Source organism: Staurois parvus, unplaced genomic scaffold, assembly GCF_062004578.1.
Source record: "Staurois parvus isolate SC_StPar_1 unplaced genomic scaffold, SC_StPar_1.0 ptg001329l, whole genome shotgun sequence".
NCBI classification, from domain to species: domain Eukaryota; kingdom Metazoa; phylum Chordata; class Amphibia; order Anura; family Ranidae; genus Staurois; species Staurois parvus.
The window spans coordinates 1,169,644-1,291,539 of record NW_028319125.1 but is presented as its reverse complement, the minus strand read 5'-3'; the positions used below and the strand labels follow the sequence as shown (position 1 = coordinate 1,291,539).

At 45.5% G+C, this 121,896-nt stretch overlaps 1 protein-coding gene across 1 annotated transcript; it reads right to left on the bottom strand.

Moving 5' to 3' along the window:
• Window positions 1-1,591: 1,591 nt before the first annotated feature.
• ERO1A (endoplasmic reticulum oxidoreductase 1 alpha) lies at window positions 1,592-70,181 on the bottom strand. The gene is made up of 16 exons (XM_089661362.1): window positions 69,937-70,181; window positions 57,324-57,443; window positions 56,514-56,597; window positions 54,289-54,327; window positions 34,431-34,510; window positions 33,441-33,517; window positions 30,972-31,092; window positions 23,045-23,091; window positions 22,798-22,809; window positions 21,711-21,737; window positions 20,845-20,937; window positions 16,843-17,089; window positions 15,015-15,084; window positions 14,565-14,651; window positions 10,438-10,571; window positions 1,592-7,105 (listed from the first exon to the last, which is right to left on the bottom strand). The coding sequence occupies exons 1-16, from the start codon at window positions 70,066-70,068 to the stop codon at window positions 7,048-7,050; spliced, it is 1,428 nt and encodes a 475-aa protein (XP_089517488.1). The 5' UTR covers window positions 70,069-70,181; the 3' UTR covers window positions 1,592-7,047.
• Between the last annotated feature and the right edge of the window lie 51,715 nt (window positions 70,182-121,896).

Below are 121,896 nucleotides of genomic sequence, written 5' to 3'. Positions count from 1 at the left end.
CAGCAGACCTTGTCAACAGCTGCAGGAGGAGTTGGATGTAAACAGAGTGGGGTGAACAAAATGACACAAAGTTTTGGTAGCTGGTACAAGCTCCTGCACTCTAGTGGCTAATTTTTAAATGACAAAAGTTAGAATTCGATATCAGCTGCAAAGTATTTGGTTATAGAAATTACAGATGCATTGCCAATCACTCAGAGCAGGACTGCATTTTTTTTTCTTTTTAAATAATGAGTAAAGGGAGCTGTATGTAAATGTTTTGAGCCACAGACTCTAATATATACAACAGAACACACCAATTTCTAAGGCTTTGTTGCTGTTTATAATGGCCTATTGTTCACATTTACCAGAATCCCTTTAGGCAGGGTTTGTGGAACTACATGACCATGACCTCACCCTGAGGTCATCACAGAGGACAAGGGGGCACTCTTTACATCTGACCTCATGACCTCACCCTGAACTTATCACAGTGGACAAGGGGGCACTCTTTACATCTGGCGGAAAAGAAATTTAATCTCCAAACACGGAAAGGTTTCTTCACAGTGAGAGCTGTGAAAATGTGGAATAGACTCCCTCAAGAGTTGGTTCTGGCCAGCTCAGTGGATTACTTCCATAAAGTCCTGGTTTTTTTCTTGGATACACAGAATATAACTGAATACTAATATTTATAGGTAAAGTTGATCCAGGGAATATCCGATTGCCTCTCGGGGGATCAGGAAGGAATTTTTTTTTTCCCAGCAGGAGCAAAGTAGATCATGCTAAGTGGGTTTTTTGCCTTCCTCTGGATAAACTGTGGGTGTAGGATTATAACTTTTTTTTCTTTATGGTTGAACTGGATGGACTTTTGTCTTTCAGCCAGACTATTATTATTATACAGGATTTATATAGCGCCAACAGTTTGCTCAGCGTTTTACAATATAACAGGAGACAATACAGCAACAATACAGTTCAATACAAGAGGGATAGGAGGAACCTGCTCCTATGTCACTATGGAACATGCACCAACAGACAAGGCTGCTTTCGTGTCAGCTACAGGGTTCAAAAAGGTAACGGTTTTAGGTGGACTTGTATAACAGTTTACCAAAGTTACAGAGCTAGTCTGGCTGAAAATAGACAAAAGTCCATCCAGTTCAACCATAGAAAAAATAAAGTTATAATCCTACACCCACAGTTGATCCAGAGGAAGGCAAAAAAAACAGCAAAGCATGATCCAATTTGCTCCTGCTGGGAAAAAAAAAATTCCTTCCTGATCCTCCGAGAGGCAATCGGATATTCCCTGGATCAACTTTACCTATAAATGTTAGTATCCAGTTATATTCTGTGTATCCAAGAAAGAATCCAGGACTTTTTTGAAGCAATCCACTGAGCTGGCCAGAACCAACTCTTGAGGGAGTCTATTCCACATTTTCACAGCTCTCACTATGAAGAAACCTTTCCGTGTTTGGAGGAAAAGAAATTAAATCTCCAGACGTAAAGAGTGCCCCCTTGTCTTTGGTACAGGCACTTCAGACAGGGCCTTTACACAACCTGACATAAAAAAAAGAAAAACACATACAAAAAACAAGTGACATGCATATACTAATTGGGAAACATATAATGTGTATGGACAGCTTTATTCCAGGAATATATGTTGAAGTGTAATTCCATATACTGGCCAGCAGGGGACAATATCTGCACATTCCAGATACAACATCCTAGAGCAGCAATATAGAAGTAAACACCTTCCTAGTCACATGTGTTGATCCAGCTGCCCTGCAACAAATATATAATATACACATCAGAATAGTCAATGGTCCCTGAGTAACAGGAGCATTCAATACCCCCTAACCTCATCCCCCAAAACATTCTTGGGAAATACAATTTTACCTGGTTTAATAAATCGTTATGATACAATATTTAAAACAGCCGTGGCCGAAGCGGGTTTCCTAAAGCAGAGTTAAGCAGAATTCTCACCAAACCGCTAAATACGTCTACGTGACCTGATTTAGTTGCCAAAATGTTAATAAACTGTTCAGCTGCTCTTGCGATTTACACACAGTAAGGCGAGGAGGGAGACTACTATTCCTTGTTGCGGCTTCCTCTGCCATTTTCACACCTGACTGCATACAGGTCATCAGTCTGGCAAGGCCCTCCTGCTAAGCTTCCTGAACAGTGATATAATATTTCAGACGAATCTGTTTCATGGCTGGAGATCCTGACAGTAAAGCACTTCCTTTTGCAAGCTGACACCGTTAAGCCACAATTAGCAGCAGTGTTGTCAGCCAGCTGCGATAGAGCTGGCTGGCAGGAGTCCTTTGAGTACAAGTGACCTTCGAGCAACAGGGTCACTTTCAAGCGAACGTCTTGCGCAGCATGGAGGAAGCTATTGGCATGCTATCCCTAATCATTCCAAGCTCGAGATCGCTCATGCTGCAACGGCTTGGAGAAGCGAAGGGCTGCTTTTTTATAACTAAAAGGAAAAAAATGTTTTTTGTAGCTTAGGACAAAAGTGGAGAGGGATTAGATTACCTGTCAGTTTTTATTGCGGTCTGTGCCCCCCGTTAAGGAGATTCACCCTCTCTATTGGTCCTGTTTACTGTTAACAGTAAAAGTGGGAGTAAAAGAAAATCCCAAACTTTGGGTTGTCCCCATAAAAGTAATAGAGGGGAAATCGTCCAAGGGTGACACTAGTTCTGATGATTCTGATTTGCAGAGATTGTTCTCTCACTTCCTGTTTTGGCTATGGGATAGGAAGTGAAGGTAAATCTCCCCAGTGGGAAACAGAAAACAAACAAGGTGACAGGGGTTATAACCCTCCATTACTCTTTAAAAAAAAAAAAAAAAAATGTTGACTTTAGTTCTACATAAACAACATTCTCCAAAAAGTTAAACTCATCCCTGTTAACCTTCATTGTAGAACGAAGGGCTATCTGAGGCCTGATCCCTTATCTGAGATCAGTAGTGGGATGGTTGCAAGAACAGGTGCTGGTACACATACTCTGCTGTAAGGATACCTATAGAAACATCTCCATTACAACCAATCCATCTCCATACAGCGGATGACAGATAATGCTCACAGCCCTCCAGAGATTATTGAGATAAAGTATTTATAATTGCTAAACAGCCCTCCTTCTCCATCAATAAATGGAACTCCTTCCTTGAGATCCTTTAAAAAAAAAAAAAAAAGTAAAATAAATTCATTACATCATTCTATCCAAATTTTCCTATGTTTTGTCTCTTTAAAAATGCTGAAAGTACAAAGAGATACAGGTTAATCCTGCCAGAATTCCTAATTTCCTGTAGTGACCCAATAACACTGCCTCTGCTGCACAGAAATCCCAATCAGTGTCGTCAGCTCTGCCCAGTTCTCCAATGAACGGCGTCTAACACTTAGACCATGGGTGTTAAACTGGCGGCCTGCCAGTTGCTGCCAAACTACAAGTCCCATGAGGCATTGCAAGATTGACAGTTACAAGCATGACTCCCAAAGGCAAAAGGCATGATGGGACTTGTAGTTTCACAACAGCTGATGGGCCACCAGTGGTGTATTTAGGTTTTGTGCTGCCCTAGGCAACACAAAAATCGGATGTTCCCCTGCGGAGAGAGCCTTACGCCAATCAGCACCATCCCCCTCTCCTGCTGCCCCCCCCTGAAAAATTCCACCCTAGGCAAATGCCTTGTTTGCCTTGCAGTAAACACACCACTGCCCCTGACCTAGACCATATGTTAACAAGATAAAAAGAAGAGGGGAGATGTTCTGTAGTCCAGCAGGGCTGACAACACTGCTTGGGATTTTAGTGCAGTAGAGACATGGTATTGTCATCTCAAAGTTGGGTTTTCTGCAAGTATTTGTCTGTACTTGCAGGTCCTTTAAAAGGGATGAAGCATGGGGAAATGCGTATGCATTGCAGAGATGCACTACATATTTTTGTTTTCCCCCCAGAAATAAATGTTAAGTAAAATGCTTCATTTGTGTGTTGAAGGCAGACCCAGGTAAGGTAATAAATATTCTGAAAAAAGCCGTAGGAGCAATGTACTGACAAGATGACAAAAGCCTCAACTGTGAAATGCTCCAAAAGGGGAACCATCTGCAGCTGATCAGATTCCCTAGGTCATTCTCGCAATACAATAGGGAAATAGGATTGGCAATGGATAACAGACAGTCCTGGTTTTGCATTTTAGGGATGTAGGAACCCTAAAAAGTGCAGGTGGAGCTTCATGCAACAGAGCCATCGCATATTATCAAACCACACACTTAATGTCTCTGCTCTGTCACTGTGTAGCAGGTGTTAAAATGTAGAGGAGGGTGGGGAAGGGTAGAGGCATTCCTAAACTGCAGAGGCGGGCGGGGAAGGGTAGAGACACTCCTAAACTGCAGAGGCGGGCGGGGAAGGGTAGAGGCGTTCCTAAAATGCAGAGGCGGGCGGGGAAGGGTAGAGACGTTCCTAAAATGCAGAGGCGGGCGGGGAAGGGTAGAGACGCTCCTAAAATGCACAGGCGGGCGGGGAAGGGTAGATACGCTCCTAAAATGCACAGGCGGGCGGGGAAGGGTAGAGACGTTCCTAAAATGCAGAGGAGGGCGGGGAAGGGTAGATACATTCCTAAAATGCAGAGGCGGACGGGGAAGGGTAGATACGTTTACTAAAATGCAGAGGCGGGCGGGGAAGGGTAGATACGTTTACTAAAATGCAGAGGCGGGCGGGGAAGGGTAGATACGTTTACTAAAATGCAGAGGCGGGCGGGGAAGGGTAGAGACGTTCCTAAAATGCAGAGGAGGGCGGGGAAGGGTAGATACATTCCTAAAATGCAGAGGCGGGCGGGGAAGGGTAGATACATTTACTAAAATGCAGAGGCGGGCGGGGAAGGGTAGATACGTTTACTAAAATGCAGAGGCGGGTGGGGAAGGGTAGATTTGTTCCTAAAATCCAGAGGAGGGTGGGGAAGGGTAGATATGTTCCTAAAATCCAGAGGAGGGTGGGGAAGGGTAGATATGTTCCTAAAATCCAGAGGAGGGTGGGGAAGGGTAGATGCGTTCCTAAAATGCAGTGGCGGGTGGGGAAGGGTAGATACGTTCTTCTATTTTTTTTCCAGGCACTGAGTTTCCGAATACGTCTACCAGGAGAGCAAGCTAAGGTGCACACAGACCATACCATACACCGAGGGTCACTGGCAGGCCCAAAGCATGAGAACATGACCTTACCCTAGGGCAGTGCCTTGTTAATTGATAACAACAAAGCTTGTTAAAAGTCCTGCTGGTCATCAGGACCTCTGCAATCAGATGAGCAGCAGCCTGCCCTCCTACAAGTATCCATAGGCATCAGAGGCCAAGTGCGCTGCAGAGCATGGCTGAGCACCAACAGCAGACTAACATTTAAAACCGATACTGAAGAAGGAAAAAAAAAAAAAAAGGTACATGTGGGGTGTGTGGGGGCCCCATCGTTCAATAGCGAACACCCACAACCAGAGGAGAGACCATCTCGGCTGGTCATTAGGCAGCAAGGTCCTTAAAGTGAAACTCCAACCAAAACATTCAGTATTATTTTTACCATTTTGTACAGAGCAGAGAAGAGTTATAACTTCTGTCAAGCTTTATTGCTGTCTGTGTCCCCATTAGGGAGATTTCCCCCACCAGGGTATCACCAAGACTGGGAGTGAGGGGAAAGTAATTGTTTTGGATCAACTCACTGTAATTTGTAATACATTGGGGTAGATTTACTAAAACTAGTGCACTCAGAATCTGGTACAGCTGTGCATAGTAGCCAATCAGACTCTAATTTCAGCTCAATCAATTAAGCTTTGGGAATAAAACATGGAAGGAGATTGGTTTCGAGGGGGGGGGGGGGGAGGGGAGAGAGAGCGGGGGGGGGGTTCTCGAGAGAGAGAGGGGGGGTTCTCGAGAGAGCGAGTGTGTGTGAGAGAGGTGGGGAGAGAAAGAGCGCGCGCGAGTTGAGAGAGAGAAAGAAAGTTGAGAGTGCGAGAGAGTTGAGAGCGAGCTGAGAGAGAGAGAGAGCGAGCGAGCTGAGAGAGAGCGAGAGCGAGCGAGCTGAGAGAGAGCGAGCGAGCTGAGAGCGAGCGAGCTGAGAGAGAGCAAGAGAGAGAGAGTTTTTAATTTATATTAAACACAACACTATGGGTTGTCCAAAGAGAGCAGATGTGGTTTGCTTTTGGACAATCTGTCTCCGAGTCCTTGCAGGGAGGCACATATGTTAGCTTGAGTTATTGAGCTTCATATACATTTTTTTATTCTCAACAAAGCAGATAAAAACCAGATTAAAGAAAAAAAAAAAGTTTAAGCCAACAACTACAAGTTTTGAAATTAATTTAATAAAAGGGAATGCATAGTGCTCTTGTATGTATTTGGTTTAGGAGGGACACAGACAGGAAAAAGTGACATAAGTTCATATTCTTTCCATCCCATCTAAAAATTCAAAAACATTTTGATTGAAGTGCCACTTTTACAACCCCCCCTTTCCCTCCAAACAATAAAGGACTTCTTTTTGAGCGAGGACTACAATTCTGTCATGATCGTATGACCCCCTCCATGATTATTATAATTATTTTAACAAAAGATCATGTAACAGGGGCACAGCTTGACCCTCAAAAATGCAATAATTTACGTTTATTTCCTTTAATATAAAGTCCGCCCTTCCATGCCCCGCTCTGCTGCGCCAACACACCTGCTAGTAATCCATCATTAACAGAGAAACGCATGATTATGTGATAGCAATCGGCAAGTATGACACAACAAGGCAGATACACAGTCACTGGACAGAAGTGGTCAAGGCAGATGAAACAGATGCTCAATATATGGGATAGGAAAAAACTATCCCCTTATTAAAAAGGTAATCAGAGCTTCATCAGGGTGTCCAATAGAAGTGCAGTTACAAGTCACAGTAAATAGAAAATCTTAAGCGTAGTAATTTTACAATATACACAGGAAAGTCCTCCAAGGACCAGTTTTCACAGTGAGAATGGAGATTCTCAGATTTTTGACCAAGGATGTTCTAGTCAAACAAGTATGGGCCACCATAGTGCAAAATTCCCTGCTTCTGGGTCCTGGTCTCTCCGCTGTCACACGTTGTCCAATAGTCTTTTAAAGTTTTCCAGCTCTTTGACACTCGTAGAAATCCTGCAGGAAGGAAGTGGAAAATGGTTGACATTTGGGAGCTTACAACAAAGTAAACCTGTCAGTCTCATGATAATCACAAGGTGATCGACCACAACATTGTGTTTCAAAGTGTTTATGAGTTCAGGCTCCAAGAGTCACTGTCACCATGCCCATTGAGTGTCCGGTAATAGTACAGTAATGTAAAAGCCAAGCAAGCAGGAGGCTTTGTTCTGCTCCATCTAGTCTAGTACACATGGATCTTATAATGTACAAGAGCTGTGTGTGCAGCAAGCTTTTGCCAAGCATGTGAATGACAGCCTCGGCTGGGTCTCTGCCTCATTGGCTGAGACCACAAGCGGAAGTCATTGGCTTCTGCTGCTGTCAATCACAGCCAGTTAAGCCAATGAAGAGTGAGGGGGTGGGGCCAGGCCGCAGCTCCATGTGTGAATGGACACACTGAGTAGCGGGTGCCCCCATAGCAAGCTGCTTGCTGTGGGGGCACCCGACAGACAGGAGAGCCTGCGAGGGCCGAGAAGGGGAGGATTGGGGCAGCTCTGTGTAAAACCACTTCACACAGCATGCAAGTATAGACATGTTTGTTATTAAGAAAAAAAAAATTAGGCCTTTAAGATCACTTTAAAATTTACCATTATTGCTCTGCATCCGCCATCCACCTGATATATATATATATATATATATATATAGATAGATAGATAGATAGCAGTAAAAAACTCAGTTCGAATGTGGATAACAATTTCTATGAGCCAAACTGGTGACAACACAATGAAGTGGTAAAGATTGTACACCTTCCACAATGGCTCAGAGCATGCATGCACAGGTTTGTTACTGAGTGCTGATTACTGAGTGCACCGAGTCTAACTTTGGTGCTTATTAGACAGCTCTGCCATATTTATGTAGCACCCTTCTACATATCTAGGGGGAGCTAGATAGTTTTTTTTTTCAGCTAGAGAAGCGGAATAGAAGCCTAGGCTGAGCTAGAAGGGGTTATTTTAGGTCAGAGCTGGGAGGCTCTGCAGGGTAGTTACTTGACACCTCCTGCTTTAGAGAAAAAAAAAAAAAAAAGGAACCTTTAGAATCGCTTTAAATCCTAACTCCACTCAATGTCTATTTAAATACAGTTTGTTTAGGCCAAACTGGCCCAAACCAGCTGCTTACTGCACTGACAGGTGCACTTGCTGGGCATACAGTATTAACTGTATATACCCTGAGCAACATACAGTATACAGCACTGTGTTCTAGCAGTGGGACGGGAAGGCTATGTACAGTGAATGCATCCAGCAAGTGCACCTGTTAGTACAGTAGTTTGTTGGGGCCCGCTTACTCCAAACAAACTATTTAAAAAGGGACATTTTGGCGATAAGCTTCAACGCAGGAGTGCTCAGCATGTTGCCCTCAGAGCCCTCTGATGTGGCCCTCGACCTTACACCAGGGAAGCAAATGCATCCTTTGATTATGATTTGGGCTTGCTGACCCTTCATCTCACAGCATCAATGTACTGCGCTGAGCAAATCTTTTGGCGCTATATAAATACTGTATTATAATAATAATCAGAGTTCATCGAAGTGGCGCGGGCAGCAGAGGAAGCAAGCAGCCCAGAGAGAGAAGGAGCCACATAAGCCGTTGCAACCTCTGTATTGATGGCTCCTGTCCCAGGCAGACTGATAGCAAGTGCACTTCACCTGGGACCTTTCTAGCAGACTGGAGAGTGATGCCAGCAGACGCTGGAAGAAGAAAAGGTCAGTGTAATAAACATCACATACACTGCGCTTTTGCAATGTGAAGATTTTTACCTATAAAAAAAAAGTGAACTATTAGGCTGCTGTCACAATGATCCACGGGTGCAGTGCAGTGCACCTGTGGCTTTCCTGAGGGTTAGCTGACCTGAGCCACAGCCTTCTATTATATCCTGAGAGTTTTGTGCAGGCTCCCTGTCACATTCTGTTTTACACTTGGACAGGAGGGGCGGCATGTACAGAAGCCAATCCTCTCCATTTTCCTCCTGCAACTGCTGAAAGCCGGCTTCTCCTCCTATCGGCATTCATCATATGCAGGAGGAAAAATGTTCATCATGCTATTCAAAATAAAAAATTCTAAATTCTGAGCCATTTTCGTTCATTGTGGCCCGCGACCAGTTACCAAATCGCTTAAGTGGCTCTTGCCCTTGAAAAGGTTGAGCATCCCTCCTTTGAGGCCTGGTTTACATTTGCTAGGTAGCTAGGATTTTAGCGACCCCCCCTCCAATCACCTTTCCTTTAAGCTGTAGGGTGATATACACATGCTGTGGCAGAAATACTTTGCATCACTCTGTGGCAAAAACTGCCTGGCAGCAAATGCAGTACTATCACTAAAAGCAAATCTATCCAAGTGAATTGGGCCCCATTGCAACCACAGGCTCAAAGCTATGGTGAAAGATTCACTTTGAACCCGGGTTCACATATATGCGGTACAGTACATCGCATGTGATTTGCACAGAAACTGCGCCGCATTCCTGTGCAAATCACATGAGATTTCTGTGCGGTGCGATTGGAGCCATACATTTTGTATGGCTCAATTTGCACCGCACCAAAAACGTGCAGGACCCCTTTTTTGGTCCGCACTAGAATCAGAGTGCATGGGTATTCACACCTATGCGATCCGATTCTGCACATCGCACTGCGTTTTGTGGACCACTTTCGAGGGCGTTAACTTAACATACACACCCGCAGCAGTTTGCATGAACAGTGTGCGATTCTGATGTGGTGCGGAATTCGCACAGAAAACGCTGCAAATTCAGCACCGCAACAGCGTGAAACAGGGCTCAAACTGCCTATTAAAAAAAAAAAAAAAAAAAAACAAAAATACAAAGAAACAAACAGCCACCACCAAAAAAGAACTAGGTATTTAAGAGGGAGCAGTATTGCCTTCTGAATGTGTGTCAGTTGTTCCTATACCCATTTGTGAAAGAGAACCATCCTGGACATGAGTGTAAATGAGCCCTTACAGAATGCTTCATTTCCCCATTTGGGAATATTAAGCAGATGCTTTTTAAAAGCCTGCTGTGTAAACTGCTCTTATACAACTTGAAAGCCGTGTGTGTACGGGACTTTTAGTTGTGTAATGGCAGCCCGCATAACACCATCAAGCCAGGTTCACTTTAAGTCTACCCAAAAAATGAAAGAGAAAAAAACAAACAAAAAGAAAACAGTTATGGATGAGTGATGTTTTCAGGTTCTCCATTGAATTGTTCAGATTCAGACCAAAAATGACAGTAATGTCCCTCCCGCCGACTTCCCCTATCCTATGCATCATCCAGGGGGTACAGCTCAACAAGACAGACATTTACATGTACTCACCTTCCAAACGCGTTAAGAAGGGCCACGATTTCCTGGCGCTTCAAATGAAAGCCGTAGGACGGCCCACTTTCTGCCATGTTCTCAATTTGTTTTTCAGAAAACAGAATTTTCAGTGCCGTTCCTAATCCCTGAGTCTGCATGAGATACAATGATCACTACAGGTTATATGGCAATAGAGATAAACAGATGAAATATAGGCAGCCCAGACCAAACATGTACACATAAGTGGTGTTTTAACACATAAGCATTGCATTAAGGCAGGCCACTGAAATGAACTGACAATGGCACCCCAACCTGGTGAAAATCAAACAGGTACCATTATTGGTAACATAACACATCAGGATACGGTGTTGGAACAAAGCAGGTGTGTTGCCTTAGTTCCATTTGAAATTAAAGAATTAGTTCACCTTTTTGCAAAAACTAAATAAATGCAAATTTTTTTGCAGTTAAAAAAATGTGCATTTATTATTTTTTGTAGTAGGTGCCTGTAAAGCATTGCACCAGCGATCAGCAGATTGCTGATGCCATGTAGGTCTCCTGCAGACTGTCAGGTTATCTGTTTGCTTGTACATCCCGTATGGGCAAGCCCATACCTCTGACAAGAAGGCTCAATGAACTGCCACAGCACTCACAGGAAATCAGGTGCCGGCTACAGGTTCGGGATTATGTTACATCCTAATACTAGGTTCACACCTATGCGGTTTCCAGAAACGCACTACAGTCCATTTTTATGGGACAGGTTCAAACGCAAACTGCATAGGTGTGAACCTAGCCTAAAAACAGGTGGAACATGTAACATGTTCCCAAAGGTGAACTTATCCTTTAGCCCTGGTTCACACTGATGCGGTGCGGAATTCTCAGTCTTTTCAGTGCGAATTCCGCACCGCATCAGAATAGCACCCCGTTCATGCGAATCGCTGCGGGTATGTATGTTAACAACACCCTGAAAGCAGTCCGCAAAATGCGTGCGATGTGCAGAATCAGATCGCTTATGTATGAATACCCATGTGATCCGATGCTATTGAGGACCCAAAAAAGGGTCCTGCTCATTTTTGGTGCGATTAGAGCCATACAGAATGTATGGCTCCAATTGCACCGCACACAAAATCGCATTTGATTTGCACAGGAATGCGGTGCGGTTCTTGTGCGAATCACATGCGGTATACCGCACTGCACATATGTGAACCCAGGCTCAATGTCACTGCAAGGCACATGCTGCATTCATTTTGAATAGCACCCCATCACAATAAAGCAATGCATCAGCATTTCAGCACACAATGCATGGTAGTGCTCCCCACAACGCAAGGCAGGCACCCCAATACACTAGAGCAAAGCATAGGGAAACAATATGGTGCCTTGACAAAAATTATGTAGGTCTGATTTTTGGCATGTCAGTGTGCATTGCAGCCCATTTATTTCAAGGTGTTAAAGGCAGCCCATTGAAATTAATAGACTACTAATGTGTCAAAAATTGGACATGCACCATTTCTGGCAAGGCAGTGTGCTGTAATGTTGGTATGTCGCCTTAGTGTGTTTCGGGGTTATTAAAAATAAACGGCACTGCAACACAGCAGGACATGCAACATGCATGGCTGTATATTGTGGCAGCGCTCAGGTTATGACACGATAGTAGAAAAGGACAAACTCAGAAAATTTTGTCTGCGTTGTCTAGCAACCAAAAACACAGCAATTGTCATTTTTTTTTCTACAGCCAGTAAGAAAGGAAGGATGTGGTTGGTTACTGCAGCCGACACAGCTATATTTGTACAAGATAACCGCCAAATGTCCAAGACATGGAAGGGCTCTTTCCAAACTGCACAACCATTTTAAAAATTACAAATACAATTTTAAATTACAAAGTTGGCAGAAGACACCATCTGGTAAAAAACGACTGGGCCAGGATTTGATCATACATCATAGGATGTGATCAACCACTATTGGGTGATGATGGGTCTCTACTCTTTCCCCAAAACAAGGCACCTTGAACCATCTTGCTCACAATCCTTCCTCCACCCTACTTCACTTTATACATTGCTCAAAAAAAAAAAAATGAAAGGAAAAAAAAAAACTTTGAAAAAACACATCAGATCTCAAAAGGAGAAAAATCATGCTGGATATCTGTACTGATAGGGACAGGGTAATGTGTTAGGAATGTAAGGACGCCCCATTGTTTGATGGAAATGAAAATGATCGACCTACAGAGGACTAAATTCAAAGACACCCCGAAAATCAGTGAAAAATGATGCAGCAGGCTAGTCCATTTTGCTGAAATTTCATTGCAGCAACTCAAAATGGTCCTCAGTAGTTTGTATGGCACCCACGTGCTTGTATGCCCCTACACTCTCAGGCATGCGCCTAATGAGACGATGGATGGTGTCCTGGGGTATTTCCTCCCAGATCTGGACCAGGGCATCACTGAGCTCCTGGACAGTCTGAGGTGCAACCTGGCGACGGCAGATGGACCGAAACATGATATCCCAGAGGTGTTCTATTGGATTTAGGTCAGGAGAGCGTGGGGGCCATTCAATGGTATCAATTCCTTCATCCTCCAGGAACTGCCTGCATACTCTCACCACATGAGGCTGGGCATTGTCGTGCACCTAGAGCAGTGTTTCTCAACTCCAGTCCTCATGGACCCCCAACAGGTCATGTTTTCAGGATTTCCATTATTTTGCACAGGTGATTTGATCAGTTTCACTGCCTTAGTAATTACCACAGCTGTTTCATCTGAGGGAAATCCTGAAAACATGACCTGTTGGGGGTCCATGAGGACTGGAGTTGAGAAACACTGACCTAGAGGAACCCAGGACCCACTGCACCAGTGTAGGGTCCGACAATGGGTCCAAGGATTTCATCCCAATACCTAATGACAGTCAAGGTGCCATTGTCTAGCCTGTAGAGGTCTGTGTGTCCCTCCATGGATATGCCTCCCCAGACCATCACTGACCCACCACCAAAACAGTCATGCTGAACGATGTTACAGGCAGCAGAACGTTCTCCACGGCTTCTTTAGACCCTTTCACGTCTGTCACATGTGCTCAGGGTGGACCTGCTCTCATCAGTGAAAAGCACAGGGCGCCATTGGTGGACCTGCCAATTCTGGGGTTCAATGGCAAATGCCAATCAAGCTCTATGGTGCTGGAGAGTGAGAAAAGAGCCCACTAGAGGACGTTGGGCCCTCAGGACAACCTCATGAAGTCTTTTTCTAATTGTTTGGTCAGAGAGATCACACCAGTGGCCTTCTTGAGGTCATTTTGTAGGGCTCTGGCAGTGCTCATCCTGTCCAGCTCTCCTGGAGTAACTGCCTGTCTCCTGGAAAATCCTCCATGCTCTTGAGACTGTGCTGGGAGACAGAGCAAACCTTCTGGCAATGGTACATATTGATGTACCATTCTAGCGGAGTTGGACTCCTGTGCTACCTCTGGAGGGTCCAGGTAACGCTTCATACTACCAGTAGTGACACTGACCCCAGCCAAATGCAAAAACTAGTGAAAAACAGTCAGGAAAGATGAGTAGAGAATAAAATGTCAGTGGCCTCCACCTGTAAAGCCATTTCTGTTTTGGCGGTCATCTCATTGTTGCCCAACTAGTGCACCTGTTAATTTCATTAACACCAAAGCAGCTGAAACTGATTAACAATCCCCTCTGCTACTTACCTGACCAGATCAATTTCCCAGGAGTTTAAAGGAAGACTTTTTAATTAGAGTCTAGCATCAAGTTAATTATTTTGAGCAGTGTAGTATTGCGAGTCACGAATATGTGTTCATGGGACAGCGATCCAAGTACAACTCCAACCAAACTATTGTCATCTTTGGATCAAAGACGGGCAGAGTTGATTATTATTAGGACGGGGAAGAGTTGCAGCCACTTTTTTTAGGTTTATTGCTGTCTATGCTGCCACAGTGGTCACTAAAACAGAAAGTACAAGGAAAACTGAAGTAAACTTCTCTGCACTGCCACCAACATCTCCCGGTCACACAATGGCAATCAAGAGCAAATAGGATGTCCTTTCCATCATGTGATTGCTGACAGCCAGTCACACAATTCAAAGTCATAAAAATGTCTCTTGCAGGGTTAGTGGGAAAGGTTCAAGCATCCTTTAGCTGAATATGTCTTAGACTCCTTACCTGCAATTTTCCCCAAAGGCGACATTTAAAGCAACCAACGCAGTCCATAATTCTTGAGATATTCCTGAAGTGCTGCCGGAATTCTTCCTATATAAAAAGGAAAAAAAAAAAAAAAAAAATCACCCTGTGAATGTGTAAAGTGAAAGTGAAGTAACAGAATTATACAGGAAACGTAGGCATCCATGTTAGCTTCTATCACAGGTATGGATTGAGTATCGGTAGTGATAAACAGACCGCGGTGCAGCACAGCTTACAATTATTTATAATATCTGGGACTGATGGCATCTCGTTATCCATCGTAGATGTGATAATCCTGGTATGGAAAAGTAGACACTGGCCAAGAAATATTTCATGCCCCCTCTCCGTTGCATCAAAACTGTAGCAAGCCCTCTATCCCGAAATCCCCAATCCTCACGCAGACTCGAATATTAGTTCTATTGTTTATGTTACCTTTAAGCGGTCAGCTTGCTTCTTATCACCGGCAAAAAGAGAATTTTCATCGAAGTGCAGGGGAAAATCTCTGAAACATGACAGAGAGAAAGAAATATAACTTGACCAGAAAGAACACTTACAAGGAATGGAATGTAGATGATACCTTTAGGCTCAATTTACACAAGGATGTTTATTTTAGCTATGTGACTGTCATTTTTTAAATCTCATTAGACTCAGCTGAAAAGGACTGTCAGTCTGAAAATAAAGATCCTGGTGTTCTAGTTTGGTGTATTAATTAATGTGCCTACAGTCTACATTCATGCCAAGGGCACGTTTGCACAGGGCATAACCATGCTTACTCCCATGAAAGGGTCATCTTTATCCACACAGGATGCAGGCAGTCCCATAAATGTCAACTGGGACGCAGCAGTTGTGTGATCATACAGTGCATCCAGAAAGTATTCACAGCACTGAACTTTTGCCACGTTTTGTTATGTTACAGTCTTATTCCAAAATGGATTAAATTCATTTTTTTCCCTCAACATTCTACAAACAATACCCCATAATGACAACGTGAAAGAAGTTTGTTTTGAAATCTTTGCAATTTATTAAAAATAAGAAGCAGAAAAAAAACACATGTACATAAGTATTCCCAGCCTTTGCTCAATACTTTGTTGAAGCTCTTTTAGCACCAATTACAGCCTCAAGATGTCCCAATCTGATATCTGTGCAGGTGCATGTTTCTGAACACACAATGTCTGCATCCAGGGACACATGCCCACACGGATGTCAAATTGGGGTACCGTGGCTGTGTCCATGCAGCCGCTGCATCCCAATCGGCATGGAACTGCCTACATGCAGATGTATGGAGCACCTGTGTATTACATGCAGGCAAATACAGCCCTTCACACAGATACAAAAAAAAAAAAAATGGAAACACTACATGATTTCCAAGCAGGCGTGAAAGTGACAACATATTTCGTGTTGAAAGTGGAAGTGATGTAACCCTCATTTGCATCCACTGTGTGATGACACCTAGTTAACATGTGGGAAGCCTCACTTTCCTCATTCATTACGTGCGCTGCTAGTAATACGGAGTCATGTCAGAGCTTACTGAGCTTCAAAGAGGGAAAATTGTTGGTGCTGCTTAGCTGGTGCCTCTGTGACCGAAGTTGCCAATGTATTTGCCGTGTCGCGAGGTACAGTATCAAAGGTTATGACGGCATATACAGTTTCCGGGAAAATGTCGTCTGATAAACTTAAGCACAGTCGATATGGTTATGGTTTTTTTTTTTTTTCATACCTTTCAGTGTACAGCGGCTTTGTTCACTTTCTCTACTCATATGATATGGTCAACTAAGTGAAAGACAAAGGGGACTGCGCAGGATTGTGACCCGGAATAGGAAAACTGCTGCAGAAGTGACTGCAGGGCTCAATCTCAGTCTTCACGGGACTCAGTCTTCAGAGGACTGATATTGAGCTCTGCAGTCACTTTTGCAGCAGTTGTTTTCTTATTCCGGGTCACAGTCCTGCTAACTGTCCTTTTGTCTCTTTCGGTCAGTTGACCATGTCGACCGTGCTTAGGTTGTGTGGAGCCCTCACTGCCCTCAGGTAAAATGCAGAACTGCTGGTCCTACATTGTACTTGACAATGTCCGAGTGCAATCACCAAAGAGAAGAGGCTTCCGTGGACCATTCGCATGGTGTGGAAGAAACCTGCCAGAATAGGGAAGGCCAGGGTTTTGGCTTATTCCGCTACCTCAAGACTTGCAGAAGGGCTTTAAATGAGTTTCTACGCTATGTGGCCCTCCTGTATAAAAGATGTAATTGAACAGCATGAGTCTTACTTGGCATCGTGCAGAATGTCGATCAGAAGTTGTTTTGTCTCCAGGTCTTTTGTGTCATTTCCGGTATATAGTAGAAAAGACTGTCGCTCAAAGAAAGGCAGAACCTTGGAGATGGCTCTCAGCTCAATCAGGTATATAAAGTACAGATTCTTTAGTCGCCGTGGCCCTTCGTTCTGGGTTTGTGTGGCGTCAAAGCGCTTCTGAAACTCTGTCACATTATGTCCCCAGATTTTATCCATCCACGTGTCTACAGAAAAAAAAGAGATAACTATTAGTGAAATCAAATCTAGAGTCAAAATGAGAGAAAAAAAAAAAAAACAACACCAGTTATCCAACAAGGTTCACCCATAAAATGGGATGCTCCACTTTTTGATATGGGGAAAAATATTTTTAACCACTCATGCATTTCATGTTCAGTTACAAAATGGTTGGTCATTTGGTCACTGATCCTATTCTTCAGATACGAGTCCAGTCCGACTCCGATCCATCCATTATGAGGCCAAATATCTCAGCCTCTGGTCATCTGCCACCACAGCAGCAGAAATATTTCCTCCCCTCTATTAGTCATTTTATATCCAAAAAAGAGGTTTCACTTTTCTTAAGTTAAAGGAGAAACGTTCACGTTGCCTATTCTGGCCGTAGCAACAGTGTCTGAAAATGTCTCACCCCTCAAGTGTCCCCTTCAAAATGATTCAGATCTCTTCCTGTTTCAGTGACCACTCAAAATGTTGCGTTTTCCCTCACTTTTAATCTTGTTGACGGTGGTCATCAAGACAAAGGACTGGAATCTCCCCAGCTGGGACACAGACAGCAATGAAAACCTAGCAGAGTAGCTAACCCCTTCCTGCTTTATTTTATTTATTTCAGGTACTTATATAGCACTGTCAATTTACGCAGCGCTTTACACATATACAGTATATTGAACATTCACATCAGTCCCTAACCCTCAAGGGGTGTACAATATAAGGTCCCTAACTCACATTCATACATACACATATTAAGGCCAATTTAGACAGGATCCAATTAACCTACCAGCATCTCTTTGGAGTGTGGGAGGAAACTGGAGCACCCGGAGGAAACCCACGCAAGCACAGGGAGAACATGCAAATTCCATGCAGGAGGCGCCATGGTCGGGAATCGAACCCATGACCCATTTACTGCAAGGCAGACGTGCTAACCACTAAGCCACTGTGGCACCCACAATATTGAACTCCAAAATGTTTTAGTTTTGAATAAACTGTTTAGGGGTTTTTTTCTGCATGTGTCTTCTCTTTACTTCCTCTCCAGGAGACACAATAGGAAGTGAAAGGAAATCTCTCTTCTAAGACAGTTGTCATTGCAGCAAGTGGCCCCCCTGTTCTATATTCTCTCTGTTTTTATTCTGATGACAGCTGTAAAATTTAGGCTATCCCATCACTTTGTCTCAGTGATAATTATCTCTAAAAGGGCAATGCATTGTTAGATCTTCATGACTGGTGTACCTTGGAAGATAACTGTATGAAATATGTGATGAGAAAGTAAGTTGCAATGATGTACTCATATCTGTGAGGTTTCTGAGCTCCCTAATGGGGGATTAGATAACCTGGAGTGAAAGCATGTGTTAGAATTTTAGCCAGTTATTGATAAAGCAGCCAAAATGTGCTTAGTGCGTGGCCCTGTGCCCCCCCCCTCCTTTCCCCACCTGAAATCCATCAATTAAAAAATATTATTAACCACTTGCCCTCCTGAGGATTTACCCCCTTTCCTGATCAGGTCATTTTTTGTTATGGCACTGCGTTACTTTAACTGACAGTTGCGTGGTCATGCAACGCTGCACCCAAATGAAATTTACGTACTTTTTTTCCCCCATAAATTGAGTTTTCTTTTGGTGGTATTTGATCATCTGTGCGGTTTTTATTTTTTGTGCTGAAGTACCTGATGGGTTAACATTTTCCTACTTTATCAAAAACTTAAAAAAAAAAAAAAAAAAATTCTGCCTTATAGATATTTTAAAGCACAAAAAAAGGTGTTTAGGCAGTACTCAGGATTCTATCTGCTGAGTCTTCATAATGAGGAATGTGGAGGTCCATAATGCCCCTATCCCATGGACAAAAAAAAAAAGTTTTCCGGATTCCTCATTATGAAGACTAAAAGTGTCGACTCCCTAAGAGTCTTCATAACATGCCTCTTCAAGTATTCTGCAGGGCTGTGGAGGGGGGCTGAAACTGACCACACTATCCAGGATGCCTATTCTCTAATCTGGATATCAGAGGCCCCGGCAACCTGCAGCTGTGAACCAGCTGATAGGGAGTACTTATCTCCGATGGCTGATCCCAGAATAATGCCCGTGGCATAACCCAATTGAGACAACTGTGCCCTCCCAGAGAGATGGGGGGGGCTCCAATATCTTTTGTGTTAAAAATAAGAGCAGTGGAGGGACCCTTAAGTTTGCTTTTAAAAAATGAAAATACGTGTAGGGCAAAATTTATGAAAAGGTGTTGGAGTAAAAATATATGGAATGGGTTTTTTATTGCGCAGTGAGCTACTCTCATCTAATGACTCTGGTTGCAGTAAATCTAAGGGAGTTTGGTTTCCTGGTTTTATAGCACAAAGATACTTCTGTGTTTTATTGAGGGACAGACAAGTGGAGAGAACTAAAAATTAGGTTAACTAAAGTGCAATATGAGGACACAGTAAAAGCATTTCCTCTTAGAGACAGAGATTTATCAAGCAAGTTGTGCTCAAAATCAAGAGTTTTTGCAGTGCAATTCCAGCATCTTCTTGCAAACAACTTAAAAGCATGATGTGTATGTTTATTTGCAGCCCATATAATCTTGTCCAACTGACTGCAAGAGTTTTGCAGACCTCAGACAGAACTGAGGGACACTAATAAGTGCTTAAAGGGAAGTTCCACCCGAAAGGGGAAGTTATGCTTTAAGTCTCTGTCCCCCACTTGGCACCTCTGGGGGGGTGGGGTTGAAGCGAGTACCCGAATTTGACAGGTACCCGCTCCCAGTTCTGCTGCGATCGGAAGCGGAAGTTATCCCCCCCTCCCAGAAGACTATGGGACCATTCACAAAGCACAGCGCTTCTCGCACATGCGCAGTGGGCATCCGGCTGTGAAGCTGCAAGCTGTCACAGCCGGGTGCCCACACTGGAGATGCCGACGCCGGGGAGAGAAGATGGCCGGTGAAACTGTGGTGAGGACACTGCTGGACCGAGGGACAGGTAAGTGACTGTATTTTAAAAGTCAGCAGCTACTGTTTCTGTAAGCTGTTGACTTTTTTTTTTTTTTCAGCTGGAACTCCACTTTAAGGGAATAGTTTATATTGGTGCAGCGATACAAAGGCTGATCACAGACAGTTTTTTTTTTTTTTATCAGCCAGGGGGCTGATTGAACCCCCACAGCAAGCCCCAAAGCCACACAAGCAAGGTGGATGGAGGAATCTTCCCAGCTGTGCCATTGTATTCTGACAGTGGGTCTTCCTGAACAGAATACACTGATCAGTGGCTACAGCTGATTAGCTGCAGCCTGCTGATCAATAAAAGTTTTTCAACAGTAACACTCAACAGGAGTTACCGTTACCCAAAGGTGCCAATCCTTAATGGGAAGCGGGGGACAAAGGCTTAAAGCAGAACTTCCCCATTTGGGTGGAGCTCCACTTTAATTTAAAAAACCCCCACGTTTATAAATGCCTGCTCTGTGTAGTGGTTTTGCACACAGCACCCCCCATCCTCCTCTCCTCAGGTCTCCCGCCTGCTCGGGCCCGCCCCCTCGCTCCTCAGTGGCTGCGATTGACAGCAGCGGGAGTCAATGGGCTCCCACTGCTGTCTCAGTCAATGAGGACAGGGAGTCCCAGGATAGCGGAGACTTCAGATCGAGACGGGGCTTAGGTGAGTATTAGGGGGACTAGGGGCCTGAGTTTCCAAATGGTCAGTCCACCCCTGCATAGAATACATGATGGTAAAAACCTTGAGCTTTTACAACTGCTTTAAGTGAGCAGTACAGTACATCTTCCTTACCTTGCAGTAGGTATCTTGCACTGAGGTGAATATTGATACTTGCATGTAACCCAGATATCAGCCTGTAGAATGCTCTTTTCTCAACACACAGACCTACAAAAAGTAGTACAAGAACAGCTGTAAGAAAGAAACATAAAATACTACATACAAACTGAAATATAAAGGCTAGTCGCTTTAGTCTGCACTGAATACACAGTCAAATTTGGGCAATTATTATTATTATTATTATATATGTAGACTCTTGTGCTACAATTTGGCCAGGGGAGAGTTACAAAGCAATGAAGTTGTGACATCACATCGCACCCTGACAGAGCATAAGGGCAGGTTCACAAGAGCTTTGCAATCTGGAGAGTGACCCATGTTCTGATTGCTCTTCAGAGAGCATTTGACAGGCAGTAAGGAGTCAATATGGCGCACTAGTGTGGGATTCAAGGCGTTAAAGCAGGCAGTACAACTGCATGCATTGTATGCAACGGAATAAGGGTTGTTATTTTTCTGCAACGGTACTGATCAGATGGTTGGTGTAAGGTCAGCGGATTCCTCCTTTAATAAATTGTTCATGCTGATTGAGTTAGAGCTGCCTTCAATCAGGCATAGAGCTGCTGGAATCAGCACAATGCAGTTCATACACCAAGAGTGAGGAAATTGTATGCCCTTGGGGAACCCTTGCTGTTTTGTCAGGGGAGAAACATGCTATACAGTATGCTTGTAATTACAAGACAGGAGATATATAGAGATAGATATATATATATATATATATATATATATATATATTTTTTTTTTTTATTTATTTTTTTTCTTTAATTATTAATTATATAATAAATAAAATCTCGCTTTTCTTTTTTGGCGGAAATTAAATTACGTACCTTCCAGCCAGCTATAGAACATGGTTTCTGGGGAAAAAAAAAGAAAAAAAGATTGACCCAAAAAATCCAAAAATGCCAACATTCTAATTAATGTATATGTAAAGCCAATTGGGGAGGGGTTAATACGCCTGTCAGTTTTTATTGCTGTTCCTACTAAGGAGATCCTCCATTTGTCCTGGTAACCACTGTCAAAGAAATGAAACTTATGGAAAATCCAGGTTGTCACTAGAACAAGAATAATCTCCCAATAGGGACAATAATTCAGATAACTATCATATAGACAACACAGCTAAGAACGCAGCTGTATTCACTAACACTAGCTTAACCTTCCCCTCCTGAAACTGGTCGAAGCAGTAAATCTCAGATTTAATTAGCATTTGCTTACCTGAGTCTGTGTAAAAAGAATTCTGAAGCCCTGATAAAACAGTTGTGTGTTTGGCTTTATTTTGCTATGAATCAATCTGATCATCAAAATTACCTTGGACTCTTGGACATTTGTTTACGCTCTTATTGGATTGTATGTATTAGAGTTTTATTGCAGTCTATGGTACTGTTGTGGAGATATCCACTTGCTTCCTGAAAAGTGCCACAGGAAAGGAGGGCATGAACAGGCGTGCCCAAAACCCCCCACTTGGTCCCCCTCCAATAAAGTTCCAACTATTCCCTGCCCTAAGCAGAACAAAGAAATTTCAAGTCTCTAGCTGGGTTTAATTAACACAGTACCATCCCTGGTTTACGCTTCTGTGACTTATACAACACAAAGTCCCATGACAAGTCAAAACACTTTCATTTCAAATGGGTGCCATCCTAACCCATGTGACCCAAGTCGAAGAAACAGGAAAAAAACTTTTCTGCAACTTTGGTGCGACTTGGGTGCCACAGACTGCAATTTTAAACCACAAAAGTTGCCGGAAAGTCCCAAGGAAGTTGCACAGCTCTGGGGTCAGAGCACTGAGCCCCTGTCACAAACAAGAAAAAAAAAAAATATGAAGGAGTGGGCTGAACTACCCAAGTGATCCAACAGACAATTAAAATGATTAACTATTACCTGGAAAGGGCTATGAAATAAATGGATGGGTTCCCTTACCTTCATTTTCACCTACAGAAAAAAAAATATATATTTAATAAAGAAATAAAAACAAACAATGTACATTTATTCTCTATTCACTGCTGGCATCATATGAATCAATTTCTGATCAAACCATGCCTGCTGTTTAGCATGCCATATCACCTGAAATGTAAATACAATTTCTTCATAAGAAGTCCTAATAAAATGTATACACCACAAGAAAACATATGGAAAAAAAAGAAATAAAAAAGGGAATTTTTCTTACCTCGCCCTGAAGCCAGAGGATTCAGTGGTCGTTTTACGGCTTTTGGCCTGCAAAACAATGAGGAGAATTTAACTCCGGTGGGTAAACAAGTCATATTCCTAATACGTTGGCTGTTGAAATAACTAATCAGTTGCCTCCCTTTATTTTTTAAGCCATTGCCTTTGATTATCTAATAGTATAGCGTAGAAAATAGTCAGGTGTCTGCCCTAATTTTCTAAGCTATATATGATCAGGTAACCAATCAGGCTGTCTGCCTTTATTCTAGGTTCCTGCTAGTGTTGCTGCATAATCATATGCCTTTTTGTAGCACGTTTATGTGTTTTTGATGCATTTTCATGCCTTTTTGTCTTTGCCAACGACTAACAATATAATTGTGGCTAGGCGGAAGAGACTGCATATATGGGTTTTTATGCGTGCCAAAATGAAGTCCATGGGTTACAAACCTCACTGTGTAGTGCCAAAAGAAGAACCCGCACCTTTTCAAAATACTCACCGCACCGCGTTGGACGGATGTGAACAGTCACCATTAAGAATAACATGATTTCCACTGTTGTGCGTTGCAGCACTGACAGCAGATTTATTTATTTCAGGTACTTGTATAGCACTGTCAATTTATGCAGCACTTTATATATATATTGTACATTCACATCAGTCCCTAACCCTCAAGGGGTGTACAATCTAAGGTCCCTAACCCTCAAGGGGTGTACAATCTAAGGTCCCTAACCCTCAAGGGGTGTACAATCTAAGGTCCCTAACTCAAATTCTCAGATCCAATTATCCTACCAGCATGTCTTTGGAGTGTGGGAGGAAACCGGAGTACCCAGAGGAAACCCACGCAGGCACAGGGAGAACATGCAAACTCCAGGCAGGTGGTGCCGTGGTTGGGATTTGAACCAACGACCCTAGTACTGCCATGACAAATCACACTAGTGTAGACAGGGGCTTATTTTCTACGCTATACATTTAGGTAACCAATCAGGTGCCTGCCTTCAATTTCAAAGCTTTACAGTCAGGTACTCATCAAGTAATTGCCTTTATTTTCCCAGTCTATACAATCAGGTGAAGGTTTACAATCAAGTGAAAACGTTTATTTTTTAATAACATGTTATATTACCTACTCTGTGCAAGAGGTTTGCAAAGAGCAGCCCTGACCCTCTTCTTCTCGTGTCCCCCACCAGCGCTCTGGCTCCTTAGCCCTGCGAAGTGCCTCCTGCAGCAAGCCTCCTACTAAGGGGGCACTCGTGTGTGCTCGCTACTGAGCCCCACTCTGCATGTCCATAAGAGACACAGAACGGGGATAGTCCCCACCCCTGCTCTCTCCTCATTGACTGACTGACAGCAGCAAGAGCCATTGGCTCTTGCTGCTGTCAGTCTCTGAGCCAATGAGGAGGCACAGAGGCAGGACAGCAGCTCTTCTCATGCACATTGCTGGATCACGATCGGGCTCAGATAAGTATGAAGGGGAGCTGCATACTGAAGGTTTTTTAGCTCCAACCCACACTCTCTATTTCCTCCATCGGCAACAAATTAAGTACTGGCTAGCATTGCGGTTAATAATGTATTTCCTGTTTCTAGCTAGCCACTCAACCTTTTTGTAACAAGGGGTTAAGCAAACCATGCCTTCACAAAACTTAGTACACACCAGAGCTGACCTTACAGATAAGTATATTGGAAGTATGTTTGGGCTCAATTACACAACATTCCTGGAACTTCCACAAGCCTTGCACAATGAAAAACTGTGCTGCTATTGTGGCTAAACTGAAGTCTTTGTCCATCTGATGATTTCGGGAAGAGGAAGTGGCTGCTCCGACAGTCTCTCCTCATCCCCTATCCAGTTACACAAAGGAAGGCAATGTGCTGCAGATGGCTAATAATTGGTAGCTTGTAAGTTCCAGTTGGAGTTGGGTTTTAAAACTTACTTACCTTGCAAGTGACAAGATCCACTCAAGGGAGAAATAGATCATAGATTCATCTGTCTCCGATTTCCCCCACAGCACCTAGGCAAAAGTGATGTCATACTCTTCCAGCCAGTTCTCGGAGAATGTTGAGCAGCCCAAAGCTTGTGAGAGGATGATTCTGCACAACGTCTCTAGAGATTTGAGCTACTACTCATTCCCAGGGAGCTTGTTAGCAGGAGGATGAAGTCACATAAGTCACCTCTGGTACTATGGAAGTTAGGTCATGAAGAAGATTGAGCAGCCCAAACCTTGCAAGAAGATGACCCTGCACCGTTCTGCATGGTTTTCTCTCACAATTTGGGCTACACATCATTCCCAGGGATCTTGATGGCTGGAGGATGAAGTCACCCCCCTGCACTACAGAAGCCAGGGAAAGGCGAGTACATTATTCGACCATTTTCCCCCTACGGGTACATTTATGACGTTTGAAGCACTGTTTATTGTAAGAAGGAAGGCCACAATGAATTCAGGGATTTGGCCTGAAGGGAAGGGTCCATTTTAAAGTAAAGTATAGTCACAGCCAAAACTTTGTTTTAATAAAGTAGGGGGTGGTTAGACCTTTTGTCATGTTTTTATTGTGTCCTGGTGGCCATTATCACAATGGGAAAAAAAAAAAAAAAAAGGGACAGAGAAACCCAAAATTTTACAGTCGTCACCAAAAAAGAAAGTGGGGGCAATAGTTTTCCAATGGAGACATCCATTCTGCTGGTATCTGTTTAGGAGGGGATCTGCAGCGGTTCAGTTTCAGGTAGGTTGGCCAATTAATCCAGTATGGGCATCCCTCTGCCAAGCCATAGCCTTCAGCTATTTGTAGAGGATTACACAAAGAGTTTAGCCTAGCTGGGTCTGGACTCGGGGCCCTACTGTTAATTGAAGGAACCCAATACTGCTCCTAAGAGTACCTGTATTATTATTATTACATCGAGTTTATATAGCGCCAAAGGGTTTGCTCAGCGCTGTACAATATAGGGGGGGCAATACATGGCACAGTACAACAATAACAAACAATGTACGAGGGGTAAGAGGGCCCTACTCTTTCGAGCTTACAATCTAGGAGGGAGGGGGTAGTGGTACAGTAGGAAGTGGCTGAGGGGAATGAAGTGGTGGGAGGAATGAGGGAGAATGGCCATTAGGTGAGGGTGGGGTAGGCTTCCCTGAAGAGATGGGTTTTGAGGGAGCTCCTGAATGTGAGGAGGGAAGGCGACAGTCTGATGGATTGGGGCAGTGAGTTCCAGAGGATGGGGGAGGACCTGGAGAAGTCTTTCAGTCGTGCATGGGAGGAGGAGACCAGGGAGCAGGATAGAAGGAGGTCCTGTGAGGAGCGAAGGGTACGGGTAGGGCGGTACTTGGGGATCAGGTTGGCGAGGTAGTCAGGGGCAGTGTTGTGAATGGCTTTGTAGGTCAGGGTTAGAAGTTTAAATTTGATGCGTTGGGCAATTGGGAGCCAGTGGAGGGATAGGCAGAGGGGAGTGGCAGAGGTGGAGCGGTTGGTGAGGTGGATGAGTCTAGCCGCTGAGTTCAGGATGGTCTGAAGCGGGGAGAGCCTGCACTGGGGTAGGCCGGTGAAGAGGGAGTTGCAGTAGTCAAGGTGTGAGATAATCAGGGAGTGTACGAGTAGTTTAGTGGTGTCTGGGGTAAGGAAGGTACGTAATATAAGACTTTACACCCTGAAATGCCACGTCCATAAGGGCCAAAGCTTTATTCAGACACCTCCCAGGACATCAACCACACCCCCTATCCCTGGAAGTAGGTTTAACAATCCTCGGGAACAGTGGTCTCCAAACTGCAGCCCTTTGCTTGTCTTATCTGGCCCTTTAGACACTATTCCTCCCACTGACACCAACTCTTTCTCCCCCTAATACCAAAGATCGGGCATTATTTACTCCCACGTGGCGCAGTCCAGGCCCCCCTAAACTCTGAAGGACAGTAAGCTGTCCCTTTCTTGTTTGGAGACCCCTGTTCTGGAGTTGTCCTTTGTTGCAAGCAGCAAAAATTGGGTATCAGACTTTTCATAACCATCCATATAGATGCCAGCAGCTGGAAGAAGCCTTCCACTCCTTATTGATTCAGCAGTAATAAAACTAGAAAAAACATTCAGATTTTCACATTACAGCTACACTTTTCAGGAGCCATTTCACTGCACGTCTCAGGTATGCTGTCCCTCCTGCTCTATTTGACTTGGATGATAAGACTACTGGGCTGTACATATTGTTTGGCCTGTATTTGAATATGCAAACAGTTAAAGGCTAAGCCAGATAGAAAAATAAATAATGAGGCTTGGAACCGAGGTCATGCTGAACAAATTCACTAATATGTAGAAGTACAAAATCAATACAGTGCTAGTGCAGCTTAAAGGGGAAGAGAACCTCAAATGTTAGTAGCTCTGCACAAAGGAATATTGCAGATTCTATGCTCTAAAGCCCAACAGTGATACTAAAACACACACACACACGGTTTAATTTACATTCTCCGTTCTCTTTCTCTATGTGGATGATGGCACTGAGAGGTTTGTATTTTTATATGCCTATGCGTAAAAGGATTTGTAAACTGTACTAATGAACTTCTTTTATTTGGTCCCCCTTGATCTGTAAAATATACCATTGAGTGCATTTTGTAATATCTCCCAGATAAGTGGCAAAAAAAAAAAAACAAACAAAAAAAAAAAAAAAAAAAAAACTACTGATGCCGACAGAAATCAGCTAATAACGTCCTGCACTGCATTCTTTTCACATTAAACTGTTCCTATTTGAGGACTACAGTGCCTCTTCCTCTGTGTTCTGGAGAACAGGAGAAGGGGAGGCATTTGTAGTCCTGTCCTATGGTAACAACACTTCTCCTCCATAGATACAGTACAGTGAATGAGCGTTGTCACCCTAGAAAGGTGTGTTACTGGCAGGATCATGAGGTGAAAAGAAAGCCTAAATAACAAAATAGGGGAAAAATGCTGCCACCACATCTAAACAAAGATAGGCTGCTATCTATCCATCCATCTAATTTTAGTTCTTGGGTTTAAATACGCTTTAACATACTAAAATGGCCTGTGCCATTAGCACTCTGGAGAGCTGGACTACATAGTGCAGCTGTCAAGGTCGTTAGCAGTCTGACACGCTCCCTACATGGTATCCCAAGCAACAAAGCTTATGTTCCTTGAACAGCACTGTTAATTGGAGCATTGTGCATGGGGTGTGTCAGGCTGCTGGAGATCGGGACTCGGGGCTCTGTGTGAGTAGTGGCTCAGCTCTCCAGCGTGCTGCCAATTTATGGCAGCTTAATTCAGTATTGAGCATAAATACATCCAAAATATAAAAATAGGAAGAAGTAGAAGAAGGCCTATCATGTTTCACATGACTGTCATATGCCTTTAAGAGTTTTCTATATCTTGTCTCTGCCCCTCCCTTTCCTTTGGTTTAGCTAATGTTGTATAGATAGCCCTCCCCCTTTCCCAGGAATGCATTACAGCAAGCCTCATGGCATGGAGCAGAAACAGTATGATCTTTTGACCTATCGAATGTTCATCGTTGTAAGATTCTCACAGTTTATGGAATAAACTTCACAAGATCTGCAAGATATCATCTGATTGAGTCACTGACTGTGGTATCGAACTGAGGTTGAAGTTATCACCATCTCATCACAACTGTAAGTTACAGAAATCACACTATCAATGCTTAGAATGGAGAGACAGAACAAGGCCATATTTGTCATGTGCAACGCAGCCGGAATGTATCGCGTGCAACGCAGCCGGATTGTATCGCGTGCAACGCAGCCTGAATGTATCGCGTGCAACGCAGCCTGAATGTATCGCGTGCAACGCAGCCTGAATGTATCGCGTGCAACGCAGCCTGAATGTATCGCGTGCAACGCAGCCTGAATGTATCGCGTGCAACGCAGCCTGAATGTATCGCGTGCAACGCAGCCTGAATGTATCGCGTGCAACGCAGCCTGAATGTATCGCGTGCAACGCAGCCTGAATGTATCGCGTGCAACGCAGCCTGAATGTATCGCGTGCAACGCAGCCTGAATGTATCGCGTGCAACGCAGCCTGAATGTATCGCGTGCAACGCAGCCTGAATGTATCGCGTGCAACGCAGCCTGAATATATCGCATGTAATACAGCCGGAATATATCGTGTGTAACACAGCCTGAATATATCGTATGTAATACAGCCGGAATATATCGTGTGTAACACAGCCTGAATATATAACAAGTAAAAAGTAGGGTTTCAAGAGGGTCTTAACACTTTGATTCTGCCATGTGGTAAATGCAAGCTGTTCACCATTGACTATTTTTACTTATAGAGGCAGATTGCCTCGCACAGGGATTACTGGCAGGAAGACGGTGATGTAGGAAACCATTTCCTTTCATAATCGTAAGCTTTTCCTCTTTTCTTTCTCTTCAAGGCCAACTCTTTTTTTCATCATTTTGATGGGAAGGGGAAGGCATAGAACTCCTGCCAGATTTTGAGGTGCATCCATGGTCAAAATGTAAACACTTACTCATTTTCACACTGTATTTTAATTATTTCTAGCCTACACCTATAAATCTGAATGATCCTGACATTTGTAAAAAAAAAAAACAAAAAAACTTACTTTAACCACTTCCTGTCCAAGGTACATTTATAAACATCATATAATATATATATATATATATATATATATATCTCTTGGTGATCGCTGCAGCAATGATCAAAATATCCTCTTGTAGCCACAACGATTTCCTACAAAGTAAAAGTAATCCGGGCGGCTAACAAGCCACTGGATTACTTCTATAGGCGGTGGAAGGGGTCCCACCCCCCTCCCTCCGCCTTTACTGGGTTCTCCTGTGCAAATGGGGACGACAGCAATAACACGTCTAGTGGCATCCAGCTCCTGGCACACAGTGAGCCGTTCCTCCCACTGTGTGATGTCACAAACAGAAAGCAACGAGGATGTCGTCACTTCCTGTTCAGGTCTTTCGTTTACCTGGATGGTAACAGCCAGGGAAGCAGCCGATCAGACCAGTGTGTCTGATCGGTTGCATTGGAAGTCAAAAAGGAGAGATCGGGGGTCTAATAGACCCCCAATCTCTCCACAAAGAGGACCTGTCACAAAAATAAAAAAAAGTTACAGTGCAAAATATAAAAAAAAATATAATTTAGAAAGTGCCCCCGTTCTCTATGCTCACTCTGAAATGTGAACGCACACGTAGGACCCGCATGCATATACAGTATAAATGGCGATCGCACCACGCATGTGATGTATTACTGCATACGGCAGAGTGAGAGCTATGATTTTACCGCCAGACCTCCTGTGTAACTCTAAACTGGTAACCTGTAAAGGCTTTTATATAGCTGCCTATGGAGATTTTTAGATACTGTCATTTGGCATGTTTCACAGGTGGATGCACTTTTTAAAGCATGAAAGCTTTAGTATTTTTCTTGGCGCACCATCTTTTATGTTACCAAACAATTGGGTATTTTTACCAAAATAAGATTGCAAGTGGTTGAGGAGCTTCAGCCAGAGATCCAAAAATTAAAAGTCAGCAGCTACAAATACTGTAGCTGCTGACTTTTAATAAACCGACGCTCACTTTTCCCAAGGATCCAGCGCATCCTCTCCAGAGCCAGTTCACTGGTCTTCGGGTCCCCTGCGCTGGCACGCTAACTGCCGCTCCCCTCGCCCCCAAAATTACCTTCTGGATGAAGCTCCGCTTTTAAGATCCCCACACATTTACTTTTGTGAACTTTGTGACATATTCACTATGCCCTGTGAATAGGCACTGCTGTGTCACACATTTCACAGAACCCACCTTTTGAACTACAGAGATGCTGAGAGGAGGAGTTTCAGGAGGCGGAGTCAGTACAGGAATCACTGCGTGCAGGCAGCAAGGTAAAAATACATATGAGTGTAAGATCAACCACTGACATTACATAGAAGTTTATTATTTCTTCTCCATAGTCCTAAAGGACAAATTTAGATGATGCGGTCACTTACTTGAAACAGTTCTCCTCGTAAATGCTGTTCCAGATCTTCCAAGCATCAGATCCTTTGTACCCCGTGTATCGTTCCGGATTAATAAGCAAGTCGACATACTCTGCATCTGGAGACTCTTCATCTGAAAAAAAAAAAAAAAAAAAAAAATCTATGTATATGTAAAGAGCACTCCACCTTTCAATGGAAACCCTACGTGTTTCGTCTGTGCAAGGGACTGCCTTTTTTTTAATATGCGCTGAAGACTTCCCTTGAACAGACAAAACGCGTAGGGCAAGGCCAGTGGCCTAGGAAACCATCACACCCGCAGGATGGCAATTTTGTGCTTTATGTAACCCGAAGATGCTTGTGAAAGACCCTGACACTGACCAGCACCCCCCTCCCCCATGAAGAGAGCCTGGCATTGACCAACAACACCCCCACCCGAGAGAGCCTTCCACTACTACCACCACCTCCATCTATGCACTGGCAACGCCCCCCCCCCCCCGACCCTGCGAGAGCGAAGACACTCACCTTCACAGCACCAGACATCCCCAGGAACAAGAGTCAGGCTCTGCATATACCATCAAGCAGCCCCTCTCAGATCCCACCTGGTCCCCATGCTGTGTGTGTCCCTTCTTCCATCCCTTCTTTTGGGGGACGGCGCTGCCCCCCTGACAAATGTCGCCCTAGGCCGGGTGTCGGCAACCCGCGGCTCCAGAGCCGCATGCGGCTCTTTTTCACCTTTGCTGCGGCACCGGAGCACACTGCCCACCAGGTGACAGGCAATAGGGTTGCTGTAGCTCAGTGGTCGGCAAGCCACGGCTATTTACACATTTTAATGCGGCTCTTCTGTGTGCCGGGCGCCCGCTCCCCTCCCTCCTCTCGGGCGGCCGCCCCAAAAGTCAGGACTCTGCAGCTAGCCCAGCAATGGGCAAACTACGGCCCGGCGGACCTTTTAATCCGGCCCGCGGAGCGTGGCAAACATTGGCTGTCAGGATGTAGGCGGGGCAGCGTGACGAACTCCTCTCCTCTCACAGTCCGCCCTGAAGACCGGAACGGCGCGGGAACACGGCGAGAGGAACACGCGGAGCAAAGGTAAGTGAATTGACACAATATGGGGAATGAATTACTATAGGGGGGATGAATTACTATAGGGGGGATGAATTACTATATGGGGGATGAATTACTATGGGGGATGAATTACTATGGGGGATGAATTACTATAGGGGATGAATTACTATATGGGGGATGAATTACTATATGGGGGATGAATTTTCAGTTTTAAAAATGTGGCTCTCAAAATAAATTTCAATCGTGGTTTTGGCGAGATTTGGCTCAGTTGAAAAAAAAGGTTGCCCACCACTGACCTAAGGCTATGATTGTGATTATGACGATACACTGTGGCCCTGATTAACCCTTTGCTTACTGGGCCCTTAAACCCCCTTCATGACCAGAGCGCTTTTTGCAATATATGCAGTGTCGGATTTGTTTTAAATGTTGCAATGGTTTTGCGGCTCCCAGTCTTTTTTTCCCTCTCGGAAACGGGTCCAAGTGGCTCTTTATGTCTTAAAGGTTGCAGACCCCTGCCCTAGGCAAATGCCTTGATTGCCTTGTGGTAAATACTCCCCTGCACGTGGAACTGCAGCATTTGATTGTTATTAAAGATTCAGTACTGGCCCCTGATGGAGCCCTGAACTTCATAGCTTGATCTCTGGCAGTGGATTTCCACCTTTATTATAACATTACTTGAATTATGTTGCATATAAATCTGGTGACTTATGGTTTTATTTTGTCACTTTATTGGTGATCTTTTATGTATTTTTCTACACTATTATTCACATTATTTGATTAAGTGTTACTAAACCCAGGACCCTGCATTTACTATATGTGATCTCCCACAGTACACAGAACATGGAAATGCAATTATTTTAGTAAATATAGTCTGCTAAATACCTTTTCTCATCTGCAGTTAGAGCTGCACTGGTTAAAGTTTGCAGGAGTTTTCATTCTCCTCTAATTGTCCTATGAGGCTGCCTGACCACCGAATCTCTATCTGGACAGTGCTTATTAGCCCTGTGCTAATCACATGCACTCTCCCAAGAAAAAAAACAAAAAAAAAAAAACAAACACTCTAGCAAATGCACACCAAAATGAGCATGTGCAGTTAGCCCCCAAGGCTCTGTTCTATCAGCAAATGGATTGTGGACAGTGAAAGAAGGGCAGGTTCAGAGAAGACAGGATCAAACAGCCTTTTTACACAATGGAGAGGCTTAACCCCTTGGGTTCCACAGCGAGTATAACAAGTATGCTTTACTGCATATACAGACTGATTTTTACTTGGGTTTAGTAACAATTTAATCAAAAAAATCAAAATCACAGTGAAAGAAATTAAAGGTTTTGCGCATGCTTTTGGTATATTAATTACATCTGCGTGCTTGGCTCTCATGTTATCTTTCCAGTCTGATATCAGGAGGAGGACAGGCCACATACCGTCATGTTCGCAGAAATTATCATCGGAGTTATCGTCATGATGATTCCACTGTGAAAAGGCTTCTTGTGCGGCTTCACTGCAAGAAGAAATGTCACAATAAGGCGAAGCTCTCATTTCCTTACAACTTCTGAGTCTTAGGGCTCGTTCACACTTGATTTTTTCCAACTCTTGCCAAAACGCCCCTATAGCGTTTGACAAGCGTTGGTCCGGCGTTTGCGGAGCGTTTTTAACGCTCCACAAACGCTTCAAAAATGCCGTATGCACGGTTTAGTGGCGGTTACTAGGCGTTTGCTAAGCTTTAAAATGCCCCACAAACGCCTATAATGAAGTTTGAATGGTGTTAACGCTCCGCAAATGCCTCGCAACCGCACCGCAAACACCGGCCGGGCGTTTGCGGAGCAGCACCATAGAGTTTTATAGGAGGCTTCAACTCCTCCTGACTCGACCAGAGGCGCTCATTTTGCCGTGACGCGACGCTAACGCTCCGTGTGAACAGCGCTATGTGCTGCAATGTACAGAATTTTCCGAGGCGTTTGGAAAACGGTAAAAACGCTTCCCAAATGCCTAGTCTGCCGCTTGCTGACAAGGCTAGTGTGAACGTAGCCTTAAGTTGGCCATGCATTGATCGAAGTTAGGTCAGCTCAATCCATCTGTGGCCGTACCTGGCCAGAAGAAGTCGATCTATCGATTGACTTCTTATGAACAGTCTTCTTGGAAAACCTCCATATGATCAACATTTGCAGCCAACCGGCTGCAGTGCTGATCAAGTGTATTTTCTGACAGAGGGGGGCCAGAGTCCCTGCTGTAATACAATGACACAATGGGGAAGATTCCTGCATCTGCATTGAATGTGTGAATCGAGTCAGTTCTTGTTTAACATGCTGGCTAAAAAAAAAAAAAAAAAAAAAAAAAAAAAAAACGTGCATGGTCAGCTTTACTCATAGTGGAGTTATGGAGTGTGTAATATATATATATATATATTCACTCACCTCAAGGATTCATCCACAGCACCCAACCTCTTCTCTTTCTCACACTCCAGCTCACCATTCCGATTTGCAGCCTCGGTGTACTACAAGAAACAGAGAAAGCACATTATATATATACACACATGTAAGCAAGAGCACTTTATTTTTTTATTTTTTTAAGTCCGCAAACGTGCAAACTACAACGAAAAACCCGTAAGTGATCACAAAAAATGTGCAAGTGCGAACACCACACGAAAAAGTGCACTTAGGGGTGTGCTTGTCCTACCCCCGGAAGGGTTGGACCGTTCACCCGATCCCCCGGGGCACGAAGCTCCTGACAGGGACAAGGTTCCCATTTGGTCCTAAAGGCCTGGTGGACCACCGTTCCTTATGCCCAGCCGAAGCCGGACATCCAGTACTAGGCAAGGGGGTTCTCCCGAAGAGAAAACCCCCTAGGGATCAGGGGAGGAAGGAGCCGTAGGGCCACACATCCTCCCCCTACACTTCAGGTAAGGCCCGAGGACCCACACCCTCCATCCATGAAAAACACACACATAAGAACAGAAAAAGTGACAAAACGTGGGAGTGATTAAATAAATAAATAAAAAATAAAAAAGTGGTACCGTGCCTAATAGTGCACAGACCAGGCCCTGAGGCCTGTAAGCAAGAGCACTTTATGGCCATCTCTTAAGTGGCAGTGTTTGATGAAGATTTAGGTCCAGTCCGCCACGTCTATCTCAGATGCCAAGTCTTGTTCCCACTGAGTCACATAAGAGAGAGAGGAGGGGACGATGCTCAACTGTTCAAGGAAAAAAGGCCCAAGGAGTGTTGGCAGACATCTTCAAACATCGTTTCCCGGCCTGGCCAACCTTTGCATTGATTTGATTTCAGTTCTTTAAATCATGGGGGCTCTGCATCACATGTAGGTGGTCTGTATGCAAATACAGCCTGCCAAGGAACGCCCACTCCTCCAGAATGAAATCCACTCAAGGCATTTTGATTTTTCCATATTTCCTTCCAAGAGCCAGCCCACTGCTTACATCAGGAACGAAAGCTCTTGAGAGAAGTACTGAGGCAGGGTGCTGTGATGTTTTCAGGAAGTTATCTATGGCACCCTGCCTGCCCCTCCCACCAACTGTGATCTGCCTGCATTGCATAGATAAGCACAGAGACTCCGTGTCACTGCCTCTAAAATAAGGTGTGTAATGAAAACAGAAAGGCTTTAGTTAATAATTTCATTAGCATGTTGATGAGCAGAGAAAGGAGGAACGAGGGAAGGCAAAACATAAGCAGATTAAACTTCAGCTTTAATGACTACAGCGCTGCATTCATTTGTGACTTTTAAATCTGTCTGGGGTTTAGCTTTAATAAAATATTCATTAAAGGATTTAATACAGCTGCACACAGCCACCTGCAGCATCTCTTTTTTTTTTTTCAATATTACTTGGAGTAGAAGGACTGTAGCAAGGATTACGCTCGGTGAAGAATTACATTCTGTGTCCCTGGTGAGCCGACAGACAAATGCGTCCCGTGCTTAGTTTTCCCACACCTCTCTGACGTCTATTTCTGACTCACATGGGACAGAAGCCATTTAGGATTGGGGGGAAAAAAAATAAAATAAAAATATTCCCCTGCCGTCTTTATCTTCTCTGCCGCTGTGACACGGTGTTTACTGAACTGTGGAAGCTCCAAGCACAATCAGAGTAAATGTAATTTATTTTCTTTTTAATTAAATCCTTCAACATACAAGTTTACAGAAGAGTTCCACAATGTAAGGAAGGCTGGTCCTCCTGCTGGTCACAATACAGAGCCAAAGTGGCTGAAGCAGAACTTACTGAAGTAGGGACCATATAAGCCCTCCGGCAGATAGGGACTATTAATGGAACTATTTCATCAGTGAATGGGAGTACAAAAAACGAATTCCAGAAATTGTTATATCTGCAGAGTATCAGATCAACCTTGCCACACAATTATCAGGGGCATCCCCTTGCTAAACAGGTGAACACAGCATGCATCCAATCCTATGTGCAGGCTTTCCCTGCATCTGAGGATTTGGTGTTGGCTTCTTGCAGATGCTCATTATGGTCCACAATCCAGAATATATTACAAAGGAAAGTGATGGTTAAAGCTTAAAAAGCTGAACTAAATAAACAAACAAAAAAAAAAAATTTAAAAGTGAAAGTCTATTTTGTATATTTTATCTACAGGTAAGATGTTAAAGCGGAGCTCCACCCAAAAGGGGAAGTTCCACTTTAAGGACTGCTCCCCCGCTCCCCATTAAGGATTGGTACCTTTGGGGGGGCGGGAGTGGGTACCCGAGTTTGATAGGTACTCGCTCCCACTTCCAGTCCGACTGCCTAGGTGATCGGAAGGTGTCCTCCCTCCCTGTAGTCTTTTGGGACACGTGACAGGTCTCAGAAGACTACAGGACCATTCAGGAAGCGCAGCGCTACTCGCGCATGCGCAGTGGGTACCCGCCAGTGAAGCCGCAAGCTGTCACAGCTGGGTGCCCACACTGAAGGTGCCGGCCTCCTGGAATCCAGGACGGCCAGTGAAACGGGTTGCGGAGGACACACCACGGGACCGAGGGACAGGTAAGTGGCTGTTTTTTTTAAAAGTCAGCAGCTACAGTTTTTGTAGCTGCTGACTTTTATGACAGCGTGAGTGCAACTCCGCTTTAATAAGGTTTACCTGTAGGTACTGTAAATATCTCCTAAACGTGCACAGTTTAGAAGATGTTTACTTTTATAGCGCCGTTGATTTCACTGATGCATGTACACTGCGATATGAATAGACGGCATGACGTCCATTGAGAGAGCTGTGCAGCGGCCGAGACTTCTGCGCACATGCGCGGACGTGACATCATTGTGACTCGGCCAGTCAAATAGCTGCGTACTGTGAACCCGGAAAGGAAGACTGGGTGAAGATGGAAGCCTCGGGGAGCTATGCATACTAGCATATTATGATCTGAACGTGCAGAGAGAAGATTTTTATTATCTGAGGTTCACTACCACTTTAAAGTGGCTCTAAAGTCATGCTTTTTTTTTTAACCGTAGAATATGTAAACCTAACATGCCATCCCTCTCTGCCAATCCCTCCACTGGTCTCCACTCAGTGTCCTCCACCCCTCTCTGCCAATCCCTCCACTGGCCTCCACTCAGTGTCCTCCATCCCTCTCTGCCAATCCCTCCACTGGCCTCCACTCAGTGTCCTCCACCCCTCTCTGCCAATCCCTCCACTGGCTTCCTATTCCCCAACGAATAAAATTCAAAACATTAACAATAACATATAAAGCCATTTATAACTCCGCTCCAAATTACATCACCGACCTTGTCTCCAAATATCACCCAAAACGTACTCTCCGCTCCTCGCACGACCTCCTGCTCTCTAGCTCCCTTGTCTCCTCCTCCCATGCTAGTCTCCAGAGCATCCCCCATCCTCTGGAACTCTCTACCTCAATCTATCAGACTATTGCCTACTCTGCCCACTTTTAGGAGATCTCTGAAAACCTCTCTCTTCAGGGAAGCCTATCCTGCCCTCAGCTAATAATGGAAGCTTCTATTCCTCCTACCAGTCCATCCCTCACAGTTATTAATTTTTGTACCACTAGCCCCTCCCTCTTAGATTGTAAGCTCCAAGGAGCAGGGCCCTCCTAACACTCTTGCATTGAACTGTATTGTTGCTGTATTGTCTCCCTTTATTTTGAAAAGTGCTGAGCAAACTGTTGGCGCTATATAAATCATGTATTATAATAATCATTTTATATTCCCGATACAGTGCTGTGAATAAGTATTTGCCTTCTTCCTGATTTTTTTTTTGTTTTTGCATATTTTTCACTCTTAAATTATTCCGATAAAACAAAAATTTAACATTGCACAAATGCAGTTTTTAAATGATGATTTTATTTATAGACTGTCCAAACCTGCCTGGCCCTATGTGAAAAAGTAATTGCCCTCTAAAAGTAATAACTGGTTGTGCCACCCTTGGCGACAACAAATGCAACTACAATACCTTAATTCTGATTTTTTTAAGACAGAAATTTAGAGGTGGACTTACTGGTGTATTTTGGATCATTGTCTTGCTGCATAATCCAAGTGCACTTGAGCTTGAGGTCAGGAACTGATAGCCAGATATTCTCCTTCAGGACCTGGACAACTTGCCATAATTGATGGAACCATGAATTCTGCGCTCTACCAGAATATCTTCAAGCTGCAAAGCAGCCCCAGACCATCACACTCCCACCACGTTCGACTGCTGGTATGATGTTCTTTTTATGAAATGCTGTGGTAGTTTTATGGCAGATGTAACGGGACGCACACCTTCCAGGACGTTCAACTTTTGTCTCTTCGGTCCACAGAATATTTGCCCAAAAGTCTTGGGGATAATCAAGATGTCTTTCGGCAAATGTGAGACGGGCTTTTGTGTTTTTTGGTCAGCAGTGGCTTTCGTCTTGGAACCCTCCCATGGATGCCATTTTTGCCCAGTCTTTCTTATTGTTGAATCATGAGCATTGACCTTAACTGAGGCAAGCGAGGCCTGCAGTTCTTTAGATGTAATTTTGGTTTTATTTATGACCCCCTGGATGAGTCGTCATTATGCTCTTGGAGTGATTTGAGTAGGGTTGCCACTCCTGGGAAGGTTCACCAGTGTTCCAAGTTTTCACCATTTGTGGATAATGGCTCTCACTGTGGTTTGCTGGAGTCCCAAAGCCCTAGAAATGACTTTGTAACCTTTTCCAGACTGATAAATGTCAATTACTTTGTTTCTAATCGGTTCTTGAATGTCTATAGATCACAGCATGATATGTCGCTTTTTGAGATCTTTTAGCGTGCTTCACTTTGTCAGACAGCTTGTATTTAAGTGATTTCTTGATTTAACAGGTCTGGAAGTAATCAAGCCTGGGTATTTATATTGTTTTTTTTAATATGTATACACAAATGTTTTGCCTTTCATTTCTATTCTAAATTGAATGGGTTGTTTTACAAAGTCACGGTTAAAACTTTAAAAAGGATCTGTTCACCTTTGGGAACATGTTCCACCCATTTTTAGGGTGGAGCTTGCAACACTGCTGCAGGCTCTCCTCATTCTGCCTCTAGTGACAGATTTGGGGATCTTCTCCCTGAACACTTGCAGTCACAATGATGAATGCTCTAGGTCAGCGGTTCTCAACCTGGGGGTCGAACGACACTTTCCCAGGGGTCGCCTAAGACCATCGGAAAACACATATTTCCGATGGCCTTAGGAACCGAGACACTGCTCCTTGATCCGTCTCCAGGTGTGGGCGGGATGACATGCCGTCCCTGTCATCTGGACACACCCCCGGGATCAATCCTTCCTCGTCGGTGATTGGCCGCCGAAACTGTAGCTCAGGAGAGGCACACAGGCGGCCAATCACCGGCGAGGAGGTGGAGCTTGGAAAGGAGGAGCCGAGCGGCACCGCGAAGATCGAGCGAGTGAAGAGGAGGAGAGCGGCCGGAGAAGGAAGACATCTGACCGGTAAGTGTCTGTACCATGGGAGAGGGAGGGAGGGAGCGAGCCCAGGCTGGAGCAGGGGTCAGCAAGGTAAGTATCATTGGTGTCAGTGGGAGGAATAGTGCCCAATCATTGGTGTCACTAATACTAATGATGGGGCACTATTCCTCCCCCCACTGATACCAGTGATGGGGCACTATTCCTCCCACTGACACCAATGATGGGGCACTATTCCCCCCACTGACACCAATGATGGAGCACTATTCCCCCCACTGACACCAATGATGGGGCACTATTCCTCCCCCCACTGACACCAATGATGGGGCACTATTCCTCCCCCCACTGACACCAATGATGGGGCACTATTCCTCCCCCCACTGACACCTATGATGGGGCACTATTCCTCCCCCCACTGACACCTATGATGGGGCACTATTCCTCCCCCCACTGACACATATGATGGGGCACTATTCCTCCCCCCACTGACACCAACGATGGGGCACTATTCCTCCCCCCACTGACACCAACGATGGGGCACTATTCCTCCCACTGACAGCAACGTTGGGGCACTATTGCTCCCCCTGATACCAATGATGGGGCACTATTCCTCCCACTGACACCAATGATGGGGGCACTATTCCTCCTACTGACACCAATGTTGGGGCACTATTCCTCCCACTGACACCAGTGTTGGGGCACTATTCCTCCCACTGACACCAATGATGGGGCACTATTCCTCCCCCCACTGACACCTACGATGGGGCACTATTCCTCCCCCCACTGACACCAATGATGGGGCACTATTCCTCCCCCCACTGACACCTACGATGGGGCACTATTCCTCCCCCCACTGACACCAACGATGGGGCACTATTCCTCCCCCCACTGACACCAACGATGGGGCACTATTCCCCCCACTGACACCAATGATGGGGCACTATTCCTCCCACTGACACCTATGATGGGGCACTATTCCTCCCACTGACACCTATGATGGGGCACTATTCCTCCCACTGACACCTATGATGGGGCACTATTCCTCCCACTGACACCAATGATGGGGCACTATTCCTCCCACTGACACCAATGATGGGGCACTATTCCTCCCACTGACACCTATGATGGGGCACTATTCCTCCCACTGACACCAATGATGGGGCACTATTCCTCCCACTGACACCAATGATGGGGCACTATTCCTACCACGGACACCAATGATGGGGCACTATTCCTACCACTGACACCAATGATGGGTCACTATTCCTCCCATTGACATCAGTGATGGGACACTAGTCCTCCCACTGACACCAATGACGTGGCACTACTCCTCCCACTGCAAAATTACAGTTATGAAGTAGCAACGAAAATAATTTTATGGTTGGGGGTCACCACAACATGAGGAACTGTATTAAGGGGTCGTGGCATTAGAAAGGTTGAGAACCACTGCTCTAGGTAGTTCATTGATAGTTCCTGTCATTGTTTAACTGCCTGCGCATACGAGGTACAAGAAGTTTCCACTGATGGTCTGCAGGAATCTTGCATTGCACCCGTGATCTGCTGATCATGAGTGCAATACTTTACAGGCTCCTAATAAAAAAAAAGGAATAAATGCACATTTTCTTTTACCTGCAAAAAAATGCATTTATTATTTTTAAAAAAGTGAACTTATCCTTTAATGCATTCTCTGCAAAGAGGTAAAAAACACCCCACTAGCTGTTCCCCCAAACCCCTCCCTAAACACTTAGCCAATTCCTCTCACAGATTCAGAGCGGTGCTGACTGCGGCCCTGTTCTCTTCTTTTCCTGGTCTCACAGGAGACACAGAGCAGCAGGACCATTGGTGCCTATTGCTGTCAGTCAAACTCCTCTGAGGAGGGAGTGGGGGCATGGCTTCCTGACACTGTGTATATCTGTGGATGCACACAGCCTGTCTCAGGAGCATGCCTGTACAGGTGCCCCCATAGTACGTGGCTTGCTAAGGAGACACTCACTGGAGGGAGAAGAAGACTGTGCTCCTAATTTCCTGTTTGAGTTGAAAACCTTGTCTCTGCTTTACAGAAAAATCAGAAGTATTGTGGTCAGCTCTGCCGGCGTTCCCAAATGCTAGACTACAGATCAGCACCACATCTACATAAAATAAGGGGAAGATTTTCTGTAGTTCAGTGGAGGAAGACTGCACAGGGTTCACCATACTGTTAGTAATTTCAGGGCAGCAAAGGCACTGTGTTGTCAGCTCACAAACTTTGTGGCAGATCTATAGATATTTTTCTGTACTTGTGTATTTAAAGAGATAAAACATTGGGAAATTTGCACATATTGCAAAGACGTTAAGAATGTATATTTTTGAATTTTACCTAGACATACAGTTTGAAGCTGAACTCAAGGCAAACAGCTAAATATAGACATGAAATCCTGCCAAAGCATTTCATTTTCGTCCATTAAGTCCTCAGAATCACACAGCTCTGTCACATAGCACATCTTTGTGGCAAGGCAGAAAACCTTATTTTTCTCTGCTGCAGATAAGCAACACTTGAGGGTCTTGTCCCTCCCCAGCCTTTGACTGCACACTGATAAAAAGAATCTGCAGACTGATGAGAATCTCTCTCTTATCAACCGGTTTCCTTAGCACAACAGCACTCATGTACAACTGGCCATGTCACTCTCCTTGACAGAGCTCTACTGGATACCAAATCAAGTTCTTAAAATCTAGTTTAAAAAATAAATAAATAAAAAAAATGTTGGCTCCTGCTACTGTCAATCACAGCCAGTGAACCAATGAAGAGAGAGCAGGGGCGGGGCTAAGCTGGACTGCGTGTGTATGGAAATGCAGTGCAGCGGCTTGGGAGCGGTTTGCTCTGGAGGCACTCGGCAGGAGGGAGAGGCCAGGAGCGCCGACAGGGGACCCGAAAAGAGGAGAATCAGGACTGCTCTGTGCAGAACTATTGCACAGAGCAGGCAAGTATTACATGTTAGTTTTTTTTTTAAATGACTTTAATATCACTTTAACGAGGTATTCATGAATACAGAGCCGCATTCATTTGTGCATTTTATATATGCTTGGAGTTCAAAATTACGTGTTCGTTTACCTCTTCAGTATTGTGCCTTTGTCTGCAACCCAAAATCTGTTTGCCTTTGTTATAGGACTCATAAAAAGGCAGCTGCAGATAGAATATATTGCATGTCAGTCTCGGCAATCTAGGCAGTAATATAAAACAGCTGACTCCTTTAAAACCAAGCCTGGTGAACAATCTACCGTAATCTCAAAGTACAATCTTTCTGTCTAAAAAGAGAACGATGGTTCAACTATAATGGGCCTTTTATCACAAAAAGGAAGATAATTTTCTTTTATAAGCTTCCAAAATAATCATTGGATCCGCCTGGCAATAGCGCTTTCCATAACCTTCCTGCGACACTCGCAAACTAAACAATCTAAAACTTTCCTCGACCTTCAAGAAGCGGACACACACCAATGGACAGACAATTTATGCAACCCAAACTTTCTGGAGTATTATTAACAGGAAACGTCCACGAGGCGATCATCATTTCCACGCATTTGTAAAAAAATATATTAGTTTTAATGAGCATCTGAACCTGAATTATAAAACCTAATGATGGAAAAAAGGTGAAGTGAGGGCAATGCAGGTTGGGCTTGGCTTTTCCAGCATCGAAGAGTTTATATTTTTAAGTCTTCAGCTAAACAAATCAAAAGATATATATCTCTGCTATCACTTTTTTTTAGGTTTTGCCAGAAAAATCCCCACAGATTCTTCCAGAAATCCAGTGAGCTCCTAGAATCCTAGGCAGCAACGTTAACCCTTCCCCATTTCCCCTGCTGGACTACAGTATACCTCTGGCTGGTTCACATAGGGCGTATATAGCTGCAGTGACAGTACAATAAAGAGCCGCCACTCTGTGCCATGATGGTGATGCGCCTCCAGGGGCAGACTGACAACTCATGGGGCCCCCGGGCAATAGGGGATCATGGGGCCCCTGTGTCTTTGCCCAAACTCAAAAAAGCCTATGAAAAAAAAAAAAAAAGTGTACCAGGGGCATCTCATGGGGCCCCCTACTGACCCCGGGCCCTCAGGCAGTGCCCCAGTTTCCAAATGGTCAGTCCGCCCCTGTGCGCCTCCTATACGTATGCATGAGAGTGATGCCAACCTGGTCCAGCCAAACAAGTGGCCGAAGAGTTGGAAAGTGGAAAGAAGACCAGGAGAAGATAGCAGTGCCCATGACCAACGGGAGTACTGACAGCACAGTGCTGGATGAGATTAGCCAGTTAAATATGCCAAAATGTACTAATAAGCTCCATACTGACACATTACAGCTAAATGCTACCAGAGCCCAAAATTTTAAAAATGGTTTTGCAGAGGTTATTTTTTTAAGTGCATGAATGCCAAGTAGCGTTCGTATAAAAGGACCTGTTCACACGACTGCAGAAAGTAGCATTTTTCTGTACTAGAAGAACAAGAATCACCGCTAGGGCACATCAAAAACAAAAAAGGTATATGTGCCCCATTAATATATCTATATAGTCCTCCCACGCTCTAGGCCTCCTAATCAATATTACAAAAAGCTGCTAACACCTTACCATTTACCAAATGGGAAAATACCGAATAGAAAGCTAGCACCAACTAGCCTTCTACTATGTGCCCCATTCACACTGCAATACAGCCCGGAGGTGTGCATCACAACGCACAGAAACCACCATATAGCAGCACAATGCACAGCGCTGCTGTGCAGGAACATTAATAAAAAGGGTCAATTTGGGCACTTTCAATGAGGGGGCGCCAAAAAAATAAACTGCATGATGTGGTAAAATACACATCACACTGTCCCCTGCCACATCCAACTGCAGCCAAAAATGGACAGCAGCCTGGCATTGTGAATGGGTCCCAACACTTTTTGTGGACTGAGATGCTAGCCAAGAGATTACACAGGCATGTAAATCATGGTAGCTTTGCAGAGAGTAGCCCCTGCGGCCGCCTATCTCGTGTCTTTGTAGTTACAATGCTGCAGTCTGGTCACTGGGGGGGGGGGGGGGGGGGTGACTGAGAAAATGCTTCCTCCTGCCTGCAGCACAGTGATTACATCATCTCAGCCTAAACAAAGTCGCTAACTGAAGGTCGAGGACTGAGATTTTTTTTTTTAATACCAGGTGAAAGTTTTCTGGAAAAAAAAAGAAAAAAGTGACTGTCACCCAATGCATTGGTCACAAATACCTTCCCAGTGCCAGAAAACATTTGTCGTTCAAATACAATATTATTTTCAAACAAACCAATTAGCTGTGAAATGCACAATCCTAGCTGCTCTAGGTTTTGTAAGTGCAAACCAAGCGGTATGATTCTTTGGCATACAGACCATGCCCATGTGTGGCCAGCATTACAGGGGCCACGGGAGACTAATAATGGCATTTGCCTCGGCAGCTGACTTGTGGTGATAAGACCGATAATGTCGCAGCAGCCTTGTTATCTCATTTGTACCGAGTACGGATTCCCCACATTGGAGGCCCAACACAGATATCACCATGACATTATGATTCTGAAACCCATCATTACCCGACACCGAACTTTAAAGATTTTACAAGTAGATGTTTCTGCTTTATAAGAAGGATCTTTCAGGCATTTAAATAAATAATTTGCTTTAATGTGCCTAGAGGGAAATGGGTCACCCAAATATGGTGGAAAAGTTGGCTAATAAAACAAAGTTACAATAAAAAGTACAGATTCAGCAAAATATTTTTGAGCGAAGCAGGGAAAAGTTAAAATCTCTTTCAGGTGTTTACGGTTGTGTTTTCACTGCGGAATTTCAATGGCAACTGCAGATTGAAAGATGCCCAGATGGCACTACCAAAAGAACAGGGTTTTTTTGTTACTCACCGTAAAATCCCTTTTTCTGAGTTAATTGATGGACACAGCTGTTCTGAAACTGGATCACTGGGTTATAAAGCGCCACCTACAGGGCTAAAATGTAGAAAGAAAAGCTACTTGTTCGGCGCCCAAAACTGCACATCCCGGGTGTCAGGCGATAGGAATTGAGCATCATTGGGTGTGCCTCAATAGGAAGCTTCCTATGGTGACACACAGAGAAAAGGAGGAGGTGCCAAGAAGAGGAGGATCAGGGCTGCGCTGTGCATTTCCATTTTTTAAAAAAATATTAATTTACAATCATTTTAAAGCAAAAATACACCCTCCTTTCTCTTACGTTCATTGTCGAACACAGCTGTTCTGAATCTGGAGCATTGGGTTATATCACCACCTACAGGAGTAGGACACTAGGTAGAAAAGAACTCAACATCGCCTATGGGCAGTCCTTTATGGCATAACCCCCCCTCTATGTTATAGGCAATCCAGTTTGTAACACAGCAGTGTCAGAAAACAGAAGTCCAATAGAGGGGTGGATACGGTATCCGTCAATGAACTCAGAGAAATGGATTTTAGGGTAACAAAAAATCCTGTTTCTCTAATATTCATTGACAGACACAGCTGTTCCTAATCTGGACCACTGGGCAAAGCAGTGACTCAATGAGAGGTGGGCAAACCAAAAAGCAACTGGAGCACCCAGGCAAACATACTAACCACCCGAAAAAAAAAAAAAAAAACCCTAAAAAAGGAGGCAAACAAGGAATCGTAAACAGCCTGTAAAACCTTGAAGCCCAAACAAGCATCTAAAAGATACAAATAACTGCACAATATGTAAAGGTGTGCACAGATGACCAGGCAGCTGCCACGCAAATCCGAATCACCAAAGCCAGAACTCACAGGGGGCACAAATAACCCTTGTGGAAAGGGCCAAAACAGGGAAGGAGCCCGCCCCTTAACAGAGTATGCCTGGACAAGGGTCTGCTGGATTCAAATGGGAATCATGGCAGAGGAGGCAACCAGGCCTTTCCTTGGGCAGTTCTTGACCATAAAAAGAATTCGGCCACCACCAGGAGGCCACAATAGACAGACACACACAAACCACCAGATCACAGCCAAGGAGCGCAACGAGGCCTCTATGGGATACGATGGCCGTGGACACAAGGAAAACAAGACCGTGTCCTTGGGTGAAAATCCAATACCACCTTCGTTACAAAGGTGGAGCACAAACGAAGAGTCACCTTATCCTTGTGTAGAAACCAAAAAGGGGAATAAGCAGGGGAATCTCCCAGACCCCCCAACCAACCCCCCCAGCACGAGATGCTGCCACTAGCCTGCACTCGGGACCGAAACTGCAGCTGGTGCACACTGCGACCCAAAAGGGATAGTAGGCACAGCACTACTGGCCCCTAGCTCCACACAGAAGGTGGCAGGGGGTTTGCTGACAGGCAAGGGGGAAAAGCCCTAGGAAAAAGAGCGGGCCAGAGCCCACCCAGTACCCAACCGCCACCAGCAGGGGGATGCCCACCAGTGACAGATGGGAACACCAGAAAGTGACGGCAAATGCCCTTAATGGAGGGCATCGCAACCCAGCCAGCAAATACCCATCTCAGCCCATCCACCAGAAGAGGGCACCGGACTCCCAAGCAGCAATAGCAGTATTTAAGTAAAGGCAGTGCCCTCAATATCATTGCAGGCACCGCAGCGCAAAAACCAGCACCAGCCCATCTTGGCTCTGCCCACCAAACACAGCTGCAGGGCTCCCGGTGGCAGGGGAGGGGTTTAAGGGCAATGCCCACAAGTAGCGGGGTAGCACCTTCCGCTCCAGTAGGTTGCAAAGCTGCAGCCTTAATTGCCAGCCAGTCCAACTGTTTGGTTCATGCACCCATGGGGGGGGGGGGGGCACAAGAGGGGACACAACCCTTCTTCAGAAAGAATTCTCACAGGCAGAGTCCAACAGCACCAAAATGGAAGGCAGACCATAGAGATCCCTCCTACCGCTGCCAGGTCTGACTGCCCAAGCCTGTAGGGGTGGAGAGAAACCCAGAAGGTCGATCACCCCAGAGAGTACCTGTGCCCCACACTGCATTGGGGGGAGGGAAGGCAGGGAGAAGCTACTTATCGATCCATACAGAGCGTGCAGGTAAGGCTTCCTTGACAGATCCTCCTCTCCACCGAAGTGGGGGGCTGTCGGCCAGGAGTAACAATGTGACACAGACTATAAGCGCCCAGTCATATGTGTCCCTGTGAGACGTTTAACTTGTCTGCCCCAGTCCAGGATGGGACATGTCGTGGCCGACCTAGCGCTTAGCTAAAGGTCTGTGCGCGTTCGCTGGCCAGACTGGGGTGATCGCTGGATCTAGAATATCCAGCCCGTTGCCCAGTTCGGCTGTTGACTTAATATCTCCACAGGAAAAAAAAAAAAAAGGAGAAAAAAAAAAAAAAACACACTATGGAACCACAGGTCCAAGCAGGGACTCAGGTCCTTACTCCTGAACAATAGACAGAAAAACTGCATTGCCTACAGCAGAGATGAGGGGTTTATGCCATGGGACTGCCCATAGGTGGTGTTGAGCTCTTTTCTACCTAGTATCCTACTCCTGCAGGTGGCGATATACCCAATGGTCCAAATTCAGAACAGCTGTGTCCATCAACGAACGTAAGAGAAAGGAAGGCTTAGTTCAGCTTTAAAGTGATTGTTTTTAAAAAAAATGACTTAACGATATACTTACCTGCTCTCTGAAATGGAAATGCATAGAGCAGCCCTGATCTTCCTCTTCTCAGGTCCCCCACCGGCACTCCTGGCTCCTCCTTTACTCTGTGTGTCACCACAGCTTCCTATTGAGGCACACTCAGGGATGCTCAATTCCTACAACCCGACGCCTGGGACATGCAGTTGTAGGCACTGGGCAAGTAGCTTTCTGTCTACATTTAGCCCTGCTGCGGGCAAGCTGCAGGGCTCGTCAGGTGGAAGCATTCGGGTGGCTCCATTGCCACCCAAATGCTTACACACACACACACACACACACACACACACACACACACACGTGTGTGCCCCCGCTTGCACCTTTCCCCGCTCCCTATGTATCCCAGGCTCTGCGCAGGTGGAGGGGGGGGGGGGGGGGTGAGCGAACGCAAGTCTGCTCTCCTCCCCTTCCTGTTCCTGATGTGTATGACTTCCGGGTCCCCATTGTCAGTGTCCTCAGCCATCGAGGCTAGGAAAGAATACAATGCGATCTGCACTGCATTACATTCAGTGGAGCACAGGGGAGACATGCAGGGCGTGTAAGAACTGGTCCCCAAAAAAAAATCACGTGATGAAAAAAAGAAAAAAAAAAAGTTGAAAGTAAAAAAAAAGTTTTTTTATTTGTAAAAAAAAAAAAAAGTTACGCCCAAGCACAAATCTTTGTTATACTGGTTAGGCAGGAGAGGTAGACAAGCTTAGTCACAAAGATCAAAAGGAGTGTACAAAAGAGCCTTCCCTAGGCAAAGAAAGTAATATTATTATACAGGATTTATATAGCACCAACGGTTTTCTCAGTGCTTTACATTATATAGACACTATCTTGTGATGCCTGCTTTTAGAACAGATATTAAAATGGCTGATGAGTTCACTTTAATTATTAAAAAATAAATAAAAAAAACAAAAAACAGTGTATGGTACCTGGCAATAAGCTACAATGCCACTCAACCATATGTTGCCATGACTGCCCATCACGTGATGCAGGAACGTACAGCCTGAAGAACTGCACTCACAACATCATTCAAAATTTATCGCCTGCTTAATCTTATCGAGTTGCAGAGTGCATCCTGTCAACCGTGACATCTTGTTTATTCAGAGGCTCCAGTTCTTTGCACAGCTCCATAGAAACCAACTGCTCTCTGCAGGACACATGAAAACCTCTCCATCCTAGCTGGACCAGTCGGCAGAGCTTCTTAATAAAAAATAAAGCAGAACTGGATAGCTAGGGCCTTGTTTACGTGGCACTGGAATCACTTTTCTGATTTTCAAAGCAATTCATATTCAAATTGTATACAGGCATAGATGGGTGCTGAGGTCCTCTTGCTCTGCAGCAAGGTGAGTCACGTGAAATGAATATCTGTATTCTTGAGCAGCAGTTGCACAAATGGGCATTTTAATATACATAATCATATCCTTAACTATACCCAATGAAGTGACTGGCCTCAGCTGAAACAAATCCTCCTACATAAGATGTACCTGTTTATCTGCACTCTTCTCTACAGCTGTTTAAATTGCAGAATTTTAAAGCTAGTCTGAGAAGTCAGAAAAAAGGGGGAGGAGAGCTGATATCACACACTGCAGAGTCAGCGAGGAGAGCTCTGACAGCTGACTGGAGGGAAGAGACACCCCCCCCAGAAACAGAGCAGAGGCTGTCAGTCTGCTGGAGGTCCCTCTCCTGTTGCCATTTTTCTCTTGGTGTCAGGAAAACTTGTCAAAAGGTGACTCACACTAAAAGCAGGAGGAATGAATCAGCAGACAGAAATAACACTTCATGCTCTTAACTGAGACAAGTACAAGCTATAGAAGGATATGCTTTATTCATATTTCATGTCTGAAGGTTTACAACCACTTGTGTTATATACTTTAAAAGCATATGTCTAGGCAAAATAAAACAAAAACATATGCAGTGCATCTTTGCAATACATTCCTATTTCACGCGTTTTTTCAAATATAGAAAAACACCTGTTGAACCTGCCAAAAACCCAGTGAGCGCTAAATTTTATGCAGTGAGCCGACAACACTGCCTCTCCCGCAAAGAACTTCCTAGCAGTATTCCCAGCCCAGCTCTCCCCCTATGAACTACAGATGGAAGCTGTTCTGATTAGGTGCTGTCCCTCCAAGGCCATGCAGATCAATAGCTTCTTACAAAACACTTTAGAGGTCCATCGCTTAAGACAAGTATCCTTCATATATGAATCAACAGTGAAGGTGAGAAATAAGGCCAAAGTCTTCCAGGAAGCCATTACGGCTGAAATTTAGCCCCACAGCCATCCGTTCCACGTGTTCAACAGGCAGAGGTTCAATGGCTGAGGTTAGATTCAGTCAGTCATAGTATGACAAAATGATATCGCAGCCAAAATCAAGTGCAAAACAGAACCAGACAGTGGAAACAGGGTTCTGGAAAGGCCTTCAAGTCATGCATCTGTTGGACCCTTAAAAGCAGTTGCATCTTTCACCTAGCTGGATCCACAGAGGGAATGGAACACTTTTGGACATGATGCTCACCAAACTAATAGAAAGCCAGTAAGAGCTTCCAATCTTTGTACAAAAAAAAAAAAAAGCCACCTATAAAACAAGTGGATGCAAAGGGAATTTTTTGTGCAGCCTTAGGGGCCCTATGAGACCCGCTGGAAACACTAGTAAAAGCAACAGGATGAACCTCTGGCTTTAAAGGTGGTGTACACGCCATCGATAAGAGATAATGTGGTCTCCTTTAACTTGGGAGTAAATGTAGAAGACCTACTCAAGGAAAACACACCTGACAAGGATTTGGATGATGGTTCAGTAGATGCTAAGGCCACAAGTAACATCAGATACAGAATCTGAACAGGGTACAAGAATGTGCTTCTGGCCTCTGGTCAAATATTTGGGTAACGCAAGTCAAACTTCTGCATTACCGTAGTAAATACCTCAGCTGCATAAGCCCAGGCTATGCGTAAAGTATAATTAAAAGGCGATTTTTTTTTTATGTTTGGACAGAGTGGATAGCCTGCTGTCAGCTGAAAATGGGTCACAGGGGTGACAAACTGCAAGCTTGTGAACCACAGCCAAAAAAGCCTTGGCTGTACTTCTCCATTAAGACTTCTTGTGTCCCTCAATGGACAAGAAATACATTTTGATTATACGCAATCACATTACAATTGAAAGTCAATAGCACTCCCCCCCACCCCACAAAAAAAAGCGAAAACAAAACAAAAAAAAAAAAAAATCGGAAGACAGGATTGTGAAATGGTGGAAAAGAGTCGCTCAGCATAGAGAAGAAATGATCCAGTTTATAGATAAATAAGCCTCTTACAGGCTGTAGCCAAAGGCATGGTTCATTTTCTGCACCTGTTTATTTACAGACTGCCTCTCCTATTGGGAGACGTACGTTCTCTCTTGTACTAGTCAAACTAAATATGTATCTTTCCCCAAGGATCTGTTTACCTGAAGCATGGCTGACTTATCAATCTCGAAAATCTATTTAAAAAGGGAACGTATAAGGGTTTGTGACCCATTTAGGGAAATTTATAGTAGCTATGCACACTTTATGGTCAGAAATTAATCAGGATAATAATAATCAATAATAATAATAGGAAAATATAACCTATTGCATAGTGTGTACTTTTTTTTTAGCAGCAAGTGCAGCTTTAGGTCTCATTCTTACAGGTGTACAGCATAATCCCGTGTCAGAGCTGCTGTAGATCAAACAGAGGCCAAGATGGCAGCTTTCTAGGCTGCAAAGGGTTGGAAGGTTTCATTCCGCTTTAACATTCTTGCATACGCCCAATTGCCAGTGATATTTTTTTTAAATAACTGTTCCCCAAGGAAGATTTTAACTGTCAGATTCTGAGAATTTGTGTTGCCAACAGCAGGCAATTTGATTCCAATTTTCACATCCTATTGTTCAGTTACAATCTGAACATTTGAATCTAACTGGCAACTGAGACGGCTGACAGAGGAAGCTTCATGTATAGATGAAACTGATCAGAGTTGCATCAGCCCACACTTATCACACTTCCTCTGCATGAATTTCTCAGCACTGAGCTGGATTGTAACAGCAAACAACTTGCCTGTCCTACTGCTCTAGGTTAATGGTAACTGACATTACAAAACAAAAAAACAAACAAACAAAAAAACAAACAAACAAAAAAAAAAATAAATAAATAAAAAATAAAAAAAAACACAGTACGCCCACACAGTGAGGTTTTAACTAAGCATGGCTAAGGCCATAGCTGAAATGCAAAATACATTAACCCACAGCTACCAGATCTACAACAAACTTCCTTGCTATGGTGATATAGGCAAATCTAGGGTCATTGAGGGCAACCCCACGGTACAGGAGACGGCCAGGGACTGCGGACGCGGTACAGGAGACGGCCAGGGACTGCGGACACGGTACAGGAGACGGCCAGGGACTGCGGACGCGGTACAGGAGACGGCCAGGGACTGCGGACGCGGTACAGGAGACGGCCAGGGACTGCGGACGCGGTACAGGAGACGGCCAGGGACTGCGGACGCGGTACAGGAGACGGCCAGGGACTGCGGACGCGGTACAGGAGACGGCCAGGGACTGCATACGTAGTACAGGAGATGACCAGAGACTGCATACGTAGTACAGGAGATAAGAGACTACAGACCTTTGGGGAGCGGGTACCCGAATTTGACAGGTACCCACTCCCACTTCCAATGCGATCTCCTAGGCGATCAAAAGCGAAAGTTGTCCTCTCCCTCCCCGTAGTCTTCTGGGACACGTGACAGGTCCCAGAAGACTACGGGGCCCATTCACAAAGCGCAGTTCTTCTCGCACATGTTCAGTGGGTACTCGGCTTTGAAGCCACAAGCTGCCACAGCCAGGTGCCCACACTAAAGATGCCGCACCAGGGAGAGAAGACGGTCAGTGAAAGCAGCGGTGGGGAGGACACCACTGGACCGAGGAACAGGTAAGTGGCTGTATTTTAAAAGTCAGCAGCTGTAGTTTTTGTAGCTGATTTTTTTTCCAGCTGGAACTCCGCTTTAAGGGGCAGTTGCTTTGGTCCCTGGCTGGCACTGCCACAGAAGAGCCGAGCGGCCATCCTGGTATTCTAACACCGCAGCAGTGATGGGGAAGGGGTGGGGTGTGGGGGGGTTGGGAATAAAGGGCCAGCCGCTCCATAAAACGCAAAGACATTTCCCCCCATTTTTGGAGGGGGGGGGGGGGAAGCGTCTTATGGAGCACAAAATACAGTAATCTTATGGATGTGCAATACTGTTTTAGCCCTGTTTCACACCGGTGCGAATCTGTTGCGATTCAGATGTTCTCCATAAGGCATTGATTCTCATGTCAAGTGAAATAACATTGTTTTCTATGAAGGTAGTTCACATCTATACATTGCGATTTTGATGCAGTTAAAAAAAAAAAAAAAAAAAAAAGGGTCCTGTGCTTGTTTAGTGCGGTGCGATTTTATGCTCCATAGACTAATAAAATCATATCACAATCGCAGCTGTCAAAGCAAAAATTGCACCATAAATCTGAACTCCAAACCGTGTGAAAATCCCACCACATACAGTCAGAAGCTAGGCTTACAACCATATTTAAGCTTCATTTTCTCATTTGTCATGCAGTCAGGTTATTATAGTGTGGCCCCCCCAAATGGAGAGATTCTGCTCATTTCCCATCTTGGTGACACAACAGCCAGTACCTACGGGTACAGAAATCGCAATAAAACGCAAACTGGTGGTTCAAATCCTTCCTTACCAGAACTAAAGCCAAAAACATTTGGCTGAAGTAGTGCTTTAAATTGAACGCAGTTACCATGACCAGAGTACATAATTTCCTTACCACATACCTTATAACCGGGCGATTTTATTCCAGGTGGAACTGCGTCCTAAGAAAAAAAAAAAAAAAATTACAAATCTGCACAATAATTGGGTAAACTGAAATGAAGACATTATCATATATATAACCCAAACAAAGTGACCAAACAATTATAGTGTTCTACAATATACAAAATAAATGTCCAAATTGTGTGAATATTCATTGAAGCATTAATCCATCTTCCAAACACCATTAACGTGACTCAAGACACACCAGGAGTATTTATTTATTACAGGCACTTATATAGCGCCATCAATTTATGCAGCGGGTAATACACATGCACATATTGTAACTCTCCTAACACCAGGGATGTTGCGAATCTCCTCCCCCAGGTGGGCAAAATCCACGCGTTTTGTCTCCTATCTTTGCAGGGATGACAGTATGGGCTAGACTGCTTTTGATTGGTCAGTCGTGACACAGAGGACACCGCAGGCTTATGTTCCAGAACCCACACTCACCCGCCCCTTCACAAAAAGATCTCCACCACAGAATAAATGGAGAGGAGGATGAAGCCTCCTGTGCTAATCGCCATATCTGTGCTGTGACAGCATGGTGTCGGTGCAGGAAGGTTTCCCACATTATTCCGGTGGGAACTCGGGCTATGACAAGCCTGGGTTCACACAGGAGCAGTGGGGAAACTGCAGGCGTTTTGGACAGAAATCATACCGCAGGGGAGAGAGAGGGAGGGAGAGAGAGGGGGGGGAGAGAGGAGGGGGGGAGAGAGAGGAGGGGGGGAGAGAGAGGAGGGGGGGAGAGAGAGGAGGGGGGGAGAGAGAGGAGGGGGGAAGAGGGGGAGGGGGGAAGAGGGGGAGGGGGGAAGAGGGGGAGGGGGGAAGAGGGGGAGAGAGAGAGGGGGAGGGGGGAAGACGGGGAGAGAGGGGGGGAGAGAGAGAGGGAGAGAGGGGGGAGGGAGAGAGGGGGGGGGGAGAGAGTGAGGATATAGATAATTTTATATATTTTTTATTGTTGCTGTATATTGTGGATATGCCAAGGATGTATTCATGCAAACATGTAAAGTTACTTAAAAAGGTTCACTATAAATATCTTTTACATGAAGGTTAGCTGCAGTTTAGGTCACCTGGTCCTCCTGCCTTCACACTCCAGCTGTTGCTTAACAACTATTCTCAGGGGAGCTTTCATATTGCAGCATCTGGAGTGGAGAAAGTTCACCTTCCCTGCGCGAATAAGGAAAACACTCAGGTACGGGTGTCACTTACTCCCTGAAAGCTGATATGGAGCATTTATTATTAAAATATTACTGGCTGGCTTCATAGAAAGGAATGAGTTCCATGAACAAGACCAGAAGGTTCAAAGATCTTTCAAGAAAAAGTTCTCAATCTCCATAAAGACTGCATACTGTACAATTTACGACAATGATAACCCCCTAGGCAGAGCGCGTTTGTATGTTCTGATGTTTGTGTTTTTTTCTCTGGAGGGACCACGGTGGGAATGTATTCTGGTATCTGGAGAACTGGAGTGCTCACAACAAATGGTAGAGGGTATACTGTATATTAAACAGAAGAGAAGCATGGAATACAGAAACTGAAGAGGGTATAGTCGCAGTATGAATACAGATGATATGAGGCTCTGTATATGGTGTGGCACATTGGGGGCCATTTATCTTCCAGCCCAGTGTAGTAAATGGAGCCATGTGTAGTGTGTAAATCACAATATACAGGAGGGGAAAGTTATACAGAAGAGGGTGTATTGCACAACGTACAGGTTACAACATTAGGAAATCATGGTGTTCACAATGGGGTGGTATGAAGTATGGGATATTAAGAAGACCTAAACCAATCACAAACGATTTGTTTTAAGATCTGTGGCTAATGGTCCAGAGAGCTGCGATTAGAAGAGGAGGGGGCCAGAGGTGCAGAGAGCTGCAGGAAGACGTGGGAGTCACAGTTCAGTATGGGGGCTGGAGGGGACAAGAGGGAGCTGAATAGAACCAAAGTGGGCAAGACTTCTGGAGGGGAAGTGGGGGCCAGAGTTCCAGAAGAAGCCAGAGAGGCAGAGGTTGTGGGAAGGGCCAGAATGGGCCAAATATCTGGAAGGGGGGCCAGAGAGTGTCAGAATTCTGGAGCATGCCGGAAGGGGCTAGAGTTCTGGAGAGGGGAGGAGCGTTGTGTGCAGAGAAAGGAAAAAGAAAATTCCAAAGCAAATCATTTGAAAAACCATTGGTGTGGTATTACTTACAGTAGGGCAAGGCTGTACTGCGCAGTCTCTGATCCCACAATGACTATTATCATTCCAGAAGGGACATGGCTTCTTCAAATTTGCCTTGGGGGGGGAAAGAAATTTTTTTTTATTTTATATACACACACACAATATATATATATATATATATATATATATATATATATATATATATTTATTATATTATATATACACACATATACATACATACATACATACATATATAGAAATATATACATAAACACACACGGTGAGATATTTTATGACACAAAAGAAGGAACAAATATTTAAGCAACAAAGCACAATCAACTGAGGCTGAGCAACTGCCCTGAGCTAGAAGGCAAATGTGCCTAAAGGATAACAGTTTAACCTTTAGTGCATCAAAATGCAGTGTGGAAAAACTGCATTCCGTGCAAGATTCCCTCACTGTGTGTGCGATCTGGTGTCAGATTCCTAAGGACACGCTAAATGCAGATTTCAAATCCAATGCCTGTGCCAGTACCATGCGATTCAACTGCAGTATGTGGTTAAAAACAGTGCATGCACTACTTGCGGTGTGATCCAGTGCGATGTCAGCCCGTTCAAATACATAGGCTGAAAATCGCAATGGCACTGAATCACACAGGAACGCAGAACGCATTCCTCTGCAATTCCGGTGTGAACCAGCACTTCAAAGTACATGTGCCCTAGAGTGCAATAAATGCCTACGGACTCCTAGACAGAATGCCGCTGTGCTGTCAATCAACAGGCAGGTGGAATCAGGAATTTGTCACAAAGCCTTTACTAAATTCCCCCCAAAGTATCAAGTACCTTGTAATATCGGAAATAGTCTGTTTCCAGCAATTTTTGTAGTTTTGGGAACAGCTTGTCATTATTGAAATGGTCTATGGTTTCCACATCACAGGTACAATCATCCAGGTAGCCTGTGACCTGAGGGGAAAAAAAAAAAAAAAAAAAAAAAAAAAAAAGGACAAGGTGTGAGAATGGCACAAGTGTTACACCATTTACATAGATAGGACACCATTTACAGAACAGTAACCCCATCATGGCCAAACCTTGAGAAATGAACTTGCAGTGTTCAGCAGGAGTGAGAACGCAGGGTCCGGGCAGAGCCGATATAGTGAACGCAGGGTCCGGGCAGAGCCGATATAGTGAACGCAGGGTCCGGGCAGAGCCGATATAGTGAACGCAGGGTCCGGGCAGAGCCGATATAGTGAACGCAGGGTCCGGGCAGAGCCGATATAGTGAACGCAGGGTCCGGGCAGAGCCGATATAGTGAACGCAGGGTCCGGGCAGAGCCGATATAGTGAACGCAGGGTCCGGGCAGAGCCGATATAGTGAACGCAGGGTCCGGGCAGAGCCGATATAGTGAACGCAGGGTCCGGGCAGAGCCGATATAGTGAACGCAGGGTCCGGGCAGAGCCGATATAGTGAACGCAGGGTCCGGGCAGAGCCGATATAGTGAACGCAGGGTCCGGGCAGAGCCGATATAGTGAACGCAGGGTCCGGGCAGAGCCGATATAGTGAACGCAGGGTCCGGGCAGAGCCGATATAGTGAACGCAGGGTACGGGCAGAGCAGATATAGTGAACGCAGGGTCCGGGCAGAGCCGATATAGTGAACGCAGGGTTCGGGCAGAGCCGATATAGTGAACGCAGGGTACGGGCAGAGCAGATATAGTGAACGCAGGGTTCGGGCAGAGACGATATAGTGAACGCAGGGTCCGGGCAGAGACGATATAGTGAACGCAGGGTTCGGGCAGAGACGATATAGTGAACGCAGGGTTCGGGCAGAGCAGATATAGTGAACGCAGGGTTCGGGCAGAGCCGATATAGTGAACGCAGGGTATGGGCAGAGCCGATATAGTGAACGCAGGGTCCGGGCAGGCAGTAAAAGCAGTGTGGAGGCAGCGTATAAAAGTCGGGTGATTGTGTCACCTTTCCTTCTACGTTAAGTAACATTCACACCTTTATTAACCTACAATTACTTCCTGCTTCCTCTCTCATTTGAAAGCGTTATGGAAATCCTGACCGTAACAAATAAACAAACATTCGAGGTTTAGAAAGTATTGATAGGCTGCCAAACAATCCACAAGGCAACACTGAGCATAATTATAATAATTTGCATCTCCCTTGGAGATTATAGGTTGCCTTTTCCAGAGTCTAACACATACTAAAATATCAACTGGGTGGCATAACCCTTTAATTGCCATTACCGCCTCATATGTGGCATTCGATAACCGCTTGTGGACCGCCAGCAGTACATTTCCTGTGGGCAGACATCACAGTTGGGCTGGATTACATACATGTACGTGATCGAGCTCTTCTGGGTATAGGGTGAGCGCATCCTCCACCCCATCTCTGCTGTGATTTGCTACAGCACAAGTTTGGAAGCAGTTCCCAGCCAATGATTTATGGCCGGGACCCTGCTGATCGGCTGAAGCCAATCACCGCACAGAGCCTTGTGTTTACTAACACCACAGGGCTCTGTACACAGAACAGCGATCTGGCTGTTTCTTCTCCCTAAGGCTAGGTTCACATCCGTGCGGGTGGCGCCGCTGCGGATCCGCACAAAAATCCGTGCAGCCGCACCACCCGCACAGAAGAATGCGGACCCGTGGGCGGGTACCATTAATTCTAATGGCACGCCGCCCGCACTGGAAAACGGAACCGTACTGGGAACCGAGGTTCCCGTGCGAGCTGCATTTTCAGAAGTGCAGGGACTTCTCTGCGTGTCACGGGGCACAGGAGTCCATTCAAATGAATGGGCTCTGGTGCCCGCACAAAACACGGACCGCAGGAACGCAAATATGTGAACCAGGGCTAAAAGCAGCACATATTAGGCACACAGTTAACCCTTTGATAGCCCCTAGATGTGAAGCTTTTCCCAGCCAGAGTCATTCGTATGATGACAGTGTACAGGATTAGCACCGATCACTATATTAGTGCCACTTCTGATGTCAGTGTCAGTTAGTGTACCTCCCAGCCAGTGTAGCATCATAGCTGCGTAAATTCCAGTAATTATCCCGTAGTTTGTAGATACTAACGTTCACACAAACCAATATACACTTGTTGGGAATTTGTTTTTTTTAACCAAAGACATGTAGCAGAATACATTTTGGCCTACATTTATGAAGAAATTTTATTTTTATATTTATGGGATTTATTTTATATTTATAGGTTTTAGAACAGAAAGTAAAAAATATTTTCATCACCTACAATGCAGCACCAAGAGTTCTGCACTGTACATGGATGGTGAGGACGACCCTCAACTCAGACTGTCAGAGAGAAGAGGAACAAACATCATAGCCTATCTTTTTTGGGTTTTTTTTTAAGATGCAATTACTTTTTTGAAGAAAAAAAAAAGTGCATTTATTATTCTTTTTCACAGGAGTCTACAGAGCATTACACCCATGATCAGCCACCTTGCTTGTACCTCTATATGGGCTGTCATTTTGAAAGCTGGAAGAAGTGTCAGTGAAATACAAGCCGTCTGTCAGGGTGGCAGATGGGACTTGTAGTCTCTTCATTCACATATCCCTGTGAATGAATGACATGGCTGTGTGAACAGAGCCCTGCACAGCCGTGCCAATTTTAAAATGTGGCAGAGGGTACAGAGAGAGGATCCCTCACTTCTGTCACTGGGGAATGAAGGGGGCGCACCATGTCACATTCTAAATACGGGCGTAACATGTTCAAAACGCAAACTGATCCTTTTACCCCTTCCCATTGCCCAGCCTTTTTAAAAGGATCTAAAGGCTGAGATGTGGAGGTTGACATTCCAATCATGTGATCACTGTGATTGGCAACAAGAGCAGTCACATGATCGGAAAGCTCACAATCGCAAGTATACACGGGGAACTTTCCATACACAGTAACTGTGCTGGGAGCATCCAGTGAGCACGATCACAGCACAGTGAACTTATACACGCACTTACGTGACCGCTCAGCATTAAAGCCCAGCACCCCAGCACACATTTACAGTAGCTATCATGTACCCGCTGTACTGTATAACATGCATTGTAATAAGCAGAGTTGCCAAAAAATGCTGCATTTTGTGCATTAAAATGTTACTAAACCCATGGCCTTGCATCCCCTATATCCGCTCTCCCCAGACCCCACATTTCCTATAGCCACTCTCCCCAGACCCCACATTTCCTATAGCCACTCTCCCCAGACCCCACATTTCCTATAGCCACTCTCCCCGGAACCCGCATTCCCCGGACCCCACATCCCCTATACCCGCATTCACTATATCTGCATTCCCTATAGCCGCTCTCCCCGGACCCCGCATTCCCTATAGCCGCTCTCCCCGGACCCCGCATTCCCTATAGCCGCTCTCCCCGGACCCCGCATTCCCTATATCCGCTCTCCCCGGACCCCGCATTCCCTATAGCCGCTCTCCCCGGACCCCGCATTCCCTATAGCCGCTCTCCCCGGACCCCGCATTCCCTATAGCCGCTCTCCCCGGACCCCGCATTCCCTATAGCCGCTCTCCCCGGACCCCGCATTCCCTATAGCCGCTCTCCCCGGACCCCGCATTCCCTATATCCGCTCTCCCCGGACCCCGCATTCCCTATATCCGCTCTCCCCGGACCCCGCATTCACTATATCCGCTTTCCCCGCACCCTGCATTCACTCTATCTGGTCTCCCATAGTACACAGAACATGGAAATGCAATTATTTTAATAAACATAAGCTGCTAAATACCCTTTTCTCATCAGCAGTGTATAGCAGTCTTGTGACTTCTATCAGTGTCCAACCGAGCACTGGATAATCTTATAGGAGGACTTTTCATTCTCCCCCGATTGTCCTATGAGGCTGCAGAACCCCTGACCCTCTGTCCGGAGAGCATGGATTGGCCCTGTGCTGATCACATGCATACTCCCAAGAAATATAAAAAAAAAAAAAAAAAAAAAAAAAAAAAAAAGGGAGCTCTCTAGCAATATACACACCGACATGTGCAGCTTGCCCCAAGGCACTGTACTACCAGCAGATGCATTGGGGAAGAAGAAGAAGGGTGGGATCAGAGAAGACAGGATCAAACAGCCTTTTACACAATGCGGAGGGTTAACCCCTCATGTTCCACAGTGAGCATAACAAGCATGCTTTACTGTATATACAGACTGATTTTACAGTTGTGGGTTCAGTAACACTTTAAGGTGCCCCACTGGCCCAATTTAAATGAACGGGCCGCATTACTGCATAAAATGTGTTTGCAGATTAATTTATTCATCCCAAAGGGAAATTATTAATGTCTGTTAATGTGTGTGCACAATAATGCATGAACCAGTGCAAAGGAGTCAGGAGAAACTAAAATAAAAAAAAAAAAAAAAAAAAAAAAAAAAAAAGGGAGCAGATCAAAGTACGCTCGAACATTAATAAGGGCCCACTTGCAAATGGCAGTGTGAAAAATATAGGCATAAGTGGGCCCTATAGTTTCTCTTTATAAAAACACACTAAGAGGTCTTTTTATAAATGTTTTCACACAACTTTCACATAGAATTCACACATTTATTCTGATAAAAACCACTTCGAAAAAAAAAAAAAAAAGTGCGAATCTTCACTGAAAACTCTATAAAACCTGTGCGAAAAGTTATAAATAGACCCCTAAAGTGCAGCAAATAGATGTGAACAGATCATGTAAGCATGGGATTCAGGTTGTAAGAGACCAATGTGATTGTACATAAAAACACCAATAATTAGGCAAAAAAGATTGTATAAATATATATTTGAGGTCTAAAATAAAATACTACTGCTACTAATAATAATTAATAAACAACCACCAGCAACAATACATTAAATATTATTAGTATTCTTGCGATTATTTATACATTTATAAGCTGCTTAAATGGAAAAATCAAGATGGATTCTTAAAAGGAGAACAATATAAACCCACGGAAAATTTCAAAAAAATTAAAAAAAAAAAAAAAAAAAAGGGAAGAGCAAACTAATAACAACAAAAACCACCAGATAACCATAACACTCACAACAACCACCAAAATAATAATACATATAATAATAATTATTCATATAAAAGGGTTGCACCCATGGAATAACAACAGTCGAAACAAAAAAAGCAGCAAGTGCTGTTAAAAAGTATCTGATAGAACAATACAGATTACAAAGACAAATATCAGTAAAATAAGAGAATAGTAAATTAAATAAGAAACAACCACCATAAGTAACACAATACCAATAATAATTATTCATATAAGGGCTCCACACATAGAATAACAGTCAATAAAAAAGAAAAAAAAGAAAAAAAGCAGTAAGTGCTGTTAAAAAGTATCTGATAGATCAGTACAAATTATAAAAGACCAATATCAAAATAATACAAATTGTAAAAGACAAACATCAGAACAATACAAACTGTAAAAGACAAAATATCAGAACAACACAAATTATAAAAGACAAATATCAGAACAGATTTTGTAAAAAGACCAATATCAGAACACCACAAATTGTAAAAAAGACAAATATCAGAACAATGCAAATATCAGAACAATGCAAATTATAAAAGACATATCAGAACAACAGATTTTGTAAAAGACAAATATCAGTAAAATAAGAGAATAGTAATAAGAAAAGAACACAAAAATGTAAGTGGTGCACATATGGAATATTAGCAGCCCATAAAGACAAGCGGTGAGCACCAATAAAGGGATATCTTTACAAACCTTAGAGAAATATAAAATGGTAATAACAACATATCTGTAAAGGTTCTCAGTTATCCTGGTCATGGTTTCGCTCGTAGTACTTCCCCACATTCATCTAGACATGTTCTGTAAAACGTTGACGATGTTTCATAACTTCTCCAAACCACTTCTTCAATTCTGATGAGTGCCAGAAAGTTACCCCACCATTTATATCCACACAGGGAGCCAACACACCTTAATCCAATCAGCATGGAAGGTGTCAAGGCAGATGTTGATTGGACAGGGGAAAGGACGGGAGGGTGTGAAAGTTGTGGAACCGCCCTGTTCTAGTTACATCATCCTATCCTTGGTGTGGAGGTCTGCATGGGTGATACTCCTTTGAGTCTCCTGACTGAATGTGTGAATTGCTGTCAAGTCTCCAGGGCAGAGATGTTAAAATCGTATCCCGTACAGAGCTGGAGTGTCAGAAAAACCCTTTCAATCCCAGCATGAAGGGAAGCTTGTATGTCCAACACCCAAACACAAGCAAAGTAACTCGGTATAGGCGGTGCAGTGAGGACAGCAAAGACGTGTACATTGAGGAGATGAGACGACCGTACGACAAACGAATGGCCCGACATAGGAGGGAAAATTCTACAGGTCAGATCTCCCACATCATAGGACAAAGGGACATTCCCTGGAGGACAGCGAGGTGCATATTTTGGACTACTGGTTCACAGGAGGCATGAAAGAGGCCATCTACATCAACCTGGAACAACCAACCCTGAGCAGGACTGGGGTGGGGGGGGCTTCAATACAACCAGAGTTCCACATATTATGAGGTTTTAACATCTCTACACCGGCGATTTCACAAATCACACTTTCAACCACGTAAATCGAGAAATTACCACCTATACAGACTTCCAAACACCAAGGATTGGATGATGCAACTACAACAGGGGGGGTCCACAACTATCACATCTTCCATCCTGTTCTTGGACAATCAACGTTTATACATTTCATGGTGACTCGATTAGAGTGGAACACTGAGCAGTTTGGCCCACCCAGATGCTTTTTATTAAAGTGGTTATAAAATGCTGAAAGAAAAAAAAAAAAAATGAACAAAGCATATCCTTCCACAGTGTGTACTAGCCTCAATTCAAAGCACCCAGTGTGGTTCTTCTCTGATCTCTCCTCCCTCTGCAATCTGCTTGACTCACTTCTGACAGGTTATGTCCATACCACAGAATCTACAGAAAGAGCCTCACCCCTCTCCAGTACACAGCAGCGGATTGGTTCTGGCCAGCTCAGTGGATTGCTTCAAAAAAGTCCTGGATTCTTTCTTGGATACACAGAATATAACTGGATATAACATTTATAGGTAAAGTTGGTCCAGGGAATATCCGATTGCCTCTCAGGAGGTTAGGAAGGATTTTTTTTCCCTGCAGGAGCAAATTGGATCATGCTTTGCTGGGTTTTTTTGCCTTCCTCTGGATCAACTGTGGATATAGGATTATAACTTTTTGTTTTTGTTTTTTTTTTAAATGGTTGGACTGGATGGACTTTTGTCTTTTTTTCAGCCAGACTACCTATGTAACATTTCCACAGCGCTTTTTCAAATCATGGGCAGAATTCCAGTGACTCTGCCTGCGATTTGAAACGCCCTGGTGTGAATGGAGCCTTAGATTGTATGTTTTGGAGGAACTAAATCCGGCAATAGATTAAAATTCGGCTGGTTCAGCAGGTACTGGCCAAATTTCGGTCCAGCTATGGGCAGGCTGGTTGTACTGAAGTCGACTTCAGTACAACCAGCCTGTCAGTTTCTTTTGCCGCTGGCAGTGATCATTGTATTCTTGGTGGTGGGAAAGGCTATGTAACATATTGGTGGCCCCAACTGTGCATGTTTCCCAATGAAAGTGTAAAGGGGGGGGGGGCGGGGACTGACCTTTCATTCCACTCAGGTCTCAGATTACACTAAGCTCCCTGCTCTGTGTTGTGCAGTGTGTGACATCAGATCCCCACCCCCTGCCTCTGGAAGCAGAGAGATGCTGTGTGCTTTAGGAGGCTGTACAGGAGGAAAGACAGCAGATAAACAGATACAACTTATGTACAAGGATTTGTTTCCAAAAAAAGGGTTTACAAAAAAAAAAAAAAAAAGTTTTGAAACTTTTTTGCGCATTACAGAAGCCAGCCCAGTAACATTAAAAGGAGAGGAGGACCCCTTTTACTTCCTCTGGTGGAAAGGTAGAAGGGGGGATACAGGCATTGTCTCAGGATTGGGTGGCTCTGATTTCATGACATGTCAGTACTGCTCAGTCCTAGACTATGGGGAGCCCAGCCAGCATGATGTGCCGTGTGTGTGTGTGTGCGCGCGCGCGCGTGTGCGTGGGGGGTGGGTTAAGGAAACGGGCAGAATGACAGTTTTGTTCTTCCCTGAAAAAAAACTGCAGACGCTGTACTGAGGAGCAACTTGGGAAAGTCAAGTAGAATGCAGGAGGGAAGGGGGCAAGTGGACTGTGTAGAGCGCCAGTGAAAGGGTGGGAGGAGACTGGAGTTCCACTGTAGACTGTCTGGGTTCTGTGTGAACAGAAACATTGGGGTATTTTCCTTCCATTCACCATTATTAAAGGCTTAGGCCCCAATCACACTTGGAGATTTGGCATTGCCAGCAGAATTGCCGCGATTCCACATCGCTGTAAAACGCATGACGCTCGTTTGGGTGCCGCAATCCCTAATGGCACCCCAAACACGGCGTACAGAGATTGCAGCCATTAAAAAGAAAACTAAATTCGTCGCCCAAAAAGGAGAAGGCGCTTATTTGGAGCAACAAAAGCGCACAGGGCAGCCAAATGAAGAGAATGGACTGCTCTATGTGCAACACGCTGAACCACGTGCAAATCGTGCTGAAAAATAATGAGTGGTAACATATGTCCCGCTACGTTCAATGTGAACGGGGCCTTAAAGCGCAGTTCCACCTGGAAAAAAAAATAAATAAAAAAAAAAGTCAGCAGCAACAAAAACTGACGACTTCCGCTTCCGTTAGCCTAAGCGCTCGCAGCGGAAGTGGGAGCGGGTACCTGTCAAATTTGGGTACCTGCTTCCAAAAGGTGCCAGTCCTTAATGGGGAGCGGGGGACAAAGCCTTAAAGCGGAACTTCCCTTTTTGGGTGGAGCTCTGCTTTAAAAAGACTATGGAATATCTTCAACATTACAGAACAAGCCCAGCTGAACGCGACCAACTACTGGCAGTAAACAATATTAGCGTCCCCTGGCGGTATTCCCGAATGTAGCTCGGGGTAAAGTTTCAGCACCACAAGCGGTAACCCCCCCGAGCTACACTCGGGAATACACTGCAGCGCTGCTCCGGGATCTCTTATTCACTTACCTTGTCCTGCCCTCCCGTGATGTCCCTCCTGCAGTGTCCCCATCCATCTCCTCTAGCCGATGCCGGCATCTGTCTTCTGGGTTCCGTTCCCTGTGACGTCAGGACGTACGGGGAACGGAACCAGCGAGAGATTCAAGCATTTTAAAAGTGACATTCACTAAATTCACTAAAATCACATAGTATAACATTCCTGTATCAAACCATTTCACATACATTTTGTCCCGAGTGCTTTGTCCGGCGCCCTGCCTGTATATTTACCGTTCTTTCTCCCTGGAAACTGAGAAACTTCCATGGCGTCCAAAAAGCGTCCCTTTAGGTCAAAAGCGGTTTTAGACCGGCTAGAGAACAGCGATAGTAAATCAGAACCACTTGCAGAATTGAGTGATAATGATTCGTGGGGGAAATTCATCATCAGACACTGAAAACGATTCTGCGACTTTGCTCAGTGATGTGCGAACTTGGCGCTATATTTCACATTTCAGTGTTTTTGGTTTGATTATATTATTGAATTAAATGTATTATTTTTTATGAGTATTTATTATATTAGAATTTATGATTTTGTGTTTCAAACTTTATCCTACCTGGGATGTTTACTAGACTCTTGTTCGGACAGATTTCAGTGAGTTATTCCTAAATAAAATTACAGGCCTACAATAAAAAAAAAAAAAAAAAAAAAACATATTTCCATGCAAAAAAAATGTACCGCTTTGAGCACAGAAATATGGACATAATCAGACAGCTAGGGAGGTTAACCACTTGCCATCCAGCCGCTGTATATAAACGGCCGGACGGTGGCAGTGCAGGGGCAGGTCATTCATGCAGGGGTGCGGGGGTTCATAAACAGTGCCCGCCATTTTGAAATGTGCGCGCTCCCTGGGAGTGCGCGGTACCGCGATCCGGTGCCCACTGTGTACAGCAATCTGGAGGACACAGCGGAACACCGATCGTCGTACAGGACCTCTGTGTGAGGTCCAGATCATGTGATCACTGATTGGCCAATCAGTGATCACATGAACAGCAGTAAGCAAGAGGTCACTTCTGACATCATTGCTTACCACGTGTGAAATCTGTGAAGGATCACAGAGATCGCATGGTACAAGGCTATTCACAACAGCCTTGAACCATGTGGCAAGCTGTGACCAATCACAGCTCACACAGTATTTCTCAATGGCTGCAAGAATGCAACCAGAGAGAAGGAGAAATGATTGCTTTTACAGCCTTTGTGGGTGGAAAAGCAATTAGTGTAAGAAAAAAAACATTATTTTTCATCACCCCCCACAAGTAGTACAGTGTCACTATGGTGACACTGTACTGCTAGGGTGACAGTATGTAAAAAATAAAAAAAAATATATAAAAAAAAAATAAAAATGTAAAAACGTTTAAAAAATTATAATTTTTGGTTATAAACTAATTTGGGTTATTCTGTTTTACTAAAAAGATAACTGAATACATTTTGGCCAAGATTTATGAAGAAAGATTATTTATTTGTAACTTTTTTATAAGAAAAACACTTTTTTTCAAAATTTTTGGACTTTTTCATTTATATAGCAAAAAAAATAAAAATCCCAGTGGTGAATAAATAGCACCAAAATAAAGCTTTATCGGTCTCAAAAAAATGCAAAAAAAATTCATATAGGTACAGAGTTGCATGACCGCGCTGAAAATTGGCCTGGACAGGAAGGGGGTATAAGTGTTCCGCCTTGAAGTGGTTAATAGAAGTAAAATAATAAATAAATGTAAGTTCTTAAAGCGCCGTCAGTTTACGCAGCGCTGTACATGTATATTGTACATTCACATCAGTCCCTAACCCTCAAGGGGCGTACAATCTAAGGTCCCTAACTCACATTCATACATACACATACTAGGGACAATGTAGACAGGAGCCAATTAACCTACCAGCATGTCTTTGGAGTGTGGGAGGAAACCGGAGTACCCGGAAGAAACCCATGCAGCAACAGGGAGGACATGCAAACTCCAGGCAGGTGGTGCCGTGGCTGGGATTCGAACCAACAAAACCTAAAGCTGCCAGGTGGAAGTGCCAACCATTTAGCCAATGTGTGCTCCATGCTTTTCTGCATGTCTCCATTGAAGTCCATTGAACAATAAATGCACCGCTTTGCCCCGGCCACTTTTCGAAAAAATGCATAGCTGTGAATGTGTCTCATAGGAAACCATGTTATGACCCCGGCCACACTGGATGCAGATTGGCATACCATGCAACTTGCAAATCACATGCCAAATTGCAGCCTATCGTCCGCAATTACAGCGATCACTGAAAAAATATAAATATTTTAAAAAAATCGAAAATATAGTAACAATAATAAAAAAAAAGGTGTTGCTTATATGGACTAAAGAGTCGCAAATGAAAATATAATAACCTATGAAAAAAAATATTATATTTTATATATTATATTTATTATTATTATAATACAAAAATATAAGTGTTGCTTACATGGAATAAAGACACAAATGATAATCAGAGTGCAATAACCTCTGAAAAAAAAAATATAAAAAAAAAATAATAATACAAAAATATAAGTGTTGCTTACATGGAATAAAGAGCCACAAATAATAATCAGAGTGTAATAACCTCTGAAAAAAAAAAATATTAAAAAAAATAATAATACAAAAATATAAGTGTTGCTTACATGGAATAAAGAGCCACAAATAATAATCAGAGTATAATAACCTCTTAAAAAAAACATTCAAAATGATAAAAAATACAGTAATAATAACAACAACAAAAAAATGTCAGTGTTGCTCATATGGAACAAAGAGCCACAAATGAGAACATATTAACCTCTGAAAAAAATAAATTCTTTTATAGATTACTATTATTATAATAATACAAAAATGTAAGTGTTGCTTATGTGGAATAAAGAGCCGCAAATAATAGAGTATAATAACCTCTGAAAATAAAAAAAAATTTAAATTATAAAAAATACAGTAATATTAATACACAAAATGTCAGTGTTGCTTATATGGAATAAAGAGCTGAAAATTGTAATAAACAGATAATTCTGAAAAAAATATTTTAAAAAATTCTTTAAATATAAATTAAATACAGTATCAATACTAATAATAATAATAATACACAAAATGTAACTATTTGTATATGGAATCAAAAGCAGCAAATGAAAATAATCAGTATAACCTCTGTAAAAAAAAAAACAAACAAAAAAAAACAAAAAATAAAATAAAGGCAATATGAATAATAACACATAAATGTAAGTGAAATGATAATAATCAGAGTATTATAGAAAAAACCTGAAATATTAATCTCTGAAATGATAATAATAATAATCCAGTGAAATAATAGAGGGGAGGCAGTTGGGGCCCCCGGACTGTATGGGAAGGCTCTCGGTGTCCCCCCACCATAGCACAGCCTGGCCACCCCCCTCACCTGGCAGAAGCAGCTGTGGGCAGAGGAGGCCGCGTTGGCCCTGGACTCGGGTTGCCATGGTAGCAGGCAGCTGAGGAGGATGAAGGTGATGAGGGGTCTCATAGTGTCCTCTCCGGGTCTCCGCAGCAGCATCACTCCCCGGCGCTCGCCTCCTACCCGGAAGATACCCTGACACAAGGGGCGTATCTCGACTGACGTCACGTCTACGTAAACACGGGAAGAATTCAGTACGTGTCTATAAACACATGAGAGGCACGCCCACTCAGTTCCGAGCGAGAGTGGGCGGGCATTTCACGCAGGGCTCCTCCTTCATCCCCTGGACTGTAGAGTGAATGAAAAGGGGGCGGGGTTGGCCCTGCTGTCAGATTGCATCATCGCTCCGGTTGTGTGTCATCCTCAGTGGGCGGGGTCAGCACGGGGAACCTGATGCTTCGCAAATCTCACCGTGATTGGTTTTCCATATTCTGCAATGAGATGCAAATAAGCCATTTATCAATGAACACGTGATATCTGTATTGCAATTAAAATCTATAATGATGTAAACTGCATACTGGATTATTTGCCCACTGACCACCAATGTAAGGAGCCTTCTTCCCACTGACCCCCAATGTAAGGAGCATTCTTCCCACTGACCCCCAATGTAAGGAGCCTTCTTCCCACTGACCCCCAATGTAAGGAGCCTTCTTCCTACTGACCACCAATGTAAGGAGCCTTCTTCCCACTGACCCCTAATGTAAGGAGCATTCTTCCCACTGATCACCAATGTAAGAAGCATTCTTCCCACTGACCTCCAATGTAAGGGGCATTCTTCCCACTGACCACCAATGTAAGGAGCATTCTTCCCACTGACCACCAATGTAAGGAGCATTCTTCCCACTGACCCCCAATGTAAGGGGCATTCTTCCCAATGATCACCAATGTAAGGGACATTCTTCCCACTGACCACCAATGTAAGGAGCCTTCTTCCCACTGATCACCAATGTAAGGAACATTCTTCCCACTGACCTCCAATGTAAGGGGCATTCTTCCCACTGACCGCCAATGTAAGGAGCATTCTTCCCACTGACCCCCAATGTAAGGGGCATTCTTCCCACTGACCACCAATGTAAGGGTCATTCTTCCCACTGACCCCCAATGCAAGGGGCATTCTTCCCACTGACCGCCAATGTAAGGGGCATTCTTCCCACTGACCGCCAATGTAAGGGGCATTCTTCCCACTGACCTCCAATGTAAGAGGCATTCTTCCCACTGACCGCCAATGTAAGGAGCATTCTTCACACTGACCTCCAATGTAAGGAACATCCTTCCCACTGACCCCCAATGTAAGGAGCATTCTTCCCACTGACCACCAATGTAAGGAACATTCTTCCCACTGATCACCAATGTAAGGGACATTCTTCCCACTGACCCCCAATGTAAGGGACATTCTTCCCACTGACCACCAATGTAAGGAGCATTCTCCCCACTGATCTCCAATGTAAGGAGCATTCTTCCCACTGACCATCAATGTAAGGAGCATTCTTCCCACTGACCACCAATGTAAGGAGCATTCTTCCCACTGACCACCAATGTAAGGAACATTCTTCCCACTGATCTCCAATGTAAGGAGCATTCTTCCCACTGATCTCCAATGTAAGGAGCATTCTTCCTACTGACCACCAATGTAAGGAGCATTCTTCCCACTGACCACCAATGTAAGGAACATTCTTCCCACTGATCTCCAATGTAAGGAGCATTCTTCCCACTGATCTCCAATGTAAGGAGCATTCTTCCCACTGACCACCAATGTAAGGGACATTCTTCCCACTGACCCCCAATGTAAGGAGCATTCTTCCCACTGACCACCAACGTAAGAGACATTCTTCCCACTGACCACCAACGTAAGGGACATTCTTCCCACTGACCACCAATGTAAGAGACATTCTTCCCACTGACCCCCAATGTAAGAGACATTCTTCCCACTGACCCCCAATGTAAGGAGCATTCTTCCCACTGATCTCCAATGTAAGATAAACTCAGTGTATCAGAAAAGACGTACAACGTCTTAGCTTGGTTTCTGTAGAAGGATAATGAAAAAGCAGAGCAAGTCCCACGCTCTCTGTGTGGAAGCAGTGGTCTCTCTGCAGAGGTCCAACCCCCCCTCCCCCTTCCTGATAACTCAGCACTAGAACTCTGCAATGGGTAAACTCCATGCACCCTGCTGATTGGAGAGCTCTGGCTCTGACTCATTTGGGGGCATGTTGGACATTTGCAGAGAGACCGCTGCTTCCATGAAGAGAACACGGTTCCTTCTTCGCTGCATGCTGGCAGGGGACAGGCTTTTCTACTTAGGCTGCGATCACTCTCTGAAGAAAATAATTAGTGTACCGTATTTATCTAATCAGTTACACGTATGGGGGGTTGGAAATAATTACAATGCATTTTCTCAATAATAAAAGTTGAATGGAAAAAATGACCACAGAAGGGCTCGATGTTTCCACCCTCTGAAGTGTCTCGTTTTTCCAACGCTCAGTATGAACGATTGAACCTATGATGATTTTTTTTTTTTTACCTATGTTTACAGAAACTGCTGCCAAATAATAATTATTCAGCATATCAACCACTCCCTGGTGCACATTCATTGAACAACAACCTGGCTGCAGTCTACCCCCAGAGATCCTGTCATTTCCCCATTGGGGGCCACCATTATGACTTTGGCACAGCATAGCGAAGGTGAAACCAGGCCACCAATCACAGCTTGCATGTCAAAGACCTCTTCTGGTGGCAGTCATGTGACACTGCTCTCTGCATACCAGGGGTGGACTGACCATTTGGAAACTCGGGCACTGCCCGAGGGCCCGGGGTCAGTAGGGGGCCCCATGAGATGCCCCTGGTACCTTTTTCATAGGCTTTTTTTAGTTTGGGCAAGGACACAGGGGCCCCATGATCCCCTATTGCCCGGGGGCCCCATGAGTTGTCAGTCTGCCCCTGCTGCATACCCATGTTGTGGGGAGCCGTGACGGATGGAGAAAAGAGTGTAGCTTTTTGAAAAAAAGTCAGAATTTGCATACCAGCGTCAGCTCCCTTTAGTTCACTTAGGCTCCATTCAGATCAGGGCATTTCAAATAGGAAGCGCCCAATTCATTTCACTGGCACCTAAAAATGTGGGGCATTTTTGCCGCGATCGTGGCGCATTTTTCTGCACAACAAACGTGCCAGGACTGCGCAAACAAAACCACAGGATGCGCAACGGCCAAAAAAGGATTCGGCACTGTTTTTGGGCTTTGCGCATTCTGTGATTTGTTTGCACAATTGCATCACTTTTGTCACATGGAAAAATGCTCCTGAAATGAATGGCACCTGAACACCTGAGGTCATCACAGAGGACAAGGGGGCTCTCTTTACATCTGGAGGAAAAGAAATGTAATCTCCAAACACGGAAAGGTTTCTTCACAGTAAGAGCTGTGAAAATGTGGAATAGACTCCCTCAAGAGTTGGTTCTGGCCAGCTCAGTGGATTGCTGTAGGAAAGTCCTGGATTCTTTCTTGGATACACAGAATATAACTGGATATAACATTTATAGGTAAAGTTGATCCAGGGAATATCCGATTGCCTCTCGGGGGATCAGGAAGGAATTTTTTTCCCAGCAGGAGCAAATTGGATCATGCTTTGCTGGGTTTTTTGCCTTCCTCTGGATCAGCTGTGGGTGTAGGATTATAACTTTTTTTTTTTTTTATGGTTGAACTGGATGGACTTTTGTCTTTTTTTCAGCCAGACTAACTATATAACATTTCCACAGCGCTTTTTCAAATAACGGGCAGAATTCCAGTGACTCCGCCTGCGATTTGAAACGCCCTGGTGTGAATGGAGCCTTAGATTATATGTTTTGAGGAACTAAAGCCGACAATAAATTAAAATTTGTCTGGTTCAGCAGGTACTGGCCGAATTTTTGCCCAGCTATGGGCAGGCTGGTTGTACTGAAGTCGACTTCAGTACAACCAGCCTGTCAGGTTTTTTTTGCCGCTGGCAGTGATCATTGTATTCTTGGTGGTGGGAAAGGCTTCTTACCAGCAGAGCACAACAGTGCTGTGGGAGGGATTCCTCCATTAACAGTAAGGGTTCATGTACACTGCAGCTGATAAACTGACGTTCAGGAGCTTTTCTGCATTTTTTTTCAGCAGCCCCCCTACTCTCCCTAATGTTTTCCTATGTGTCCATGTAGACTATGTTGTTTACAGGCAGTTGAGTTTACAGTCGTTTTTTTTTAACGCACCAAACTTGCGTTCAGGAGTAGATTTTATCAGCGTTTCAAATGCCAAATGCTTGTAAATGCGCTTAAATGCGGTTAACCGCATTCATAAGCATTTGCGTTTAGAAGCGTTTTTTAACTGTTCCGTGTCCAGATGCTGTCCAGAGCCTTTTTTCATCATCAGAAATGCATGCAAAGCGTTTTCTATGTATTCAAATGGACCCGGTACACCAGCGCAGTCAGTTCCAGGTTTTGTGTGAAGGAATAAATGGTAGAACGCGCCGCATTATGCTCATGATGGGATCCATAGTGAATACAACGAGAAAAGACAGGTCATCTCAACACATACTGCTCTCTCTGCTTCTGCTCTCTCTATTCCTCTCAAAATGTCTGAAATAGTTAATTTTGTTTAATATTTTTCAGTGCATTCTGGGCATTTTGGAAGGTCTCCTGAGGTTATCTTTTAAAAATGCTTCTAAACGCAAACGCTCATAAACGCGGTATGCAAACGCGGCTAAACAGACGTTTTTTAACCTACGTTTTCCAACAGTCAGTTTCCATCGTTCAGAAGTGTTTTCCAAACGTCCCGTGTACATGGAGCCTTACTGTGTCGATGGAGCAATCACACAATTTTTCTTTCCTTCATCCTGTGGCTGAAGGAAAGAAATTGCATATTGTATGGCTAGCCTTAGGAATTTGTTTGAGGAGATGCTGTATTTACACGCTAGAAGAATGAACAGGGTTAATGGTATCTAAATCCACAAACAAAAATGTAATGTATTTCAGATTACCAGTTCTTAGATGTGGTGGCTGCATTACCTTTCATTATTTCAGGCTAAGTACATTTTCTGCAAGTACAGAAAAATAGCTGCTCACCCTATCGGAAACCTTGCATCTTTGTAACTTCCTGTGGACCAAAGTGAAGTCTCAGACAATGTTATCAGCTTTCTCAGCTATCTCCCATGAATCGAAAAGTAACCCTCCACTATGTAATCGAGATGTGGAAAGAGGAAGGTGTTTGTAGTCCAGATCAGGGGTAGTGGTGTAACTACAAAGGTCACAGTTGCGACCCGGCCCCGTTCTCCAGGGGGCCCGTGCAGCTCCCCTGTAGACCTGGAGAGGAGGGGCGGAGGGGGCGGCATATAGAAGATCCAATTTTTCTCCTGCAGACACTGAAAGCCTGCTTCTCCTCCTCCCTCCCTCTCCCCCCCACAGGCAGTCAGTGGCTGCAGAAGGAATATGGAGGGGATCGGTTCCTCTAAATGCTGCCCCCACCACCCCTCCTATCTCCGTCCTGCTTCCTCTGTATGCTCCCCTGGCCCCCCCTTGCCCCCTGCATTTCTACCGGGTTCCCTCCTCTCCTCTCAGCTGGCTGCTGCAGAGGATCTTTTCAGGATGGAGAGTGGGGCAGGAGCTAGTAAACATGTCATTTTCCAGCCCCTTCCTTCTTTGAATGGACAGAGTCAGTAATCAGTAGTGATCACTCCTGTGTCCATTCATTACTGAGGCATAGTAAACTGTGCTTACTGTGCTTCAGTTTGTGAATGGAGGGGAAGTTCTGTACAGTGCTATCCCTGTCCATTCATTCAGTGCAGCTGAAGCTGTAGAGATGGAGATTGAGGGCTTTGTCTCTGTCTCAAAGGTGGAACATTAGAGGTCTGTTTGGACCGCTGATATTTCACGAAAGCCCCCCCAATGGGGCTCCTAAAATTACAATTTTTGGTTATAAACTAATTTGGGTTATTTTTTTTTACTAAAAAGATAACTGAATACATTTTGGCCAAGATTTATGAAAAAAGATTATATATTTGCAAAATTTTATAAGAAAAACAAGTTTTTTCAAAATTTATATAGCAGAAAAAATAAAAATCCCAGTGGTGAATAAATACCACCAAAATAAAGTTTTATCTGTCTCAAAAAAATGCTAAAACATTCATACGGGTACAGTGTTGCATGACCGCGCAATTGTCATTCAAAGTGTGATTGTGCTGAAAGCTGAAAATTGGCCTGGACAGGAAGGGGTTGAAAGTGTCCGGACTGGAAGTGGTTAACTAACCGCCATTATTGACTTGTTCAGCCCACTGACAGTCTAAAGCAGTTCCATACACCGTATCTAATGGACCGAGCAGGTTTAATTGTGTACTTAATCTGTAAAAAATCAGAGACAGTGTTCAGTGGCATTATAGTATTCCCAGAAGGTATATTCAGACAGGTAACTCTGGTTCACCCGAAGGTTGCTACGCAACCTAAAGACCGTTAAGTACCGCGGCTAATTACTGCGTGGAGGTGTAATATTGCTGACATATCTGAATTATTTCCTCGGGATATTTTAAGAAACTGGCTGATTTTTTTTTGCCTGTATATATATATATCAGGGAAAATAATGTTTTAATCCCTTGCAGATGTGCAGATGCAGACATCACAGGAAGTGAGAGGGGATCCCTTCATAGAGAGTAGTCATTGGAAGAGGTGTCCCCATTGAACAGACTGACCTCATTTCAGAATAAGATGTGTAGGCTGAGGGTAATTCCTCTATCCATACAAAGGAACCCACATGGAAGAAAAAGATATTTACATATATTTTAAAAATATTCTTCCCAAATATATTGACATATATTTGAAATACTACAATTTTGGCTGCATTTAATATTTAAAAAAAAAATAATAATAATTAAAAAAAATCTAAATATATATATATATATATATATATATATATATATACATATACACTGTATGTTGAAATGCTTTTTTTTATATATTACAAGATATGTGAAAAATATTTTTAAAAATAAATATTCAAATATACTGTATGTCTTTAAAAATACTTTTTAATTTACATTTTTGGAATGCACTGACAAATATATGTAAAAACATGTTAAAATGACTTTTTTATATGTTAAAAAAATCTGAAGAATATATTTAAAAAAATATATATTTTTATATGTCAATATATTTGGGAAGAATATTTTTTAAATATATTGAAAATATATTTTTCTTCCATGTGGTTAAACACTACTAAAAGCTCCTAAATGCTAAACACTACTAAAAGCTCCTAAATGCTAAACACTACTAAAAGCTCCTAAATGCTACAAAAGCGCTCCTAACAGCTTTTTTTCTAGCTTTTTTTCTTACATGTACTATAAAAATGCTAATGCTCCTAAATGCTCCTAAACACTACAAAAATGTTACTGAAATGCTACTAAAAACGCTATTACCAGGGTTTTTTATTCAACTTTTTTTTTGTTCATCATTTTTTATCCAGCGTTCTTTCCAGGGTTTGAGTTTAAAAAAACAATGCTAGTGTGCTTGGAGCCTAAATCTCTATTGAAAAATGAGGAAAACAAATTTATAGCTTTGGTTACATTTTGGAGACTATTAAAAAAGTTCAATAAGAGGGAACTGTTTTAACATCACCTTTGAAATCTGATGTATTTTCACTCTAAAATTAATAAAGCAGATGTATCAGCTATGGAAGTGCCTCAAGTTCTGAGGAATATGATGGAAGTCACGCGCTGCACGTAAGATGCGTTAGATCTGACAACTGACAATGATGACTCACATATGTATTGCACTTTGCTGATTCATACGTTCAGCATACACGCTGGATCCCTGTGACTCCATCCTCTTCTCCTGATCACAAAACACTTCCTGTCTGTGATGTCCAGACTGCGTATTATAGAGATGTATTATATATATTTATATATAGAGGTTGGACAAAATTTTGGAAACACCAGGTAAAAGACGACATGAAGTGACTGGCCTAAGGTGATACACAGAGACGAAACAAATCAATCAACATAAATCGTACCTGTTTATCTGCAGTCTGCATCCGTTCAAAGTGCTGAATTTATAAAGCTTGTCTGAAAGTTCAGAAAAAAGGGGGCGGAGAGCTGAAATTACACACTGCACAGCTCAGTGAGTATATATCTTTTTTAAAATAAATTCTTCAGATTTTTTTTAACATATAAAAAACTCATTTTAACATATATATTTGACATATATTTGTAAATGCATTCCAAAAATGCAGATGTGTATTTTTAGAGACATACAGTATATTTGAAAATTTATTTTTAAAAATATTTTTCATATATTTTGTAATAAAAATGCATTTCAACATACAGTATATATATATATATATATATATATATATTTATTGAAATATATTTTTAAATATATTGAATATGGTAAAAATTTTAGTATTTCAAATATATGTCAATATATTTGGGAAGAATATTTTTAAAATATATTTCAAACATATTCTTCTTCCATGTGGGCGGGTGCACAAAATCACGTATATATACGTGATTTTGCAGTTCCAGGTAGGGGATGTGCAAGCGCCCCTACCTGCACCGCCATTCGCGACCTTGGCTGTCAATCACTGGGTGCCGGCTGGTGATTCCCCACCGGCACCCAGCGATCTCCGAAGATTTCCGTCAGGGCAGAGAAATCTATGTAAATAACACATATCTCTCCCCTGTCAGCTCCTACACACTGCTTTGTATGGCTCTGCATAGTATTGCCATACAAAACAGTGTGCTTACAGTGGAACGCACTCACACAGCACACAGTAAGACAGCACACAGTTAACCCTTTGATCGCCCCAATTGTTAAACACCTTCCTGCCCAGTGCCATTAGTACAGTGTCAGTGCTTTTTATTAGCACTGATCACTGTATTGGTGTCACTGGGGATGTCAATGACATAAAGTCAGTTCCCCCCAGTGTCAGAATGCCCACCGCAGTCCCTCTATAAGTCATTGATTGCTGCCATTACTAGTAAAAAAAATTCCAGAGACATCGTGATTGACGTTGGATCTATTTCTTTTAAATTTTTTTATTTTTCTTCTTTTAATAAAGGATGTCAAAGATTGTCTTCTGTCTTTTTTCACACTACACTTTTTTTTTGTGAATGGGTAGCGGTACCATGTACCCCATATTCACTCACATAGGGAAGGAGGGCAGGATCTGGGGGCCCCCTTGATAAAGGGGGCTTCCAGGTTCTGATAAGCCCCCCACCCGCAGACCCCCACAACCACAGGCCATGGTTGTGGGGAAGAGACCTTTGTCCCCATCAACATGGGGACACCCCCCCATGTTGAGAGCATGTGGCCTTGTATGGTTCAAGAGGGGGGCCGCTCGCTCGTCTCCCCCCTTTCTTGACCTGCCGGGCTGCATGCTTAGATAAGGGTCTGGTATGGATCTTGGGGGGGACCCCACGCCATTTTTTTTTAAATGTTCCCCTCAAAACCCATACCAGACCCAAAGAGCTTGGTATGGATGGAGAGGGGACCCCACGACGTTGTTTTATTTTTTAAATTATTTTGAATACCCTTTCTATGCAGCTGAGCTGCAATATGTAGGTGGGGTGTTGTGTGCGTGTGGCTTTGGCTTGAGGGTAGGCAGAGACACAGGGGGCCCCATTATCTCTTATTGCCCAGGGGCCCGATGAGTTGTCAGTCCGCTCCTGGTCCTCTGTGAGCTTTTAAACTTATCAGAATACAATGTCCCAGCAGAGGTGACTCCTCCATTCACTTTCTCTGTGTGGATAGAAGAACCTGTTTTGTTTTTTGTTCAGCCAGTAGCTGAACAAAAACCAATGAACCACCTATGGCCAGCCTAAAGCAGTGTTACGCCCAAAAGCAAACATTTATTATATTGCAGCTTACCAATGTGGTGGCTGCATTCGTTTTCTTATTTTAGGCTTTCATTCTAATGTTTATTATTGGGTGACCTGGCCAGTAAGTTTTTTGTTTTTCAACAGAACAAGCTCTCTTGTTAGAGGGTTGCAACTCCTCCCATTCCAGAGTAACAAGTTGTTGCAACATATGTGCTGATTTACTTACAGTATGTAACAATGGATTAAAAAAAAAAAACCTGATACTTCAGCGGCCGGAGAGATTAAGGTGGATTTAGTTTCAGATCTGTTTTTCATGTTATGTGCAGGCGTGCTAAGGTGCGTGACACATCCCGGTATTTATTACCTCTCAGGGAGATCACACTACACCCTCCAGCAATGCTTTATTCTGCTTGTGTCTCCCGAATGATGATGTCATCCTCCTACTGTTTCTTCTTTCGGAAAGACCCACAGGTGAAACAATCATGTAAATCCTGGTGCCTATGTGTGCCTTAGGCTGCCCATACATGGGTCGAAATTTCATACAAAGCCTGCATTACTGTATACGCAGAGAAGTTGGCAGCTCTAGCTGTCAAAAAAAACCTCTGAATTAGTGTTTACAACAACACTGCTCCAGACTGATTATACAAAGATACAATGTGGCATATTGTTACATTTGTATCTTACTGTTCATTCATCTGCAGATCAAAGGGAAGAACTTAGACCGGCCATACATGGGTTGAAATTCAAGCGATTTTTCATCCAAAAATCGGACCTAAGAATAATCGACTGATTTTCGCTCTGTTAGTGGGGTCAATGGTACCGGCTGATTTTCGTGGTTCCTCCCCTTTTCGGTGATAGGGCATGTTGGAAAATTCGTGGAAAATGACCGATTTTCGACTCGATGGTCAAATCGTACGATCGTTTTTCCGAAAAGAATATGCGCATGGGCCGCGACTTGGAAGGAACAGAAGTTTTGCATGTTATATGGGGTGAACTTTATGACTTGATCAGCCAATTTTCAAAATCATTGATGGTACCATCGGATTACCGAGCGAACTACGTTTTTGATTTTCGGACGAAAAATTGTTCGGGATTCAACCCATGTATGGCCTGCATTAGTATACATAATACATTTGTCTATAAATGAGGGGTTGGAAACAGAGGCGGACTGACAACTCATGGGGCCCCCGGGCAATAGGGGATCATGGGGCCCCTGTGTCCTTGCCCACACTCAAAAAAGCCTATAAAAAAGGTACCAGGGGCATTTCATGGGGCCCCCTACTGACTCTGGGCTCTTGGGCAGTGCCCGAGTGCTCGAATGGTCAGTCCTCCCCTGGTCGGAAGATACCCAAAGTTTGGCATGTGGGGAGGGGTCAGAAGGTACCAAGTTTGCATATGGGGGTGAAGGGGGGTATCGGGAAATACCAAGTTTGTATATGGGGGGCCCAAACAATACTAAGTTTGCTTATGGGGAAGGGGCGGTGGAAAATGTATGGCCTGCATTAGGCTCTGCTCACACTTGTGCAGTTTTGTTTTTATCCATTTTGCAGTTCATTTTGCAATTTTTCGACACGCTTTTCAACGCGTTTTTGATGCTTTTTTTTTAACCGCACTTTGAGTTTTGTTCAGCTTTTATTTTTTTTAAAGTGGAATTTTTTTTGTTGCTGGGCAGAATAAAAATGCAAAACGCAGCAAAAACACACTACCACGCATTTCAGCAGCTTCTCCTTGAACTCTATTGTAGCAAAAACGCTGCTTTTTGCTGTTAAAAAAGTCCCCAATCCTTTCCAAAAATGCAGCAGCTCAAAAAAGCATAGATGGGAACGTGTTCCATAGGAAACCATGTTAGATGGACTGTAGTGCGTTTCTGCAAAAAAAGCAAAAACCACAAAAAACGCATTGGTGTGAACGGAGCCTAAGGCTGGGTTCACATCTGTGCGGGTGGTGCCGCTGCGGATCCGCATGAAAATCCGTGCAGCCGCACCACCCACACAGAGAAATGCGGACCCGCGGGCGTGTGCCATTAGTTCTACACTGACAAATGCAACCGTACTGGGAACTGTTGTTCCCGTGCGGGCTGCGTTTTTGGAAGAAGTGCAGGGGCTTCTTTCCCTGCGTGTCACGGGGCATGGGAGTCCATTCAAATGAATAGGTTCTCATGTCCGCGCAAACCGCGGCCCGTGTGGCCGCATAGATGTGAACCGGGGCTAAGGGCTCATGGACATTGCATCTGCTAAACTCACGTTTAGGAGCTGTTCTGTGTTTTTTTCAGCAGCCCCTGAACTCTCCCTAATGTTTTCCTATGTGTCCATGTACACTATGTCATTTATGGGCAGTTGAGTTTACAGTCGTTTTTTTGAACGCACCAAACTTGCGTTTGGGAGTAGATCTTAGCGTTTCAAATGCCAAATGCTTGTAAATGCAGCTAACCGCGTTAAAAAAGCGTTTGCGTTTGGAATTTTTTTTATCTCTTCCATTTCTAGATGCTGTCCAGAGCCTTTTTTCATCATGAAAAATGCATGCAAAGTGTTTTCCCGGTACTCAAATGGACCCGGTACACCATATGTTGAGGTTTCACATGAAAGAAAATATGTTAGACACGGCTGCAATAATTTCTGCACAGAAATGAGCTGGAACCAGGGGCGGACTGACTACTCATGGGGCCCACGGGTAATAGGGGATCATGGGGCTCCTGTGTCCTCGCCGACACCCAAAAAGCCTATGAAAAAGCCAATGAAAGGTACCAGGGGCATCTCATGGGGCCCCCTACTGACCCAGGGCCCAAATGGTCAGTCCGCCTCTGGCTGGAACACATCCAAACACCACAAAAAAAAAGACAGATAATCTCAACACATACTGCTCTCTCTGCTTCTACTCTCTCTATTTCTCTCAAAATGTCTGAAATAGTTAATTATTTGCTGTTTTTCAGTTCATTCTGGGCATTTTGGAAGGTCTCCTGAGGTTATCTTTAAAAAACGCTTCTAAATGCAAACGTTCACAAATGCGCATAAACTCAGTATGCAAACACAGCTAAACAGACGTTTTTTAACTGACGTTTTCCAGCAGTCAGTTTCCATCATTCAGAAGTGTCCCGTGTACAGGGAGCCTAAGGCTTCATTCAGATGGGTGTATGTCAGCGTACACATGTGCAAGGGCTGTGTTTGCCAGCACGGGGATGCATAGATGTGCGTCCTCATGCAGGCAGTTCCATTCCTGTAAATTGGGATGCAACGGCTGCTCAGACACAGCTGCTGCTTTCAACTTGACATCAACTTGTACGGGAACACTCACCAAAATGCAGCTTCTCACCAGCGAACTGACCATTTGGAAACTCGGGCACTGCCTGAGGGCCCGGGATCAGTAGGGGGCCCCATGAGATGCCCCTGGTACCTTTTTCCTAGGCTTTTTGAGTTTGGGCAAGGATACAGGGGCCCCATGATCCCCTATTGCCCGGGGGCCCCATGAGTTGTCAGTCCGCCCCTGCTTCTCACCATGTGACTGGTCACAATGTAACATTGTTGCAGTGTGATCCCGGGGAAGAGGAAAGACTGAGGAACTTCCTCCTCCTGCCTGCAGCAAAGCAATGATGTGGTCTTAGCCTTCAGCAAAGTCACTGACGTGCTCAGGGACTGTATTTTATTTATTGAAGGTACAGCTATTTACAAAATGATATTGTTGCTGTATATAGTAATATTTAAGGATTTTGTTATGCAGATGTGTAAAATTACACAGAGTCGCTTTAACCCTTTCGCTGCCAGAGACGTTTTTGCATTATTTTTTTTTTCACGCATGTTTAGGCCTGAAAATTTTTTATTTTTTGCTAACTGAACAAAAAAAAGACCAAAAGTTAAAAAAATAAAAAAACATTTCTGTTCTAAAATTAATTCTGTTATAAAATTTTGCAAAAAAATAATTGTTGTTCATAAATTTGGGCCAAAATGTATCCTGCTACATTTCTTTGGTGAAAATAAAATCAGTGTTTATTATATATTTCAGATACTTATATAGCAATTTACGCAGTGCTTTACATATATATTGTACATTCACATCAGTCCCTAACCCTCAAGGGGTGTACAATCTAAGGTCCCTAACTCACATTCATATACAAGGGCCAATTTAGACAGGAGCCAATTAACCTACCAGCATGTCTTTGAGGTGTGGGTGGAAATCAGAGTATACAGAGGAAACCCACACAGCTACAGGGAGAGGATGCAAACTCCATGCAGGTGGTGCCTTGGTTGGGATTTGAGCCAATAACCCCAGTACTGCCAGGCAGAAGTGCTAACCATTTATAGTCACTGTGCTGCTACTCTGTAAAGAAGTTATAGCGTCTACAAACTATGATATATGTACAGTATCTGAAAATGTATCAGTCCTGATGTACTGATGGCCTACCTCACTGCTTGAGTCCCTTAAAATGCCAGGAGTTTTCTGAAGTTGCAATTTCTTGTCATAAGTTTTTGGAGAAATTAAAAACAATTGTTTTTTTCTCATATTTCTTTTTACATACTGTCACCATTGCAGTACAGCATCATCATAGAACTGGGGTGACACTGACTATTAAAAATAAATAAATAATAAAAATAATTCTTTAAATTAATTTTTTCTTTTTTTTTTTTTTGTTTACAATTTTTGTGATCAGAGCAATGAAGTGTTACCACAGTAACACTGTATTGTTCTGGAGAAGTGATCAGGATTTTTTTTTGTTTTTTACACATTATGATTGCTTATAACAGTAAATATCACTGGTTCAAACAATAATTTTACTGAATGAAATCAATTCATTCAGTGTGTTTTGTTGTGATTAGCTGTGAGTGGCCCCGTCTGTACCATGTGATCACTGTGACCAATCAACACAATAGTACACAATGGATGGCATGAATGAAATCCATTCAATGTGTGCAAATGTCATGTGATCTGCTGTGATTGGTTACAGCAATCAAATGGTACTAGCAGCAACCCTGTACAGTAATCTGTCATCTACTGTGTCCGGTGGACACAGTGGGCAACAGATTTATTTATTATTTATTTCAGGTACTTTATATAGCGCCGTCAATTTACACAGCGCTTTACATATATATTGTACATTCACATCAGTCCCTAACCCTCAAGGGGTGTACAATCTAAGGTCCCTAACTCACATTCATTCATACACACTAGGGCCAATTTAGACAGGAGCCAATTCACCTAGCAACATGTCTTTGGAGTGTGGGAGGAAACCAGAGTACCCGGAGGAAACCCACGCAGGCACAGGGAGAACATGCAAACTCCAGGCAGGTGGTGCTGTGGTTGGGATACGAACCAACGACCCTAGTATTGCCAGGTGGAAGTGCTAACCATTTAGCCACTGTACTGCCCTTTAGATTGCATCAGAGTGTAGCCTGTGGAGCCAGCACGAAGTGAGTTCTGGGGAGGACGTCATACGACGTCCACCCAGAATGGTTTGTGTCCCGCTTGGCCCATCATTTGTCTATAGACCGGGCAGGAAGCAGTGAAAAATCCCAACATACAATTACATCTTGTTACATCGAAAAGTGCATTGCATAATCCAGTATAGCAGGCTGATCCTCAACGCTGGACTTTGGCCAGCTCGCATGCATGATGACATCATGTCGCCACACTACACACGTTTTGTCAGGAAATGATATAAAAGGGGACTAGCATAACAAGGCATTTATTGAATAAATGTTAAAAAAACAAAACAAAATAAAAGTGGCAATTCCACTTGTTCCAAATGTAACATTTACATATAGATTTTTGCTGTTTTTAATGTTTCTATTTAAAGTTAATATATTATTCCAAGCCATGCTTTGACAGACACTGGAATATGTTTGACAAGAGGAAGATGTTATTTTATATTCACTTATTAATTCCAGTAATTTGTATTTGGGCTGGGGTTAGGGATTAGTTATGGTTAGGGTCATGATTAGCCATGGTTGGAGCTAGTGATTAGCTATGATTGGAGCTGGTGATTAGCCATGGTTAGAGCTGGTGATTAGCTATGGTTGGAGCTGATGATTAGCCATGGTTGGAGCTGGTGATTAGTTATGGTTGGAGCTGGTGATTAGTTATGGTTGGAGCTGATGATTAGTTATGGTTAGAGCTGGTGATTAGCTATGGTTGGAGCTGATGATTAGTCATGGTTGGAGCTGGTGATTAGTTATGGTTGGAGCTGGTGATTAGTTATGGTTGGAGCTGGTGATTAGTTATGGTTGGAGCTGATGATTAGCCATGGTTGGAGCTGGTGATTAGTTATGGTTGGAGCTGGTGATTAGTTATGGTTGGAGCTGATGATTAGCCATGTTTGGAGCTGGTGATTAGTTATGGTTGGAGCTGATGATTAGTTATGGTTGGAGCTGGTGATTAGCCGTGGTTTGAGCTGGTGATTAACTGTGACTGGAGCTAGTGACTAGCCATGGTTGGAGCTAGTGACTAGCCATGGTTGGAGCTGATGATTAGCCATGGTTGGAGCTGGTGATTAGCCATGGTTGGAGCTGGTGATTAGCCGTGGTTTGAGCTGGTGATTAGCTGTGACTGGAGCTAGTGACTAGCCATGGTTGGGGCTGGTGATTAGCTATGGTTGGAGCTGATAATTCGCTGGTTAGTTCTTATGATTAGTGAGGGTATTTATGGATAAGTGTAGCCAGGTGCTAGGCTACAGCAATATGGAGAAGGATGTAAGCAGGTGCTTCTAAAGGGTTAATGTTTTCCTACGGTTGTGGTCATGCTCTGGACTTACTCAGGTCAACTGTGTTTATGTGTTCAGACCAAATTTTGCATCGTATCTATTTGCAACATCTGTCCTTAGGTTGACTTTTTAGGTTGGTGGATCTGGGAAGGAAGGGTTAACTCTGCTGGTCAGGTTTCCCTCTCTTCCAGAAGGCTACCACCCCTACAGGTCATACCAGGGGCGGACTGACCATTTGGAAACTCGGGTCAGTAGGGGGCCCCATGAGATGCCCCTGGTACCTTTTTCATAGGCTTTTTTGAGTTTGGGCAAGGACACAGGGGCAGGGGCGGACTGACAACTCATGGGGCCCCCGGGCAATAGGGGATCATGGGGCCCCTGTGTCCTTGCCCAAACTCAAAAAAGCCTATGAAAAAGGTACCAGGGGCATCTCATGGGGCCCACTACTGATCCCGGGCCCTTGGGAAGTGCCCGAGTTTCCAAATGGTCAGTCCACCCCTGCACAGGGGCCCCATGATCCCCTATTGCCCGGGGGCCCCATGAGTTGTCAGTCCGCCCCTGGGTCATACCATATAAATAGGTGCTCATTAGTGCCCTAAAGCAGCCTTTCTCAATCAGGGTGCCCAGGTATCCTTTAGTGCCTTGAGGTTTCCTCAGTGGTGCCTTGACAAAATGTCTAAAAATTTACCAAAACTTGTATACAAGCAAGTGGGTGGAATAAACCCTCCGTTTAGTTAAACAAAGTCATATGTTTTCATTGTGCACCAGTACAACCTTCTAGCTGCCAGCGTCCTGACAACCAATGACATCATCAGTTGATAAGGAGGATGTCAGCTGTGTGCACAGCATCCTTGTTTGACCCTTCCCTGCTCCTCTCCATCAGTGCTGGGCTCACATTAGCTCAGTGATGGAGAAAAACTGAGGGAGAAGAGAAACACTGGCATACTAGTAAGTACCAGTGTGCAAAAGCGTATCTGCTTTGGAAGAATAAATCCCCTCTAATGTTGGGTGTCCTACGTGTGTGGATGTTGCTGCATTATATAAAACTATTAGAATAGTTTTTCACATTTTAGAATGGGGTGTCTGTAGACTGTCCGTAATTTTAAAGGGTGCCTTGACTGAAAAAAGGTTGAGAAACACTGCCCTAAAGGGAGGTTGGGGAAAGACTGCCAAGATGTAGCCGCTATTCTGTTGGACTGTGCCCCTCTGGGAGTGCTTTATGAACTATACTGCTAACTCAGGTTTGACTACCTAATGGGCACTTAGAGAACTCTGTACAGTTAAGTGTGTGGAACATGTGTTTGAGAAGTATTTGTTACTTTTACCTGCTTCAGTAAAAGACCTTTGTCTTTGTCTAAAGGTCTCTCTAAAGGGATGCATGGTGTATTAAAGAACATGGCTTTCATAAGGGGACTGAAGGGTAAAGAAGATGCAGAATGCTGTCCATAGTTACAAAAAGGCAAAAAAAAACAGTAAAGCATGATTCAATTTGCTCCTGCAGGGGAAAAAATTCCTTCTTATCCCTCGAGAAGCAATCGGATATTCCTGGATCAACTTTACCTGTAAATGTTAGTATCCAGTTATATTCTGTGTATCCAAGAAATAATCCAGGATTTTTTAAAGCAATCCACTGAGCTGGCCAGAACGAACTCTTGAGGGAGTCTATTCCACATTTTCACAGCTCTTACTGTGAAGAAACCTTTCCATGTTTGGAGATTAAGTTTCTTTTCCTCCAGACGTAAAGAGTGCCCCCTTGTCCTCTGTGATGACCTCAAGGTGAATAACTCTACACCGAGTTCACTATATGAATCACTGATGTATTATACATGGAGATCACATCCCCCCTTATGTATTATACATGGAGATCATATCCCCCCTTATGTATTATACATGGTGATCATATCCCCCCTTATGTATTATACATGGTGATCATATCCCCCCCTTATGTATTATACATGGAGATCATATCCCCCTTATGTATTATACATGGAGATCATATCCCCCTTTATGTATTATACATGGTGATCATATCCCCCCTTATGTATTATACATGGAGATCATACCCCCTCTTATGTATTATACATGGAGATCATATCCCCCCTTATATATTATACATGGAGATCATATCCCCCCTTATGTATTATACATGGAGATCATATCCCCCCCTTATGTATTATACATGGTGATCATACCCCCCTTATGTATTATACATGGAGATCATATCCCCCCTTATGTATTATACATGGAGATCATATCCCCCCCTTATGTATTATACATGGAGATCATATCCCCTCTTATGTATTATACATGGAGATCATATCCCCCCTTATGTATTATACATGGAGATCATACCCCCCCTTATGTATTATACATGGTGATCATATCCCCTCTTATGTATTATACATGGAGATCATATCCCCCCTTATGTATTATACATGGTGATCATATCCCCCCTTAATCTCCTCTTCTCAAGAGAGAATAAATTCAGTTCCTCTAATCTTTCCTCATAGCTGAGCTCCTCCATGCCTCTTATCAGTTTGGTTGCCCTTCTCTGTACTTTCTCCAGTTCCCCAATGTTCTTTTTGTGAATTGGTGCCCAAAATTGAACTGCATATTCCAGATGAGGTATTACTAATGATTTGTACCGGGGAAATGATATCTCTCTCTGGAGTCTATACCTCTTTTAATACAAGAGAGGATTTTGCTCTCTTTAGAACCCGCAGCTTGGCATTGCTGTCATTATTAAGCTTGTGATCTACCAGAACTCCCAGATCCTTCTCCACCATTGATTCCCCCAGTTGTACCCCCCTTAGTATGTATGATGCATGCATATTCTTAGCCCCCAAGTGCAGAACCTTACATTTATCAACATTAAACCTCATTTGCCACATAGTCCCCCAATTACACAGAGCATTGAGGTCGGCTTGTAAATTGGAGACATCCTGTAAGAACGTTATTCCACTGCACAGCTTGGTGTCATCTTCAGAGACTGAAATGGGATTTATAATCTCAGACCCTATATCGTTTATAAATATATTAAAAAGTAAGGGTTCTTACTGAACCTTGAGGTACACCACTGACACCCCGATACCATTCCGAGTAGGAGTAATTAACCACTACTCTCTGAATACAATATTTTAGGCAGTTTTCTATCCATTTACATACAGATTTTTCCAAGCCCATAGACTTTACCTTTCACATTAGCCGTGTGTGGAGAACTGTGTCAAAGCTTTTGCAAAATCCAAGTATACCACGTCCACCGCTCTGTTCAAGTATACCACGTCCACCGCTCTGTTCAAGTATACCACGTCCACCGCCACCCCTCTGTCCAAGTATACCACGTCCACCGCCACCCCTCTGTCCAAGTATACCACGTCCACCGCCACCCCTCTGTCCAAGTATACCACGTCCACCGCCACCCCTCTGTCCAAGTACACCACGTCCACCGCCACCCCTCTGTCTAAGGTTTTGCTCTCCTCCTCATAAAAAGAAATCAGATTTGTTTGACAACTTCTGTCTTTCATGACTCCATGCTGTCTGTTGCTTAAAATATTTTTTTCCAGCAAGAACTCATCTTTGTGGTCTTTTATTAAACTCTCCAGTATCTTCTCAACTATAGAAGTTAAACTAACAGGTCTATAATTACTTGGTAAAGATTTTTACCCCTTTTTAAATATTGGCACCACATTGGCCTTATCCCAATCCAGTGGTACTATGCCAGTCATTGAAGAGTCCCTAAAAATGGCTTTGAAATGACAGAGCTCAATTTTTTAAGGACCGGTGGGTGTATGCCATCCGGTCCAGATGCTTTATTCACCTTTATTCTGTCTAAATATTTCTGGATCATATCAATAGTGAGCCAATGTGGATCATCTGGATCTGTGTCAATACCATGCCCATTATGGACAAGAGCTCCCCCATTCTCCTCTGTATACACAGAGCTGAAGAAGGGATTTAATAAACTTGCCTTTTCTTTGTCCCCAGTCACCCACTCTAGATTATTTTGTAAAAGGCCTACATGTTTGGACCAAACCTTTTTACTATTAATATATTTGAAGAATTTTTGGGGGTTGGTCCTGCTATCTTTTGCAATCTGTTGTTCCTTTTTGATTTTCAGAGGAGGCTATGCTGCTGTCACTTGCTAAAGCACCCATTCAGCTAGGAGACAGATGACATGGCAAGGGTGAAAGTCACTCTGGTGGTGAAGGGGTATCATGCTTGGCTCCTTCACTAGCATTTGCTTCCCCACATTCTGGGACCTGAACCATGGCACAAAGTGTCTAATGACCTAGCCTGGGAGTCACTGGAGGGAGAGAGAGAGAGAGAGATGTAGAGAGGCCCCGGGAGAGAAAACATGAATGGAAGATATGGAAGAAGTGTGCTTCCTGCATCCGCGGTACCGGCTGAGAAATATTGCACACCTGGGGAAGTGGTGTTCTCTAACAGAAGTTGTGTCTGAAGCAGGGGTGGACTGACCATTTGGAAACTCGGGCACTGCCCAAGGGCCCGGGGTCAGTAGGGGGCCCCATGAGATGCCCCTGGTACCTTTTTCATAGGTTTTTTGAGCTTGGGCAAGGACACAGAGGCCCCATGATCCTCTATTGCCCGGGGGCCCCATGAGTTGTCAGTCTGCCCCTGGTCTAAAGTGCCTAGTGTTAACAATGTGAGAAGTTTGGCCTCAGATCACATAGAGAGCTACCTCTGCTCGCTTCTGAGTCTAGAGTTATGCCTTAATGTTGTTTTCGCATGACTACAAGCTCCTGCCTATGGTTTAGGCATTAGAGAGAGCAGTGTCCCCACTAAGGTGCCTTAAGTCCCACCCACAAAGAGACATTGCCTTTTTATTCTTCTCTCGCTCTACTGAGATAATGATGTTATGCTGCACCATTCTCCTCTGGCCAGCAGGGGGAGAGATAAAGCCAAGTAACCCTATAGACTTCTATGCAGAGCGCTGAGGATCTTGAGAGTTGTAGTTTGAGACAGCAGCCATATAATGGGATGAATAGACTCTTACACTACAGATCCCAATAGGTACTGTGCAGTAGGAGGAGTGGAGAAATGAATTTATATTAAACTGCCCAGGAAAGTTCTTTCTCTTGACACTGAGGGAATTATAGAGATAGCATATATCTGTCTGGATATTTGCCTGCTAGCAGTAGACCACACCAGCAACCTGAGACTGGGATTGAGGATGTACAGCACTGCCCACATCACAGCACCTGCATTGCTGCTGCAGGGAGACTAGAGCATCCACTCACCCTTTGCTTCCCACCACTGATTACTGGAGGCTTTTGGAGAGAGACCAAGAGGGCCCCACTTATATAGCGAGGGGTCAACACAGGATCCCAGAGACTGATGAGAGGGCTATTCACCCATTGCTGATACTGCTAGCAGGGATTGAGAGACTGCAGGACACCAAGGGTACCCAATCCATACAGCACCCATACTGCACTCTATACTGCACTTATTTCAAAACTAGACTGTACCTAGACCAACCCTATACCGCATTATGCCAAACCTTTACCACATCTGAACCACATATACCTTGCACCTGTGCCAAGACTTAACCATACCTATCCTGTACCTTTACTGCATACAGCTTACCTGGGACTGTCGCTAAGTGCACCGCTGACAGAAGAACGATTCAAAGGACTGCCCCCATAATAATTGTTCTGCAAGCCACCTTTGTTTCACTGCCAAAAAGTTTAAATTCTATATCCTACATCCTTCACAGGACCTGAGATCCAGAGGAAGATAAAAAAAATTTTTTTTTATCTTTATAACTTTTTTTTGGATTTGTTGCCATTTGTTTCATTGTCCATTTGGAAATTCAGATATATCCGAATGAAATTGTTGTCCAAAAAACTGAATCAAAATGAAACGAATCACACATGTCTAATGTAAATTGGGTTCAACCAACAGAGAAAAAAAAGTTTAAATTCTATATCCTACATCCTCCACAGGACCTGAGATCCAGAGGAAGAAAAAAAAACTTTTTTTTTTATCTTTATAACTTTTTTTTGGATTTGTTGCCATTTGTTTTGATGTCCATTTAGAAAATTCAGATATATCCGAATGAAATTTTTGTCAAAAAAACTGCATCAAAATTAAATGAATCACACATGTCTAATGTCCATTGGGTTCAACCAACAGAGAAAAAAAGTTTAAATTCTATATCCTACATCCTTCACAGGACCTAAGATCCAGAAGAAGGAAAAAAAACTTATAAAGAGAAGTCCAGTTTGCTGCAACAGGCAAAATTTCCTTCCTGATCCTCTAAGGCAGCCTTTCTTAACCTTTTTCCTTTTTATTCCCCAAAGAACCCCTAAAATAAAATTGAGGTCCTGGGAAACCCTAACTAAAATGGGAATCTCCTCTGATGGTGAAGGTGAACAGTAACACAGGGTGTCTCTTAGTAACATCCTTAGCAATGTCCTAGAAGGTTTTCAGTCAGACTTTGGGAGGTACATAAGTGGCCTACTCCTATAGCAAGGGCATTGTTCAACTTTGGTCAAAGCTGCACAGTTTGTTTTTATTGACAGATGCCCCTTATCTGCATACGCAGTTTTTTTGGTAAAGGTGAACTATGCCTTTAAAGCCCTACTTTGATGCATACTACATTGGTTATTACAGCATGACATTATTAACCTTGCTTTTAGTTGACTTTCTAATAGAAATATGTGCTTTTAAGATTTATAAATTCCAATAAAAAAGGGACATTAAAAATTTTAATTATGGCTTTCTGTATTGTTGTCTTGGAAATGCTACATGGTAATTTCCTTACTTGCGTAGGTAAATTGACAAACACGGCTAAAATGTAAAACTGAACACCAAGCAGATTTATAAAAATTAATACAGCTATGTTTTATTTTAAAAAAAAAATGTGGCTAGAAACACATCTGATGAGTTTTTTCATTTAACCTCCCTAGCAGTCTGATTATGTCAGTATTTCTGTGCTCAAAGCGGTAAATTTTTTTGCATGGAAATATGTATTTTTTTATTGTAGGCCTGTAATTTTTAGGAATAACTCACTGAAATCTGTCCCACAAGAGTCTAATAAACATCCCGGGTATGTTACAATTTGAAACACGAAATCATAAATTATAATTTAATAAATAATCATAAAAAATAATAATATAATAATAATACATTTAATTCAATAATATAATCAAACCAAAAACACTGAAATGTGAAATATAGCGCCAAGTTCGCACATCACTGAGCTAGTCGCAGAATCGTTTTCAGTGTCTGATGACGAATTTCCCCCACGAATCATTATCACTCAATTCTGCAAGTGGTTCTGATTTACTATCGCTGTTCTCTAGCTGGTCTAAAACCGATTTTGACCTAAAGGAACGCTTTTTGGATGCCATGGACGTTTCTCAGTTTCCAGGCAGAAAGAACAGTAAAAATGTAGGCAGGGCGCCGGACAAAGCACTCGGGACAAAATGTATGTGAAATGGTTTGATACAGTAATGTTTTACTATGTTATTTTAGTGAATTTAGTGAATGTCACTTTTTGTCATTTTCAAATTGTCCGCCAGTTCCGTCCCCCGTAAGTCCCGACGTCGCAGGGGACGGAACCCAGAAGACAGATGCCGGCACCCACCGGAGGACATTACAGGGGACACTGCAGGAGGGACATCACGGGAGCGCAGGACAAGGTAAGAGAAGAACAGATCCCAGAGAAGCGCCGCATGGTAAGCCCAAGTATAGTTCGGTGTTACCACTTGTGGTACTGAAACTTTACCCCGAGCTACACTCGGGAATACCGCCAGGGAGGTTGAAGCTGAACTCCAGGATAAGCAAATATGGTCTAAACACATTCATCATGTGTATCGTTCCCCGAATCTTGCTGTGCTTTGTGTATTTCTTCCAGGTCTGTGCAGTAATCCATTGTGAGACTTTCCCTCTGCTTCCTGTAATAAGGACCGCTCACTGCTGCTCTTTCTCCTTGTGCAGGGTGACTGGTCTTGTCTCCGCCCACTCCTGTAGTTTCCTACAGGCAGCATGTAGTGGGTGGAGCCTGATGGGTCCCTCCAACAGCTCTGCTTTCTATACAGGCTATGTACAGCACAGTGATGATGTCATCACTACCTTTACAATGTATTATCTAGCTTTGATAGGAAGAAGGGCCAGCTGCACACCGGAGGATAGATGAATATAGTGTGTATTTATTGATCCATAGGACACACAAAACCCCAGGACATGAATACAGGACCTGTTAACGCATTTCACACGATCTCGTGCTTAATCATAACAGAGAAGACCACAAAAGTGCTGTCTTATATGGGTATTAGTTAATGAAGAACACCTGTCCTAATCAGCACTCCTGAATCCTGTGGGTATGCCTACTATTACATTGTAACAAAACATATGGAACAATTGAGTACTGTCTGTGATACTTTTTTTATTTGCACTAACATACAGTATTTGCGACCTGAAGAAGGGGACATTCCCCGAAAGCTTGTCCTCAAAATTGTATGTTAGTGCAAATAAAAGAAGTATCATGGACAGTACTCAATTGTTTCTGTCGCAAATGCACTTATATGGCTACAATCACCTCTAACAAAACATATAAAACCATTGTATCAGAAGTAGTGATCTCAGAGAACAACAAGAAAGGAGGAAAAGAAAAAGAAAAAAAAGGAAAGTGAAGTGGAATAAAAGGAGAAACAAAGAAAGAGAAAAAGAGTAACGGATAAAAATAATTGTGAACATTTTTATTTTATAAGTGAAAAATAGAATAACAAACACAGATAAAAGTGAGTAAATATCCCAAGAAAATATGGACTAAGAAGCCACATTTGTAAATAATCAAAATTTAAATATAAATATATGCAAAAAACACATACAAAAAAACGCTTTAAAAAAAACAAAAAAAACAAAAACAACGCATGTCTACTTGGGATAAAATACAAAATCACAAAAAACCATACATATTCAGACCGGAATATATCAAAACAGCAGGAAAAAAAAAAGTGACGCATCCAAAAACCAAAGGAACGCGTCAAAAAAGAAAAAGAAAAGAAGAGAAGAAGATCCTAAAGGGAAAAGAGAGATGGTATTAAAAATGTGTGTGCACATGAATGTGCACACGTAAGGTGCATGATGTGCCCAAATGAACATGTCGTGCATCCAAATAAACTGAGTAATGAAATATATGAAAGGATACATATACATACATATAAACAACTAGGTTTGGAAAGGAATTTGGAGCATACAGACTAAACACACAAAAACGTATATCAATTTGCATTCTAACACATGCTAACATATGTCAGTGCACATTGATGTGTATTGGCATGTATTTTTTTTTAATTTCAATGGAAAAACACATCTTAGAAAAGCACCACTTTTCTGTCTACATGCACTTGCTCCAGCTTCATATCCTTGCTCTGGACCTGCCTCCTTATAGTGCCAACCAGGGGCATATCTACCGTGAGTCAAACAAGGTGCTTGCCTTGGGCGGCACTTTACAGGGGGTCAGCGACACCCCCAGGCAGAAGGGACACCATGGGTGTGAGTGGCAGGACAGCCAACACATAGGTAGGGGCCAGGGGACCAGCTGCAGAGGAGGGTGGAGTAATGGGCAGATTCCCGGGGTGCGCAGGGAGCAGTTGAGGGCCGGGGCACATTGTCAGTGTGTGCTGGGCTGTGTGGGGTGGGTAAGGCCAGGAGGTGCCAGCAGAGGGCCTATGGAGGAGAAAGAAGAAGAGGACAAATTCGGAGTGGAGGAGCCCCCCTATTCTTTGTTGCAGCTACCACCAGATATTCTGGTGGAGATGGGACACAAGCTCAGCTACCGATCCTGGCACCATATGGAGGAGCCACTGCTGGACAAGTAAGAGCTTGGAGGACTGGGGCTTCCCCACCCTGTCCTGCTGCCCCGCAGCCACACTGCTCCCCACCTGTCCCACTGCCTCCCCATCACACTTCCCCCACCTGTCCCACTACCCCCCCATCACACTGCCCGCCATCTGTCCCACTGCCCCCCCTTCACACTGCCCTCCACCTGTCCCACTGCCCCCATCACACTGCTCTCCATCCTCTGCCCCCCATCACACTGCCCCCCACCTGTCCCGCTGCCCCTGTCACACTGCCCCTCATCCCTCTGCCCCCCATCATGCTGCTGCCCACCTGTTCCGCCACATCCGTCACACATCTGTCCTGTTGCCCCACCCTCCTGTCCCATTGCCCCCCTCCTGTCCCACTGTCCCCCTCCTGTCCCACTCCCCCTCAGTGATGTTGCCCCCCTCCTATCCTGCTGCATCCCACCTGTCCCTCTGCCCCCCACCTGTCACACAGCCCCCCTTCTGTCTTGCAACCCCCCCCCACCCCGTACCATGGGGTCCTGTTCTCTCCTGAAAGGGTGGATCTTAAACAGGCAGGGGTAGGACAAATTTAGATGGGAGGGGGGCGCCCAATTTTAGTCTTGCCTAGGGCAGCACAAACCCAAAATACACCATTGGTGACAACAGTGCTTTGTCAGCTGTTTGTAGTGTCAGCAGTGTGACAGGGAGATAACACAAGTGCACAATTAGAAGACTGGGACAGGGCTTTGTTACCCCGCAAGAGAAAGTCCCCTAACAAGGCCACTGTGGTCAGATCAGGTTTTCATTTCATGGAAGCTGCAGTTTTAAAACAGAACATTAGATGGCAGCAGAGTACCATGTAATTCTTCCATTTTATACGGTGAGCACATATTTATTTATTTATTTCAGGTACTTATATAGTACTGTCAATTTACACAGCACTTTACATATATATTGTACATTCACATCAGTCCCTAACCCTCAAGGGGTGTACAATCTAAGGTCCCTAACTCATATTCATACATACACATACTAGGAACAATTTAGACATGATCCAAGTAACCCACCAGCATGTTCTTGGAGTGTGGGAGAAAACCGGAGTACCCCCACACAGTCACAGAGAGAACATGCAAACTCCAGGCTGGTGGTGCTGTGGTCGGGACTTGAACCAGCCACCCTAGTACTACCAGGCGGAAGTGCTAACCATTTAGCCACTGTGTATTTGGGGTTTGTAGCACTTATCTTAAAGCTGAGGTTTATTCTGCTTATTATTTATCACAGGTACTTATATAGCACTATCAATTTACGTAGCACTTTACATATATATTGTACATTCACATCAGTCCCTAACCCTCAAGGGGTGTACAATCTAAGGTCCCTAACCCTCAAGGGGTGTACAATCTAAGGTCCCTAACTCACATTCATACATACACATACTAGGGACAATTTAGACAGGAGCCAATTAACCTACCAGCATGTCTGTGGAGTGTGGGAGGAAACAGGAGTACCTGGGGGAAATCCCTGGCTCCCCTTCCCCCCTCATCAGCATGCTAAATACATTTGCCCTCCAGAGGATTTACCCCCCCCCCCCCCGACCAGGCCATTTTTTGCGATACGGCGCTGCGTTACTTTAACTGACAATGTCATGCAACGCTGCACCCAAATTAAATGTATGTCCTTTTTTTCCCCACAAATAGAGCTTTCTTTCTGTGGTATTTCATCACCTCTGCGGTTTTTATTTTTTGCACTATAAACAAAAAAATACAACAATTTTGAAAAAAAACCTATATTTTTTACTTTTTGATATATAAAACATATCCAATAAAAAAATGTTAAAAATCAGATTTCATCATAAATTTAGGCCAAAATGTATTCTGCTTCATGTCTTTGGTAAAAAAAAAATCCCAATACGTGTAAATTAATTGGTTTATGTGAAAGTTACAGCATCTACAAATGGAGGTATATATACTGGATTTTTTTTCTATGGTAGTAATGACGGCGATCCGGGGGAGTGTGGGACTGCGGTGGGCATTCTGACACTGGGTGGGAACTGACTGCCACTTGCATCCCCAGTGACACCAATACAGTGATCAGTGCTAATAAAAAACACTGGCACTGTACTAATGACGCTGGACAGGAAGGGGTTAACATGTGGGGCGATCAAAGGGTTAATTGTGTGCTGTTTTACTATGTTGCCTGTGTGTGCTTTACTGTGTAAGTGTGAGATGGGGAAACAGCTCTCATTGTTTGAACACTGTTTGTGTGGAAGTAAATTAATGTTTTGACTGACATTCTGCGGTTTAGCCACAAGATGTCACTGTTTTCTAACACAGCCTCAGACTGCATAGATATTTGTATATTCATGAAGAGGTGGGGTTTTTCACACAGAGTTGGAGAGAACAGGAAGGAGAGAGAGAAGCCATGTTTTGGAGCATGGTGTATAAGGGGCCCTGTGAGTTGAGAATCTGATGACATCCAGGTGTGAAAGCGTCCCTCCGTAACCAGAGCTGCAGCTAAGTGAAGCTGATGAGATTGCTGCCAGGAAGCTGATGAGATTGCTGCCAGGAATGCTGATGAGATTGCTGCCAGGAAGGCTGATGAGAGCAGAGGAACTAAGCAATATATACGGTGAGACTGCATGCTTGTTGGAGAGACATTTGTTCTGTTCAGAGTCACCAGCGGATGAAAAGCAGACCCGGGATGGTAAGATCGTGCACGCACCTCATTTCAGTGTTGGCGCCTTGATACCGAGTCCAGGCCTATAGTTAGTTAGTTAAGGTCTCTGTGTTAGGCCACAAGTGTTACTGATCATTGGAAGGACTCCACAACTTAAAGTGACATTTCACATTGGAGAGCTGATAAAATGCTACAAACCAGACTGGCGTTTTGCTCAGAAGGAATACTTAGGCACGTGCTACAGGACCAGTTATGGGAGAGGGAATACTGTAGATTTGTGTAAGATTGTAAGCTGTTGTGCTGCACCGCAGGCTAGCCCATACCGCACACCCATACACTGATAACTGCTCTTTTAGGGTAATAACGGGTAAGGTGTGGCAGCTTAGTTGTGCCCGCCAGTAGGTAAATTCCTTCACTTTCTACCTTCATCCATCAGAAGGGTCTCAGCCTTTGGGCTGGGTGTATGTAAATTTATTGTATGTTCCCAGCATTTGTGGTTGTGTTTATTTGCCACATCTAAGTAAAATTCTGTTGTGGCAAAAGCTGGTGTTGGGGTTGCTTTCCTCGTTCGTGACTTCACTGTATCCTGGGGAGCCCACCCCGGTACACGGCTTACATAAGCATGCTGCTTTGTATTGTACTGCTATTTGGATGCAGAACCAACTTTGTTTACACTAATATCTGATTCTGAGCCTTCATGATTGAAGAACCTGAAATCCAATGAATGAAAGGGGCGAGCAAGGGACAATCAGGCAGGGGAGGAAGCAGCGGGATGATGCTGGGCCATCCTCCAGCCAGAAACGGAGGCGGGCTTTATTGGACTTGCTGCATTTTATAATGCAGTGGTCTCCAAACTGTTCCCTGGGGGCCAGATGTGGCCCTTTGCTTGCTTATATGTGGCCCTTGGGGTGTTATTCCCCCCTCTGTCAGAAATAGTGGGGCATAGTTCCTGCCACTAACACCGAAAAAAGGACACTATTCCTCCTATTGATACCAATTATGGAGCATTATTCCGCCCACTAACACCAATGATGGAGCACTATTTCTCCCATTTCCCAACAATGGGATACTATTCCTACCTCTGAAACCAACAATGGGGTACTTTTTCTCCCATTGACACCAATGATGGAGCACTATTCCTTCCATTGACACCAACGATGGGGCACTATTCCTACCACTGACACCAATGATGGAATGCTTTTCCTACCACTGACACCAATGATGGGGCACTATTCCTCCCACTATCAACAACAATGGGATGCTATTCCTACTACTGACACCAATGATGGAGCACTATTCCTCCCATTGACACCAAGGATGGGATGCTATTCCTACCACTGAAACCCATGATGGGGCACTATTCCTCCCATTGACACCAACGATGGGATGCTATTCCTACCACTGAAACCCATGATGGGGCACTATTTCTCCCATTTACACCAATGATGGGGCACTATTTTTCTCACTGACACCAATGATGGAGCACTATTCCCCCCACTAACACCAACAATAGGATGCTATTCTTACCACCGACACCAATGATGGGGCGCTATTTCCCCCACTAACACCAACAATAGGATGCTATTCTTACCACCGGCACCAATGATGGGGCGCTATTCCTCCCATTGATACTAATGATGAAGCACTACTACTCCCTCTAATACCAACGATGGGGCACTGTTTACTCCCACTGATGCCAGAACATTTTCTTCTCCTACTGGCCACAGTCTGGCCCCAAAAGTTTGAAGGACAGTAAATTGGCCCTTTGTTTAGAAAGTTTGGAGACCCCCATTATAAAACACATTGTGAAAGGCTCACAGTATGCAGAGAAATCAGAGTAAGCAATTTCAGTGCAGGAGAGGAACCTGAACCACTGCGAGATGGAAGGGAAGGCTGGAGTTCAGGTTTAAAGTAGTTTGTGATATGACACTCACATTTTATAAACTTCAGTGTTTTGTTGTACGTAGGAATGAGTAGAACATAAACTAAAGGGAACGCTCAGTGGCCCAGTGCCATCATTCTGCTTCCTGCTGTAAAGTTGATGTAAGTCCTAACAATGAACTTCTCTCCTTTTCTCATCCACTCCCTTTTGGTCAGTTTACTAAACCATTGTGTTCTGTTATATCCCTTCAATAAATGGAAAAAATATGTCTTAATACTGCCAAAAATTCACTAAGGTCGTACATTTCTGTTGTGAGCTGAGAGTGTTGTGCAAAAATTCAAGGGTCTGCCTGTGTTCTCCCAGTGTACTACATGCAGTGCTGCCCCCACAGGAGTCACTTGGTAATTTGGGTCCTCTATTCTGTCTCCATCAACCCCTCTGACACACCTGGTTATACGAAAACACACTGCAAACACTTAAAAGAGCATGAGTATAGTTATCTTTACTCTGCTGTGAATTATCACCAGAAAATAGACACAAGACCGATTGGAGGTAATAGAACTCAATGGATTGGTACAGTTTAGAATAAATAGAGGTTTGAGCATAAATGAATGCACAGAAGGCAGGTTCAGCCACAGTCCGCTAGACAGTATAATCACTATGCCAAAGTAACGTAGAATACCACTAGACTGACATTCATTCAGGAATCAGCAATAAACAGTGCATATAAACATTAATTGCAATGTGAATAATAATAATAATAATAGAATAACTAGTCTAGTGCACTCTAGGAGAATGGCTAGGGTATGGTGCAATGTCCCCTGAGAGGAACTTCTTAGCATGAGCAATAGGTAAAGGTCTCTGTGTTTCAGCTGCAAAGGGACAGTCTTTAGTCCTAACTCTTCAGCTGGCTAGAGTTGGGGTCCAGTTGTACTATTGGTGCACATACAAATAGCCCCAGTCAATGAGGCAGCAATAAACCGACTAGATAGCTGTATGGTCAGTTCCCAAAGGGCTCAGGCTCTCTAGCAGCAGATGGTAAATCCCTACTACAGCAGCTTATCAGTCCCAGCAATATTGCAGTTCAGCATCTGATCACACACAGTGGTTAGTTCACTCGCTGCTCTGCACCCAGGGGTCTGTCAGGAATCCTGAACTCAGCACTCTGGATCCTGCTCAGGCTTGGCGATATGCAGCAGTGGTGGTGCACACAGGACAGAGATGTGTACTGTCTGGGCTCCCTCATGGCAAGAGGAAGCTGTGTCCTGTACAGCCTAAGAAATTGCAGCTTGGTGTTACGTAATTTGTATGGAATTTGTTAATGATAACAAGAAAAGCAGTAAAATAGATCCCCTGCAGCCAGCAGTAATAGATCCTCCCCAGCAACAATGGACCCCTGCAACAACAGATTTCCCAGCAGCCAGCATCAATAGACTCTCCAGCAGCAAGAAACAATAAATCCTTAACTCAACAGTAGATCCTTTCCAGCAGCAATCAAACCCCCCAGCAACAATAGATCCCCACCAGCAGCAATAGACCCTCCTCAGCAACAATAGATTTCTCCAGCAACAATAGATTTCAACCCCAGCAACAATAGACCTCCAGCCAGGGGCGTACTGACCATTTGGGTACTCTGGCACTGCCCGAGGGGCCCAGATCAGTAGGGGGCCCCATGAGATGTCCCTGGTACCTTTCATAGGCTTTTTTGGGTGTGGTTTGAGTGTGGGCAAGGACACAGGGGCCCCAAGATCCCCTATTGCCCGGGGCCCCATGAGTTGTCAGTCCGCTCCTGCCTCCAGCAGCAAAAAAATGATTTCCCAGAAGCCATCAACAATAGACCCCATAACTCAACAGTAGATCCTTTTCAGTAACAATTGACCTCTCCCCCCCCCCACACAACAGTATATCTCCCCAGCAACAATAGACAGATACACAAAACAGATGCCTTCCACCACCATCCAAACATAGATCCCCTCCAGCAACAATAGACCACCCAGGCGGCATTAATAGGCCCTCCAGCACACCCCAGCATGCTTTGCCATTCATATGTTCATTGGTTCAGTGCTGAAGGTACCAGAAATGCGTTCTCTCTGGAATGGTTAGCACTTCCACCTGGCAGTACTAGGATCATTGGTTCAAATCTCAACCACGGCACCACCTGCCTGGAGTTTGCATGTTCTCCCTGTGCCTGCATGAGTTTCCTCTGGGTACTCTGGTTTCCTCCCACACTTCAAAGACATGCTGGTTGGTTAATTGGATCCTGTCTAGATTGGCCCTAGTATGTGTATGTATGAATGTGAGTTAGGGACCTTAGATTGTACACCCCTTGAGGGTTAGGGACTGATGTGAATGTACAATATATATGTAAAGCGCTGTGTAAATTGACGGCGCTATATAAGTACCTGTAGTAATAATAGTAAAAAGCAACTGGTGTTTAATGTTGTGAGTTTATTTACACTTTAATATTCCTGCTTATAAAATGCATCATTCTGGACTTTTTATGATGCATTAACCCCCATGTTGTGCCCTTTACCTGTCTGAGTTTCTTTGACCCTGTAACTCAATGCAAACAGCATGTAATCGCCAAGTCCAAACTTTATTGTGCAAGTTCTCTTGTCTTACATAAAGTGGACACTAGGTGACAGCAGAGTACCATATAGGCGCACTCATCTTTCCCCTGAGGTTCCACTACCACTTAGAACTACTTCCATTGTACATTGGAACTGAGCACATGATATGCTGGAGCCAAGCCTGCATTGTTATCAGTGAAGCCTGTAGGCAAACAAGTCTTGGCACCCCTCTAGGATCACCTCTTTTTCATAGGACATTTCCTTGTTTACCTGATCCCAACCTGGCTTTTGTATTGTGGCAAAGGATAACATGTACATACACTTGTAAGAGATTAGTTTCCTTACCGATGAATAAAAAAAAAAAAAAGGTTGCATGCCCAATAATTACTGTGCCTGAAGCTGGCCATACAAATGGGAATTTAATGGAGCATTCATACTTTCAATTAAAATTTTTGTCAAAATCTCAAAGCAGCGAACTATGGTTATGTTTGACCAGAAGTCGATAAGATTCAAATTGCCTCAAAGGAAACCTGAAAGAAAATCTGATCACTTTCAACCAATTTGCTGTCTTTTTTTCTGGTCAATTTTTTTCCAATGACCTACTTTAAAACCATCAATCTATAGTCCAGTTTGCAAATCCAAAACTGTAACCAGTCAGCATTAGAATACTTAGAATATACAGCTGCTTGCAGTAAGGGCAGATATACGTACAGTATCTCCCAGAAGTGAGTCCACCCCTCACGGTTTTGTAAATATTTGATTCTATCTTTTCATGTGACAACACTGAAGAAATGATACTTTTCTACAATATGACGTAGTCAGTGAACAGCTTGTATAACATGTAAATTTGCTGTCCCCTCAAAATAACTCAACACACAGACATTAATGTCTAAACCGCTGGCAACAAAAGTGAGTACACCCCTAAGTGAAAATGTCCAAATTGGGCCCAATTAGCCATTTTCCCTCCCCGGTGTCATGTGATTCATTAGTATTACAAGGTCTCAGGTGTGAATGGGGAGCAGGTGTGTTAAATTTGGTGTTATCGCTCACTCTCTCATACTGGTCACTGGAAGTTCAACATGGCACCTCATGGCAAAGAACTCTCTGAGGATCTGAAAAAAAGAATTGTTGCTCTACATAAAGATGGCCTAGGCTATAAGAAGATTGCCAAGACCCTGAAACTGAGCTGCAGCATGGTGGCCAAGGCCATACAGAGGTTTAACAGGACAGGTCCAACTCAGAACAGGCCTTGTCATGATCGACCAAAGGAGTTGAGTGCACGTGCTCAGCATCATATCCAGAGGTAGTCTTTGGGAAATAGATGTATGAGTGCTGCCAGCATTGCTGTCGAGGTTGAAGGGGTAAGGGGTCAGCCTGTCAGTTGCTCAGACCATACGCCGCACACTGCATCATATTGGTCTGCATGGCTGTCGTCCCAGAAGGAAGCCTCTTCTAAAGATGATGTACAAGAAAGCCTGCAAACAGTTTGCTGAAGACAAGCAGACTAAGGACATGGATTACTGGAACCATGTCCTGTGGTCTGATGACACCAAGATAAACTGATTTGGTTCTGATGGTGTCAAGCGTGTGTGGCGGCAACTAGGTGAGGAGTACAAAGAGAAGTGTGTCTTGCCTACAGTCAGGCATGGTGGTGGGAGTGTCATGGTCTGGGGCTGCATGAGTGCTGCTGGCACTGGGGGGCTACAGTTCATTGAGGGAACCATGAATGCCAACATGTACTGTGACATACTGAAGCAGAGCATGATCCCCTCCCTTCAGAGACTGGGCCACAGGGCAGTATTCCAACATGCTAGTGATCCCAAATACACCTCCAAGATGACCACTGCCTTGCTAAAGAAGCTGAGGATAAAGGTGATGGACTGGCCAAGCACGTCTCCAGAACTAAACCCTATTGAGCATCTGTGGGGCATCCTCAAATGGAAGGTGGAGGAGCTCAAGGTCTCTAACATCCACGAGCTCCGTGATGTCATCATGGAGGAGTGGAAGAGGACTCCAGTGGCAACCTGTGAAGCTCTGGTGAACTCCACACCCAAGAGGGTTAAGGCAGTGCTGGAAAATAATGGCAGCCACACAAAAAATTGACACTTCAGGCCCAATTTGGACATTGTCACTTTGGTTGCCAGTGGTTTAGATATTAATGGCTGTCATATGACGTTCTTCAAGAACACGCCCCCAGCCCCCGCCCCCAGATACAGTTGATCATGTGACAAGGTAAAAGTCCATTCACAGTGGCCTTTTACCACGTGATTTGCTGTGTCCAATGACACAGTTGATTGAAAAGTAAATACAGTTGCGGGTTGTCGGCAGTACTTTACTCATGCTGTCACAGCGTGAGGAAAGTACTGCCGATAACCGGCAAGTGTCACAGAGGATATCTGCACTGATAATCAGGGCACTGACACCAGTCAATGCCCATCAGTGCCACCTATCAGTGCCACCTATCAGTGCCCATCAGTGCTGCATATCAGTGCAGCAGCATCAGTGCCTCCTCATCAGTGACCATCAGTGCTGCCTATCAGTACCGCCTCATCAGTGCCCTTCAGTGCTGCCTATCAGTACCGCCTCAGCAGTGCCCATCAGTGCTGCCTACCAGTGCAACCTCATCAACGCACATCAGTGAGCCCGGGTTTACATAGATGCGGTGCGGTATAACGCATGTGAGTTGCACAGGAACCGCACCGCATTCCTGTGCAAATCACATGTAATTTGTGTGTAGTGCGATTGGAGCCATACATTTTGTATGGCTCTATTCGCACTGCACCAGCACCAAAAACGTGCAGGACTCTTTTTTGGGTCAGCACTAGAATCAGATCGCATGGGTATTCACACCTATGTGATCCAATTCTGCACATTGCACCACGTTTTGCGGACTGCTTTCAGAGTGCTGTTAACTTAACATACACACCCGCAGTGGTTTGCATGAACGGGTTGCGATTATGATTCAGTGCGGAATTCGCACAGAAAACGTTGCGAATTCTAGACCACAACCCGGGCTGAAGGAGAAAATTTACCTTTTTGCAAAACTTTTTTTTCAAACGTTTCGGTGTTTTTTCATTTATAGCGCAAAAAATTAAAAATCCAGTTGCGATTAAACACCACCAAAAGAAAGCTCTATTTGTGTGAAAAAAATTATAAAATTTTCATATGGGTACAGTGACGCATGACCTGCGGCCTGGTCTCTGAAGGGAGGGGATCATGCTCTGCTTCAGTATGTCACAGTACACAGTATGGGGGGGTCAGGCCAGGGTGCTGGCGGAGGAGGAGGTCAGGATGGAGGAGGCTCCCTGTTGGTTGCTGCAGCTGACGCCGCCACTGCCAGAGTTCCTGCTGGAAATATTCTCCTGCCTGCGTGGGGTGCAGCTAGCTCTCCTGCCCCTGATGCTGCAGGAGTGGGGAGATGTGATGGGGGAGTTTCTGATGGGTGTGATCAGAGTGGAGGTATCTTGGGGGGTTGGAGGTGTGATCAGAGGGGAAGAATACAGTGGGGTATCTGAGCGGTGTGATCAGAGTAGAGGGGGGGGGTGGTATCTGGGAGGTGTGATCAGAGAGGAAGAATAAGCTGGGGTATCTGAGGGGTGTGATCAGAGTGAGGGTATGGGGGGATGTGATCAGAGTGGGGGTATCTGGGGGATGTGATCAGAGTGGGGGTATGGGGGTGAGTGACCAGAGTAGGGGGTATCTGGGGTGTGTGATCAAAGTGGGGGGTATCTGGGGGTGTGTGATCAGAGTGAGGGTATGGGGTTGTGTGATCAGAGTGAGGGTATGGGGGGATTTGATCAGAGTGGGGGTATCTGGGGTGTGTGATCAGGGTGGAGGGGTTGTGATCAGAGTGGGGGTATCTGGGGGTGTGATCAGGGTGGAGGGGTATCTCGGGTGTGTGATCAGGGTGGAGGGGTTTCTGGGGTGTGTGATCAGAGTGGGGGTATCTGGGCGGTGTGATCAAAGTGGGGGTTTCTGGGGTGTGTGATCACGGTGGAGGGGTATCTGGGGTGTGTGATCACGGTGGAGGGGTATCTGGGGTGTGTGATCAGAGTGGAGGGGTATCTGGGGTGTGTGATCAGGGTGGAGGGGTATCTGGGGTGTGTGATCAGAGTGGGGGTATCTTGGGGGGTGTGATCAGAGTGGGGGTTTCTGGGGGGTGTGATCAAGGTGGAGGGGTATCTGGGGTGTGTGATCAGAGTGGGGTGTGACCAGAGTGGGGGTATGATCAGAGTGGGGGTATCTGGGGGTGGTGCTATATAAATCCTGTCATAATACCTTGATAAAGTCACGTGACTTGTGACAAAACGCATGGGGGGAATAGTGTGCGGATGACGTCATGATGCTGCCATTCATCGGCATAGTGGCTTGTAGTACTCTACAAACGGCTCTTGGAATGACATTACAGCAGGCTATAGCATTCACTAAGTGGGCCCGTGCTCTGCCTTGCATTACATTACGGATGGTGTCTGTTGTGAGTAGAGATGAGCGAAGTATTCAAAAATTCGATTCGACTGATTCGGCGAATTCGTGGAAAAATTTTGATTCGAGTCGAATATATTCGCTGCGAATTTAACTTATAAAAGGGTGTTTCTAGGCTTCAGAGAGCCTTTATATTAGTGCAGAACACTGTACCTTTAATTTAAATGCCCTTGGAGTCTGCTGGGGAAGAGAAATAATACTGTCAGTCAGTATGACATGCAGATGAGTGCCGTCGATCTTAGAATCACCGCACACTTCACTCATTTGGGCAGTCACGGGGCCAAAACCAGAGTGTGGAGCCACAGTGTGGCGGTGGAGGCAGCAGCAATGGGAGGCCATACAGCACCCTATGACAAAAATGGAAACCACCAGCAGTGTGAGGAGACCTGAAAGTGGCACATGGCAGAGTGTGGCGATGGAGACAGCAGCAATGGGAGGCCGTACAGGGACCCATGACACACTCTGGACCTGGCAGCAACATGAGGATGCGGTACAGGGGCCCATGACAGATTACGGGCCTGGCAGCAGCATGAGGAGTCGGTACGGGGGCCCATGACACACTCTGGACCTGGCAGCAGCATGAGGAGGCGGTACAGGGGCGCATGACAGATTACGAGCCTGGCAGCAGCAACTTGGACAGGAGGACGTCCAGCTTCTGCACCGTCGAGTGCGTGCTTGCAAACTGTTGTCTCTTGGAAACGGATTCCAAGAAAGACTGCTGACGGAATCCGTGAAGAGGAGTAGCAGGAGAAGGAGCATCTGAACGAGCGGAATATGCCAACAAGTGACAACAGGGGCCCATGACAGATTACGGGCCTGGCAGCAGCATGAGGAGTCGGTACGGGGGCCCATGGCAGATTAGGGGCCTGGCAGCAGCTATGGGAGGCCCGTAATCTGCCAGCACCCTATGACAAAAAATGGAACACACCAGCAGTGTGAGGAGACCTGAAAGTGGCACATGGCAGAGTGTGGCGATGGAGACAGCAGCAATGGGAGGCCGTACAGGGACCCATGAGAGACTCTGGACCTGGCAGCAGCATGAGGAGGCGGTATAGGGGCCCATGGCAGATTAGGGGCCTGGCAGCAGCTATGGGAGGCCCGTAATCTGCCAGCACCCTATGACAAAAAATTGAACACACCAGCAGTGTGAGGAGACCTGAAAGTGGCACATGGCAGAGTGTGGCGATGGAGACAGCAGCAATGGGAGGCCGTACAGGGACCCATGAGAGACTCTGGACTTGGCAGCAGCATGAGGAGGCGGCATAGGGGCCCATGGCAGATTAGGGGCCTGGCAGCAGCTATGGGAGGCCCGTAATCTGCCAGCACCCTATGACAAAAAATGGAACACACCAGCAGTGTGAGGAGACCTGAAAGTGGCACATGTTTGGGGCATGATTCATGGCGGATTTAGTCAGTTGTGTCAGGAACTGGTGGTTTGAAATCCAGACTAATCCACGCCTGATTCATTTTCACAAACGTGAGTCTCTCCACACTTTGGGTGGACAGTCGTGTCCTCCGCGGAGTTACAATACCTCCTGCCGCACTAAACACGCGCTCCGATGCCACGCTACTGGCCGGGCATGACAGCCTTTCAAGGGCAAATTCAGCTAGTTGGGGCCAAAGGTCAAGTTTCGTTGCCCAGTAGTCAAGGGGATTGTCTACCTCGGTTGGCAGGGTGCTGTCCAAGTAGGCCTAAGCCTGTTGTTTGAGGTCCTGCTCCAGGTCCACCTGATGCTGCTGCTGCTGCTGCGGCTGGTTAGTAGTTTCCTCACTGCGCTGGTGAAGAAAGCTACTCATCATCGACTGCAGACTGAGGCAGCCGCTGCTGGTGGAGCTGCCACTGCTCCTACCACCCCACCCCTCCCCTGCTGCCATGGCAGCGGAACGCGAGCGCACAGGGCCCACAGTGTCTGAGGATGGACGTTGGCGCAGAAAGGCAGAGACCAGCTGACTACATAGGTGGTTTTTATAGTACGTTATTTTGGCCTCCCTCTCAGCAGGTGTGAAAAAGGCCACCATTTTTGAACGGTAGCGAGGGTCCAACAAGGTGGACAGCCAAAAGTCATCCCTCTGTCTGATGGTTATTATTCGGCTGTCGCTACGCAAGCAACCGAGCATGCTATGGGCCATTTGTGCCAAGGAATGCGAGGGACTCCCTGCCTCCATCTCCACAGCATACTGCCACGGTGCGTCTGGGTCCTCTGTCTCCTCCTCCTCCTCCTCTACCAGATGCTCCTGCTCCTCCACTCCTGTCCGCTGAGTGGAAAAACCACCCATTTCACTCAATAATTCCTGAGCACCAATGTCCTCCTCTACCTCCTCCTCTTCTTCCTGTCCTGCCCCCACAGGGGTCATGTGGCGTTGAGATCTGTGCGCCACGTCTACCGCACCCTGACCAGCCATTGTTAACAGCATTTGTTCCAGGACGTGCAACAGAGGAATGACGTCGTTCATCCCATAGTCCTGCCGACTCACGAATAGCGTGGCCTCCTCAAAGGGCCTGAGCAAGCGCAGGTGTCACGCATGAGCTGCCAATGGCTGACATCTAAGTTACACAGGGAGTACCTTTATCCGCTTCTAACATCAGGAAATCTGTGATGGCCTTTCGCTGTTCGTAAAGGCGGTCTAACATGTGTAGGGTTGAATTCCACCTTGTTGCAACGTCACAGCATGAGGAGTCGGTATGGGGGCCCATGGCAGATTACGGGCCTGGCAGCAGCAATGGGAGGCCCGTAATCTGCCAGCACCCTATGACAAAAAATTGAACACACCAGCAGTGTGAGGAGATCTGAAAGTGGCACATGGCAGAGTGTGGCGATGGAGACAGCAGCAATGGGAGGCCGTACAGGGACCCATGAGACACTCTGGACCTGGCAGCAGCATGAGGAGGCGGTATAGGGGCCCATGGCAGATTAGGGGCCTGGCAGCAGCTATGGGAGGCCCGTAATCTGCCAGCACCCTATGACAAAAAATGGAACACACCAGCAGTGTGAGGAGACCTGAAAGTGGCACATGGCAGAGTGTGGTGATGGAGACAGCAGCAATGGGAGGCCGTACAGGGACCCATGAGAGACTCTGGACTTGGCAGCAGCATGAGGAGGTGGTATAGGGGCCCATGGCAGATTAGGGGCCTGGCAGCAGCTATGGGAGGTCCGTAATCTGCCAGCACCCTATGTCAAAAAATTGAACACACCAGCAGTGTGAGGAGACCTGAAAGTGGCACATGGCAGAGTGTGGCGATGGAGACAGCAGCAATGGGACGCCGTACAGGGACCCATGAGAGACTCTGGACTTGGCAGCAGCATGAGGAGGCGGTATAGGGGCCCATGGCAGATTAGGGGCCTGGCAGCAGCTATGGGAGGTCCGTAATCTGCCAGCACCCTATGTCAAAAAATTGAACACACCAGCAGTGTGAGGAGACCTGAAAGTGGCACATGGCATGAGACACTGTGGACCTGGCAGCAGCATGAGGAGGCGGTACAGGGGCCCATGGCAGATTAGGGGCCTGGCAGCAGCTATGGGAGGCCCGTAATCTGCCAGCACCCTATGACAAAAAATTGAACACACCAGCAGTGTGAGGAGACCTGAAAGTGGCACATGGCATGAGAGACTGTGGAGCTGGCAGCAGCACGAGGAGGCGGTACAGGGGCCCATGGCAGATTAGGGGCCTGGCAGCAGCTATGGGAGGCCCGTAATCTGCCAGCACCCTATGACAAAAAATTGAACACACCAGCAGTGTGAGGAGACCTGAAAGTGGCACATGGCAGAGTGTGGCGATGGAGACAGCAGCAATGGGAGGCCGTACAGGGACCCATGAGAGACTCTGGACTTGGCAGCAGCATGAGGAGGCGGTATAGGGGCCCATGGCAGATTAGGGGCCTGGCAGCAGCTATAGGAGGCCCGTAATCTGCCAGCACCCTATGACAAAAAATGGAACACACCAGCAGTGTGAGGAGACCTGAAAGTGGCACATGGCATGAGACACTGTGGACCTGGCAGCAGCATGAGGAGGCGGTACAGGGGCCCATGGCAGATTAGGGGCCTGGCAGCAGCTATGGGAGGCCCGTAATCTGCCAGCACCCTATGACAAAAAATTGAACACACCAGCAGTGTGAGGAGACCTGAAAGTGGCACATGGCATGAGAGACTGTGGACCTGGCAGCAGCATGAGGAGGCGGTACAGGGGCCCATGGCAGATTAGGGGCCTGGCAGCAGCTATGGGAGGCCCGTAATCTGCCAGCACCCTATGACAAAAAATGGAACACACCAGCAGTGTGAGGAGACCTGAAAGTGGCACATGGCAGAGTGTGGCGATGGAGACAGCAGCAATGGGACGCCGTACAGGGACCCATGAGAGACTCTGGACTTGGCAGCAGCATGAGGAGGCGGTATAGGGGCCCATGGCAGATTAGGGGCCTGGCAGCAGCTATGGGAGGCCCGTAATCTGCCAGCACCCTATGACAAAAAATTGAACACACCAGCAGTGTGAGGAGACCTGAAAGTGGCACATGGAAGAGTGTGGCGATGGAGACAGCAGCAATGGGAGGCCGTACAGGGACCCATGAGAGACTCTGGACCTGGCAGCAGCATGAGGAGGCGGTATAGGGGCCCATGGCAGATTAGGGGCCTGGCAGCAGCTATAGGAGGCCCGTAATCTGCCAGCACCCTATGACAAAAAATGGAACACACCAGCAGTGTGAGGAGACCTGAAAGTGGCACATGGCATGAGACACTGTGGACCTGGCAGCAACATGAGGAGGCGGTACAGGGGCCCATGGCAGATTAGGGGCCTGGCAGCAGCTATGGGAGGCCCGTAATCTGCCAGCACCCTATGACAAAAAATTGAACACACCAGCAGTGTGAGGAGACCTGAAAGTGGCACATGGCATGAGAGACTGTGGACCTGGCAGCAGCATGAGGAGGCGGTACAGGGGCCCATGGCAGATTAGGGGCCTGGCAGCAGCTATGGGAGGCCCGTAATCTGCCAGCACCCTATGACAAAAAATGGAACACACCAGCAGTGTGAGGAGACCTGAAAGTGGCACATGGCAGAGTGTGGCGATGGAGACAGCAGCAATGGGACGCCGTACAGGGACCCATGAGACACTGTGGACCTGGCAGCAGCATGAGGAGGCGGTATAGGGGCCCATGGCAGATTAGGGGCCTGGCAGCAGCTATGGGAGGTCCGTAATCTGCCAGCACCCTATGTCAAAAAATTGAACACACCAGCAGTGTGAGGAGACCTGAAAGTGGCACATGGCATGAGACACTGTGGACCTGGCAGCAGCATGAGGAGGTGGTACAGGGGCCCATGGCAGATTAGGGGCCTGGCAGCAGCTATGGGAGGCCCGTAATCTGCCAGCACCCTATGACAAAAAATGGAACACACCAGCAGTGTGAGGAGACCTGAAAGTGGCACATGGCAGAGTGTGGCGATGGAGACAGCAGCAATGGGAGGCCGTACAGGGACCCATGAGAGACTCTGGACTTGGCAGCAGCATGAGGAGGTGGTATAGGGGCCCATGGCAGATTAGGGGCCTGGCAGCAGCTATAGGAGGCCCGTAATCTGCCAGCACCCTATGACAAAAAATGGAACACACCAGCAGTGTGAGGAGACCTGAAAGTGGCACATGGCATGAGACACTGTGGACCTGGCAGCAGCATGAGGAGGCGGTACAGGGGCCCATGGCAGATTAGGGGCCTGGCAGCAGCTATGGGAGGTCCGTAATCTGCCAGCACCCTATGTCAAAAAATTGAACACACCAGCAGTGTGAGGAGACCTGAAAGTGGCACATGGCATGAGACACTGTGGACCTGGCAGCAGCATGAGGAGGCGGTACAGGGGCCCATGGCAGATTAGGGGCCTGGCAGCAGCTATGGGAGGCCTGTAATCTGCCAGCACCCTATGACAAAAAATTGAACACACCAGCAGTGTGAGGAGACCTGAAAGTGGCACATGGAAGAGTGTGGCGATGGAGACAGCAGCAATGGGAGGCCGTACAGGGACCCATGAGAGACTCTGGACTTGGCAGCAGCATGAGGAGGCGGTATAGGGGCCCATGGCAGATTAGGGGCCTGGCAGCAGCTATGGGAGGTCCGTAATCTGCCAGCACCCTATGTCAAAAAATTGAACACACCAGCAGTGTGAGGAGACCTGAAAGTGGCACATGGCATGAGACACTGTGGACCTGGCAGCAGCATGAGGAGGCGGTACAGGGGCCCATGGCAGATTAGGGGCCTGGCAGCAGCTATGGGAGGCCCGTAATCTGCCAGCACCCTATGACAAAAAATTGAACACACCAGCAGTGTGAGGAGACCTGAAAGTGGCACATGGCATGAGAGACTGTGGACCTGGCAGCAGCATGAGGAGGCGGTACAGGGGCCCATGGCAGATTAGGGGCCTGGCAGCAGCTATGGGAGGCCCGTAATCTGCCAGCACCCTATGACAAAAAATGGAACACACCAGCAGTGTGAGGAGACCTGAAAGTGGCACATGGCAGAGTGTGGCGATGGAGACAGCAGCAATGGGAGGCCGTACAGGGACCCATGAGAGACTCTGGACTTGGCAGCAGCATGAGGAGGCGGTATAGGGGCCCATGGCAGATTATGGTCCTGGCAGCAGCTATAGGAGGCCCGTAATCTGCCAGCACCCTATGACAAAAAATGGAACACACCAGCAGTGTGAGGAGACCTGAAAGTGGCACATGGCATGAGACACTGTGGACCTGGAAGCAGCATGAGGAGGCGGTACAGGGGCCCATGGCAGATTAGGGGCCTGGCAGCAGCTATGGGAGGCCCGTAATCTGCCAGCACCCTATGACAAAAATTGAACACACCAGCAGTGTGAGGAGACCTGAAAGTGGCACATGGCATGAGAGACTGTGGACCTGGCAGCAGCATGAGGAGGCGGTACAGGGGCCCATGGCAGATTAGGGGCCTGGCAGCAGCTATGGGAGGCCCGTAATCTGCCAGCACCCTATGACAAAAAATGGAACACACCAGCAGTGTGAGGAGACCTGAAAGTGGCACATGGCAGAGTGTGGCGATGGAGACAGCAGCAATGGGACGCCGTACAGGGACCCATGAGAGACTCTGGACTTGGCAGCAGCATGAGGAGGCGGTATAGGGGCCCATGGCAGATTAGGGGCCTGGCAGCAGCTATGGGAGGTCCGTAATCTGCCAGCACCCTATGTCAAAAAATTGAACACACCAGCAGTGTGAGGAGACCTGAAAGTGGCACATGGCATGAGACACTGTGGACCTGGCAGCAGCATGAGGAGGCGGTACAGGGGCCCATGGCAGATTAGGGGCCTGGCAGCAGCTATGGGAGGCCCGTAATCTGCCAGCACCCTATGACAAAAAATTGAACACACCAGCAGTGTGAGGAGACCTGAAAGTGGCACATGGCATGAGAGACTGTGGAGCTGGCAGCAGCACGAGGAGGCGGTACAGGGGCCCATGGCAGATTAGGGGCCTGGCAGCAGCTATGGGAGGCCCGTAATCTGCCAGCACCCTATGACAAAAAATTGAACACACCAGCAGTGTGAGGAGACCTGAAAGTGGCACATGGCAGAGTGTAGCGATGGAGACAGCAGCAATGGGAGGCCGTACAGGGACCCATGAGAGACTCTGGACTTGGCAGCAGCATGAGGAGGCGGTATAGGGGCCCATGGCAGATTAGGGGCCTGGCAGCAGCTATAGGAGGCCCGTAATCTGCCAGCACCCTATGACAAAAAATGGAACACACCAGCAGTGTGAGGAGACCTGAAAGTGGCACATGGCATGAGACACTGTGGACCTGGCAGCAACATGAGGAGGCGGTACAGGGGCCCATGGCAGATTAGGGGCCTGGCAGCAGCTATGGGAGGCCCGTAATCTGCCAGCACCCTATGACAAAAAATTGAACACACCAGCAGTGTGAGGAGACCTGAAAGTGGCACATGGCATGAGAGACTGTGGACCTGGCAACAGCATGAGGAGGCGGTACAGGGGCCCATGGCAGATTAGGGGCCTGGCAGCAGCTATGGGAGGCCCGTAATCTGCCAGCACCCTATGACAAAAAATGGAACACACCAGCAGTGTGAGGAGACCTGAAAGTGGCACATGGCAGAGTGTGGCGATGGAGACAGCAGCAATGGGACGCCGTACAGGGACCCATGAGAGACTCTGGACTTGGCAGCAGCATGAGGAGGCGGTATAGGGGCCCATGGCAGATTAGGGGCCTGGCAGCAGCTATGGGAGGCCCGTAATCTGCCAGCACCCTATGACAAAAAATTGAACACACCAGCAGTGTGAGGAGACCTGAAAGTGGCACATGGCAGAGTGTGGCGATGGAGACAGCAGCAATGGGAGGCCGTACAGGGACCCATGAGAGACTCTGGACTTGGCAGCAGCATGAGGAGGCGGTATATAGGGGCCCATGGCAAATTAGGGGCCTGGCAGCAGCTATAGGAGGCCCGTAATCTGCCAGCACCCTATGACAAAAAATGGAACACACCAGCAGTGTGAGGAGACCTGAAAGTGGCACATGGCATGAGAGACTGTGGACCTGGCAGCAGCATGAGGAGGCGGTACAGGGGCCCATGGCAGATTAGGGGCCTGGCAGCAGCTATGGGAGGCCCGTAATCTGCCAGCCCCCTATGACAAAAAATGGAACACACCAGCAGTGTGAGGAGACCTGAAAGTGGCACATGGCAGAGTGTGGCGATGGAGACAGCAGCAATGGGAGGCCGTACAGGAACCCATGAGAGACTCTGGACTTGGCAGCAGCATGAGGAGGTGGTATAGGGGCCCATGGCAGATTAGGGGCCTGGCAGCAGCTATAGGAGGCCCGTAATCTGCCAGCACCCTATGACAAAAAATGGAACACACCAGCAGTGTGAGGAGACCTGAAAGTGGCACATGGCATGAGACACTGTGGACCTGGCAGCAGCATGAGGAGGCGGTACAGGGGCCCATGGCAGATTAGGGGCCTGGCAGCAGCTATGGGAGGTCCGTAATCTGCCAGCACCCTATGTCAAAAAATTGAACACACCAGCAGTGTGAGGAGACCTGAAAGTGGCACATGGCATGAGACACTGTGGACCTGGCAGCAGCATGAGGAGGCGGTACAGGGGCCCATGGCAGATTAGGGGCCTGGCAACAGCTATGGGAGGCCCGTAATCTGCCAGCACCCTATGACAAAAAATTGAACACACCAGCAGTGTGAGGAGACCTGAAAGTGGCACATGGCAGAGTGTGGCGATGGAGACAGCAGCAATGGGAGGCCGTACAGGGACCCCTGAGAGACTCTGGACTTGGCAGCAGCATGAGGAGGCGGTATAGGGGCCCATGGCAGATTAGGGGCCTGGCAGCAGCTATGGGAGGTCCGTAATCTGCCAGCACCCTATGTCAAAAAATTGAACACACCAGCAGTGTGAGGAGACCTGAAAGTGGCACATGGCATGAGACACTGTGGACCTGGCAGCAGCATGAGGAGGCGGTACAGGGGCCCATGGCAGATTAGGGGCCTGGCAGCAGCTATGGGAGGCCCGTAATCTGCCAGCACCCTATGACAAAAAATGGAACACACCAGCAGTGTGAGGAGACCTGAAAGTGGCACATGGCATGAGAGACTGTGGACCTGGCAGCAGCATGAGGAGGCGGTACAGGGGCCCATGGCAGATTAGGGGCCTGGCAGCAGCTATGGGAGGCCCGTAATCTGCCAGCACCCTATGACAAAAAATGGAACACACCAGCAGTGTGAGGAGACCTGAAAGTGGCACATGGCAGAGTGTGGCGATGGAGACAGCAGCAATGGGAGGCCGTACAGGGACCCATGAGAGACTCTGGACTTGGCAGCAGCATGAGGAGGCGGTATAGGGGCCCATGGCAGATTAGGGGCCTGGCAGCAGCTATAGGAGGTCCGTAATCTACCAGCACCCTATGTCAAAAAATTGAACACACCAGCAGTGTGAGGAGACCTGAAAGTGGCACATGGCATGAGACACTGTGGACCTGGCAGCAGCATGAGGAGGCGGTACAGGGGCCCATGGAAGATTATGGGCCTGGCAGCAGCTATGGGAGGCCCGTAATCTGCCAGCACCCTATGACAAAAAATTGAACACACCAGCAGTGTGAGGAGACCTGAAAGTGGCACATGGCATGAGACACTGTGGAGCTGGCAGCAGCATGAGGAGGCGGTACAGGGGCCCATGGCAGATTAGGGGCCTGGCAGCAGCTATGGGAGGCCCGTAATCTGCCAGCACCCTATGACAAAAAATGGAACACACCAGCAGTGTGAGGAGACCTGAAAGTGGCACATGGCAGAGTGTGGCGATGGAGACAGCAGCAATGGGAGGCCGTACAGGGACCCATGAGAGACTCTGGACTTGGCAGCAGCATGAGGAGGCGGTATAGGGGCCCATGGCAGATTAGGGGCCTGGCAGCAGCTATAGGAGGCCCGTAATCTGCCAGCACCCTATGACAAAAAATGGAACACACCAGCAGTGTGAGGAGACCTGAAAGTGGCACATGGCATGAGACACTGTGGACCTGGCAGCAGCATGAGGAGGCGGTACAGGGGCCCATGGCAGATTAGGGGCCTGGCAGCAGCTATGGGAGGTCCGTAATCTGCCAGCACCCTATGTCAAAAAATTGAACACACCAGCAGTGTGAGGAGACCTGAAAGTGGCACATGGCATGAGACACTGTGGACCTGGCAGCAGCATGAGGAGGCGGTACAGGGGCCCATGGCAGATTAGGGGCCTGGCAGCAGCTATGGGAGGCCCGTAATCTGCCAGCACCCTATGGCAAAAAATTGAACACACCAGCAGTGTGAGGAGACCTGAAAGTGGCACATGGCAGAGTGTGGCGATGGAGACAGCAGCAATGGGACGCCGTACAGGGACCCATGAGAGACTCTGGACCTGGCAGCAGCATGAGGAGGCGGTATAGGGGCCCATGGCAGATTATGGTCCTGGCAGCAGCTATGGGAGGCCCGTAATCTGCCAGCACCCTATGACAAAAAATTGAACACACCAGCAGTGTGTGAGGAGACCTGAAAGTGGCACATGGCAGAGTGTGGCGATGGAGACAGCAGCAATGGGAGGCCGTACAGGGACCCATGAGAGACTCTGGACTTGGCAGCAGCATGAGGAGGCGGTATAGGGGCCCATGGCAGATTAGGGGCCTGGCAGCAGCTATGGGAGGCCCGTAATCTGCCAGCATCCTATGACAAAAAATGGAACACACCAGCAGTGTGAGGAGACGTGAAAGTGGCACATGGCAGGGACATGATTCATGGCGGATTTAGTCAGTTGTGTCAGGAACTGGTGGTTTGAAATCCAGACTAATCCACGCCTGATTCATTTTCACAAACGTGAGTCTCTCCACACTTTGGGTGGACAGTCGTGTCCTCCGCGGAGTTACAATACCTCCTGCCGCACTAAACACGCGCTCCGATGCCACGCTACTGGCTGGGCATGACAGCCTTTCAAGGGCAAATTCAGCTAGTTGGGGCCAAAGGTCAAGTTTCGTTGCCCAGTAGTCAAGGGGATTGTCTACCTCGGTTGGCAGGGTGCTGTCCAAGTAGGCCCAAGCCTGTTGTTTGAGGTCCTGCTCCAGGTCCACCTGATGCTGCTGCTGCGGCTGGTTAGTAGTTTCCTCACTGCGCTGGTGAAGAAAGCTACTCATCATCGACTGCAGACTGAGGCAGCCGCTGCTGGTGGAGCTACCACTGCTCCTACCACCCCACCCCTCCCCTGCTGCCATGGCAGCGGAACGCGAGCGCACAGGGCCCACAGTGTCTGAGGATGGACGTTGGCGCAGAAAGGCAGAGACCAACTGACTACATAGGTGGTTTTTATAGTACGTTATTTTGGCCTCCCTCTCAGCAGGTGTGAAAAAGGCCACCATTTTTGAACGGTAGCGAGGGTCCAACAAGGTGGACAGCCAAAAGTCATCCCTCTGTCTGATGGTTATTATTCGGCTGTCGCTACGCAAGCAACCGAGCATGCTATGGGCCATTTGTGCCAAGGAATGCGAGGGACTCCCTGCCTCCATCTCCACAGCATACTGCCACGGTGCGTCTGGGTCCTCTGTCTCCTCCTCCTCCTCCTCTACCAGATGCTCCTGCTCCTCCACTCCTGTCCGCTGAGTGGAAAAACCACCCATTTCACTCAATAATTCCTGAGCACAAATGTCCTTTACCTCCTCTTCTTCTTCCTGTCCTGCCCCCACAGGAGTCATGTGGCGTTGAGATCTGTGCGCCACGTCTACCGCACCCTGACCAGCCATTGTTAACAGCATTTGTTCCAGGACGTGCAACAGAGGAATGACGTCGTTCATCCCATATTGCTGCCGACTCACGAATAACGTGGCCTCCTCAAAGGGCCTGAGCAAGCGGCAGGTGTCACGCATGAGCTGCCAATGGCTGACATCAAAGTTACACAGGGGAGTACCTTTATCCGCTTGTAACATCAGGAAATCGGTGATGGCCTTTCGCTGTTCGTAAAGGCGGTCTAACATGTGTAGGGTTGAATTCCACCTTGTTGCAACGTCGCAGATCAGGCGATGCTGTGGAATTCCGTTCTGCCGCTGCAGCTCAAGGAGGGTGTGCTTTGCGGTGTAGGAATGGCTGAAATGCATGCAAAGTTTACGTGACATTTTAAGGATGTCTTGCAGTGGGATGGTGGATTTTAGGAACCGCTTGACAACCAGATTGAACACGTGAGCCATGCATGGCGCATGGCACAACCTTCCTTGACGCAGAGCAGACACCATGTTCTTTCCGTTGTCGGTCAACATGGTTCCGATTTTCAGTTTGCGCGGAGACAGCCATCTGTCGATTTCTCTGTTCATTACACTGAGAAGTTCCTCCCCTGTGTGACTACGTTCGCCAAGGCATACCAGGTGCAGCACAGCGTGACACCGTTGCGCCCTGCACATGTGATATGCCGGTCGGGTAATGGGACTTGGCACGGGGGTGGCGGCTGAGGACACGGCGGAAGAAGAGGTGGTAGAGGCGGACATCTTTTGTGGACCAAGGACGTGCAAACATAGAGGCAAAAGCGGCGTGACCTGTCCAAGTTGCTGGTGCGGCTGTGACGGCACCACATTCACCCAGTGGGTCGTAAATGACATGTACTGTCCCTGACCGTAGTTACAGCTCCACACGTCGGCGCTGCCGTGCACTTTGGCAGAGACCGACATGCTCAAAGACTGGCCCACCATCTCTTCTACATGTGAATGCAGGGCTGGCACTGCCTTTTTGGCGAAGAAATGATGGCTTGGCACTCTCCACCGCGGTGCGGCACAAGCCATCATTTCTCGGAAAGGTGCTGAGTCCACCACTTGGAAAGGGAGGGACTGCAGCACCAGCAACTTGGACAGGAGGACGTTCAGCTTTTGCACCGTCGGGTGCGTGCTCGCAAACTGTTGTCTCTTGGAAACGGATTCCAAGAAAGACTGCTGACGGAATCCGTGAAGAGGAGTAGCAGGAGAAGGAGCATCTGAACGAGCGGAAGATGGCAACGAGCGACAACTCCCCTCAGCAGAGGTGTTGGAGCCTTGACTGGCTGATAGAGGGCGATTGACGTCGGGTGACGGAGCAAGTAACGGAGCGGGTGATGGAGCGGGGGCTGGGGCGGGCAGAACCGCCGTATCTTTATCACGGTTTTCCCAGGCCACCAAATGGCGACGCTGCATATGCTGCCGCAACGCTGTAGTCCCAACATGGGCCCCCTGGCCACGCTTGACTTTCTGGCCACATAGTCGACATACGGCTACGTTTACTTCCTCGGGCGGCTTGACAAAAAATTGCCACACCGCCGAGTAGGAAACTTTGCCCCCGATACTCCTCACTGGCTGACTGCTGCTTCCTCCGTGCACACCGGCACCACTACTGGCCGTGGTGGTAGGCTGCAGTGGAGCTGGTGCTGTACTCCGTGGCCGTTTGCCTCCACTGACACTGCTGCGACCCTGCTGCCTCCTGGGCAACCCACCGACTGTTTTGCTCGCTGCCAA

Coding starts and splice junctions, on each gene's coding strand:
- ERO1A (XM_089661362.1), bottom strand. CDS start 70,068: ATGCTGCTGCGGAGACCCGGAGAGGACACTATGAGACCCCTCATCACC. Junction 57,444..69,936: donor CCCACAGCTGCTTCTGCCAG/GTGAGGGGGGTG, acceptor TTTTCCCCTCAG/GTCACAGGCTACCTGGATGA. Junction 56,598..57,323: donor ACTATTTCCGATATTACAAG/GTACTTGATACT, acceptor TCCCCCCCCAAG/GCAAATTTGAAGAAGCCATG.